The following is a 144,179-nucleotide window of genomic DNA, read 5'->3' as shown; positions in this document are numbered from 1 at the left end:
CTCTGGTGGTATTTTGATTTCTATTTAATGTCTTATCCTTTTTCATTTCCAATAAACTTTTATTTTCTACTTTTCTTTTTTTTTTTCCTCATATGAGATGAGAATAAAGATGAAAAATTCAGGCAAGAAGCCTTTGCCCAATACAGGCATTCCCACCAGAGATATTCAGGGCTCTCCTCCCCCTTCCACAGGCCTACTTTGTCCATATAGATCTTCAATAGGAAACTGTACCTTACAGTTTTTTAGCCTGTATCTGAGCCCCAGAGAACATTACTTGCTTTATGGTTCTCAGCAGTAACATGGGCAGTCTTAATTCCGAGCATCTTTTGTGCTGGCACCATCCTCCCTGAGCGTCACGAGGTGGCAGCACAACAGAAGGGCTTGCAAGGGCTGTTCATACATCAGGCAGCCAAAATCTCACACACCTGCAAGTACACAGTCTGTTTTCATCTTAGAGTTGCAGCTTCCATTTCTTTTCCTGAGACCATCTTAAAAGGTGAGACAGTAGAGTGTCACAGCACAAAATAAAACCACTCACCTGCCTGTTTAGGTGCTTTCAGCATTTATAGGATTACATTTTCACACTCCCACCAGCCTCTGGAATGGACAGGTTTTAGCTGGGCACCCAGCAGAGAAGCCACTTAGAAAGCAGTTGAGTACTTTGACCTTCTCACTTTATGGACACAGCTTATAAAGGTGTCAGCATGTAGCAGAGCAGATAAAAGATTGTGGATGAGGATTGGAACTCTGGGGGAAGCAAATCACTTTCAAATTGTGTCAGCATTGGCAGAAGAAAGAAAACATAAGGGATATTTTTATTTTAAAAGTGGGTTTTGATGCTCTCAAAACTAAACTAGCCCATGTTTTGCTTTGGAAAGGCAATTTTTCATTTAAACCTTGAACAAAAATATTAGTAAGACTAGATGAAGGATAACAAACAAGAATACACTGAAATAAATTATATTGGTGGGGAGCTCAGGTAGATAATTTTAGAGGGTTATTTGGGTGCTTTTAAACAAAACAAAAATCTCATTCATAAAACTTTAATGTGTAGCTCAGTTCTATCTGAAAATTCAGCAATATAGAACTTTCCATTGCCTTATGCTTTTTTTCACCAGGTTGAAATTCCCTGCAGCAGCACAAGCTTAGGAATCTTGTTAAGGATTTAGAACCATGGGATTTTTAAAATCCTACAGATTTCTGACTTTTTCAATTAAGTATCTCTATGCAGACTCGTTATACTGAAGTTGAGTGGACAACCTCCACAGCAGGGCATATCTGAGAAGACATTTGTGCAAATAAACAGTTGGACAGTCCAAATGAGTCTGCTCCACATATGAATATTGGGGTAGGCAAAGGTAAGAAGCATTTGTTGTCTTCCAGGAAAACGATGTCCTTGTGAGCAAGATGCTGATTACCAAGCTAAGACAACCTTTAATAGGATAATATCTGCTCTAAAATGAATGATGCTTTAAAATACTACAATTCCTAAATTTTCTTTACCTATAGGGAATTTGAAAATATTTTTTAAAATATCACGTTTTTTCCATAACATTTTGATCCAAAAATATTCATGGGAACATATTTTCAGATAACACTTTTACATAGTAAGAAATATTTCTTGTATTAAGCACATTTGATTGGGAGTTTTTCTTCCATACATCTTAAAAAGCTTAGCAGACAGATCAGTTTTACAGACTTCATTTCACAGGCTGGAAACAGTAACATTAAGAATTGAAATGATAGACCCAGTCAGTGGCAGAGCCACAAATGATGCCTGGGCCTCCAAAACCCAAGTCTGGAAGTCATAAACAACTCTATTTTAATTTCATTATTTTCTTCTTCTCTGCTTAAGGTGATTTGAAACATAAGAAAATGGGTCAGTGTTAAAATAACTACACATTTGAAATTTTTAGCTCCCTCCATTTTTCACCTAGCCTCCAGTTTTCACCCTAGTTTCATTTTGAATCAGATCTGCCTAAATTACTATATTTTTCCCTGAGGCAGCAGGAGGAGATACATTCCTGAGGATGCCAGTTTCAGTCCCCGGTGTCTAAAATATGCATGCACTGCTCTTTGATTCCTGCCACTAAAAGAAAAAAAGCAACATTCATTCTGCAGGGATAGCATTCAAGTTTTAAATAATGTATTTCTTTATCTCCTCTCCCAGCCAAGGACCTCATGTCTTCCAGGCCCATAGGTGACAGATAGGATAAACAACTGCCCAGGTTACAGTGTTTTATGCAGCTGATTCAGGAGGTCCTGCAGCAACTTTGCCAAAGGATATATTGCTGTCATCGTTCTCAAAGGTTCAGGGAAGGTCTGGGGGTGTACAGAACCAGATGAACAAGTGAGAAATCAATAACTTCTCCAGGTTTTCACATCCTACCTGTCTCAGGAATATCAAAGAAGCTCAATCTGGCAAATTTTGTTTGATGATTGGAGCAGACTGCATAACTGTGCAGGTAATACAATTAGAATCAGCGATGTGATCACAACAGCACAGTTAACTGGGACTTGGTCATGTTAAGAAACTTCATTTTTGAAGTTTGAGATGATTTGCTCACACAATGCAAAATCCAAACAATGCCAACTACCCCAGTAAATTCTGATCCAGCAGGTCAATTAAACATATATTTCAATGTGAAGCTTATGAACACTCTCTCATGATTTAAACTTAACCTTTGGATGTTCTTCTGTATTGGAACCAGGAAATTAAGTTCAGAAATGCAGAATATATTTCACAGAGAATTTCTCTGAGAAGAATCACCCATTTAAAAGAGGCAATGATGAAGGAAAGATTTTCCACTGAAGATTTGATTTCCCTGACTTGACAGCAGTAGCAGCCCTCTTAGATCTGTGATGATCTGAAGGTGATAGTGAGGCAAGGGCTAGAGAGAAAAGTAGCATCTTGTTAGATCAAAAGATGTAGCAGCAGAAAAAAAGCTTCTAGACAGACTCACAAAAATGTTGACAGAAGGGACCTCTGGAGGTTCCTTCGTCCAGCCTTCTGCTTGGAACGGAAGTAGCACCAAAACCAGACTAATTTAATCATCTTAGAAACCTCTGAAGGCTGACATCTCCCCTGGTCTGCAAGTTTCTATCCCAGTCCTGCATCATCATCCTCCTGGTCAATAAGTTTTTCTGGGTTCCACCCTGAGTTTCTAAGGTCCAAACTTGGGGGCATTGCTTTTTGGATTTTAGCATCTCTACTTCCAGGTGTTTGATTTTATACTCTGAAAATGTCCTTTAACTACTTGTGGGTTCATATTAGGTTCCTCCATTAGCCTTTTTGCCAGATTAAGCAAGTCTGTCTCCTTCAACTTTCTTGTAGGGGAGGTGCCCTAGTCCTCCATAGCCTCAGAAGTCCTTATTTCACCATATTTCAAACCAAATATAATTTGGGAAGAATATATTTCTTTGTACCTTAATTGTGTTAACTCTATTTTATCTGGCTGTGGGACACAATTTGCAGTGTCATTGTCATCCTATTTCAGATTGGAAAATATCCACTAGATCTTGTATGGAGCAGAACCAAATAATTCAAAGTCTCTGCTCTGCCCTGACACATCCCCGGTAGATATTGCAATGGTTAAAAGATTTCTCCCTGCCTCATTGATAAAGCTATCATCTAGACACAAAATTAAGATAGGCACTGGTTGTCCATACAATTAGTATCCATTCTATATTTATCTCCTTATCCTGTGAAAAGCAAATGCGATCCAATACCTGGAGGCATGCTGTCTCAGTATCCTCATGTGCACCTTCATTACCAAAGGAAACTTTGCTTGCAGACATGTTTAGGAATATGGCAACAGAAAGAGTTCTTATCACTAAAGGAGACATATAATTTCTGATACTAATATAATAAGGATAATACCACATAGACAAAACAGAAAAAAAAAATAATTAAAAACTAGAAACATACTTTGTCCCCATTCATGAAATCTAGAATATCTGGATTTATAAGACACTTACTCTTCTTAAGAAAGTTCTTGCATTCATAGTCTTACTTTCCTGTAATATATGAAGATGCTTCACAAAACATGTTTGGAAATTTTTGTCAGATCATTCAGAATTGTCTATCCTTTTTTTACCACCTCTTAAATCGCACTGCCTAATAGCTTCTCAAAAGCTGAAAATTTGTTAAGGGTTTCACTTCTCATTAGAATAGCACCCCTTGACATGGTCAGAGATCACTGTTTATAACAAAACCAGAAAGGGCACATCAATGTCTCTGATGTTTGTCAAGTATAAACAAAAAAAAAAAGGGAAAGAAATCCAAGTCATGCTTTTTTAATCTACTATGAAAATTAACATACAATTCTCAAGGTGTTTTTACAGGCCGCTTATGTAAAATATTTATTTTTCTTACAGGGCACTCTTTCAAATAAATTTGGATTACATTAAGGTATTTCCAATAGTAGTAGGTGAGCTCTTGCAGTCATCACTAGAGGAGAAAAAAAAATTAAAGTGTGCCAGGAATATCTCTGCAGGGTAGTTTCTTGTCCCACTGAAGTCCAAGGCAGCTGTGTTATAGGCTTCTCTCAAGCTACAGCTGCTCTCTAGAGAGTCACTCTTACATCCTGAAATCAAAGATTAATTACTCCTGACCTATTTGTAGAACATGACTAGATGGGAAGGAACATTGACTGTAAAAGAATAAAGACACTCAGAAATTCCCTAGTTTCACTCTGAAAAGCATTAAAAATTATTGTTGTTTAGTCTCCTTCTTAGCCCTTATTCCTGAATATAATTCTGTAAGATCATAGGTCTGTCCTATCCTAGCAGTCATGATGTGTTTGGCACATTCATTGCTTCCTGCAGTAAGCACTACCCCTGGGAAATCCAAGATGTCATTAGGCTTATGCATTTTCTCACTTTTCAGCCAAACCTAAAGAAATAGGCCCATTCTTTTTCCCTTGGTATTAGACAATCCTCAAACTAAAGCTTTTCCTGAATTACCGTTTTCCCCCTCACAGATACCTTTGAACTTCCAGTTGTTTCCAGAACTGTTCTAGAACATCTACACAGCTTTCTCCGTTCTGCATCATCAGTTTACATGGTACCAGAGAGGCCATCTCCAAAGAAGAACAGGAAAATTCTCACTTCATGGTTTGAGTGTTTCTTGGTATAAACCCTAAGACTGCCAGTAAAATCACTGGTTACTGGCAGCTGAGAGGCCTTTTCCACCTGGAAAACCAGCTGGCATCATCAGCGTCATGAGATTTCAAGTGGCGATCACTTAGCCTGTAAGCAAGCACTATATCAAACTGACGTCGCTTCTGGTCATTAGATACTTGAAAAGTTGTTCATTTATGCATACATTTCTTCATCAGAATTCCACAGTTCCAGAATACATAACCATTCAAACTTGCCTTGCAGAAGAAATGTAGCTGCAGTTACTGATCTCAAAATGCACATGATGGTCTTTCCTTGTTTCTCTGGACCCTTTTCCATCAACTCTATTTTACAACATATTAGAACAGATTGCAATTTTGTTTACAGTCTAAATAAACTGGATCTGAAATTCAGTGAGGCCAAAGTCCAGAGTGATTTGATCTTGGGCTTTGATCCAGGTGCATCATTCTGATGAGCAAAGAAAATGTTATCAGTCAGCTAGTTACAACAAGTCCTTGGCCTGCAGATGGAAGCAGAAGATGAGGAGGAGGAAAAAAAGGATATACCGTGCGATAATTGGTAGGTGACAGCATGCTGTGTGTGCAGCCTGGGGAAACAGAGATCCATTCAATCCGCCTCACAACAACTTCAGCAACTTCACTGGCCCACGCACTCTTCCGTCTCAAGAACCCGCCGTGTTTCATAGCCTCCAGTCATCAGCCTTGGCGCCAACACATGAATCATATCTTCTGTGAGTGTCCCCACTGCGGTAACTTATTATCATCCTCTGCAGTTAGATTGCACTTGCCAATCCCAGATCTCAAAACACTGCATTAATATAGACAAAACCTGGGATTTAATATCTTGTTTGTAGCCATGGGAAATCAGCTGTCATTAAGACAAGAGACCTCATCTCCTCATTCTCCTTAAGCTTTCTGATCCCTAGGTCACATCACCTGCCTTCATATTGTGTGCTTAACCATCAATGGGGAACATTTGTGATAGACAGAAGAGTTCTTCCACATTCCATAAAGGCAGCAGATAATTAATGACCACATTTATTTTTAGATTCACACAAGAGTCACATAATAGCACTTCTCCAGTACATGGTTAGTCAACTGATTCCTATTTTCTAGCCTACTAGATGTTTAGTGCTCTACAATAGACTTCCATTCTGGATTTGGCCAAGCACAGGTATATAACCATGGGAACAGTGGTTCGCAACAACTGGTACATGTTGTCATTTTGGTATCCCAAGCCATCAGGGATGCCCCTCTTGACTCAGATCAGTCATAAAAGCCCTATTGCCTAAAGCCCAGCAGCTTCCTTAGTCACTCTGAGAAGCCTGCTAAATAGGACCCTTAGAGCCCAGCTCTGGAATAGAATGACCAGCAAACCCCCTTTTCTCCCTAAGGAAAAGAGAGGGAGAACACACCAGGGCAGGCCATAGTCCTCATAGTACTTGAATGGAGTAAGGAGGAAAGATTTAGAAGTGTCCAGGTTCAACCAGAAATCACGTTCATCAAACACATTTATGATGATGAAGAAACAGGTCTAGGGTCAAACTAGAGAAATACACCACAGCTAAGAGTGAGAATTATGTAGAACAAAGATTACCGGTACCAGACACAATTTTCCAATTACTAAGTAGATTCACAACATTGAGGGAGATGTAAGGTCTAGCTAAAAAACCAGAGATTATCCAGAGATGATAATCCAAATCCATACATCACTACAGTAGCACTGAAGACTAAGAGTTCTACCAGATAGTTTAAACTGGATATGAAGCCCAAACCTGGCTTAAATAGAGATCCTGGGCCTATGGGCAGAGGGTGTGGATAGTGACCATATGAAGTGTGTTAGGGCCATTAAAGCTATTAATGCACTTCAGGATCACAGGTTTCTCCCATCTTTGCAGAGTGTGCTTGCATGGGAAAACATCTCTGCTGCTGGGAGGGAAAGGAGCTGTTAAACTCACACAGGAGAATTAAGGAAAATACAAACCATTGAGAGAATTTGTTCCAATTATCTTCCTTAGTTTAAGCAGTTTAGTATAGAAGCCTTGGGAATTAAACCTTCCCATACTGTCTAGCTCTTTCTAGAAACTTGTGCTACCTTTCTACTAGGTCTACTCTTAGTGTTTATTTGAGGAACTATTTCTCTAAATTTTCACACCAAAGCATTGAAGCTAGTGTGGAACTACTTGCTGGAGGTGATTGTTAGGTTTTGGTCTGGGTTTTTTTCTCTCAGCTGGCTTGTTTGTTTTAGTTTTTTTTTTTCTTTCCTTGGTAAGCTGTTTGCTTCCCCCAATAGTGTCTGAGAATTTCAGACCTGAACTTCAGACCAATACTTAAATGGGGGGGAAAAAACCCAACCCCCACTTTCCTAGTCTTTAAAAAAACATTTAACTTATTTGTATACTTTGAAAATTGTTTTAAGAAGGGCAGAAATTTTTAAATCAAAGTAAAACAGGGACAAATTGAATGTTTCTATTGAATGTTTCTATTTCCATTGAGTATTTTTTACTTAACAAGAAAAACTTAGAAGTTAACATTTAGTGTTGAACTTGGCTTGAATGTTTTAATTTGACTCATAAACATGATAATGATATTATTATATTATTATATATTATATTATTTATATTATATAGGTCACATTATATATATTTTTTTTTTTCCCAGAGGGGAAATCAAGTTTTCATGGGATGTGACTTAGAAGGACAGTGTTCTGTGCTTCCCATGAGGTTAGAAGTTCAGTCAACTTTATCCCTTGTCATGTTTACTGTACACACCTTTTGACTTCCTGCTCAAATTGTAAAATAATATACATAAACATATCAAAACAGACAGGAATTGCTAAAAATATGGAGAGAAAAAGAGTTCTATTAAATTGTATGTTGGAATGACTTTTTGATCCAGGGTCTCAGGTTAGACAGAAAGGCAGGAATGCAACACCCCTCTGCTCATGCTCCTTTTGTTTATCCACAGTAGCAGGATGCTTGCTCAGTTTGCTGGCCAAAGGATCTTTCTTCACTGTGCTGAAACCCAGTTAAAGCAGATGATTAGTGGGGAGATAACTGCAGGAGGCTGTGTGTTCAGAACTGAGACAGTAGTTCAGATCCCACTTCTATCCTTGCTTACAGGTGTGTAAGTTTGGGTTCATGCCTCTGTGACCTCAAAGATTTACACTCATGAGCTGCCGGTTTCACCAGCAACTTAAGGCCCAAAACACCTTAGCCATTGTTGCAGTCTGCACATTGAGAAGTACAATCTCTGTAAAGAGCCAGAGAACCTTTTCCAGTATTTTCCAGGAAATACAACTTGATAGCCAACATTCAATATCCAAGATATGATAGATCTTGGAAGAGGAGAAAACTTCCGTTCTCAGATGCCTTTTGTCAGTACAACCCAGCAATACAAACCTGCAGGGTGAAGCTGCAGTGCATGTACACTGCTAGGGAAGTATTTACTCCTTTTTGGTACTCACGGAAGGAACTGCTAGACAGATGGAGCTACGAGCAGTCCAGTGTCAGGTTGTGTCCATTACTCAGATGCAATTATCATCCAATTATCTATTTATATTTTATAGGTACTACTGAATAATTTCTATCTATTTCAACAAACCTTTGTCCTTTCCTCCCCTTCATGACTGACTGCAGAACGGCAGACTTGCCTCTTTCCCGAGGAAAGTGTGAGGGTGAGCTTAGCAAACAGTACAATTAAAAATGATGGATGCTAAAATGTAATGTGATGTAAAATGTAATGAAGACATTCCTTTGTGCCCATCCTGCCAGTGCAGTCGGGAGATATTTTTCTCTCGCAGAGAGCAGTGGGTCGTTTCTCCCGTGGCTCCCTGGCTCCCACCGGGATGCCTCCCCGGGAGGGATGCAGGGCACAGCAGGTGGCCTAGCACGCCGCTGCCCTCAGGACCAGCGCACTTGGTATTTCTTCCAGCGCAGAAGAAAACCCGCTGAATCAGGCTCAGCTCACGATCAGATCCTTGTCGAGCGCAAGCATCTGTTGAGCGCACGGCAGCGGAGGACGCCGCGGCTCGGGAGCGGGGCTGAGCGCGGCTCCCTGGAAGCGGCACATTGATCACACGGCCGCGTGGCCAATTAGCGGCAGGAGCCAGGGCCAGCCCTCGTGTCTGCGCGCTGCTGATCTATCGGCAGTAATTACCGAGACACTTAATGCCCAGTTTGGATGGGAATTAATTCGAGGCCGGATAAATAATGCATTAGGGTTTATTCAGCCCGGTGTGAAGCGTCGCCCCCGAGCCAGGGCTGGAGCGGCGAGCGGCGGCGATGCGCGGGGCGGCGGCCGGGGCCGGGCGCTGAGGCTGCGGGCAGCGCCCAACCGGGAGCATGCTGAGCCCCAAGATCAGGCAGGCCAGGAGAGGTGAGTGTGCGCCTCGCGGGCTGGGGACGGAGACCATCTGCGGGCACGGGGAAACTTCGCGGCGGTGGCGGACAGCCTGTACCGCAGCCCGCGGAGCGTCCCCCACGCCGGCTGCAAGCGGCTGCTGCCCCGCTGGCCGAAGCCGGCCCTGGGGAGGGCAGCGGAGTGACTGTTCGGGGAGAATGGAGCCTAGGAGGAGGAGACCTGTGCTGGTCTTCGCCGGCGTGGTCTGCAATGACTGGGTTGAGCAGCAGGGATAAATTTTAAAAAATTGTACTATGTCCTGGGACTCAACATAGCCTTTTCACCCCCGTGCTGGTTGCTAATGCTGTGTTTCTAACGCTGAAGTCATTCTAACGGCTGGAGACAGGTGTGTCTGGTTTACCTGCAGCATCTTGGAGAAGCAGTTTGCTGTAGCATGCTATCTTTACAGGGCTGGATGCAGGAGGTGGAGATATTCGTTGTGTGAGCTGTGGGCAAGACAAAAGGAAGGAAGGAAGGAAAACCTACCCTGGGTTTGCAACAGATGTTTTGAGCAGTCATTTGGAGCTGTGAGGTGTAGTGTGCCATGTTTGTAAAGTAGAGGGCTGGGGCTGGGCAGAGCCGTTGTCTCGATGTCACCTGGAAGAGATGCTCCGGCAGGGGACGCGTTCTGTGATCTTCAGGGACAGCACCAGTTACTCATTTGACATGGCATTTGTAAATGATCATTTCCATTCACAAACTAATGACAGTGTCAGAGGGATATCATCCTGCCCATGGGAAACAGATTAGATCATCATTTAGGAGCTAAAGCAAACACAGTCAGAGGAATATGTAAAGATTAGTATTTTCTTCAGCCATACCAGTATTGTCAAATAGGAAAAGTATCACTGCTTCTGTGATTCCAAGACAGGTACTTTCAGCCAAATGTCGCTGCATCATATATTGAAAGCTGTATTACGTGATGAACAGTCCTTAAAATACCAACAGCCCATTAAATAGCTGTTAGCATCTTGGAAAGAAGCAGATTCCTGCCATCTGGAGGTGTCAGGATCAGATATGTACTGCCACACCCACAGTGAAGTCATAAGTACTTATTTTTTAGTTACACAATGTTGTAGAAGTTCAGCAAGTCTTTTGTAGATGCTGCCTCTTTCCCATCCCCCTTCTAAGGGATGTGTTTAATGTATGTGTTATCCAGCTTTTTTGGTAGCTATTACAGGTCTGATGAGACAAACTAGATGATGCTACCAAGGTAGCATCACTGGATCGCTGTATCATGTCTGCCATTCTTCCACTTTCTTCAAATCACCTGGAAGATGCTAATTTGTGTATTAATATACATTGAAATCTAGTTATGGGGCACACATTCTAGATCCCTAGGGGCTACTGATACTTAGGGGACAAACTATAGTGTACCTTTGAGATTCAATTTTGATTTATAGCAGTATGTGTCATTCTCTATGGGTTTGTTCTGTTTAGTTCATTAACTGTGCATAGGTAAGTTTATTTCTGAATGAATTTAGAACTCTTGAAAAGAGCTGTGATGCTGAAAACTTCAGGAATTTTCTTAGTTTTGCAATGCTGTGACAAAGCACTGGTAACCTCTTGCAAAGCTTACCAAGTCTTGCAATGTTCTTCTATAGCTCTTGTTCACAGGAACTGTAAACAGACCATACTGGAGATGCTGAATGCTTCTTGAAGGTAAGTGTCCCACCTTGCAAGACTGAGCTGAATAGGAAATGGCAATTCATGCTCTCAGTTCATGCTCCCTGGAGTCTCAGTTGGGATTGCTAATGAAGATTCAGGTGATAAACAGTGGACAAGAAGAGTATTCAGAAGGCTGCGAGAATGTTCTGTGTACAGCGAGCATCAACAAGGGCAGCTGATCTGCTGCAGGCTGCTGCATGAGTTTGGCTGACTTTTCAGAGTAGTGACTGTCAGCTCTGCCATTGAGGACTTAGTTGTGGAAGGGAGGCAATGTGAATTCTCTGAACAGACAGGTCAGAGATCAGGGACAAAGAGGGATACTCAGGGTACAGCCTGTGGTTTTACTTGAGTGTGACAGAGTGTGACAGAGGGCAGCAATGTGGCTGAATCTAGGGATAGACTTTCAGGTATTTGGAGAGTTCTTGAGGTTCAAACCCCTATGTGTGTGTGGCTAGCTAGCTCATTACTTCAGGCTCCCTGCATTTGTGCAAACAGGAGTGCTTCATCGACTTCTTTTTTATTTCCAGTTCTCTGCTGAAAATGTACCTTTAAACATTGACTTGTGACGTCTGATGCTTTCATTTTTGTTTAGCTTGTGGATTGTCCTTAAGAAAGCTCCTGGGTTTAAAGACATTCAAGCTTTTGAATATGCATGGTCTGGACATGAACCTGACAATGCAGGGTGTAGTTCCTAATGTCTGTGAAAGGGACAGTAGAGAACCAAGATAATTTGCCTTACTAAAAGTAACTATCAAGTATAAGGCAGACCTTGCTCTTCCACCATCAACCTCACATCTGAAACTCTGAAATATGCGTTCAGAGGTCCATGTTCTTTTCATAAGATCTAGGAAGGTGTAGAATCTCAAAGATGGAAAATCTTAATGTGCATAATTGGCTTTCTGGGAAATCATTCATCCTGGCTAGGTCTGAATGGATTTTGTGTTATTTTTTCAGCTATAGGAGTTCATGCACAGCAATTGGTGGAGTCCAAGATCCCAAAATAAGTGACTGCAATGGAAAACATCTATTTTCACATTCTTCTTATGTGATAGGGCATAGAAATATAGCTTGGCAGGGTGGAGGCAAGAGAACTTTCTGTATAGATTGGAGGGAAAGCAGTTTTCAGACTACATCCTTCAGTCTCAAGGAATGCATTTTTGCTTCATTGTTTTTAAGACATTAAAAAATAAAGCATTTGATTCTTGGCTTGAAAAGTCCCCAAAAGGTTGCCAGCCCAATTGCATTTAAATGTGCAAGAAAATGGAAGCTGGACTGACTAAAGGCTTATGCATTTGTATTTTAATGAGTGACATGATTGCCCTCTGTAGAAAGAGAGTTAGCCTGCTGCCATAATATATAATTTACAGTCTTCCTGTCTTCAGCACAGTATGTCTCAGTTGTAGAGGCACTGTGGATAACTCATCTCTCCTTATTAGGACTTTGTACTTTTAGATGGCACTGTGACCTATTATTTTTCTTTGTGACATGTCCATACATATGTTACAGTATGCTGAAAATTTTCCTTATGGTTGTAATAATAAAACTTTTTCTAAATCTGTCTAATTAAGACTTAAAATCTGGAAAAAATGATGTGAGACATTTTTGGTTAGCCTGGTGCAAATGTACTGATATCCTTCACATGCCAGTAGTAGAACAGAGTTATTTCCCTCATTCTGTGTGAAGAGCCATCCTTTCACCAGCCAAGAAAAAATGGAAAAAGGGAGTTCTCAAATACCAAATACCAGCTTAGCACCTGCAGCCCCAGCTCTGCACAGCGCAGCACTGGTGCCTCCTCAGCCCCACCCTCAGTTCTGGTTTGAGAGGCTGGTGCTGTACACAGCTATCCCAGAGCACATGGGAACAGCACCTTGGCACCTCCAGCCTAACAGGTAAATGGTAACACCCACTTTCTTACTCCTGCAACCAAGGTAAACAGCCCTGAAGCTGTGAGCTTCTCCAAATATTTCCTTCAGTCCTCAGAGCCCACCAACTTTGCAGGGAGCACACAAGGAGCCAGGGTGGGAGCAATCAGAGTGACTTGTGCAGCTGGCAGAGCAGAGCCACCATTAATGAGGAGCCCACCTGTGAGGGGGCGATTCACTACCCCACATCCTCTCATGGGTGACTCTTTAAGGCAGGAGAGGCAAGCTTGGAAGCTCTTCTCTGAAAACAAATGTGGGTAAAAGGCAAGGATGAGGTGTTGGTAAGTGTGATTTGGTTTCTAGCTTGGTTTGATGGAGGAAGATGTCTCTGGCATGGTAGGGGGCAAGAGGAGGTGGAAATAGGGCTGCCTGCAGCATGAGCCTGGGTTTTGTCATGTTGCTTTGGAGGTGCTTGAGATGAAAGTGCTGAGTTAAACTTAAAATCCTAAGTCAGGAGTACAGGGGCTGTGGAGGGAGGCTGGACTTGGTGCAGTATTGGATAAACTGCCCTGAAGGCAGTGTGAAGAAACAGGACCAGGCTAAGGGGTAAAGTAGGGGACAAGTAAACTACGAGGGTCCCTTCTCGCTGTGTGCAGCCTGAGGGAGGTGAATGAAGCATGGAGTTACTTTTGTTCCTTGGTGTTGGGTCAGGGTCCCTAGCACTGTGCTCCTCTGGTGCAGGGGTGTATGGCAATGCACTGTGCTATAAGCTCTGGTCTCTAATTTTTTTTTGTCTCTTTTGTTCTGATTCAGTGGCCATGTGCATATAGAGACAGAGTCAAGAAAGTGATGTTTGTGGGATTCCTCCAGTGACAGGTTCACATTCTCACTCTTACTGGGTGGCATGTCCCATGAAGAAGGACTTGAGTTGTTCAAAGGTGTAATCCTCTCATCTCTGTAGAGATACCCCTCTCCAATTGGATTCATGGTGTATGCTGGAGTAATTGGTGCTCTTGGCAATAGCAGCTTTCTGTCCTTGCCTGAAGGCTCAGGCAGGCAGTCATTCTCCTTAGAAAAAGCCCTGAAAAGTTTGTAGGCAGGCACCAGCTTATTAAGCATGGGCAATCTGAATTTGAAATAATGAACTATAGCCTCACCTCCTGGGGAGGGAAAGCGGCATTGAGAAAGAGCAGTATAATTCAACTCTAAGGGCAGCTGGGCTGCTGGGGAGAGCACTTGTGGGGAGGGAATTAAATATTAAAAAATCACAAAGCCATACGCTCTCTAATTACTAATAGAACATCACTGAGGGAGTACAGGGTGAAACTGACAGTCTGTGTGTAAAGAGCATTGTGGAAGGGCTACAAACACTAGCACCTCTCCTGAGAGGACAGCCACCTGCACTTTTACTACCTGTAAAAATTAATTACTCTTCATTGTAAGATTACTACCAGAATGACTTTCTTTCCTTGCTGGCTTTCCCCTTATATTTATGGTAAATGATAGGCAAGCACAGCAGTATAAACAATTAGTTTTCTTCAGCTCCTTGCAGTATGGGCAGGGGTAGTTTGATGCAAGGATAAGGGTTCACTGGTGGGAAAGGGAAACTCCTTCATGAGGCTGCAGTGCAAGCTATCTGCTGAACTAGAAGAGGAAAGGATCTATGCCTAGACTCTGCCCAGACCTGCACATATTTAAGTATTTAAGACTAATGTGGGGGAGGGAAGCTCCTGCTGAGAGTCTTTCTAACATGTATTCCTTCCACAGAGCTTTTCTGTGTATCCTTTGTGCCCAGTGAGCTGCAAATTGGTCTTTATGAAGATCTCCTCTAAAGAGAGGAGATACTAGGCTTTTGCTGTGGTTAAGAAAAGTTGCTTGTAATAGCCTTCCTCTTAAAAGCAGGTATTAAGAAGTGTTATGCTTCACTAAGGTTTTCATCCTGTGAACTGGTATTGAAGTTAAAAAGAAACAGAATGTGGTATAAGAAATAAATGACAAAGAAGCTGAATATGATTTTTCTGAAGTGAGAACTGATTCTGTTGCATGGGAAGGGATTGGGTTGCTCATGATCTCTTTCAAAGAACCGTAAGCACAGGGTTAATACTTCTTTGCAGACCTCCAGTTTAGGGGGAGCCACCTTTGCTTATTAACCAGTGATATCATAAATACTTACAGTTCAATAATCTGAGTACTTAGATTCAGAGTATGAATTAATGTAGGAGTAAGAATTCTTATATTTCTTCTGCCTTTGTCCCCCAGATCAATCCCGGCAGCACAGCAAGTACTTAGCTGTTGCACACAGTAGGAAGCCGAATTTGTTTGCACATTAAAAACAGGTACAACAGTGTTGAAATAGGCAAACTGATTTCTTGGTTCAATATTATTCCCCGAAAAGTAGGGTAGGAATTAATACGCTCTTGATCTTTGGATGACTGAAAGAAGAAAAATACAATGTGGCTGAATTCAGGGAAGTTTATTGGTGATAGTGGCTGGGTTCTGGTATCATTTCCTCTTATAGCCAGTTGTTGGCAAAAGGCCTTGAGAGAGTTTTTTCTACTCTAGATTCTAATTTTTTTAGTCCAGAATAATTTTGGAAAGTGATATCCCAAGGAGCAGGGTAGACAAATGTCTTTGGTGCTCATAACATGAATTTTAGGAACCACTGATGTTGGCAGCCACTGTCTGAAGGATATGGTCCATGTGCTTGGCATGGCACAGACAATATTTAACAAAAGCACATGGGTGACTGATGTGCCTCTGGGGAGCCTGAGTTTTTACACTGCAGTGGAACTATGACTATGCTACATCTGTAGTGCTGTAGAGCTACAATTTTGATCAGGACTCCCCATTTGGTGCTCTGTATTTAGTGGTCTATAAGCTCAGGCCACAGTCCCAGCTCCAAAATGAATGTTACTGGGGTCAGCATTTTTTTGTTTGTTCTTTAATCTACTATGACTGGAAAGATTATTAAACATTAATAGCCATAGCCATTGGGAGGACTACAAGGGGCTGTTGCTGATTGCAGAGGGAGTTCAAGGTATTCGTTTGACCTTCCTTCTCTGACCTGATTTGACTTACTAAAACACCAGGAGGAAAAACATTCTTAGAGCTTTCTAACATTCCAGTGAGTAACTTTTCTTATTAAAAAGGTCTCACTTTGTCAGTGTAGGAATGTGAGGCTCAGTGTGTTAGCAGATGGAAAGAGGAGAGTTAGAAGCAGGAAGACTTTCTTCTGGCAGTGGTGAGCTGTGGCTCAGTGTGGTTGTCCATGGGATTACAAGGGCTTCGCCAGCAACAGAGGAAGCCTTCAGCAGTGTGGGGTTTGCAGTTCTCTTGCAGGTATGTAGTTCTAACCAATAGATAGAGAAGATGTAGAGCTTTCTAGAGATCGTGCCAGGATTCAGTGGGAGCGGAGCGCGGGTGCTTGGGTTTGCTAGGTAACATTGTAGCTAGCCCATAGTGTCTAACAGGACACGTGCTTTAAAGCAGCACATCAAATAGCTATGACCTAAGTGCTGATCTGTCCTCTGAATAGTCTGCAGTGGATCCAGATGGGACATCTCAGAGGATAGTGCAGCTAAAGGGACTTTGAAATACACTCTTTTACTGGGAGCAGTTTTTGTACTTGTTCTTATATTATCAATATGGTCTGTAACTCTGGTTTTGCAATAACAAAGGGCATGGGCTATTTCACTTTACTAGATTGTAAATTTGTAGGTCAATCTGTTGTAACAGAAAGAATGAAGTAATTATCCTTCCATCTTGGCACCTATCCACTATCTAATGCTAGTGGTTTGAAAAGACTGGCATGGCTTTGTGGATTTGCAGGGCAGTTTTGAGAACAGCTGGTGACAGGTTACCTGCAGTATTTAAGGTTTGCTCATTGTCAGGTGTCAAAATCACCACACATTCCTACAACCTGAAGCAGTAATTCAAATTCTTGTGCAAATGAAATGTTAAATTAATTTAAATAATTATTCTGTGGAGTTGACACCTGCTGGCCTTCTTGCTCATAGTGAAAACAGATTAAGTTCAGGACTACTTTGTATGATAGCTGAGAAGTCTCCAGTGTGAAATGTCAACCAATAAAGTAATGCCCCTTTACCTATATGAAAGCAATGGATTGGCAAAATCCTTCACTTTTCCTGAAGTCTAACATGCTACCAATTTGTATTAGTTTGAAGATGGATATCAATTGTTCTTCAGGAGAAAAGGTTTAAATTATCCCACTGACCGTATGTTTTGGATTGAGTTTTTTGTATTGTGTAGAGTGGATTGCATCGATTATCAAATATACTTGGTTTTCCTTGACTTGTGGAAAGGTCCTGCATTAATGTATATCAGTTTATGCTACTGTATATGTGTTCTCTGATGTGATAAAGACCTCACCAGACCATTGGTTATATCTCACATAAGCCTTGAACTTTGTGTCATTGGAAAAGAGAACTATTATTCAAGCAGATTCTTTTGTTTCTTCAGTTTTATCCCTCTGCTGCCATGTTTAGATAAACTACTTGCATACTTTTGAAAGTAACTCTAGTCAGTAAAGTGGCTTTTATGGTCACATCACCCAGGTCACTGGAGTACAAAATTATTTTTCTGATTTAGAATGTGCCTTATACAGAGCTGACTATGCCATTTGTAAGGTGGTGAAAGGTCATGGCTGTTGAACACCACAAAGAAGTCCAAGATTAATTTCTTCACGCCAGCCAGGAAGCAACTTCCCTCCAACTAATGAGTTTCTTCCTTCTTTCTGACTGTGTCCCATAAATGCTGTACTGGTGGAAGAGTCATAGTTTTTCTGCATATTCTACAAAGGAAATACTGTGAGCTTGTTGAATATTGATGGAAAACCTGAACCAGCTCTGCTGGCCCTAAAAAAGGCTATAGGCAGCTTTCAGTATGTGTTGCTGTGCCTGAGCTTATGGCACAGTTGGGCAACACAGCTTTCAGTACCAGATGCAGTTGTGTATTCCAGCAATGTTGTTTGGATGTGCATAACCTGTGTACTGGCAGGAAATCCTGCCTCCCTTTCTGGCAGGTACTGTCAGCACATTAACCCTTAAAGCATGCTGATATGAAGAATTTATGCAGTCTAGTGCTATTCTTCAGAACTCCTTGGTGCACATGCGGTTTGCCAGTGAAAAAGCACTGACTGGTCTGGCAGTGCAAAAGGGATATGAGAGAACATTTATAAAATAGCAAACAGCTTAAAAACAGAACCCTCAGCTTTTGTACTTGGAGAGGAGATGAAACTGTGTTGTAGTGACAGGGTGCTCCTTCATGAAGAAGTCCAGCTTCCCAAGCCATTTGGGCTCCTTTTTGGGCATTCATCTTTCCCTGATAAAGTCTTTTAGGCTGGCTCAGATCCTTTGGCCATGGCTGAAATATGCTTTTTTGGTCATTTCCTTAATATTCAGATCTTCCTTCATCCCTCCCTTTGGTATTTTTCTGCTCAATAGTCTGTCTATGTGTTTATGTCAGATTTTTTTGAATTTTATTTGGGTGTGATTTTCATTTTTAAACAGAATATGCTTACCTACAGCTAAATTATCTATAACCAAAGTTTCTGCTCTTCACTTAAGGGCGGAAAGGTATTTCAGACTATAAGTATAGCCAGTTTCTAACAGTGGTCATCCCTAGTCTGAGAGTGAAAGTACACTGGCTTATAGCCTAGTAAATTCTACCAATTAATGTTGGATTCTAGATTTACGAACTGGTGTTTGGGAATGCAGTTTTTCTTGCAGGAACTTATTAACAAGTAAATAGTTATACAAATAGATCCTTCCATCGGACTTCGAGCTTTGTTTTGGTCTTTTTTTAATCCTGGTTTGATACTTTGGTTTCCCAACCACTGCAGAAAGTACAAGTTACTAGACAAACATATGTAAAGCTGTCTCCTTGCTTTTCCTTTGATTGGACAGTAGGTTACAGAACTGCTTCCAGTATAATGCATTTATGGGGTTTCTTGGGGGGGGAAAAAAGTGTTTCCAGACCCATTTATTTTTCCTTTCTTATTTTTATTTTGTCTGAAAGAAAAATAAATCAAGGGAAGGGAAGGAAGTAAACATAGCATGTCACTTTGCTCTATAAAATGTTCTGAGTAGACAGGTGTGGCTTTATCAGTAGAAGTGTTGGAGCACAAGCTGGCTCTTATGGTGTGTTTCTGAATGTGGCAATTGTCATCCTGATCACAAAATGTGAGCAGCTGTGTAGCACCTTTTTGTTTCTGTAGAGATTGCTTCTCTGTATTGAGGGAGCTAAAAGCCCTTGCCAATTCCTTGTAACTGATATTTTTCTAGTTGTTTAAAAATATCTTGTGACCAACCACTTCAAATATTCAGCCTTTAATTTTTTGATTATTGTGTTTCAAGATGCCTAATTCTCAGCTTGTACTGAGGAAGTACCTTGGTTTTGTTTATACATACTGACTTGGTATCTTAGCAATCAAATTTCAAAGACAAATATGGTTCTGTGATAGACACAGAAAAAGCCAAACCAAGTATTTTATTGCCTACAGTTCAGTGAAAGGAAATTCAGTATCTCTTTATAGGCATATTACCTGCATTTCCAGTGAATCCTTTTATAAGGCCAAATTTCAGTTAAATAAATCAACTGAGAATATTGCTTGTAGTATGGGAAGCCACTTCCCTTTGTGGCTAGTATGTTAAACAAAGACAGTATTAGAAATAATATGTAGTGTCACTGTGTCATCAGACTGAAGAAACACAACAGCAAAGTGCCTTTATTGTAGGACAGTTTGTTGGCCAAAATCAGTTATAATGACTATATTGATTTTAGCTAATTATCTATGAAATTTCAAAAGATTGAGTCTTTAATTGATATTGAATTTCATTGACTTGATTGATTTCCATGTCTGGTTTAAGTAAGTACTTACTGAGTGCTCAAATCTCTAGTGGTGTTCAGAGCTGGGAGTGGGAGAAGGAGAACAGAAGAGATTGTATAATACTGCCAGGCAGGATTGAACTCAGGAAGGGGGGATGGTATGGATAGGGAAGGGAAGACGATGTTCCTATTATGTGCATGTGCAGGATAGAAAATAGATGTGATGAGAAAACAGGAATGTGGATATTGCTTGGGGGCAGGTCTGAGTTGCAGAGGAACTCTTGTAGTGGTGTATGGCCCTCTGGATAGGGATTGCTGCTTCTGTAAGGAGTGGCAGTGTGGCTCCATCCAATTTGACCCATCCACTCCTTAGAATAATCTTTGATTTTACTATAAGAGGCATGACAACCAAGTATGGGATTTTGGAGGGGAGTTTGTTTAGTGTAGCCTCAGGTATTTGCACAGTGAATGTTGAGCAGCATTTCACCACCTTGGCTCATATTCCTCCTCCCATCTTCATCTGGATATGAGAACTTTCATGTGCCAGTGTCACTTCCAGGCTTAAGAGCAATTTCGAGGTCTGTAATTCTGATTCTTGCCTTATGTAATGATTTACCATCCCAAAATGGTTTGACTCGTTAGTGCCACCTGCGGGTTTGCCCGGTGTGTTGTTACCTTGCTGTGCTGCAGTTCCCTTGTTTCCCTGCTGCTGAGTGGGTATGGTGTGGGCGGCTGGTTGGCATTTCAGTACTGCCGTGCTGTGCAAATGAATCCTAAACCTTTTCCCAAGGAGAGTTTGAATCCTTTCTACACTGATTTCTGTTAAGAGCTCAGGTGTATGACTAAATCAATAATAGACTAATGACAATGTGAAGAGTGAAACCAAGCTGTGTGGTGTTATTGAAAACACATTACTGGATCAGAACTCCAGAGCATGTAAAGTATTTGCTGAGTTGTGAGTCTGCTTTATTGATTTGTTTTCTTCCTTATGTTCTGCTGATTCCATAATTCTGTTAGATAAGTACAAATAATATATTTCTACCATTAAGAATCAGGTGCTTGATGTACTGCATCAGGTTATCAAAGCAAATATTTTGATCCCAGTAAGCTGAGATAGCTGCTTCTTTAAAGGAAGGCCCTGCTCATGCATAAAAGTTTTCTTCTGACCTCTGTGCAATTATTGTATTCTGTGAAGCATGCAATATAAGCATCAATGCTATTAATGGCCATAAATAATTCCTCTTTCTAAAAATTTCTATCTGATCCATGTTGATTTGCAGATGAAGTTGCTAAGTATCTCCCTAATGAAATTAACTATTACAGTCACGACCAGAAACTAAGGAAATGGAAAGCTGAGACAGCATGAAGAATTAACAATCATAGCAATTGACTGAGACATGGTGCTGCATAAAATAAAATGAGAAAAAGATCTGCATTCTCCAGAGACTGATCATGAAAGCTTTAACACTTGACTAAAATAAATAATTACTTGGTGAGCTATACAAATAATATCAAAGGAGGACTGAGGGAACATACAAGGTAACATACTTGGTAACATTTGAAAGCAAGATGTTTGATGTCTTTTTTGAGGTCTGTGTCAATACAGATGGTACATTTCCAGTTAAATAAAACTAATTTCTTTTTATAGGGAGAGGTAAAGTAGCAGAGGGTGTACATAATTACATGCAAGTCAGGAAAACTCGGGGCTGGTAGGATTTTCATGTTTAAATTGGAGAGTGCGGAGGTACTTCAATGTGGAAATGACTTAGGTGCTTCCTGAAAGATGGATTTTGGTATCATTAGACTAACTGGTTACTTTAATAGCCAAGATTTTGCCTAAGGACCATTTAAGTGCCCTTGATGAAAACAAAGTTTTGGGATATTTTTGTAATTACATAATTTGTAACACAAATGTGAGTTGGAATTTGGACAGTCTAAACCAGACTACATTTTGGTCATAGTGGTAAAATGTGGCCTGGGACGAGGCAGAGAAGTTTTATTCAACTCAATTCCTATGGGCCTCTGCAATAGACATTTAAAAGTGAACAGTGAGTTTTCTTACAGCCTGTGTGGGAAACAGGGTCCTCCATGTCCTGGTGGTGATGGGGAGGGGGCAAGGTGTTCTGGTACCTCTGTAACCATCTGCCAGAGGATGTTGTGCTACCAGAAGAGCTGATACTAAAGCCTGAGGATGTTGGCTGTGTGGGGGAAAGTGGTTCTTGATATTTACAGGAATGAAAATACCTGAGAGAGTTCAGACAACAGTGAGTGAGCTTAGAGAATAGGCCTGGATATACCAAAGCCTGATTTTAAGTGAACTCTGTTGTAAGATTTTTTTTTTTTTTTTAAACTATTGTTTTGACATATAAAAATAATCAGAACAAAGGAGTATTGGGTTACCTAGCAGAATCCAAAAGTTGCTGGTAAATTTTACTTATGCAGAACTAATGCTATATATTAGCTCACATAAATTCAGTAATGTATTTTAGGCAAAAAATTAAGGGAATAGTGATTCTGAAAAAGCTATGATGCCGCAGCAGCACTTCTTACAATATTTCAACTTTTAAATTAATTTTGAAGTGAAACTAAAAACAAAATAAAAAATTTAGTCCTTATATCATGAAATAGTTATAATTTGAAAACTAATTTCTCTTGATTGAACCACAAGACAAAATCTGTTATTCGCATTTTTGTTGAGAGCAGCAGGATTTACCTTAGCAGTTTAGAGAAATGGGAAAAAAAAATCCATACTGGCTGTCAGGACTTTCATCAGGTCTGAAATTTCACAAAGTGATTCCATCTTCTGTCTATAAAACTGGAAGGTTGTTGGGGTCAGAATGAATGCCTGCTGGATGGTTACAGGAGAGGCGAGTGGATCCTTAAGACAGAGTGGAAGGAGAAAGTATACGGAACTATAAAAGTGGAGATCGTGTCACTGTGACTTTTTGATAATGGGAGACATGGTACTGTTCAAATCTGCCTTCTGCTGATGGAAGTGTTTAGATGTGCTGGTTTTAGCTCTTTATAAAGCACTACATGGTGACCTGACTGCCAGGTCATGTGGAAGGTCAAAGCAGATTTTATCACAGACACCAATGTGATTTCCCTCACTGGATTACACAGAGAAGGCTCTTTAAAAATCTGCCCTAAGTCCCTTATCTGTCTCTCCATATTTTGCTGTTTGCTTCATGGAAGTGAAGAAATAAGAACAATTTTAATGTTGCAAATGTGATTATTTTTAAAATTTTTCTTTTTTTCTTTTTTTGTTTTTTTAATTCCCCAAACACCACTACATCCACATTATTTTTCTTTCTTTGGCAAACGCTGGCAGTTTCATCACTGTGTGGTGAGGCACCAGGAGCAGAAACCAATCACGTGGTATCATCAAGGCCATGTTTAGTTCTCGGAACCCAAAAGAGGCAAAATTAGACAGTATTCTGAGAGGCAGAGGGTTGCCTTGCCCTTTCTTGTGATGGTTTGAATTAGCTGTAGTGTATCAGGGATTCCTGGATAAGAAGCTTGCCTGGATTTTAGCTGCAACAGTTCACAGTGTTAATGTGAGACATCAGTGATGCAGATTTACTGGTACTGGCCTGTAAACTCATGCCTGGTTCTGAGTGGGCAGTTCTAAATTGTGCTTTAAGTTAGCTGAATGCAGAAAATGGGAAGGAGCAGGACCATATTAGCACTAATGAAGGAAAAATGGCATGAAGTATTAAATAACTATTATTATAAGATACTTCATAAATCCAAAGGAAATAGAGGTGGAAAAGACCTATGAGGTCACCTAACCTATCCATTCTGGAGGACTGGCTTGCTGCCTGCAGTATGTAATCATTGTCTGCTACTGCTGACTAGTTCTAAGTGCCCCAAGCTTTAGTACTCTTAATGCAAAAGAGGAGGAAAGAAAGAGCCATAGACTTTTTTCAAATTTTTTAAAATTTTTTCCTCAGTTCTTTCCTGTTTCTCAAACCCTTCCTCATATTTAAATGTTGGCTTTTTCCTCTATTTTGTCTTTCAATTTTTTCTTTTTGTTGTTTAATTTTTTTATTTTTATTTTGCTTCAGTGTCAGAATGCCCTGAAGAGTGAGATAACCTTAATAACTCTGGATAGCTGTGTTGTCTCTGTCTTCTGTGTGGATCACGGTCACTACTTTGACTGACAATTCTCTTTTTTAATCTTCCCCAGTTATTATTTTTTTTTTCTCTCTCCTTTGGCAGCTGGATTCCCTGGCTAATCTCCCCAAACTGGTAGTGTGAGGAGTGAGAATATTTTTTATACTTTCTTCTTCCCCTTTTTGTGCCTCCTCACCACACATTTGCACATTCTCATTGGACAAATATCCTGTTAGGAGAGAGCACTAGCATTATCCTTGTAGTGCTGGAAGGCAGCGATGATTTGCCACAAAGAATGGTTGTAGGAGCAGTGAAGCCTCAGTGGAAATATTGGGGGTTTTTGCACCTTTATTTTGCACCTTTAGACACTCTGGAGTGATCAGTACCAAAAAGTAATGTTTGTTCTGTGTTTGACTGTCATGAACTTGAATGCACGCCCTGAAAAACATGTACCTGTTCAAAAAGGAAACGTCTGTCCATATCTGAGAAGAAAGCGTGGAACAGTTTTTTTATCCTCTCTGAGTGCTCTTACTATGATTTTTTGTTTCACTTATTCTGTAATTGCTTTTTCAGCCCGGTCAAGGAGTTTGGTGATGGGTGAACAGATTGGGCCTCCCTCCAGACCATCTTCTCCAAATCCTCAAGAACGTGTGCTGAAGTGTGGCTGGCTAAAGAAACAAAGGAGCATAATGAAGAATTGGCAGCAGCGGTGGTTTGTGTTGCGTGGGGATCAGCTCTTCTATTATAAGGATGAAGAGGAAACTAAACCTCAGGTATGACTGGAGAACTGTAGGTGTTGTGACTTCTGTGTGATCACAGCCATGCTATGACTGACAGCTCATTTCAGTTGTTTTCTGTCCTCACCAAAACTATATACACTTAAGGAGGTTCAAAGGCACAAGATGTTGCAGGGAGGTTTTTCTACAACCAGACAAGTGGGAAAGCTTGGGAAAAGGTTAGAAGGTGTTTATGTTGGAGGGCACCAAATCTTAGTATGGCCAGCTATGAGACTGGAGTTTGACAAGAAGAGCTATGGAGTTGCAGATTACTGAGGCAGGAGTGATTAACCTTGCTCAGCTGGGACTTGTTATCTCCCAGCTAATCCATTGTTAGCCATGAGGTGAACCAGCTGCTTAGAGCTGGCTTGTGTGTGTGAGGTATAAAACCTGCAGTGTGCAGGTTTTGTTAGATGCTGAGAATGGGCTGGAATATGTGTTTTAGTGTGGGGGGAGGGAGTGGGTGTTGTGCCATGGGCTAAAGCTTACAGAGGAGATGAAGTATTTCTTATTCATGTTTTCCTAATGCCTGTAAAATTCTCTCAGAGCATTTGAGCTAAGGTCTTTCCTAGCTGCTGTAGTAGATTATGCATCATAATTCAAATAGTCATTGTTTTGACTCAGGCCTTTAACCAGAGTCATTGAACAGTGGGAACATAATTGAATGAGCCAGATAATGTCCCTGTACTGCTGGCTCCTGATGAGTCAGTACATGCATTACGGAGTGACAGTCAGCCTGTGTAATATCATCACCATCCACATGCTCATTATAGACAATTATTAAACTGCTTGGTGCAGCTGCCTGCTTGACTGTCACACATAAATTTCATTGTAGAGTGAGAATGGAAATTAATATTCCCCTGTGGGCCTGACATAAATATGGTAGATGAATGAGGATGTTGACTGCATCTTATATCTTGCACTCTCCTGATGAGGGATTTGGTCCGTAATTATGGAAAGTCTGCTGTGTAAAGGCTAGAGAGATTTGAACTTGATGATGTAACTTGATTACTCAGGATGCTGCCAACAACAGTGGGATTTTGCACCTTCAAACCAGGCACCTTATCTTCATATGCAATGCATGTAAGCACGTGGAAGAGCTGGGCATTTCTGACTCACATCAGTGAACATGATGAGGAAGAAATGGCCTCAGGTTGTAAAGGTTTTCTTTAACCCTGACCATTTTTGGGCACAGGGTTGCCATACATTTATCAATGTGGGGAGCCATTTTGTGTATGATGATACAGGACTATGTCCTAACTATTCTTGTAGGAGTTACAAATTAGGATTTGTATCTGATTTCAACTAGGGCTGCTTGCATCCCTCAGGTGAGATGTACTTTTGAGGCTTATAGACAGCTATTGCTTGGGATTCTCCAGAATGAAGGGGCAATGGCACAGGTGTGCCCATGCATCTTAGGAAGACAACTGAGACCCTTTGTTGTAGGGAGATCTTTTTTATAGGCCATGGAGATATTTTCACCTGTTGTTATTGATATTAATCCCTAATTTCCTTCAGAGCTAAAGGTACTCATGCTTAATTTAAATCTTGTTGTTTTATTTATTAAGTATGGCCTTTAAGCTTGTGTGTAAAAATGAAATCAATAGTTTCACTGAAATTCCCATTGATCTTCCACCTACTTGATTATTTATATATACTCTGGAAGAGAGTTGTATTCTTGTTGTTTACCTGATAAAGTGAGATTTTTGACATAATGTTTCAAAAGAGAAATACAAAGCAACATCTTTTTCTTTATGCATATTGCATTGCCTATTTTTATGAAAACCTGTTCTTTCAGATTCTTAGAGGAAGCTGTTGATACTCTTCCTTTAATAGTATTGCTGAAAAGGTGGAGCTGTAATCTAATGGCAGGAGAATCACACAGGCTTTCTGGTGTGAAGAGGAATAATTCTGTTGTCTTAATGGATTGAGTACTATTGAGGATGTGTATGTTTGTGTGCCACATGACAGTTGCTGTTGCACAGCCCACTCCATCAAAGACCAAAGGTTAGAGGGTGGACTTGCAGCCGTTGTTTTTCTGCAGGGTTTTCTTTTTTTTTTTTTTACCCTAGGGGACAGGGGGAAGGGAGGACTGACCTGCAAAGAGTTTTTGATGCTCCTACCGAGTCTGTCAATATGTGTGGGTTTTTAAAGTAGCTTTGGGCTTGTTTCTATTCCCAGGAAAGGAGAGAGCATGGACCCCTCCCCAATTTCCAGGGAAGCAGAAGCCACTGTGCAACTAATTCATTTACCCTTCCTTCAGTATTGACTTGACATGATAAAAGGCTTTAATGCATCTGCAGCGGGTTTGAATTTTGTACTTTAGAAAACAGAAGAATTTTTTAGAATGTGTTCTGGCCACTAAAGATGAAGTTTTATACAATACTTTTCAATACCATTTTGAATAATTTGAGATGCATCTGCATTTTTGTCAAGTTACCTTTCCTTTGTTTTTCTGTTATCTCTGGAATGTCTTCAGTTTACCTTCTAATTTCAGTGAACCTTAGAGTCAAATTGCAGGGCAACAGGATTGGGAGGTAAGGGTGCTGAAGGCTTATCCTGTTGTGTTGACTTATTGTACCTCAATTTTAAATCTTACAACCATTCTTGAGAAATCACTCAGCATGGACATTGTGAAGTGTTCTCCAACACGATGTCCTTCCACAACCTTACCCTTACACTAGGTAAGGGATAGGAGCTGAGCCTTGACACTGTTGAGCAAAGCATTTGTAGGAGGATATATTCCTGAGGAGCAAAGCTATGGAAGTTATACTGAATAGTGGCAATGAAAAGTAGCACATCTGGCTTCATTGTTTTATAGAGAAGATTGCAAAGGTCTTATGATGAGTAGTCTTCTGTTAGTTGAAATCCTGGGTTGTCTGTCTCATGAGACACTAATTGTATTACTCCATTATATGTGGCTCTGGAAGCTGACAAATAGCATAACTAGAATTTGTTCTGATTACCAATGTTTTGATGGCACATATTGTATTTGATTGTTGCCAGATTAGTAAACATGCATAGCTATGTTCTTGTCAACCAGAGATGTGTGAAAAACCTGACTGAAACAACCTTCTTCATTTTCTGTTCATCAAGAGAAGATGCTTTGGACCCCATTTGCATTCCAGGACAGTTCCGTGCAAGAGTGGGAACTGCTGATTACCCTCTTCATGACTTAACTCTTGAGAGTGCCAGTTCTTACTGTATTTTTTCTGTCTGAATGTGCATATGTCCTGAAGAATGTTAAACTGGAAACCCTTTAAAATATCGGTGAATTTTTGTAGCTTGTTTCGCTCATGTTACTGGACAAGAGCTTCCTGTAATGACTTATTAGCTTTTCCATAGATGAAGAGGATTTTATTCACTTTGAAGATACTATGTCACCAGCTATGCAGAAATCCCAAACTGGAATATGTTGTGTTAATTATGCTTGAGCTCAAAGCGGAAATGAAGCTGAATACTGGCAGCATTTGAACTTGGGAAGTAAAGAGCTTCAGGTTGTTTTCTAGGGAAGTTATAGCCTTTTGGATTAAAAGGTAGTCCATTGTCTTGCAAATCTGAATTATCTGCTGTCTTCCAGTATTTCCCTGGGAACTTCTGTGTACTGAGAATCTCTGGAAAATCGGCCATTTTATTCAAATGCACACTGCAACCAGAAATTCAAGGGTGTGGGAAGAGTAGATGTAATGTGAGATGAAACTTTTGCAAAGGATAATTATGGAATAGTTAGAAATAGCTATAAATTATGGATAGTTACGGAAACCAAGGAGAATCACTTTCTGCATGCTCAGAGTAGTGTTATTCCAGAGGAAACAGCAGTGTCCAGTGTGAAAGAAAAGACAGTGAAGCAGGTGGATGATCAGCCCAAATCTTTTCTTGATCAGAGCTGTGGAAAGGTGTTGGGATCAGCAGCAGGACTTGAATTTACTATACATTTTATCACCTTTTCCTTACCCTTTTAGTGGTCTTTCCTTTTTCACTAATGTTTGTATCCATTACAGGGTTTGATACTTCTGCAAGGCAGTCAGGTGAACGAGCTGCCACCTAATCCGGATGAACCAGGGAAACATCTCTTTGAAATTACCCCAGGTATGCCAACACTTTTTTGTGCTTTCACTATAACATCACAACATTTCCCGTCAGTTGTCACTAATGAAAATTGAGTTGTACTGAATACTCCTGAATGTTCTGATATACTGGCGAGACTATCTAGTGAGATTGAGAAAGGGAAATTTACTACATGATGTTCTTTGTTCTGCATAGAAGTGCTGCTGTGGCACCTCGTTTTCATTTTAAGGTAGTTGAGATGCATCGTGCTCCATGACTTTCCTGTTTGAAGAAGGCTCTTTGCTTGGAGTGTTGTGTGGTCTCTCAAACAGATGCATTTGTCCAGTTGTTATGGGAGAAACAGACAAAGAACACAGCACAGAAGTTCTGGAAAAGGGACATGCGGTCTCTGGATGCAATATCTTTCATGTATGCTACCTATTTTGGGAAGTGGGTGGGAGGGCAGACAGAAAGCTTCAAAACACTTCCCTTTTGGATGAAAGGTTTAAGAAAATAGATGACCTGGCATGGAAGAGAGGTTGACATTTTTTTAATGTAGAAAATATAATGATCTGTCACTGTGATATTAATATAAAACTTTTGCAGTCATTTTAGCTCCCATATAAACACTTGCTGTGGACAGAGCTGGTGTCTCCAGGATAGATTTAAAATTAAGTTCCCTATTGCAGTATAGGAGCAACTGAATTCATTTGATTTAGTTCTGATTGTATTTGGGAGAGGACCATCCCTGTGCATGGGTTTCAGTGCACTGTATTCAGGCGGTAGTTTCAGGTGGCAGAATCTACAGAGGAAAAAAACCTGTTTCACTGCTACAGTGTTACAACAGAGGAATGAGAGCAGTGAAAGGATTGAGCCACTTCATCTATTTCTCTGTACCCGAACACTGAGTTCCTAGAAAGGAACAGGCAAATGTGATTGTGCTAAAAATTGTGTCAGTGTACTCGGTCATCCTTCACTTCACTGCCAGCTTGGCCTGCATGGACTACCTGTCCATGCTGCTTAGCATTGTCTCTCCCCACAGCATTGGTGCTGTCAGTAGGGCAGATAAAAGTAACTGCTTTAGGCTGCCTCTTGTTTCTTAATGGAATTTTTTAAAAACGAACGCTTGCCCCAGTATTTGAATGTTGTTGCTGTGGAGTCAGGTGTGTTTTTACTATTTGGGAGTCTTTTTCTTGCCACCCTGTTAGGCTAGCTTAAAATGCCGTTTTTGCACACCCCTCTTGAGGTAGTATCAGGCAGAGCAAGAACAGGCAGTGCTGTAAGGTTTTCAACTACAGCATCAGGCAGTGTTTTGCAATACCTTAGTTGCAGAATTCTGTTTGACACAGAGGAAGCTACTTGGGGAGAAGGGATTTTTTTTTTCTTTTTTGCTTATCACTGTGCACTATCTTTTAATACCTTTTTTCCCCCTTATAATGCACAGTGCCCTCATTGGCAGGGCCCCACAAACAGCAGGACCTTGGGCCCACAGAGTTGCCTCTATGGAGGATCTCCAAGGAAGTGGCATTCATTGTTGCTCTGAATGAGACACATCTGCCCCATACTATTGCAGAAGGACTGTGGACCTACAATGTGAAAGCACTTGGGTTGTTGTGATCATGAATGATCCCATCTGTTCTGGCAGTGATCTGAAATAATTAACTGAGCTTGACTGAGTTTCCTGCAGGTTTGAGTTTCTTCTGATTCCAGATGGCAAAATAGTAATTCTGTACTTCTTGTCCAACCTATCAGATTATATTACTGTAGCCTACAAGAGAATTATCCTAAACTGCAGGCAGCTGTTGCTTCAGGTGAGTTGGTAAAGCAGGGCATGTGGCTAGTTAAAATGGGCTATTCAGCATAGTGAAAAAAAGTGACAGTTTAGCATGATTGTGGATCCCAGGATATTTGTGTTCACTCTGGGGTTTTGACATCGCACTTTTCTGTGTTCCCTGGAAAAACGATTCAGTGTACCACTGACTTGTCTGCAAAATGAAGATGCTTTCCCTAACTTATGGAGATAAATCCTGTTTGTAGCAAATGTAGTTGCTAGATAGATAGTATCGAAAAGCACTATAAATAGCCAGTCAATACAGAACGTAATTGACTTAGACGTCACTGGAGAATGTGGCCCAAAGAGTTCCCCATTTTGTTCACAGTACATTTATTCTGTGCTGGTTTTGGCGTAAGTGCCTTTTCTTTTTTTGCATGTGTTCTCAAATGACCGTGTTCTGCGTGGTTGCCAGCCTGCAGAACACCCACATAGTGAACAGCTCCGAAACAGATACCAGATAGAAAGGGGAGCACAAATGATCTTGCAGGACCCAGATCTTTATTTCTCATCACTGCCGATCTTTTCCTGCATTGGATGTATGGCCATGATCACATTTCTGCCTAATTGTGTTTCATTTATCCCACTATAAGCTAGGACTCTACAGTTTCTATAGGGATGGTAGGATTTTTATTTTTTTTTTTTAAGTTTTCTTAGCTAAGTTGGGGATTTTGTGAATACAGATACATTCAATAGCTGTAAGTATTAGATTGAGGTTTTACTGGGCTATTCAGCATCAGAGCTTTAACTAACAAAATTTAGAATGGAGTGTAACATTCCTAAAATGTACCCATAGCTGATACCAGCTTATCTGGAAAATAGAAGAGGCTGAGATCTGAGAAATGTCCAAAGAGTTCCAAAGTCTGTGGTACCAGTTATCTCCAAAAGCTTATTTTGTGATTAATAGCTAACACATTCAGCGTACTTGTTGTGGAATTGTTGCTGAGATGTTGCCGCCTTTTCTCTGCTGCAGGCTGTGTTAAGTTTGGCTGTGGGACCTGTTCCCTCAGAGTGCAGGGACTAGTGCTGTAACAGAGCATGTATTGATTTTTCTGCTGAGTAACAAGAACTAATGATGGGCATTGTGTATTATTCATGTTTCATCAAGTTCATTTCCAAGCTGTATAGGGCAGCTGGGAGAAGGGTTAACTAGGGACACGAGAGACTGCAGAACAGTTCTACAGTCAAACTAGTGTTTGATCTGGTGACAGGACTTCCTGAAATATATTCTCTGTATTCCTTTTTGGGGAAACTGTGTAAATTTCTGGACCCTTTTGAATCCATTCATGCTTCCCTTCACCATAGCTAGAATTTCAAAGTGGAATAGTGGGGTAAGCCGTGGGTGCCAGTGGCTCTCATACTCCAGCGCACATTAGCAGGTGGTGGGGGATGTTTTTGTAAAATTATGAGGATAGTATGAGGTCAGGTGTTGTACCATTTGGGGTAACAATTCCACAGCATCTGGTGTTTATGGATGGAAATGATCTTTGTTGCTTGGGAGAGGAGTCCAAATCTGGCAACAAAGACAGCATCTGCTGTTGCTAGGGGCAACAGGACAACTTAGTGTTGACATGGTGTTACAGTGCATTTTGGAGTGGTGTATTGCAGCTTGTAAGAAGCCACTGGGATTAAGCTCTGAGAAAGTCTTAAGGAATGCTGATGACTTTAGTGCTCCTGAGGTCTCACCTTTCAGAAAATGGATGTTTTAATGTCTTGTGGCAAGTGGTCTACCTAGTTTCATTCCCCAGTCTTTGCAGCACCATGAGATGCTCAAGTTCTTCTGCAGACAGAGAATTTCCTGATGTAGTAAGGTTTTTAGAATCAAGGAGGAGAGTAGTAAAAAGGTTCAGAATAAAAGGTTCATGGTACATATCTTGATGTCTCCTTACCACTGATGATAGCTCATTCCTGTTTATTGCCACAGTGCTTTCTGCTAAGATGAACAGTGACAGCTCTTAGCCGAGACTTCCTGTGAGAAATAAGAGTGCAGATTTGTAATGAATTTAATTTTTTCATTGGAAACAACTGCTGAAGGGGTTGATCTTGTTTCCAGATACTTAATCATGTCTTTCATTTCAGCTCTTATGACTGAAAAAAGTTCCCAAACCGGTTGGACTTCAGGTCAGTTGAACAGAGGTAATGAAAACTTCAGGTTGTATTTTGTGCTCCAGTTGAGTTAGCACCAGCCTTCTCTTTAGTGAGGCAGTCCAGTCCTCTTCATAATTGTTACCTTGGTCTTTTTTGCAAACTTAGAGCAAGGATCACTGCCCATATTTGATTTACATGTCAAAGGTTATTTTCAAAACTTTAGAAGTCAGTTCTCTATGGTGTGCTCTTGCAGTTAATTATAAAGACTTAATTCAATATAGGCAACTTGCCCTTACAAAAGGGACTTGCATCCTTCAAAGATGGAGTGGTGGTTGCACTATGCCAGAAGTTAGGTTGGAGCAAAATAAAATGCCTCGTGCAGTGACTTTGTGCAGGGTTTATGTAGAAGCTACTTCACTGCCTTGGTTGTGCTATATAACAAGAAGGAAAGTCAAGAAAGGCAGAATAAGAAGGTAGGCGTTCTGATTCTTACAGGAACAGTAATTGCTAAATGCTTGTTCTGTAGGTGTCCATTTGTGCTGTTGACAATATCTGACAGAGAAATTGGAGTGACAGCTTGTTTGTCTTGTACCAGTAGGTGGAATGATGCCCACAGAGCAGTCTGATCTGTGGTACACTTCAGCATCCCAGGTGATCGACACCAATTAAGCTATTTTTGTGGCTTTTTCATCTCAGTTCCTGTTGAGATGGTGTGTAATTAAAACACCTGGAGGAGAAATTAGAAATTCATACATTGAAAATCATTCAGTGTTCTCTATTATTCAATGCAAATTGCAGTTCTAATTAACAGCAGGATCCTGAGTTTGCCGTTGGTAATTAAGTTTTCTCCTGAAGTCTGCAGCTGAAAACTGACTGTGCATATCAGAATATGTGATGATGTTGATATTTGAGAGATATATTTAGATTTCTGTGATTGGGCATCCACCATATTGACTAGGGAAATGGCAGCAAAATGAAGTAACTTTGGGTCCTACTAGAAAGTTTAAGACAGTGTAGTTGCAGCAGTGCATTCTGTAAACACTTAGCAAGAGAGAGCTATGGGTGTTACCATGTCCATGGCATTGCATTGACCTAGACAAGATTGCTGGTCTTGATTTTGCAGTGGAAAAGATCTGTCAGATCTGTGTTTATTACTTCTAGATGTCTGGAGCATAGCTGAGAGCATGCAGTTGTATGCCACTAAAAACCATAACTGTCTCTTGGAACATGAGATAGACTTTTCCACTTATTGAGGGGTGAGAAGCAATAAATCTCTTTTCTAAATTGTCTTTCCAAAGGAGCACCCAGAATGATAAAATTGTATGTCTTCTTTGCAGTTATAGTCTGGAAACTGTTTTGTATTTTAATCTTGGGTTGAGACCTTTAAGGTAATAACGTTTTCACACTCAGATGCTGATGGGTACACCTGCTCGCCTTTTCCCAGCTGGAGTATCTTTTTATGCTCAAGTGCAGTTTGAGTCTCCTTGAAAGTGTGTATCCTGAACTTCTGTGCCTAGAAAGTGTTAGTGCGTTGTTCTTCCTGTTCTGCTTGCTCCGTCTCTCCTGAGCACTAGATGGTGCTGGTTCTTTCCAGCTTTTGCTTGGACTCTTGCTGTCGGTGATGGCACGTGTCTTGATTCCCAAGAGCAGAGTTCATCCTCTCAGAGGAAACCAGCTACGCTGTTTTCTTCGTTCATGTCTCGTCAAAGCAAATCAGTAAGCAAGAGTTTCCTAACAACGTCACTGCCCACCCTGTGAAGCCAGTACTGTGCTCTGTAAGCAGAATACAGCACTGAATACATTTCTGCACATTTGTTCAGTTGGTTTGAAGATGGTGCTAATGATGCCAAGGTTGTGGGCTTGACGGCCATATGGGTCACTCACTTAAAAGCTGGGCTCGAAGATCCTTGTGGGTCCCTTCAAACTCAGAATATTCTGTGATTCTGCAATATTCTATATTGAACACTCTCCATGTATTCACAATATACAGCTGCTGTCTCAGATGCCGAAATCAAGTCTTTGAAAACATTCAAGTTCAAATTATTTACCTATTTGAATCTTGTTTTGGTCTTAAAACTGTGATATGAGAGCAGAACATTTTCTGCATAGACACATACAGTAATGACTGTGTGGGAAGCAACTTTGATGTAGGTCTCTGCTTTTTCAGGTTAACATACTGACCCAGTGCTTATGAGCTATTTAGTGGCATCTGTCTGTTTTCCTCTTCTCCTATCCTGAGCCTGCTAAACTTATTTTTCAAAATGTGGATCTTCAAAATTTTGCAGTTTTAATGAATTGGCATTTCCCAAATGGTATACTAACTGCCTTCCTCGGGATTACTCCTTTCCTCATTCTGAGATTCTTTTATTGAACTGAAAAAATAGCTTTTGTGGCATGTCCAGACCTTGATAACTCCCTTTAGTGTCAGCAGAAGTGTCAACCAGCTGCCAGTATTTCTAGGCTTGTCTTACAATGGATTCAGTCGACAAACTGTTACTAGAGTAAATTAATGGAGGCTCTCATTTCCCTCGTGTAGATAAATGCTGGCTGCTCAAATCTTCTGTAAGCAAGGCTTCTCTGCTTACTGATTTTCTGATCTGTACCTTCCCTGAATGCTTGACTGCATCATGTCACTGAATTCTTATGAAAAGAGAATGTGGTAAAAAAAGGACTGAACTTTGCTCTCAATTCATGTAACCTACTGATTTCAACAGTGTTGTGTTCAATGCTGTGTCTCTACAGCTTGACCAATCCACTTCTGCCTACTTAAGATGATGATTCACTGCAGGTGAAGGTCTTCGGACTGCATCCAGAGTTTTCTGCAGAAAGGTTATTAGGCTCTTCTTTTCCCCTGAGGGCTGTGAGGCTCTCTGATAGTTAAGAATGTTTTGACTCACCTTACCTTATCAGTTTAAAACATCTTGAAGGGCATCAGGAGGCACCTGCAGCCTGTAAATTGCTTTTTGCTTTGTTTTCTTTTTTCCCCTAGCATATGCAATGAATGAGGCTTATGTTTGCTTTTGGCAGGTAATGATCCTGCTTCATGAAATAAACAAGATCATGCCTTTGTTTTATTAGAAGTGTTTGATCTACTTCAAGTTGTACTCTCTCTATCCCTCAGTGCTCTGGGGCCATGGGCATTTGAAAGTAGGACTGGAAATGGGCTGCAACAGCAGACATGTGTTCTGCTGTCCTGGGATTTGTATTCCAGGAAGAGTTCTGCATTTGGTCCCTGATCAGTAGCACCTAGCTGTCATTAATGCACGTGCTGGCTTTCAACAAGAATGATGGTTTTTAAAACTTCAATTGCAATCGCATAATGCCTGCTGTGAAAGGAGCATGAGACTTAAGAAGTTCCATGAATAGGGCTTTCTGGTAGTGCAGATCATTAAAATGTAACCTCTGACTGGTTTTGAGCAGTCTTCCTTAACTCATTGTATTCCTGAGAGACAAATATAGCATTTTATATAGGTTGCCCTTTGGGTATAGAAATATGGCTTTGTAGTGTGATGGCACATTGTAGCAGAAATGTACAAGGCATCATTTGATCCCCTCAGGTTGATTTTTTCGGTGCAAATTAGGTAAGATTTTGAATACTTCCTGCTGAGACTTTCCAGAGTGAGTTCTGCTATTGAATATCCTGCCTTGAGGATAATATATTAAGTCCTAAGGCATGTGTAGTAAGTAGAGGGATTATTTTAAAAAGAATTCTGGTGCAAGTACAGCTTTGTTACATAGCGATATGCTTATCAAACTGTCAGCACGATCAGTTATGTAGTACCATCTCTATATTGCTAGTGTCAGAAATCAAGCCTTCAGTGACGTTTTACAGCTTGCGTGCTCTGTTGCTGCTGTTATGGGTTTTGTTCAGCCCCAGAAACAGCTGTTTTCCCATTTGCAATAACAATGGATGAATTCTCCACAAGATTTATGCAGTGTCTGGGATCCCTGAGGCTAATAAAATACTCTGTTAGGTTAGCATGATGAAGTCAAATAAGATACAGGATATATGGCGATGTCACAGCACAGACTAAATTGTAGCGGAATTGAAATAAAGACAAGAGGAGAAGGCCTCAAGCTGTGCCAGGGGAGGTTCAGGGCAGACATTAGGAAGAATTTATTCCCTGAAAGTGTTGTCAAGCCTTGGAACAGGCTGCCCAGAGAGGTGGTGAAGTCACTGTCCCTGGAGGTGTTTGAGAAAAGACTGGATCTGGGGCTTAATGTTATGGTTTAGTTGACATTGTGGTGTTTCAGTCAAGGACTGGACTCGATCTTGGAGGTCTTTTCCAACCTTAAAGATTCTGTGATTGTGTTCTATGATACAATCCTGTAAGGCAGCACCACTCACGCTTTTGAGGTACCTGTCAGCACTACACCTTAACTGCTCAGTAAAACACAGACTTTGAAATACCATGTGGAAATGGTTCTGGGAAGCAATGGTAAGAAAAAAACAAACCACGGGTCCTTTTTACAAGGCCCACCATAAGTGCTGGGGGGAAAGGGAGACACACAGCTGATAATGTGATGGTCCAGGATCCAAAAGAGAATATAACTGAGAAACTGCTATCTGGGGTGTTTGTGAATGCACTAGTACCAGTTTGAAGTGGCAGCTGGCCCACTGTCCAACACCTGTGAGAGAGGATTCATAGGCAAAAAGCCCTCTGTGTTCGTCTGAAATGCTTTAGGGATAATTAGTGTGCTATCAGTGAGAAACTCCTTGCTCTGGGCTTTTTGACCTTCACAGGGAGGAGGAAATATGACAATGATGTATTGCCTGTGGTGTAACACTTAAGCCTTACACCCAGCTTAAGAGCACACAGGTTGTTTTTTTATTTCTTTTGGGTTTTTTTGTGGTTTGTTGTTGGGTTTTTTTGGGAGGGTGTTTGTTTTTTACTGGGAATGGGTTTAACTCCCTGTGCTAGTTATCAAGGTATAGTTTCACTATGGGAAATGCATGAGTGCTGAGTACACTTATGGCAGTGTGGCTAATCTATGTTGAATTTATTAGCATTACAACAGTTTTATTCCCTAAAATTCATGGTAAGCTTAATAGTGCCCCTACAGTATTCATTGCGGGGACTCTGCTCAAGGTGCTGCTCTCTAAAGGCAGTGAGGCAGGTGGGGTCAAGACTGTGGTCTGTATAGTGTAGTACATTCTGATGAGCTTAATATTCGTGATTTTTTTCAAGAACTAATTGAAATGAATGTGATTTCTTCTATTAGGAAGACAAAGTTCAGGTCATTGATCATTATAGTGCTTTTTCTTTTGACAGACTTTAAATGTTTATCAAAGTATGTGTCTTCTGTCTCTGTTCTAACAGGTGAACAGGCCAGTTAAGACACATTTTTTCAAGTCTGCCTTTTAATCTTAGCCAGAGTCCATTGCTCATCTAAGTGAAGTCCACTTAAGATGTTGATACCTATGCTTCCATGTGCTATCAAAGATGTTATGTATCATCCTGGACTCCTAAAGTACTATTATTAGTTCTGGGATTTGTTTTTAACCACCAACTGTCAGACAGAAAACCTGGGGGAAGGGGCAGGAGGAATTTGAGATATCAAAGGAAAGAGCTGTGAAACCAAAAATATACAGTATTAAAAGGGAGTGTGTGTAAGACAATAGAGAAAGACTAACGATGCAAGTAATAACTTGCATAGAAGGATAATTGTGGTGCTTCCCTGAATTTTGGGTTGTATATTTTACTATGAAGATTTGTAAGCACCCTGGCAACTGCTGACTTGAGAGGTGAAGAGTCTTGTTTACATTAGTAATTCTGTTCCAGTATAATTGTGTCAAAAGAAAGCCTGTAATGTAATGAGGAGAAAGATTACTTTTATTAACACAAAGAAAAGTGTTTGCAAAGATCACTGTTGTGTGAGATCCTTCTGTGCCACAGAAATTATCAAGTCTCTGCTTTTAAATCCTGTGGTTTGTATATGAATCAGAGACTCAAAATGATGCCTTCTGGAAGGGTTCAGCAGAAGATATTTTCCAGATTAAATTATATCTGGTCCACTTTGAATGACAAACCAGGCTTCAGCTGCCAGTTTTTGTCCCTGTGTCCTTTATAGGTCCTCTACAGATCATAAGTGCCATGTGTTGCTAACACTGTAGAATACAAAAGTGAACATCCTACCTTTAGTTAGCTCTGTCACCCAAACACATCACAACAGAGAACAGAGGAAGTTAAAACAAATGGAAATATTGTGCTTATGATCATGCTTGGTAAGAGAAATATTATCACCTTGGCCCTGGTTCTGAAGCTGGCGGAGTCTCTGGAAGGTGTCATAATTATGGGTGTGGGCCTGTAGGGTGACTGTCTTATTGAAGGGGATGCATGAGGATTGAGGAGGACCAGTGAGAAGAAATTCAGTGTTCTCCCTTAGTAGTGTTTTGAGGCTACAGCTGTTTCCTCTTGGAAAGCACAGTTTTGCCTTCACCAGCACAGAGTTCTGCTTTAGTCTTGGTAACTTCGATGAAAATACTAAGCTACACATAAGGAGTTATTTCTTAATCACCTTCAGCAAAACATCCTCAGGAAGCTCAGACCTTAACGCCATTAGCTTTAAGTTCTGCAGTCAGTGAAGAGTTGTCGATCTGTGAGCCAAAGCAGATCCTCCCCTCTCTTCTAGAAGCAAGGATTTTTTGAAGTTAGTAAGTGCAAAAGCTCGCATACATTAATAGTGGGCTGTCTGTGCTCTGTGTACACTGGGATCTGTTAGGAAAGGGTTCCTTTTATAGTTTGAAGTGCTAAGGGCAGCAAGATGCCTTCAGGTATTTGCAGTAAAACTGCTTCTTATAATCTGTGTGCTTAGCTGATCTTCCCCTTTGGGCTCTTAGCTGGTGTGAACTGTACAAGAGCAGCTATGGCAGTGCCAGGCAGGAATTGCTGATGTCAGCCAGTGTGCCCACCTGCTGCTGAGAGCTGTGCATGCTCCAGGCAACACTGCCCTTCTTCTGACAGAAATGGAACAGGAACAAGGTCAGCTTTGCCACAACCAGTTGCAAAAGGGTACTTTGGCCATATGTAAGGCTTGATTATTCAAATATTTTTTTGTGTTCCTTCAGTACTTCAACACTAGAGGCCCAAGAGCTTGCTAATGCCCTCAAAGTGAAAACCTGGAGATGTACTCACTAGCACGGTGTGGCTAAAGCTGTACTGGCATTTCCAACCAAGATTTCTTCATTTGTTGATGCTTGCACCTAAAATTCTTTAATTTTTTTAGTTCATCAGAATTCAAGGAATTCCTTTTTGCTCTTCACAAGTGCTTTAGCTTGCAGAGTCATTATTTGAAGGAAAAAGCAAAGAAGGTAGACACCTGTGAGTCTCCTAAAATATGGCCATTAATATGAAAAAATGTCCAAAGCTAGTGAAAATTGTCACAGGAGTGTCAGATGGTATGACTGAATTTTTCTTGGAATTACAGTGACTGGAGGGAGAAGAGAAAGCAATGGATGTAGTCAAATCAGAGGAACTTGTTATAAACTCAGTATCTTTTGACTCTTTCTGGACTAGAAATTCTTTAATAGGACAAGGGCAGATGTTTTGAAGTGTTATTCCTGACAGCACAGATGACTTTTGATCCTTTCTTTTTTTCTTTTTTAAGCCTGTGAGCCTTTTCTTAATGGAACTGCAAATCAGTAGAAACGGAATTGCAAATTTAGCCTAACCTGGTTAGCAGGAATGTGTTTTAGATCACTTGGAGCAAGGCAACCTGTGAATACAAAATGTTCACTTTCATGCTGTCTCTCATACAGTCTGGTGATATATCTATACTGAACTCATGTTTTCTGTGCTTACGTCTTCTGTGAAGAATAGATGAACTATACATTGTTCCTTTAAATGATGAAGGTCTAATTCTTCTCTCAACAGGTTATTTTTCAGAGTCTTAGGAGCCCTTGGAGTTTTCAAAAACATTTCCTTTGCAGTTTATATTAAACATACTAGAAGTGTGTATTTGGAGGGCAGGGGATGATGAAGACTGGGATTTGAAAGGGTGAGGATGGTTTACATTGCTCTGCTCTCACAGGAAAAAAGCCTTAAAGAGAGGTAGCATGTCACTTTATTAATAAATACTAAGCTAAAAAATTCACTTTGCAATTTCAGGCTCTTTTAAGAAATATAGTAGGTCTTTAAGGGAGTTGGAGTATTTAGATATATATGAATTAAGACTGGTTGTAATGTACTCTTCTACCTCTGTTATTACATTGCAGGAATAGTCTTTTCTTTCTTCTGAGCCCAATGGTTTTTGGGAAATCTGTGGAGAGTCATAGAATGCTCCCATTCTAGCCTGGCAAACCACTTCTGCTTGTTTCACCATGTATTTTGGAAATCCCGGGAATAATCCATGCTGAATCTGACTTAGAAAATCAACTTTTCATTTTACAAGGGCTTTAACTTTTGGAGAGGAAGTCTATAATTTTCCCTGACTTAGAGATTATTTGATTGATATAGAGAAGATCATAGTATAAATAATTTTACAGATCAGACAAAACAAGCTTTTATTGGCCCAGTCTGAAAATTCTAACACGTTCTTCTGAATTTTGGGCATGAGTATTAGTATAAATTGTGAGCTTTTCATGAATGCACTTTTCATACTGGCTGGCTTAGGTCCATTCTCTATGAAGTTCACCTGTTTAGTAGTTATGGTGCAAGGTTGTGCTAGCATTTGTGTTCTTCAGATAAGTTTGTGCCTTTTGGGGAGGAGAGAAAGGTGAGGAAAATGCCCAAAGCTATGTAATCCTGGCCTTATGTCTAAAAAAGCTTCCAAAATGAGTGCTTGCCCAGTTCTAGAGATGTAACTCTGACATAGCTGGGAACCACAAAAACCATTTGTCTCCTAGTAAAGAAATGATTAATAAATACCTTCAGCCACTAGTACTCAGTCATGTCTGGAATGAATCACTGGGTTAGAATAACATATTCCTCTGCCATCCTCCAATTTTTTAAAAATTTACTTGGTTAGAGTCTTTTTTCCTCCCAGAATATAAGTGGTTGGCTTAACTGAAACTGAAATCTTTACCTCTGGCTCCAAATATTTAGCATTGCAGAGAAATATAAAAGTTCATTATTCACACAATAGTGTTTAGCAGCTGGCTTTCCTTTTCAGTGGCAGGCAATACACTACTGCATTTCTTAAGAAATGAGAGAGAATGTGAACTTTAAATCAAGAATTTCAGATGGTGGAGCCAAGTGCTATGGCTGGAGTAAAAAAAAATGTGCAAAGTAGATGCGTTATTCAAAAAAATCTTAGGACACTCAGTCTGCACCAGTTCATTTTTCAGGGATCTGTTAAGTCCTTGGAATTTTTCAAAGATCAGCTTAATGGTTTAGTGTCTGAAATCCAAATTTAGACATTGTACTCTGGGCTCCTGATTTTGTAAAGCCTAGTCTGAAGCTGGTGTGTGATGTTCAAGAGAAGGCATGCATGGTTAACTCTAGATCTAAAAGGTCAAATTGTTAAGAATTACAGAAATCCCACCTTGAACAGCTCCTGCTCTACAGACTGACTTATGTGTATTAACAGAAATCAGTCTTGAAGGAATCATACTGCAGAGTAAATGGGTTTTGTTGCTGGAAAAGTGCAAGCATATCCACCTTGCGTACTGCATGAATGGCCTAATACCTACTTGAATTTTTTGCTGAGTGTAAATATAAATGCATTTTATATAATATTAAAAATTATATATAAAATCTCAATTTTATTTGACCCAGACAGGTTTGGCTATCTTTGATATATTAATCTTGTGTTGAGCCTTCCCACCCTTCAGGTTGTGTCAGACCTTGTACCTGTAGCAATCAATCTAGGATGAGAGTTTCTAGGGTTGCCTTTATTTAGGCAAAATATTTGAGTGGCAGTTCTGCCCTCTAACCTTCATTAGCTGACTGCTGAGATGATCTGCCTGGGCCTGACTGCATCCAAAGGAGAAACTAAGTGTGGTTTAGACATTAAAGAATCTTGAATTTCCCATGGGATGACAGATATAGACATCTGACTTCTGCATCTCCCAAACATTGCTCAGTTATCTCAAAATGTTTTTGTTTTGTTTTAATCTTGACTGTATCATTCCTCTGCCCTCACAAAAAATGGTATCTGGTTTGTATGCATGCACTCTGGTGGTCTGATCCCCTGCTAGCTCATTCTGTCCGGCAGGATTTGGACTGGCAGCATGTTTGACCACGGACACATGTTGGTTTAAATTTTAGGAAATTTAATGAGTGCCCTCTGAAGTTAAAATGACAAATGATCTGCAAAGTGCACTGAAGGTATGTAGAGAATGAATGTCCTGTTTTTTATTAGTTATATGGATTTTTCAGATTATAAGAAAGGTGGTAGTGGTTATAGTATTTTAGTTTACTAGACATTAGGGCTCTTTATTTAATCACATTTTCACTCACATTTTTTTGGTTTAATTATCAATGAACAACTCTTTAGCTATAATTTTTTTCCCCGAGGGTTTTGTCTTTTCTGAGTGCATTTTTTTTCAAATTTTTTCACAGTCAAGACTGACCCAAATATATATCAAAGTCACCAATTCATTAAAGAATTTTCTAAAATGTATCTTTTTTAATGAGCAGTTGAAGAGCTTCTTTGTTTTGGATGAAATTTGTATTTTGCTGTGAAACTCAAAGCATGGATGGTTCATTCATATGCAAGCTTTGGATGGCTTTCTGAAAGCTGTCAATATTGGCTTATTTTATTGCTGACCTTCACTGTAATTTTTGTCATCTGGAGCAAATATGAGAGAAGGACTAAATGTTCTTTAGCTCCATTTTGCACAGCAATGTTTTTGGGTAATGTCACACTATGTCCACAGGGTAAGAATATCAGAGGCTCTGCCTTCCTTTTGCAATGAATGCGAACTTGAAGATTGTTATGTTAAATACATGGTTATTACAGCAAATGACTCTCAGCTATTTTCATCTGGAACCATTTAATTCCTTTAGGTAATGTCACATAACCAAAAGGTAAGACTAACTTTTGTCAGTTTTCCAAATATTTTGTGAAAATAAGGAGAGTTTAAAACTGTAATGTTTCAATAATAGAAACAAAAAAAACAAGAAAACAAATCTTGAAATGCTTTGTTGAAGCTCTCAAATTGATTGTCTAGACCAAGCATGTGTGCCTAACCCCTCATCAGCCTTTATCTGTCCATGTGAGGTGATGTATGTAATAGTCCTAAAACTTCTTAAATATTCAAATTTCAGTAACTTCTAGGCTGCCTGGGGGGTGGGGAGGTTCTCTGACATGGAGCACCTAGTACCTTTCCCCATGAAGCTGACTTGGCTGCCAGGCTGGAACAGCTGGAGAGGAGGGTGCTTTCTCCATCTGCTTTACCTGCCACTGCTCTGACAGTGCCATTAGTAAACACTTAGGCTTTTCCAGAACGTGGAAAACTTACCCCTGCTGGGGGCTGCCTGGAGTTTGCTTTAAAATGAAATGAAGGAGAAATGAAATGAAGGAGTATTGCCAGGACATTGTCCAGCCCCTCAAGCAGGTGGTTTACACGCCTCTTCCCTCAGATCACCCTCTAGCAAAGAAGAAAAGGAAATATCTGCTGCTTTACAAGGACAAGGGAGCGCTTTGCACAAGAGATGGATTTCCAAGCAGCTGTCAGCTATTGGCACTGTCTGATGAGTTTAGAGGCACAGCAAAACAACTAAGATGAATTCTCACACATCTATCCAAGGGGAACAAGTTCGTACCAGCAAAGCCAGAATACTGGATTTTCTTCAGTTCTCTTGCAGAAATATCTTGAATTTCCTCTAGTGTGTTTGGTGGTGGTGGTGGGAAAGTTTTCCTGCCTTGTCCATCTTCCATCCTGTGTGGGATTTGGTTTTGTTTTGGTTTTTTTGTGCTAACTAATGAATGCTCATACTCTGCGATTGCTCAAGTGTGCAGTTAACAGCTGAATACTCTGCAGAAGAACCTCTCTGTAGAACATTATTGTAGTCATTTTTTTTTCTTTTTCTTTCTTTCTTTTTTTTTTTTTTTTAATGATTGGAGACCTGGTAGACATCTACCCTTGGTTATTCATTTTCTCTCCTGGAAATCCTTTCTGAAGAATTTCAGGCTCATGTACTGGGAGCTGGAGTTGCAGATTGTCATCAGGACTTGGGTTCAGGCTTCTGGTATTTTAACAGTATTGAAAGATGTAGCTCCTTGTTACCTCCCCCACCCCCAAACCTCTATTTTTCTAGCTTTCTCCGCTCCCACCCAAACTGTAATTTCTGTGCACTGCACACTGCTGTCAAAGAGTGTAGTCTTCTTCAGTGTCCAGCCTGGAAAAGACTTTATCATTCAGTCGCTTTCTTGCGACATCCAACTCTTAAGTTTGATCCAAGCTTTGCAAAGGCAGCCAGTTTTCCTGTAAGCTGGTGTATAAAACAAACTATGACTCTGCTGTGGTGCTTAGGGCAGTGGGGCTAGAATAAGCAGGGTCCCAGCTGTGTGAAGTGCTGCAGGGTTTAGAGAACAAGCACAGAATGATCAGGGATCCAGCAAACATCTGTTCTAGGGATGTTGTTCTTTCCTTATCCCAAAACAAAACGCTTATCTTGTGGCTGGTGACTCGGGTTAATGTAATTAAAAGTGAGTGTGTAAACAAGCCTTCTGAATATTGGTAGAGCAGTGCTGACCTTTGCAGAAATGCAAGGTCCCTGTAACACTCAGTATCTCTGTGGAGACTCAGATATATAGTGTTTACTCTTGTGGGGCTTCAAAAAGCTAAAAAGCTTGTGGGGGTGTGTGATGTTGGGGGGGGGGAATACCACATGACCCTGTCCTGTCCTGAGAGAATTTTGCAAGAGGTGAAATAGTCTTTCCGGTATCTTTTTATGCACACTGAAGGTTTACGTTGGGTGTCTGTTGCCCTCTGGCCGTCTGAGAGCCTCTCACATAAAGCAGGCTCCGGTGGCTCTCACCCCTTCAAAGGGGCGACTATAATTAATAAGCCAGTGCGGTTTAAGGGGCAGGGAGCCGTGAAGCGCCGAGTCTGCCTCGAGGCCGGCTGGAAATAGGGGCGACAAAGGAGGAGGGCTCCAGGACACCAACCTGCCGCTGTCCCTGCGTAGCCTCTCGGGAGCCCTTGCCCGGTTGCCCGCCCCGCTGCCAGGGATGCTGGAGGCGGCCCCGCCTGGCAGGGAGCGGGCTGGCTGGGGCCGCCAGGGACGCTGCCACCTGCCATGGGGCTATGTTCCTGCAAAGGCTGCCGTGAGCAGCCCAGAGGTAACTAACTTCCCCCTCAGCTGGGACGGGGAAGCTCTCCTTCCCCGGTGAGTGCCGGCGGGGCGGCGGCGGGTGCGCGCAGCCCCGGCTGGGAGAGCGCGGCTCGGGAGCCACCGGCCGGGTCCCTCCTGCGGCAGCGGCACGGGGGGAGCGGGGAGCGAGGCCGCTGTCCCTCTGTGTGCGGTGCCCAGCGCCGAGCCCTTCGGGAGGTGCCACCACCGCTGCTCTTGGGTCAAAAAAAAACTCGGCAAACTAAGCTAAACCCTTAAAAACTGGATATGATCTTAAGCTTTAAACGCAATCCTTGGTTCTTCTTTTTCTCCACTAACAAGTAAAATTTGATGGGAGGGAAAGCGCTTGTTTCTTTTCAGAAAGGCTGTTAACGTGGCAATAGCATTAGCTGACAATCTTTCCTCCTCTGTTTCTGTGTAGTAAAGGACTTGGATATTTTCTGAAGGGTCGAGCTCCCAGAAGTCTAGAAGAAACTGCTTTAGGAGGCAATGTCTCCAACCCACTTAAAGCTATTGTAATTCTCCTAAGGATTTTCAGTTACTTCCAGAGTGGCTCCTGCATGGGTTTATGTGTTGGGACCAGCTTCTGACATCCTGTCTGTTTTGGGAAAAGTTTGTAGTTGATATTCAGGCACTCTAAGAATAGCTGTTGTTTGAGCCCAAAGAGAAGTGTAGCTTTCCTCAGCAGAAAGCAGTCTCATAAGAATGATGTTCAAATATGTTACTGTTCTTGGAGCTTGTAAAATAAATGCTTGACTGTTTTGACTTTTTGACAGCTGAAAATAATTCTCTTTTAGTAATCAAAATCCTCTGAAGTTGGATTAGTGAGAAAATAGGGCGAAAAATTGCTTCCTGTGCAAAACTTTGGAAGAAACACTGTTAGTAGTTGCTACACGGGGAGTATGATTCAGAAGATGGTAGAAATTTAGCACATATGCTCAAGTTTTGAGGGAAATGGGAAAAATAAGCACATTGGTGGAAATTTGGTGAGTATGAGGCTGCTGTCTTCATCACAGCTGCATCAGGGTAAATTTTATAAATGAAGGTTAAAAGAAAGTTAAAGGTGGCAGTATAAAAGCTAAAGGAAATGTTTGCTGATACGAAGTAACTTCTGTAACTGTCACTTACATTAGAAGCATAAACACTGAAATAAATTTTCCCTGTCAGGAGTAGAGAAGACCAGGTAAAGGTATATCTAGTCTTTCAATTATTATTGAGTTGACTATGCCCAGATTGTCGGTGTGGCACCTGGTGAATGGATCTGAATTTCCCTCTCAAAACAGGGGGGAAAAAAAAAAAAAAAAAAAGCGCAAAATATCCCTGAATTTTGGATTGGGAATACTGTGGGATTTTTAATATGCTTCTGGTTTTAATCTGTTAAGGAAGGGGAGGCTTAGATTGGGTGTTATCAAAAAACATTTGTCCTAGTTCTGGCTTGAATCCAGTCACCTCATTCACTTGAGTGAAATTGTATTTATCTTTTTCGGGAAGAGCTTCTACAAACAATGGGTGTTTCAGCTAGCATATTGCATTCAAGCTTGAAAGAACAAAGTGTGTTTGTGTCAGAATTGCACATTTGTGTAAACCTGCAGACACCAGTGAAGCCACACCACCCTCTGAGAAGTGGTACAGTTGAGATATATGTTTGTGTTAAATTATACTTTGCCTGTGGGACTCTATTGAGTATGTAATACTAACAAGTGTTTTGAGGACTTCTTTCAAGGTTAGACCAAATCTGGCTCTGTATGATGCTGCTGAAATTTGCTTGTTCCTTGGTGCTTGGCATGGGCCCCTTTAAAGCTGTAAGCTTATTTTCCAGTGCTTTTCAGATGGCTCTAAGTTTATAAGCTATGTAGTAAAACCACTGATTTAGATTGCCCCTGCTGCTTTGCTTTTTTGGCTTTAAGGATGGTTTAGACTATGCGTGCATTGGCCTTTTGATCATGAGCTTCAACAAGTCCTGCTTTGCTGTAAAAATACTTTCAGCAGATGTGGGAGGGGTGTGGCTGGGGACCTGGGTATTGATAGCAATGATTTTCGTTATTGTGTTTTCCCTATCAGCTTTTTCTGATAGCCTTTTAGCACATCAGGCACAGATAAGGCTAACTGATGAGTAGATTCCTACTTCTTGGAAGTTGCAGGCTGAAGTGTCTCCCTGAATGCAGTGGGTTATCTGCAGATAAAGACAAGCTTAATAAGGGGGCTGAGGGTTTAAGGGTATTTGCATTTGTTTAAGGCCAAAAAGGAAAGCTTGAGTTGTCATCCTTCCCCACTCATCTTCCCTTCTGTCCCTGTGGCAGAATTACTCTACTGGCTGGAAAGTAACAGATTCCTGGGCAGGAATGCAGAACTGTCCCTTTACTCTGTCCTTTAGTTCAGTTGATTGCTGTGTGCTGAAATCAGAATGTGGGAGAAGGACATGATTGCTGGTAGGAATTGGAAGGGAACTAGAAATAAAATCCTCCTTCCACCTCATCCTTGTAGTACTGTTGGCTCCCACTAGCCTAAGTTGTTGAAGAACCTAAGAACCTGAAGCTGTTGGGAGTGTTTGCCATGTGATGTGGTTGATGGTTTACACTGTTGGCTGCACCAACTTGTTTCAGTGTGATTGTATTTATTTTCTTGGCATTTTTTATACTGAGAGTTGTTCTCCATCAGATCATCCAAAAAAATCTTGCACTCTAATATTACAAAGATTTCTGGTGGCTTTCCAAGACTGTGACTTCTGCCTTTACTTACTTTAACCTGGTTATCAATTTGTCCTGCTCAGTGTAGGTCTCCTGGGGAGACCCACCTTGTGTTCTGTATGAAAAAAGTTTCAAACTGGTGCAAGCATAAAGGATGAAGGAGAACTCTAGTCCTCAGCCAAATGGTATTTGCCCTTTCAGTCTTGTGTGGTGTCAGCTGCCAAGGTGTGCTTTCTGTTACAATTTTGGGTTTAAAAGGTGCAGAGTTTATACAGGGTTTGTAAGACTGGGAAACTAGGAAAATGGGGCTTACCTAGGATACCAAAACTTGCTAGGTTATTTGATAATGGTTGTGCTTTGTGTGAAAGGAATAGAAGAGGAAATCTGGAAAAATCAGTTGCATCTGTTAGGTGCCTTGATGCTTTCCTGTGTAGAAGCAAAAGGTATGAGGATTTAGAAGACTGTACTTTGTAAGACTGCAATTCTTAATGCAAATAAAATCTGTTCAGTATCTTCCAGTCTGAAATGCTTTAGAAATGTGGCCTTGGGATTCATAATACTACCTCAGAGCTAAGAAAATAATTCTCCTGTTTTAAAAAAAACAAAAGCTAAATTGTTTCCTTTTCTTCCTTTTTTAGATTTGAGTCTCCACAGTAACTAAATATACCTCCTAACAGAAGTCCAGAATGAGTTCTCACTAGAAGTACTGAGTAGATTTTGAGCATAATCTTATACATTTGGCTCTCCTAGGGACAGTGTGATTGGCTATGCATTCATGTCAAGCACACAGTAGCACAGTTGCAGTATTTTAGAGTTAAGAAGTCCCCAACATGTGTATGAATAGACTTGGGTGCTTATACATTGCACACTTTCCTTCCTGTAAGAAACAGTTCTCTGTGATGTGACCTAAGCACTGTAAAAACAGCCTGTTGGGTGGGAATGTATATTAAGTTGGGATGTGAATTCATTCCTCATTTCAACAGGGTGGTCAGTTTACATTTTAACTATAGTAGCAAAAAGGTCTTCAGAGTCTCCTGCATTTTTTGAAAACTGAAGACATAACAACAGAGATAAAGGAGGAATTCACAGTCTCTTCCAAAATGTAAGATAAAAGTGAATGGATTTTCTTAGTGAGTGCCCCAGAGTATGCCACCTGCATGGTTCTCCAGCTGGCCTTCCCTATGTGCACCCAAATGTGCTTCCTCTCCTTTTTCCGTGTGCCTATAGCTGCTAAGGGTGGCATTTGGAATGTACATTTGGGACATTATTTTTGCTGAAATTCAAAAATTAACTAGAAATTTGAAAATTTGGGAGATGGGTTTTAGGAAGAAGTATTATCCTGAAGTTATCTGGTTAATTATTACTTATCTAGAAAACTTCTCTGTGACTGGTTTTGTCAATGAAAGCAAGGAGTAACCTTTGACCTAACACAGCAGAGCTGTTGCTGTGTTAGTTGGTGGAAAAATACTATTTACCTTTATGGTCTCCGCTACTTATCCTCTGAAGAGGAAAGGAATTAACTGATAGCATTTCAAAGGCTTGATCATATGTTTGGTCTCTTGTTCAATTCACCATCTGTTTTTTCATGTTGGCTAGTTGCTAAGCAGAGCTAATTGCAACTCTTTTGTTGAGACACTTCATTAAGAAGACTTTTTATTTAAAAGCTGTATTTCTACAGTTCTCGATTGCTGTAGCTTGAAAATATCAGTTTCAGTTAAAAAGGTTTATTTCTTCCCACATTAATAATAATTTAGCAGAAACGCAAAATATTTTCTGTTGTCATCTTTATCCATGGAAATGTTACATTGTGCAGTGTTTGACTATGTCCCTCAAAAATGATCACATATGGTATATTAAGTGGAGTGGGATACAACTTTGCAGGACAGGAAATATGGGTCCAAAACCAGAAAAACAAAGCAATGGATCACTACCTGTATGTGGGTAAAACAGGGGAACTATGGAATACTGCTACATTGAGGGCAGGTGCACAGAGGTTTTTAATGTGTAACAACCACAAAAGATGAGAAGCTGAAGCAATTCTTTCCTTAGTCTGTGCCCCTTCAATGAACTACCATTTACAGGTTAAACTGCCTGCTCTGTTTTATCTGTACACAACTGGACTAACACCTGAAGATTTGGTAACATCTACTGTATGCATAACCTCTGGCTTGTGTTTACTATCAACAATCTTGCTACTTGTTGATTTTAATTCAGGCTTTCATAGTGAGAGAGCTCATAAATGTAGCATGAAGCCCTGCAGTAACACTTCTTCTGCTCTGTTACCCTATCACTTGTAATAGGAAAGCTTTTTAAACTGCGCAAAATGGGGTAAACTCTCGCTTCTTTAGCTTGTTTTATAGCCGCTCTTCTCTTTTTTCCTAAATAAAGTGTTCATCTCTGCATAAGGGTAGTGTGGCATCCTACCACAGGCAGAACTTGTGTTCATTATTCTTGGGGACATCTTCCAGGGATGGTGACTTTGCCATTTCCCTGGGCAGTATCTTCCAAAGCTTAACTGCTGTTTGAATAATACCCATTCTGAACCTCTCCTGACATAACTTTTCCTCTTGTCCTGTCACCGATTGCCTTGAGAGAAGAGGCTGACCCTTGCCACAGCCTCCTTGAAGGTAGAGAGCAATAAGGTCTCCCCTGAGCTTCCTTTTCCCCAGGATGAACAACCCCAGCTTTGAAAGCAAATAAAGGCAAATAATTAGCTATTGTTGACTGGCATGATACAGAACTTGTTCTGTTCAGGTAAATGAATCAAATGAGGTCTCCAGGTGTTTTAACCAAAGGGTGATGTGGCAAGGAACTGTCTCCTGTGGTATGTGAGAACTGAGAAAAGAGGTGTTGTTCAGACAAACTTGGTGGTTAGAAACTGATGTGGCAGGGTTTATTTCTCCTTTTTTTTTTCCTAAATTACAATTGAATACCAATGCCACAAAACATAATCTTTATGCCAGGCACAATACTTAGACTGAAATGGCCGTAATGGAGCCTGTGTCTGGGTACCTCAACCTGCTTGTGGAGCAGCTGGCTGAGCAAGGTTCAGCACTGCTGGATCCCCCACTGCCTTCTGGAGGAGCCTGGAAAATTCAATCTCTCCATCCCCAAACAAGAGAACCCTGAGTGTTTCTGGAAACAGTGGGGAGCAAACCTGTGCAACTCAAAACATTGCTGAAGGTGTGTCAGTGGAGTCTCATCTGCTGCTTCTCTCGAGGCATCCCGGGATGTACCCTCCAGCCTTGCTGCAGGTATCAGTCATCAGAGGGGATTGTGTGATGCAGCTGTGAATGACAGGCTTGTCGAAACATCTGGGACATGCTTGCTGACTTGCAGTTAATGCTTCTGTTTCACACGATGAAAGTAGCTGTGCAAGTTGTTACCAAGTGGTTTTACTGTAATTAATATTTGGTGCTTTGTTCAGGTATCAACACTGTGTGCCTTGTATCTGTTTTAAGTGGTCACAATGCTGTGGGCTGCTGCTATAAATGAAGGGGTTTTTCAGGTGAGTTACTGATGGTGCTAGGGATGTGACTAATTTAACAAAAAGATAAGCCCAAACCCTCTGTTTGTTGAATGTTTACTGGAAAAATAAACAACACTATTTTTTTATTTATTCTCAGGAAGTATAATGTTAGCATTATTAGTAAGTATAAATCTAGCAACAAAAGCAGGCAATAATGGAAGGAATTATGCTATTGAAAGCTTTGAGCATCTTGTTTTGACTTTCAGAATGTTGCCTCATGGTATAATCTGACAATTTATTCCATTAAAGAGGGTATGGTACCTGGCAGTGGGGACACTTCCCTCACTTCTCCCCAAACCATTTCCATGAACTAGGCTTTTCTAGCATTTAACTGGACTTCAGTCAATTCTTCTTTTGTTATTAATATTTAGGTTATTGAAGAAGCTGTGACTAAATGCAAATACAAATCCTCTGTGAATTAATAGCTTTTTGACCCTGTGATATTGGAATTGGTACTTTGAAGCAAGATGGTAGTCTATGTTCCAACAAATCTATATTTTAAAGCATAACTAATCTATTAAATGTGGATGACAAGAGAATGGAAGAACAATGGGTGGTATTATAATACCATAAGTAGAATAACTATTTTGCTTTTTTTTAAGTGACGTGGGAAAGAAGTTAAGGAATTTTTATGGTGTTTGTTTGGGATACTTTTGCTGTTTTACTAATGACCTAATTTCAGCAGTTGCATCAGTGTAAGTAGTGAAACAGCAGCCTGAAAGGTAAGTTTTGCAGCTCTGGTGTAATCACTGTGTTTCTGAAAGGAGAAAGAAATTAAACTTGTTTTTTAACCAAGAAGCGGGCATGACACATAAGACATTACAGCAAGTATGTACCCTGTAGGTGATCCCATGGCTGTTTTCTATGCCACAGCTGGTAGATACTACATGAAGAAATGGGATGGAATTTGCCATAGCTTGACCTCATAGACAAGATGATGCTTTTGCACTTACAGGAATTCTTGTCTTAAGTTGGTAGTAAGGAGAGAGAATGTGCTCTCTCTGTCAGTCTGTTAATAACTGGAAGGGATTTGGGGACTGGTTCCTGAAAGAGCAAAAACCAATGAATTTCAGTACTGCTTTGGGAGCAGCTAGGGTTGCGGGAGAGGCTCTCTGTCCTCCTACAGCCTTTGCAACAAAAATGTTATCTCTAGACTTTCAAGGTGCAGTAACATCTGTGAGTGGAAATGGATATTCAGTTATGCCATGATGCCAGGTTTAATGAACTGAGCAAGTGAATCTGGTGGGGAGTTGAGAAATGAATGAAATTAACTATTTGAAATTATCTTTTAAAATTAACATGTTTCTAACATCTATAAAAAGGCCATTACCTTTCAGCTTGGAAGTGTAAGTATGTGCCAGCTCATTAATAACCTGTGACACTGTGCTAGTAATTGAGGCCCTGGCTGTACCAGGGAGTATGAAGTGCAACCTTTGCTTCCCAGTAACCTCAGATATGGCTTCTCTTGGCCATGTCTTGGCAGGACCAGCTGTGACTCAGTCAGTTTCTGAGTTGGCTATTGCCAGCCAAATGAACTGGGCTGTGCTACTGGTATAAGTCTGAGATGAGGAAAAAAAAATCCTGTATTAATCTTTTCCCCCAAAATCTTGTTTAGTGTTTTATTATCAGAGGGGAATGCACACTTCTCTAGGTTTAATGGTTACAGCAGTATCGTAGCACTACCTATGGTGGGTAGTCTTGTATCCCCAATACCTTTTGTTTATCAAATCAGAAGGGATAGAGGAAGTTATTATCTTTGTAGACTGTGTAGCCTTTTCTACTGGGCATCCTGTTTTTATGAGGTTTCTGGGATATGCAGTGAACTGCTGCCATCAGAGTGAGAAATGAAAGAGGCTATATGTCACCATGGTGTTTTCACCTGTGTTCTTGCTGTAGGGGTGGTGTGGATAAAGACTCGTATGTGGAGGGTAAGAGACCCTAACAACATCCAGTGATAAGAGCACTGCATTGGGAGACTTAAGTTTAGTGCATGTCTCTTAGTGTCTGTTGTGACCCTCAACCAGTTTCTTATGGTTGTTCTTTTCACTTCTAATTTGTGAAAGACATCCAATGATGGCTGAAATTGAGATTGAACACCAAAGATTTTGATTTACTCAGACACTGTTGTAATGGGAGCTACATTATTGTCACAAATTTGAGAGATTGTATATTGTTGAGTAAACGTGTTATGTAACAATCAGAAAGAAAAGGCAAACCTTATGGGTTGAGATAGAACAATTTAGTAATTGTAACAAAATATTATTATAGTAATATTAAATATATCAATAATATTTATAACAATTTTAATAAAAAGGAATGGGAGAGATAGAACAGAATTCAAGAGAAACCGGTGATGCACAGTGCTATTGTTCTCTACCCAAAGAACAGTGTTTATCCCATCCCTGAGCAGCAATTGGCCCCTTCAGAGTAATTTCCCCTGTTTGTATACTGAGCATGATGTTCTGTTTTATGTGGAATATCCCTTTGGCTAGTTTGGGTCATCTATCCTGGCTATGCTCCCTCCCAGCTTTCTGTGCAGCTTCTCACTTGCAGAGCATGAGACACTGAAAAGCTCTTAAGACAAACACTACTTAGGTGAGCCAAAACATCAGTGTGTTATCAATGTTATTCTCACACTACATCCAGAAAAACACAGGACTCTGTGCCAGCTACTAAGAAGAAAATTAACTCCATCCCAGATGAAACCAGGACACAGCACAACAGTCAAGTAACACATGAAGAAATACATTAACATACCAGTAACTGATCATTCTAGCAGTGGTGGGCAATTCAGGATTTTTTTACTCTCTTTGCAGCAAAATGTTGTGTTGTAAATGTAATCACACTATTTTGCTCCCCATCTTCAACCATTTGTGATTCTCTGTAAGTTCACTGTGGAGATGGAAGCTTTCTAGCAAATTTACCAAGGGAAATTTGGACTGAGTATTGGAAGGTTCGAAAAAACAAATCAGACTAAACACTGGGGGCAGAATAAGAATGAAAGCTTTATTTTCCTTGATACCAATAGTCTTGTGAACTTTTTGAATATCTGACAATGGCAGGAAATTAAAACCCTTAATTTGAAAAGTTTCTAACCCAAAAGCCAAGATTTAGGAAGGTAGTTTTTGATTATGCAAATTGGCTGTGTTGTAAGTAATTGTTTGTGTTCTTTGAAAAAAACAAACAAACACAAACCAAAACAATTTTCTGAAGTAATTTCCTTAAATATAGTGAAAATGGACAATAGAAGGGCTGTTTTCTGCCCTGAAGTGTTCTATACCTCTCATTCTAGGATGTTTCATGCTCAAGAAGCTGTGTCTCTGCTCATGCTTGTAAACCCCATTCCTTTAGCATCCAGCGTATGCAGCCCGCTGCCAATATCCAGTACCACACCTGTATAATTGGTGAAAACACTTTGTCTTTCTGATAGAAACTGCTCTTGCTTTTGGGATAAAGCCTTCCTTGTCCTGCAGCAGCTGCTGTCCCACAGAGCCCAGACTACCTCCAGTGACACTCAGCAAGGTACTCCAGGGCACCATTAGGAACTAAGTAGGGACTGGGATATGTCCAGTTTGTTTCCCATCACAGCCTGCTGCCCAAGATGATTTGGCCTCTAGTTGCTTTGGATACAAAGGCAGGTGCCTAGGGTAAGAGAGAGAGAGCAGTCAGTCCCTTAAAGGAAAACTCTTGGATGCACCTTCTACTTCACTGCCGTCTCCTCATACTCTGTGAGGGCTCGTTTCTTTTCCATATAGAGGGCAGCATCCTCCTGAAGTATAAACTACTTAAGCACCTCTAAAAAGGTGGAATTTGGGACTTTACTCCCATTGCCCAAAGCATGTAGGCCTTTTGTGTCTAGCTCTTGAAGTAATGCTTTGAAAAACCAGGGTTTTGGCTTTCTGTGTGGGAAAATCTGTGTGCGCCAATGTGTGTGCCTTGCTGATTAGCCCACTGGGTCAGACACCCCTCCGGAGCAAAGAGTCGGACTGAAGGGTGGTGGGAGGGAGGGCTTTGACTCCATCAATCCCTTTCTGTCTGTAGCTCTTAGGAATGCTGAGAAACCATATGCAGTATTGTTCCCCCCGGCATATTCTCATGTGCTTTGAGTAGCTTGGCTGTAAGCAGTTCAAATGACAGGCATCCAGCTCTCCCTTGGGAGGCAAAATATAGTTCAGCCATCACTATAGGAAGGAGAATGAAATTCCAAGGAAAATGAGGGGAATCTGCTTGAAAACAGCAGCAATGTAAAGGGGCTCTTAGACTTTGCTGTCAGGGATTTACCCAGTCTCAGCCAGAGACAGACTTGGGCAGTTTTGTACCTGCTGATGGTGGCAATCACATAGGACCTTACTGTATGTTTCTATATTAGGTTGTGATTTTCTTCTGATTCTGAAGATTTAATATTGCCATATATATGGTAGAGAGACTTCACTATGGGAGAAACTCACAAGGGAGTGTGTGACTTGAGTTAATCTTCTGAGGCAAAGGAGACTAAACTAGCTGAGAGACTTCATAGGCTGTTTAGGGGCCTGGAAAGGGTCCCTGAGCACACTGAAGGTAAGTGTTGATTTGTTGTGAATTACGCCTTTAAACATCCTGGTTCATTGCTTACTAATATCATACTTATTGATACAATGTGTATTGCTAGATCACCTGACAGTATAAATGTGATTTTATCCATGTGATCTATTTATCAGTTTTTATATTGGATAAGGCAGAGCACAGGTTTCATGGTGGTACTTTATGCCTGTGGAAGCAGACTATGCCTGATCTGGCATAAAGAAATTTACATCTGAATAAGGCAGACAGAATTTGCACCCTTGTTTTCTATTGCACAGCTGGGATGTTTTCTGGTATGATGGAAAATGCCCTAAAATTTGCTTTACTGCCTCACAGAATGGTAACCTTTCTGGTCTGTTGGCATTGCCCACTCCTGTTTCCCACAACTCTGTATCTTCCTAGCTCTACACTACTGAGCCTCCCACATGAATTCATGGTAGTCTTAATTAATCAGGTCATTCCTCTCACTCACAACATCCCAAGGATTTATCCATACTGAGTAACTGAACCTGTTAAAGACACAAGCTGATGTTACTAACAGATTTGGCTAGTTCAGGGAGGGTTGAATAATCACTCTCTTTTGTTTCTCTGATTCTGTAGGTGAGTGGATGTTAGTGTATAACTGATCCATGAACATTTTGAGCCAAGGAATGCAAACCAGCCTTTGGAAGTTTGTGGTTTCTTCTCCACAGAAGTAGTGTACACTGATTTAATGAGTTTTAAAGCTGTTTTACCTACCTCTCATCTGCTCTCAAGACTCCTTTCTGAATTACCTAAAGGAGGAGACATATCATACTTGAGGAAATCTCTGCAGCAGTAGCCTTTTTCTGTTAATAGCTAAACCAAAACATGCTCAAGGTCTGTTTTCACTTATAGTTCAGTTTCCCTGGATAGAGCTCTTGCTGTGCTGCTAATAACAAATTATCAAGTCTGTTGTTTTCTGTTTCTGAGAAAGACCAGTCTAGCAACTGCTGCTAACTCAGGGACTGGTATTCTGTCTCTGCACCAGATGTCTCTGAAGTGATTTGGCTCTGGTGCAGCAGGTGGGAGTTAATCTACCCCTACACTAGGTTTTATCATGTCTTTAACAGCTAGCGATAACTTGAGCTCTGGAAAAGACACATCAATATTTCAGCTAAATATTGGTTGTTGTAGTGAAGTGATCCTTCTGGATAACCTTGCCTAACACAGGGAGTATACAATATTTTTGACCATACATTTTGTGAAGTTTTCCTTAGTCTTTCTCCTTTTTTTTTTTCCTTTTCATTTTGGGTTGGTGCCTCAGAATATCAGTTGCCTTTATGCAGAGGTACTGCTCCTGTTTACTGAACTGCTAGTTTTTGTACTTTTTCTTCATAGCTTCTCAGTGAAGTTGTTAACTTTTTTTCTTATGGAAGAGGAGCTTTCTTCTTTGTTGAAGCCAGCTCAGCTGCAGTGATGGTGAAAGTGCTTTTTGCTTCCTACTACTCTTGGAGGCTGCTCTGCTGAACAGTGTTAACCTGCTGTTGCCTAGATGCCATCTGGCCACTTGTGGAAGAATAATCAACATTACCTGCCCTGGTCTTTTCTTAGCTAGAGTTCAGTTCAGCAAAAACAGCTCCACTTCTGTAGATGTATTTCCTGTGTGTCATAGGAAGGAAAACTGAGGCAGAGACCAAGAATGCTCTTTTATCATCAGCTGGAATTTGAGCCAGGGAGTTATGGTATCTCAGGTCCACTAATGGGCACTATTTCTTAAAGAAAAACTCTGTGTTTGAGACATTGATCTGTTAGTTCAGCTACATAAGAAGTGTAGGATCTGAGAATGGTTATTACCCTAGAACTGCTTGTGAATATCCTGGCACAGACAGTTAGAACAATAACTTGAATTTTCAGAGCTGTATTGCTTGAAGATACCTCCAGCAGCTATAAATCTGTAGGTGTTGAGTGTTCCGTTGATTCAGAGCAAAATAAAGGCAGAAAATAGGTGATGACACACATTACTACAGTGCTTGGGAGTAATTCAGCTGAAGTACAGATCTAATCTATTCCTATTTTACTGATGAGATTGCTAAGACACTGAGGAGTTGAGGGACTGACCTTCAGAAGTACAGTGCAGAACACCTACTGAAGGCAGTGGGAAATAGGAGGGCATGGCAGCTCTGAAAAGCCAGTCCTGGCAGACTGCAGGAGGAAACTTGGGATTTCTGTCTCCCAGAATAGATTAGCATTCAGTAGTCTGTCCAAAAAAATACATGCTTAAATGCAATGTTGATAGATGTCCTAACCTTATGCTTTGCTGTGTGACAAGGCAGGTTTGTTTCTGTCTGTTCAGTTGTGGAAGGAATGCAGAGCCCCAAAGGAGAGAGGATGAAGACTTATGTAGGCTATTTTAAACAAGTCTCTTTGCTGTCTTCAAGAATCAAAAGGTGCACAGACTGTTCTTTCATGGGGTCAATATGTGGGATATTTTTTGATTAAATGAAACATACTGAGACAATTCTCCTTAAATAGCAGCAATGCTCCAGGGGTCTTGGTGTCCTTTTGTCCTGGAACACTGGGAAGGTTTTGCAGTGAAGGCATCCTGAAATAGTTTGCTTTTGCCTGGTTTTAATTTTCTTTGTGGTGTGCACAAAATTGCTTTCTGGGCTAAGGTGTAACATGGCTCTGAGAAATGATGGTTTAATACCGTCAGGGTGGGTGGCAGTCCCTGAAACTAATGCCACTGAGTGAGCTTCATAAGACATTTAAGTGTCGCCAAAGAATAGATCTAAAGGCTTGTAGCAGAGTGGTTTTTACTCCCAACCCTTTCCTTTTAGCTTCTTTCAATTAAAATTCAATTTAATTCCAGGTTTGAAACTGAGCAGAACTTGTGTGTAGGACACAAAATCATCTGTGCATGTGACTTCTTGGCAAAACCTCTGCTGCTGTTAGCAGTCCAGATAAACCATAGAATGCTGGGATGTCATCCTAGGAGATAGGTCCAAAACTGTGTCATTTAATGACATGGTAGATGAGATCTATCTTTTGTCAGTCTTAACTGAAAGCCATCTTTAAGGCAGCAGAGGCCAGCTGTTACTGCCTGGGTCCCAGTGAGACAGTGGCTTGATGAGGGGTTGGGAAGGCATGCCAGGCTCAGCAACCAGTGTCTGATCTGCAGGGGAGGCATTGATATTTTCGTGGTAATTTCCTAAAAGATACACCCTTTAGTGTCCAATACGGATTCTATAGTGAGTGTTCTTTATGTGAATAAAAGTCATCAAAATCAGGGATAAAGGGTATGATAGTCTGGGTCAAAAACAGTCATAGAAAGGAGAAACTCCATTTGTGATTGTGTGTGGGGATGAGGAGGATGATTTTCTTGGGTAGGTTTCTCCTGGGGGGAAATCAGTCAGTTCCGACATCCTCAGTATGTCCAGTCAAATTGAGTAACAGTCCCAGTAGTTTTCAGCTCTGGCAGATCTAAATGTAAATGCTATAGGGAATCAATATGAATGAGATAATAGCTTTCAACTGAAGCCGTCATCAAGGTCTTCTCCTCTGGGAGTTTTGTAATTACTATCACATGAGTGGACTTGATGCTTTGTGAGTTGGCTGCAGAGGTAGTTCAGGTTGCCATACAGAATTCAGCAGCCCATAAGAATCTTCAGATGGGCCTAAATAATTGAGTAAAACATGTTTTGCACTTTATGCATCCCTGTGATTTCTGCATCTCTGAAAGAGAATGAGCCTCAGAAAATGCAGGGGAGGATATCCTCAGAAAAAGCAGGGAAGGCAGCTTCTGCCTGTGGGCCTAGGAAAGGTTGTGTAGAGTTGGACAGCAATTTGAATACATGCAAATGAACTGGAAGGCCTGAGATACACGATATTGGAGGTCCAGCTTAGAATGTAACAGGGAGGAGTCATAATTTTGTATAAAAATTTTGCCCTTTGCAACCCTTAAATATATTCATACCTATTAAATATCCTTGAGATACTTACAGCTATTTAGTCTACACTGAATGTTAGATGTTAACACCACATCACCATCAGTGTCAGGTTTATATTTAATACTCTGGTTCATTTTGTGCAGCATGTCAAGAATAGCATAAAACCAGTATATAATCTAAATAAGACTTGCACATATCTTTTCCTCCCCTACTACAGGTATTTCTCTGTTTACTGCAATACAGGGGTGGCAGCTTTAAAGTAGTCATTCTGTTTCTACAAGTGGATAATGTCTGCTTAATATTAGAGAACATCCCTCTACCCATTGGTTTGTCCCAAACAAAGGAAAAATCTTCCTTCTGTGATTTCTGAGTGCTCACGGGATGTATAGAAGCATATGTGAGGTGTCTAAAGCTCTCCTTATTTGGAGGAGGATCTTTTCTGCAGGACAGTGTAGTGAGAAATACGGTGTATTTGTTGAGAATGTGGTATTCAAATCTTATGATTCCTTGCTCTTGGACCTGTGGAGACTTGTCTTCCGCTTCTTGGTTACTTCAGTTCTCCCCTGGAACTCATTCTCCAGTGAATCAGATACAACTTTCTACTTCTTTACTCCTTATGCACAGTTCAAGCTCTTCTGTCATTGCTTGAAGCACCTCTGTTTCCTTCTCTTGATGTAATGAGCTCTCTTAAAAATAAGAGGAAAGTGAGGTGATTAACTATAATCCCTCCTGAGTTTTGTTGTTATAATCATCTATTCTCTTTTCAGCTAAGCTTTCTGTTCTGCTCTTAGGATGGAGCTCTGTGATCACTGCTAGCAAGTTAATGCATCCTAAACTTTCATCCTTCTCAGAGGAATGATAACTTATGGGTATACCTTTCTTATGTTGGAAATGTAAAGTAAAATGCATTAGCTGAGCAATTACTATAAAATTACTGTAACACCAAGCAAAGGTCTTTGCCTCAAAGAAACAGACAAGAACAGAGGCAGCTCTTGCACTGCACACACAATGAGTAAGTAAAAATACTAAAATTATGGTCAGACCATCTACTCAGCACAGATGCCAAGGAAATGTGCAATTTATAAAGTAAATACAAAATAACTGTGTGAATTAATAAAACTCTTAAAATGCTCAAGAAAAATTGAGAAATGCTTCTTCAGAATCTAAAGTACTTTATAAACTCTGCTTAGGGGTTAAAGCTTCTAGCCCAAGTTAGACCAGAAAGAAGTGTTGAGTAAAAGACACATGGGAAAGGAGAAGTATGTTCTATATAGGAATGAACTTTTTACCTCTGTATCCAAACTGACTAGAAGCTCTAGATCAAGCTGGTTAAACTAATCAAAGAATAAAAAAAAATGTGCTGCAGGCTACATTTAGTAAATTCAGAGCAGCAAATTAGCAGGTCTTTATGTAACGGAAGAAGAGCTGATTATGGTTCCTGTGGTGTTAAATTCCTGTTTCCTCTGAGGTTCCCTCCTGCACTGGTTTAAAATCTTCCTAGACTTCAGTTATTATTTCTAACAGACTCGTGGCCTCTTAGTTTATATGTATGTTAGACAAGACGCATGCAAATATTTGTGCTGCTTGCTCACTATGTTGGGAAGGCAGCAACTGCAGCAGTACAGCTCTTCCTAGATTCATGGTGGGCTTGTTTTTCACATCCTTAAGGACAGTTCTTACCCTTAAGTCTAGTACCTAGGTCTTTCTCTGTCTGTCATTACTACCTGGGCATTTCTGACCTTAGAGTACCATCAAAGTATTCGGTTTGCATAAGGTTCTTATGCTGTTTGCTTGTACTGAAGCTTTCTTATGTGCTGTTAGATTATAGGATCTGCTACTTTTTAACAATTTTAGTATTTAGTGCCTAAACATTTAATAAAGGAAGGAAAACGTGAAGTAGTTATGCCTGTGGTATTCTAATTTTTGTCTGCTTTATTTAATTATTACAGCAAACCTTTATGGCTAAATCAAAATTTTGTACTCGGCTAATGGTCCTCACTGGGTTACTTAATGTCGGCTTGCTTGCTATCACTTTGATACTCATTTGAAAAACATTTTAAGGAAATTGGCTCTTATAACTTGTCAGGAGAAAAAGTTCACACATAGCATGGAGCCTGTGAACTGTGGACAGTAGAATAAAATGGTTGCAATTTGAAGTAATATGTCATTGGCTTGTTCTTGAGTCTAAAAATGTGATACACTAAGATTACTCTGTATCTGGGATCTGTAGGGTGAATTTTATTTTCAGTCCTTTGGCCTGACTCCATCATCTGTAGACTGTTTAAAGCTGCAGTTGTTTGAAGATATGTCTGTCCCTACAGTGATACCCTTGTTTTCTTATCCCATTTCTCAAGGGCATGTTGGATTAGCTTGAATAATGAATGTGTCTAATTGAGGAGAGTTGACATTGGATGGAGCTAATACAAAATAGGGTTGGAAACAGAATGGGTATAATGTAACCTTTGAGAGGACATACTAACTTTTCTTTGGAAATGTGTCATGAAAGACCATTATTACAGGTGTTGGCATGCTGTGGTTCTTAATATTCCATTTTCTGAGACTTCACGGATACTAAAGCTGGATTTGCTTTGTTTATCCTCAATTTGGATTGCTTGGCAATGGAGTGAGCAGGACTGATGTTTGTACTCTGCATCTGCATGCAGAGAATGGCCTTCGGTCCCTCTGTTCCCCCCCCCGCCTTCCTAACATCTTTACTGGTCTGCTGCTGTTTTTCCATCAAAGCAAATCTCATATCTCAAAAGAGATGAAAGCTTATAATAGAATGAGTTTTACATGATAGAGAGTACAGTTTACAACTCAGGCACAATGGCCCAAATATGAAAATCAAAGGAGATGGTTTAAAAACACAGCTATAAAGAAAGGAGGTGACGTGATAGGATCTCAGATTTCTGGTATCAGCACTTTGTCTGATGCAAGTGCCACTACTAGAAATGAAAAAACAAGGTAGGAGAGACCCTCTGTTTTGTTTCATAACAGCCTTTGGGGTTTTTTTCTGTGTTGACACAGCAATATGTGCTGGCTCATGCATAAAATTCTTTATTGAATGAATTGAAGGTTTTGCTTTTTTGAAAGAAAAAAGCGAGTCTCTTTGCCACAAGAGGGAGAACGTGAGAAATGTGAGAGAGAGGAAACTGTACTGTGACAGTTCTGCTCATGTCTTTGTTTTAGACCCCACAAAGGGATAGGGAGGTTTTTGGAGTTGAATTCCTCCATAATTATGCCCAGCCTCACTAGAAGATGGAGGGGCTAGAGACTATCTAAGTCTAGCAAAGTCTTGCCTAATCAGTGTTGCCCGGTGGTTCTTGCATGAGTTGTGATTATATGGTAGTTTGAGATGTATATCACTAAGGTTTTATGAATTAAACTTGCAGACTAATTTATACAGTACATCAGCCATAGTACTGGAGCTGGAACTTGGAATCTAGAGAAGAAATAGCAGCAGTTGTTAGAATTCATCATTGCTTATGTCTGGTTGGCATTCTATTACTGAACCCACTTAACTAAATGGGTATCGATTTTTAGTTAATTCGCTATCCAACCAAGTCATGCTGATACACTTTTAATGTACTCTGACTTTAGTTATGCTGAAGGGCTACATCTATCTGAACTGTGTTGGGGTTTGTGTCAATTTAGTTAAATCTGTATAAAAGTGAGTATTGACAAGCTCAAAGTGTTTCCTAATGGAATTTTGCATTGTAAGCTCATTTTCCATTGGGGTCAGGTTTAATCCCATCTTGTTTTTCATTTGGTTTTTGGTGATAAAATTTTTTAGGTTTATCTTTTATTTTATTTTATAAAATCCAGCAAAAGAGTGATTGAATACTAACACTCCAAAAATCAGTACTTCCAGGTCAAGAAACAACCTAAATCTGCCTTTTGTTTTGCTTTCTTCTCCTGGCTGTAGATGTGCTGTAATAATCAACATCTCATTCACTTATTTTATCCCATGTAATTCTTTTTTCTTTCTCCTTTGATAATATCTTTGAGATATTTTCCATTAACTTGCAGAGTCCGTGAGAGGTGTCTGTAAAAGTTAATTGCACACACACTGCTCAGCTCAGGTGACTGGAATATCAGAAAGCAGATGTTCTGGGAATGCACACAGTGGTGTGTGACAAGTTCCTGTTGTGGATGGTGGATTAGGCACCGCACAGAACGGGGCAATAAGAGTTCCTTCTCTTGCTCTGTTGATGCCTGCCTGTGAACACACACTGCTCCCTTTGTCTGCAATTCCCTGCCTGTCTGTTCTCTAGTCTGTTATGATGATAAACTCTGCAGGGCATGGACCAACTCTTGTTGTGGTCTGAAAAAGCCAGGCACATCCTCATTAGCTACCGCTCCCTCCTTAGACTATTTTTAGTCATTGTTTGTCTCATCCAGTTGTTACTTCTATCTTGCAGACAGCAGAGACTGCCAGCTGCATGCCTAGACAGCACCCAGAACTTGGCAGTCCAGACTTGGTGAGCCTCTTTAGTCACTACTGTCACTCTCTAAATTACAGATCACTCACCACTGATCTATAATTTAGTGGTATGACACAAATGATTTCTGTTATCACCTGAATTTTAGCTGTGGCACTTGTCACAGCTGCTTCAGTGCTGGTGTTATCAGCCATACTTCAGTGCATCTTAGGCATCAAGTTCATAAACTAAGCTGAGAGAGGCAAAGTTTGAGGTATAAACTGAGGAGCCAAATTGCATAGTGGCAGTAGTATGTAAATGAGCACATGGACTTCAGTTTCCTGAAAACTGAGAGGAGGAAAAAAAATCAACTCTCTTCAGCCAAAGTAAAATCTTTACAGTTTAGGCAGGCATATTAATTTAGGACTTTTCATCCTGCATTTACAGCTTTTCAAAACTCTCAGGGCAGCCTGAGGTTTCAAAAACATTAATCCAAGGATGTCAAGCATGCACCAACACAGGCCAGAACATTCCCATTCCTGTCCTATTTGTCGGTGGTTCTTCAGCTGTGGGCAGGAAGTGGTTTGAGGACTGGAGGGTTTATTCTTCTGGTCCTGTCCCTGCTACACTCCTGCAATGAGGCTCCATAGATTTTTCCTAGCACATGAAAAAAGTAGGTTTTTCAGGAGAATGAAATTCTCACAGCTCCTACATATGCAGTAAGAACACATCTGGTGATGTGTTAGAAAATGCCAGGAACATCTGCATTTGGCTCTGTATGTGCACATCCCATTATAGGATGCCCCATGTCTCTGTTATATGACACCTGTCATGCAATTTCTCCAATGACATGATGGGGTGCCTCTTAATGCTTAAGAGCCTCTAGAAGAGTTGATTTGACCCATGATCTGGAGTTATTGAACCCTGTGGGACACCACAAATGGCATACTTCCAACCAGATCCTGATTACAAGTCTCTGGGATCTGCGGTTCACTTTGTTCCCAATCCACGTCACTGACCTCTCATCCAGTCCACATTTCCTGATTTTTGTCAATGAGGATGTTGTGAGAGGCAGGATTGAAAGCCACACTCAAGTCTAGGTAAATCCCTCATCCAGCCAGACAGTAGTTTTATAATAGAAGGCAGTCAGGTTGGTCAAGCATGATTTACCTTTAGTGCATCTGTGCTGACTACTCCTGATCACCTTCTTGTCATCCATGTGGAAAGAGATGGCCTCCCAGAGGAGGTACTCTATCACCTTCCCAGGGAATGAGCTGAGGCTGATTGGCTGGTAGTTCCTCAAGTCCTCCTTGCCTTTTCTGAAGACCAGGATAATATTTGCTTTCTTCCAGTCCTCAGGCATCTTTCCTGATTGCCACAGCCTTTAAAAGATGGTCATGAACAATTTTGCCTTGGCATCTCCCAGCTCTCTGAGCACTCATGGCTGCATCACATCAGGGCCCATGGACTTGTAGATGTCAACTCTGTTTAGGTGTTCTCTAACCCAGCCCTCCCTGACCAAGAGAAAGTCTTCCTTACAACATTCCTTTACCCTCTCTTGGGTCAGAGGTGCCTGAGGGCTGGTCTTGTCAATGAAGACTGATACAAGAAGCTGTTCAATAACTCTGCTTTCTCTGCACCCCCTGCTCTAGGGTACCCTTCCATTTAGTAATTTTATCCTTTATTTTCCTTTTGTTGTTAATGCGCTTAAAAAAGCCCTTCTTGTTGTCTGTAACAACCCTGTTTCATTTCTACTTATCCTGACAGCCTTTCCACATCCATCCCAAGTGGCCTGACTCTGCTTCCATTTCCTGTGTTTTTTTCGTTTATGCTTAAATAGTGACAGACAGTAATGGCAGGAAACTGTGAGACTGAGGTAGCTCCCATGCTGAGGAACTGGGCAGACAGGAGGCTGACTCCTGGCTCCTGTGACTCCTGCCTGCTGTCCTCTCTCCAGGAGCTCACTCATGCTTAGCAACTCTAGTGCTGCAAACTGAACTTCACGGTGGAGTTAGTTTTGCAAGGTAAGGGGCACATGAATAAGGGAAATGGTGTCATGTCTTTGAGATGCTTAAGATGCAGCCTTTGCTTCGTGTCTGGAGTCTGTAATATGAATCTGAGTTATTAACCTCTACTCCAGATAGGCTTGCTACTTTCTTCCTTTTATTTTCATATGGGAACAACTTCCTATTTTTATGTGAGCTTATGGGAAAAATCTAGTATTTCTCCAATTAAAAATAATTTTGAAACTGTTCAGATAGGTGCACCCATACAAAGGGCAGCCTAGCGGCCAAGGCAGTAGCAAGGGTTTGTGCCAAAGACCACGAAGAATTCCAGCTGTGAGCAAATGTGAGAGAGCAGTCTCTGGGTACCCAAGCACTGTTCCCTCCCAGCTATCATTTCTTTCACAGCTGTGGGAATGCTTAAAAATTGTGGATGGCTAGGGAGGAGGGGAAAAAAGATCACAGTGACTTTCAAATATTTGGCTGAAAGCCAGAAACATTGTGAGCAGAGATTCAGCATTAAAACTGTGGCCATGAGAAAGACACAGAAATTATTGGGATTTATTTTTAAAGTGTATTTAATTCCAAACTTCTTTCTCAGACTGTGTTGGCATGTTGAGGTCCAGCCTGGCCTTTCTCACTGTCCTGGGAGTAGCACTCTCCCAGTCTGTCTCACTGATTCCCCTCAGCTGTTATTAATAGAGATCACTTAGTTAATTTTTCATTTTCCTTTCAGCCATTTCCACTCCATTTTCAATTCTTTAGGAAGTTCAAACAGCTGAGATGAAAGTGAGGAAGCCGGGTTGAATAGAGAAGTTGGGTTGCAGTCTCTGAAAGATGTTTATCTTCTAGGTTATAATACTAATCCTCCTGCCACATCTTCAGGGAGCTTTTAGGGACTGCTTGCAACAATTGTGGTTTGTGATGGCTCATGCTGCTCTTCCTCGGGTACCAGTTTGAAATTCTCAGCCTATGTAACTGGTGTTCTTTTCAGTGCACCTACTCATTTGGGTGTGGAAATTGGGATAAGGAGGTATCCAAGATATGTGAAATCTCATTGCTAGGATTTCCCTCATGCATCCAAATACTTTCTAGGTTTAGCTTGTCATCAACGAGAACTATAATCAGAATTAGATTAAGAAACAGTATTATAGATAGCTGCATATTCAGAGATTTTTTTTTTGTGAGTTAGAAAAAAATTCGGGAGACAAAATTTTCTTTTAAAATGCTATTTTTCATGTCTCTTTGAGTATTAATTGTATGGCAGTTTTTCACAGAATCACAGAGTGGGCAAAATGGTTTGTCAGCTCATCTGAAAAGTACTGAGCACTAAAGAGACAGTAGGATAAAAGAATGTATTTACTTATCAACAAATACTATCATTCATCCACTTATATTTTAAGTAGTTTCTAAAAGGATCCAGAGACTCCCTGCTATTTGTAACCTCACAACAAATTCAGTTTCAGTGCAATTTGGGCATAAGTGTTAACTGCCCCATTAGCTTCTGTGAAAGTGTTGGCTTGTGGGCCATCATCCACCAGAGAGTAGGTAGCATGTAGTTACCACTTACCCATAAACATATTAGTTATCCTTAGAAGGACCACTCCTTCATGGCTCAGTATAGTGCAGCATTCAAGGCAGCTCTTAAAACCAAAATGTATTTCTATATAGAATTAAAAATACACATCTTTATTTTTGTATAAACACATAAGTGAGAGGGATGAAAAGAATTTACTCATAAAGGTATTTGACTGAAATTAGACATAATAGCAGCCTCATAAGGTGGGGAGTAAACCCTATTAAAGAAAGTTTTGATGGGTGGAGAAGTTAAAAAATCCTCATTCAATGAAGCTATAGACATTAGTATTCAATTTTATTTACTTCATATTTACCATGCAAGAATATTGAGAGAGCAGAATCCACTCCCAAGCAGTGTGGCATATAGATGGAGTAAGACTGCTAAAATATGAGATTAGAGTAGATGTAACCTTAAACCAGCAATGAGATGGTGAGTCAGTCTCTTTAACTGTGACTCAGAAGAAAATCTTGCTATTACTAGAAAAACCAGTTTTGTTTGTTGCACTATGTTGGTTTGTTAATATTGTAGCGATTGAGCCTTTGAGATTAATTTTTGTCCTAAACAGGCATGTATATGTTGTGATGAACAGTTTTAAATAAGTTGATTAGGAAGTGGGTGTATTTCACTGCTGTTGGCACAAATCCAGCTGGAGGGGAGAGACAAGATACTGTTGCTGTGGCTGCTAGCAAGGGCTCCGGGCAGGCAGGGGGAAAGCAGGGAGTTGGGGGGAAAGATGGATTCCATGTTGTATCATTATTGTTCTTTCCTGTTATTTTTCATTTTAGGCCCCAAAAGGCACCCCAGCTGCTTTTGGTGGGAAAGCTCTTGCAGGAACTGAAGGGGCTAGCAGGCTCATGAAGAGGCCAGCTAGACCTCTTTCCCTACCACTTGGGCATTTGGTGCTGCAGGTTGTTGGCTTCAGACTGCTTTAGAATTTTTTTTCTGGCTTAGTAGCATAGCCCTGTGATGTTTTCACATCCCTTTTCATAAGTTCTGCATCAACTTTTTTTCTACTCACTTTTTTGCTTGAAGCCATGGGGTGCTGTAGGGGAGATGATTCCATCAGTAATGATTGCCTGTTCAAGATGAGTGTCAGCTTGAATTTTTCTTTGTGTATATTCTCCATGGTTTGAGGTTTCCATCATGTTATCTGGCTTACTTCTGGATAGTATTGTAGATACTAATGCTGAAGTTCAGTTTTCTGATCCCATTTTAGAAGATGTGGTCTTAAAGTATAAACTGATAGCTTTACAGAATATCCCAGGGAACCATGAGACAGCATTAAGGAATGTGTCTCAGTGCAGGACAGTAACTGGTGACAACTAGAGAACTGCCTCCCTGGTTGAATAGCAACTCGGGACAGTCAGTTCATAAGAAAACTCTGCATGGTGTATGTGCAGGGAGAAGGGGTGGAACCAGTTCTGAATCACGTAAGTAGTTGTGATAGCCTTGAAAAACTGTTTACGCTAGCTTATATATAGGCTGTATAGTAACAGAACAACCAGTAGCATTTTATTTAACCTTGGTTTTTCATGGCTAGGTCACCTAGTAATTTTGTTGAAAACTAAAACTGATTTTCACAGATATTAGGCTTGTCCCAGTTTTAGTAAAATCACTTAATTCAGACAAGAGTAATAGGGCAAGAGTCCTGCCTGTGTGGCTGATGATGTGTTCAGCTGGGCATACAGCAGGTAGCCATGCAATAACATCTGAAATCCACAGAGCCATGTAATATGTTAGAAGAGGATTGATGATGTGAGATCTCTTTATTTTGCAGACCAAACAATCCTTTCTTTACGGCTTTTATCACATGTAAATTCCTTTCTAATTAACCATTCCCTGTAGCTGTGGTGGTTGCCAGGATTCATTTTTCCATAACATGCATTGTTTTCATAGAATACATTATTTTTCATCTCATGTGGTTATTTTTGTCTTTGTAGCCTATCTAGGATTCTTTGTTCTTCTTCTGTCACTGCAGTTTGCAACACTTGTACTACCTTCACACGCTCTCACAAATTTCTATTTACAGATCTTTATGAAGGTATTATCTGAACACTACATAAAACATTAAAAGTTGTGCTCCCTAAGGGAAAGAGAAAGGTTGAGAGCCCCTAAATGGAGGTGCAAACAAAAATCTAGATACAAGACTTGAAGAAGCTGGAACTAGAGCCTCATACTGTGTGCATTTGATGAGAGATTTAACATGTACTGAAGAGTTGACAGTCTGAGGCCATTCAAATACTGAACACGGCTTTGGAGCGGTTAGTACCAAAGATGTAGTCATGTGATCCAACGTACTGTTCTGACATAAATTCTTTGATGTTTCAATTTTTTTTTTAAAAAAAGAGAATACATCCCCCCCCAGGCTGTAAATTAGCAAGTTTTATTTTTACTCATATATGGTCTGCTTATATAGATATGGTCTGCTTCTATCATTCCAGTTTTGTTGGATTAGGTATCTTTTCTCCTGCAGCTGGCATAAAGCTGATGTAAACTATTGTGTGCTTTCCCTAACTTGACAGAAATGTGATTGTGTCTGTGCCTGATCTAGCTCAGTCATGCCTTATTAAGTGATTTCATAGCTTAGAGCCAGTATTAATTGTCGTGGAGCCTCTGCCATGTTACACGAGACAGAAGTAAGTTGTCTTCTTCCCCATTTTGCATACAGGGAGCTGTTGCAAAGGAATCAAAGCCATGTTCCTGTTCAGAGTAGAAGTGGTCTGTCAGCTTCCTGCTCTGCTGCTGCCTACTGCGTATTCTTTTTCAAACTGAATACACTGAATTCTGTGATCATGCCTTTTGGAGAGGGCTGAGTTTTGAGTCTCTGATAGTGTTCATATTCTAGACAACTTGAGTTTCAGTACTAAGGATATTGGAGCCATGAATACTGAAATAAAATCCAAGCACATTGTCCCTGCTGTACTTTGCTTGTTTTAGAGCCTCCTTGCAGCAAGCTAGCTCATTTTGTTTGGAATACTTTGCCCTTTATAAACCAAGACTTTTTCTGAAATCCATTATTTACTATCTTCCTGTTGATTAATGATTTGTTACCTTTGTAGTACTTATGTTCTTGCTTGGACAAGTGGTCTGGCTCAGGACAGTAATTACATAGATTATTTCTTTTTATGTCTGCATGTAAAATATAAGCCATGATAACACTAACCTTTATAGGTAGCTTGAAATTTTGTACTTCATAATAATGCAAGCTTGATCTTTCTGGTCAAAGGGACTGTCAACCCTTGGTTCCTTTAAGGTAGAGTTAGTGGCAGGTATAGAACACAGTTTGCTGTCCACCCAGCAAGCACTGTCATGTGTGCAAGGTCATTAGAGCTAAATGAGGAAACTTAATTGTCAGAAGTATTGTGTGAGGCCCTGAAGGTCCATCCACCAGTCAGCTCCTGAATGGAGTGGCCTAAATGCCAGATCATTCTCCAGGGTTTCCAGACTGGGAATTACCCACTGGCCTTGGGAAATCAGTCTGGGAAAAGATTTGGAAAATGCTGAGGAAAAAGGTAATGCTTTAGAGCACAGCAGGAAAGACGTGAAAGTTGATTCAGAAGGAGTGGCAGGTGAGAAGGCTCTGTCTCAGAAGAATGAGTTGCAGAGATGCTCTCCCTTTCCCAGGTCCCCTTTCTAGGTGACCCAGTCAGACTCTTGACAGAATTTACTTGACTCCACCAGGACAGAAACACTTGGACAGCTGTCAGTACCAGGCTGGAGGGGTAGATCCATCCTGGACCGTGCAATCCTTTCTGCCCAGGATGAACTACCCAGCCTGCACGACACAGATAATCCTGTGCAAAACAGCTGTGTTCTTACTATGCCTAGTGCTGGGTAATCACAAAAAATGCTTCATTTAATCAAGAGTTGAACAAGAGTTAGGCAATTTCAGTTTTTAACCCCATTTATCTTGCTCGGTGGATTATTGTGATGAGATGGCTTAGTTGAGATGCTCTGATCCAGCCTGTTCCTTTGGTGGCAGAGTTGTGGATGCAGTTGTAGGAATGGTGGTTTCAGAAAGGCTCCCTGTCCCTGGATAACAGATTGAAGGTGCTCAGCACTGTGTCTGATAGCACTCTCAGTTGCTGCAGAGTGAGGCATCCTCTGCAGTGTGCTTCAAAACAGGAAAAGTCTGATGCCTTCTCAGCTCAGGTACTGCTCACTCTAATTAGTGCATCAGAAAAGATCTAAGGAGACAAGATGGCTCCAGAAAGGGTTCTCACACTGGTTGCAGCAGTCTGCTCAGAGGCCCTAAATATAGCCACCCATGGGTCAGAGGCATGAGAGCTAGGACTGAAAATGCAGATATCCTACTGCCATACTCTGGAACCACACTGTACAAGTGCATTGCAGGAATGGGGAAGAAACAGCTAAACAAAATATTAGATGAGGAAATATGTTGTTTCCCTTCTCCACCACAACACCAACAAGATGCTGCTATCCTAGGGAAGATCATCAGTTTCTTTGTTTCGATTAAAGTCTCAGGTTTGTGTGACATTCTGAAATTTGTTTCAGCTAGTAGCATTGAGTAAATGGTATATCCTGAACTAAACAATTTATTTACTGTTGATACTGGGGGCTAGAACCTGTGAATAGAAGATGTTCCAGGCTGCTTCATTTTCCAGATTGTTAGATAAACCTGTGGGATCCAACCCTTTTGAGCCTAAAATAGATGAGGCTTTTGAATACCCCAGCTCTGATCCTTTTTCCACCCTGAGACCTCATCCCCCTCCCTCCCCACCCTGGGGATCCATTATGTACTTGACATAAGTCATTGATCCCTTGTTATCAAATCTAACCAATAATGATTTCTCTGTCTAAATATTTAATTCTCAGTCTTTTGAAGTAGTACCATGATGGAAAAACATAATTTTTGTCAGCTGTAGGGAGCAGTTGTCCCCAGCTCTAAAACTGAGATTGTCATTGTGCAGGTGGTGATGGGGGGGCTAAGTGTGTTACCTGGGTGTTTGTGTGCAAGTGATTAGCAGTAAATCATCTTAACCTGTTATATGAGCATATTTGCAACACCACTAGTAGGTTTTAGAGTTAACATCTCAATTCCTGGCTCTTCAGATGTTTGGGTGTATATGACTTCATTGGCTTCAAATGTGTTGAGATATTTTTCTGCTGTGCAGTGGGGGAAAGAAACAGGGAAGGGAGGAGCCAGAGTGCAATTTAAAGGAGAATGGTGATGCATTTGCACAGTACACCAAGCCTCACATCTATATATTCAGTAATATGAAAGATGGAGAGACTGCTTCACTCCATAAGGACAAATAAGCAAAGTAATGCAGACTCTGAGCAGTGGCACCTGTGGGCTGTGGACCTGTGTGCAGTAAAGAGTGATGAAGATGCTGACATTCCTTATCAGTGAGGCTGTTGATGTGAAGTGTTTAGCTGGTGGTGTTGATGGATCAAAGCAGTTTGAGCACAGTGTGCAAATGTCTTCTGCTGTCTGTGCTACTCCATTGGGAAAGGAGCTGTCTGAGCCCCTGTAATACTCTCACCTGTAGGGCCTTTTGTGAAAAAACAGAAGCTTTTAGGGCTCAATCTAGATACCACTGGAGAAAAGTAGAAATGTTGTTTTCTTTGTTTGGGGGAGAGGGTTGTGGTTTTGGTTGTTTGGTTGTTGTTTTTTGGGGGGTTTGGGCTTTGTTGTGGGGTTCTATTTTTCCTTAATTTTTTAATTTACTTGCCTACATTTTCTCCTGTGAAAGCAATGATGTCAGGGTAAAAAATCTGGGAAAAGATCCGTTAAGGCATCTTGGGGAAAATCACATGACAGATGTTTAAATTACTTTTCAGGAAAGCAAAATATTCATTTTGTGTTATCTCAAGACAGCAAACTGTCTTTCAAATGTTTTTAGTTTATTTTTGCATTGATTGCTTTTGCCTGAGCTTTTCTTCAGTTGTAGATCAGCTAATAGATAAGAAACATATATATCAGTAAAGACATTTAAATACTTTCTGAAAAATGTAATATCTTCAGAGGTTTTCGTTTAGGCCAAACCCATTTGCACTGAATTGAAAAACTGTTCTGATCTCCTTGAAATACCCTTTCATTTCTTCTGTCTCTGTTCTGTTGTGAAGATGCTTCTGTGAAGAAAGGTACCTAAATTACTCTAGGTGTACTAGTCTGAAGCTGAATGTACATTATATTCTCTTTACTGGTCAAGGGTGAGAAGAGATGCCCTCTCTAATGCCTTAGCAGACATTGTCAGTGCAGTTAAATATCCATTACCTGTCTTTACATGAGGGTGTTGTCAGCATTCACTACAGGATGCGTTATGGTAGCAGATTTGCAACTCCATTAGTCTAAGCTGACGGTGTACTGGGATGATGCTTCAGCCTTCTACCGCTTTAGCAGCACTGGAAGAGCTCTAGGTATAAATCTAGCCCTGGAGCTTAGGGAACAGGCTCTCAGCTGTGGTTTTCCTGGAAAGAAGTGGGATAGGATCCCTCAGCTGAGGATAAATCAGGATATGCTGACATCATTATTGCTGATTATTTGGCTCAGGGTCATGGCTGTATTTATTTCTCCTGCTGTACCTTGAAACACAGGCAGCTTTTGCTGCATTGAATAAGCCTGTTTTCTAGCTGGGATAATTACTATTGTAATTGTCAGTTCTGAAGAGAAGGTGTTGGCCTGCTCTCATCTCTGTTAGAGGCAAAGGGAAAATAGAAAGCTCACTGTCAAGTTGCTGCCCTGAGGAGGCATCATCCAAAAAGAAGGAATCCTGGCATCAGCAGGACTAAAGGGGGCAGGTCCCAGGAAAGCAGTAGTGTAACCCTTAAAGATGCATTCTTGTTCAGGAGTCTTACAGGAACCTGCACTGTCTGTTTCCTCACATTTGTGCATGAAAGAGAAGTTCTGTCTCAGTCTCTGCCCAATGGAGGGATGTGAAAATAGAAATACTGAAGTATAGTACCTTGATTCTTCTGCCTGACTGTAGCATAGAATTCAGATTCTGTTCAAAGCCAGTGACTTGCCAAGGCAGATGTTACATGCTTGAATGAGTTTAATAAGATGATCAGGACTCTGTTTATCAGTTTGGCTTGCTTAGAGCAGTGCTCCAAACATCCAGGGAAACAGGAAGAAATTGTAATTAAAGGGAGCTTTGAAATTCAGTATGTGGCTGATTTGCATTTTACTATTTTATTCCTCTTTCTCCTTCCCCTGTAAAAGCCTGGGGAGGTTTGCATGGTGAGACTGGCTTTGCTGTGGTACATTATCTATGCTTGAGGGACTGTGGAGTGGCAATTGTGTAATGAGGATGAAAATCGGAGCTTACCCTGAAGAGAAAAAACCCTTTTTTCCCTTAACTGGTGCCCGGGGCCTTCCCTCATCTCACTTGTGCGTGTGGGACAAAGTTGGGGTGCTCTGAGTGGCTGTGCTGGAGAATCCAGCATGAGACTGTGGTGCTTGGGGGGCTTGTCTGGGGCTTCTGACCAGTGGCTCAGCTTTGTCTCAGTTTCCATTATTCTGTTCAGGGTGGAGAGTACATGTGTCTGTGTTAAACTTCTTTCTAGTAGGACTAGCAACAAAATTGCATCTATTTCCGGTGCTGAGGCTGTGAGAAAAGACTCCTTCCCCACTCTCACAACACTTACAGGTTTAGTGATTTATTCTGTTGTGGTTTACTTACTTGTCTCTAAAAGCCATGCTTTGTGCCCAGTTGAAGCAGTAAAATTGTGTTACCAATCAGTTTATTGTACATTTATTAGCATTTTGTCTTGTTCTGCTTTGTAAGTGCTGTGGATGTGTTTGTCTTCATCTTGTTCTAAGTACCTGAATAATTGAATTTATTTCATTTCCAAAATTAATTAAGAAAAATGTGGCAAGGCTCTGGGATTTCCTGTTTAGAGAACATAGGCATGAAGTTATATGTTGTCTCATCGTGTATGTGTTTTCCCTTGAAAACCCTAATGCTAAATACTATGATTATGTAAAACTTCCAGCTTTCATTAATAAAGAACAAGTCTCTTAATGTTATGGATTTAAAATAAAGATACCAAATAGGACCTGCAAAGGCTCAGAAACCTGAAGAAAGATAATAATGAAAAAAATCCCATTGGTTGGAAGCCCATCTCCTGATTTTGGTGGGCTGACCTGATATTTATGAATGCCTGGAGTGGCAATGATTCAGAAGCCAGATAGTGTTCAGGCTGTTCAGTGTTGTTGACCAACAAAAGTCACTGATACTTTAAAAACATGTCATTCAAAAATCAGTTAAGATAAAAATGCCTTTTGGAAGCTAACTGTGGATGTCCCACCACACTGTAATGTTCTGAACCAGGTGGGTTTTCATCACATTACATCTACCCAGCACATCTATCTACCCTCCATGTAGCTGGGAAACAGCATCTCTTTCCCTACCATTGCCTGTCCTGTTAAACTAGGAAAAAAAAAAAAAAAGGGAAAAGTAGGGCAAACTCTGTAGCCTTTATGCAGGGAAAGTCCCATCAACTTCAGTGGGAGACTTGGCTCAGGGAGAAGTACAGGAACCAGGCCAAAGTTTTCATTCTGTTTTTTCAGAAGCTGGTATTCCATGTTTGTAGATTAATGCCACACAGCTTTGCAAAAGTGGCCTATAAAATGCCTTCAACTTAGTGGCCATTTAATTCCTGCAATTTCCAGTCATTGTGTTTTAAGAAAAATTTGTTCCTTATCGGAACGTGTTTGCCTGAATGTGACACTAGGAATACAGCCAGCAGTGCTCCAATATACTTATACATTGGCATAAATTGAACCCCATCCTTGCTAAGGGACAGATAAGCATGAAGGGTCTCAGTGTTCTCAGATGAATCATACTTAGCTTATCAGTGCGTGCCTTGATTTAATGAAGCCACAGTATGTTAATGTTAACACTGCAGAAAAAGCTGAAAAGTTACAGGCAGCCATGCTAACTAGCTACAAGCATTTAAAAGCCTGGGCATGAGCTCCTGCTTGGCTATTCTGGCCATAATTAATGATGACAAGTATGTTGGAAAAATAATTATTTTGCTTGCTTTTAAAGACAATTACTTTGCTTGAGGCGAATGAGGGGGTGGGATTTATGTGGCTGTAATAAGCATATGTAGATGGCATCTTCCCAGAAGAATATTATAGCCACAGGATCTTTTTAATTGACCTGAGATTCCTTTGTTCTGCAGATACAATTTATGTATGTGGTCACAGACTAAAATGACCCTACTTGTCCTAGGGCAGGCTTAGTTCTAAACTGCTGAAAGGAAAAAAAAAAACAAACCTGCTTTTATCAGCCCAATCAGCAAGAGATAGAAATCTCTCCTGGTCACTTTGTAGGGGGGAGAAATCTTTTTAAATTGGTACCCTGAGTGCATGCTTTTTTCATCTGATAAAATAGGAGTTGGGGGTATGGAAGCAGGCTGAGGTGAGTATTATTGCAGTCATCTGGTATCACTCCTATGTCTGGGCTTGCATAGCACAGCAGCTTTTGCCTGGCACACTGCAATGCCACCCTCTGACAGCCACCTGCCTGCTCATTTACCACACTGGGCTGCAGAGCCTTGGTCCCTTTCCAGCCCGGACATGGTGCTGGAGTCATGGAGAGGGAGCACCTGCTTCTCTATCAGCTGCCATTCTAGAGCATCGTGTTACTGCGAGATGGAGGGCACCTCTACCCCTCCTGCCCACCACTCACTGGCATTCAAGGGCTGTGAGAGCCACACAGTCTTATCACATACTCTCTGATCAGATCCTGGAACAATAAGGTAGTGTTTTACTGCCTTTCTGAGTTTCATGCTAACTGGGCCCAGATGAGAAATAAAAGCAGAAAGTCCCCCAAGGCTGTAATCTGGTGGAAAATTTAAACATGTGCAAACAACTAATGACCTTTAATAGTAATCAGGAGTTTTCATGTTTGTTGTCAGTCATTGTGTTGTTCGTTGAAGATGCTAAAATTTTCTTGGGCCGCAGGAGAGAGAAGAGGAACTAAAAAGCTATGTGCTGCTCACTTACATATCAGAAAAATCTCCCTGTTGTTCCTTTTTTTAATTGTGTGGTGGTAATACAGAAGTCACAATCCCCTTCTCCAGTTCCCATCTGTAAGATGGAGAAGATGATGCTGTCTTTCAGTAAAGCATTTTGAAACCTGATACTGAAATTTGTTTCAGAAAATGCAGTAATGAAGAGTCATGGGTGCTCTTCTCCATGTATTTAGCCTGCTGCTAATAGTTAAGGTTATGCTCTGTGCACTTTCAAGTCAGTTCAACTGAACTGGGATCTGGAGGATGAATAAAAGAGGAGAAACCCACTAATCGTATATTAATGTGTTCTTTGCTGTGATGATACATAACAAACATTTAGATTTCTTGCAGTCACAAAAAGGACTTGTATCTAGTAGTCCTTTCTAAAAGCATTACTAAAGGAAGCAGTCATAACAGTGGGTATGATGTCGTCAAATGATAACATTTGATGGTTTGGATCTAATTCATTCTATTCTTGGTGTCTGCAGATTTTTGTCAGGATGGAAGTTTTTACCTGATTTCAGTCTGTTTGGAGAGCTGATTAAGGAAAGCTATGCCTGAGCAACAGAAGAGTACTAGAGGATAAAGAATAAACAGTTACCTCATCATGAAGATACACAGTCTTAGGGTTTCTCAAAGTAGGCTGTGGTGGTTGGAAGCAGGGAGAGGTAGAGAGAGAACTTGTGTTTCATTGCCCTGGATGAGTGATACAAATGTTTGTTTACCTAAGTTCAAAGTTCTCCCTGGAAATTGCAAGTCTAACAGGAGGGCAACCTCTGGTTTTAGCTCCAAGGGCAGTGAGCTGGAAATGAGGTAGAATATAGGGGATTGGAGTTAGAAGCACTAGGGTTTTGTGCGAGGTCATTAAAGGGCCAGAATCCTAGGCAGCTGGGAGGATTAGTACATTAGTCTGTATTTGACCCTGTGTTAAACTGGCAGAGAAGGGAGTTCCCTTGTGGTTGTGCTGTGGTTTTTACTGGGTATTTCTTCTTCTCCTTTTTTTTTTTCCCCTTTTTTTTTTTTCCCTTTAAAATCACTGAGTGTGAAAAGGCAGACTTAGTTCATAAGGAACTCCAGCCTGGTGTGCCACTGAGTGTGGGACATGTCTGCTGGCAAAAAGGAAGCTGATGTTTTGAGGGCTGTTTGGACATGACTTCTTTTCTCATGTACCACACAATAATAGCATGAGGAAATGTCATGAGGTTCAGGGATCAACTCAGAGTTTATTCTGACTGCTGAACTTCTCCTTCAAAATAACCAGATTCTAGAACAAATTTTTGTTTAAAGTCTGCTGGAAGGAATTAAGAATGAGAAGCAGCCCACACCCCCAAATATTTCCAGATATCCATGGAAAGATTTGTGAGGCCATAAATTATGTTAAATCTTGGAGAATGTGTGAGGTTTTTTTTTTCTGATGACACAAGATCAGGCAGTGTTTCCAGATTAAATATGATGTAGATTGGGCTGTCTCCAAAGCAGAACAGTAGCAAGCTTGGACTCCCATTCCAAGGTGATGTGCTTCTATAGCAGCTGAGTAATGCAGAAGTTCTACTTGAAAAGATGTTTTTTCCTCATATGATACTGTACATTCCCCAAGACCAGCCCACAGCCTGCAGTGGTTCACAGATGGCAGCTGCCTGTGTCAGTGACTCGGGGACTCTTCTCATCTCCTTCCTTTCTACTGTTCCTTTCTGCTCCATGCATGCTTAAGGACTAAATAGGATTTTACAATATAAGGTTAACTTGACCTTAGCTTGAGGTGTGCTATGGAAGAATTATTTGTTCCTGAAAGCTTGTCAGCTGATTTCAAAACTATCTAATGAAAGAGCACACAGTTGGGTTGTTTGGTTCAGGTTTTTTATTGTATGATGGTACAGGTACAAGAAAAATGACATCCTACTGAATATTGTGGGATTTGTGAATTCTAAACTGTGAAGTTTTTCAGATGACATGCTGAATGGATTTTTCTTGAGCATAAAACTTGTCTTGCCCAAAAAAACCTAATATTTATTTCCATGCTGACAACAAACGGTCCAAAAAAAGGCACCGCTATAAGCTTCCTATCTTGGAAAGTGCAGCCCTGGTTTTCACAGTCTTCTTCATAGTGTTGTATATTCTTCTACCTTATAAGAGTGGTGCTGGTTTCCTTTGGATCAGTTCTTTTGCCAGAAAGCTGACTTCAAATCCGTTCAGTGGGTTAATGGTTATAGGTTATAAATGTTTGCCCTTGCTGACAAGTAGCTGCTTTCTTGTCTCAGTGCACTGATGACTTGGCAGTACCCCAAAGGCTGGAATCGGTAAAAGCCAAGCGCTAAAGCACCATTGGAAGTATGGATTATTTGCTTTTATGCATTTTCCATAAATCCATGAACCTTTAAAAGGGTGAATTCCACCTTTGAGTCATTACGCATAAAGGGACTTGAAGCACAGAAACATTAGTATGCCCAAGACTGGGTAGTCAAATTTCTGTCGTTGTCCTTTATATTCCAAGGAATGAAGTGTTGCCTGCCCAACCAATATGCTGTGATTGAGTGAGATAGAGGTAGGTGACTAGAAGGAGACAAACACTGATAAGTATCATTGCTGTTAAATGTACTGTCCAAACTATATGGAATTCGAAAAGATATGAAATCAGTACCAAACTGCCTTAAGCTCCCCAGAGAGGCAGCAGAAGCAACAGGAATAAGGCTGAATTTCAAAATCAGGTCATCTTGGTTGAATAAAAGCAAAATATTTTTAGTAGACTTAAAAGCAGCATTGTGGACTAAGGAGAAATAAACAGCTGTAATCCTTTAGGACAAAGCAATGGGGTTAAGCCCTGGTTCTTATTACATACTGCCCAAGAGTCTCGAAGTTTTGATTTTGTTGTTTTGTTGGGTTTTTTAAAAATAAAAGCACTGTCACACTGTTGCCCCATTTGAAAAACAGGGAAACTGAGGCACGGGGTAGTGGAATGATTGGAATCAAAATATTCTGAAGCAAGTTTCCTTGTGCCTAAGTAGAAATGAGGAGATAGCCAGAAGTGCCTAAGGAGGAAATTAAGAGATAACCCAGTGACATGACAGGAGATTTATAGCGCTACATTTTCTACTTGAGACAAGAACTGGTTAAAAGAATCAGGTTTTTCTACATTATCCAAACCTGTTGTGTTTTTTTTTTCTTCTTCTCAACATATGTTGCTGTAGCAGCTGAGTAATGCAGAAGTTCTGCCTGAAAAAAATGCTTCCTCCTTATATGATACTGTACATATTGTCATGGAAATTGTCCTCATTTCCCCCGAGCACACTTTAAATAACTCGAACAGCAGTGCTAATGAGCAGAAAGATATCTGCAATCCCCACCGTGCAACTTGACATACTTTATCCCACTCTGAATTCCCTTTGCTCATCTCTGAGCATTTTAAAGATCTGGTATAATAATTTGCTTTCTCTCTTTGGTCTGTTCATTTTGCTTTTAGCACTTGATAACAAAAGGTCAGCTTTGGCTGGAACCTTAGTGTTGCAGCTATGCCGTTTTTTACTGCCAAATATCTTAAGAAAAGCAAGTGTCTCCGAAAGGGTAAGTCATGATATTTTTTGGTGTGTTTAGTGTTGTCTGTTTTGCTTTACATCACAGTAAAGGATTTACTTTGAATTAGCAAGCAGTGGAAATGGATCTATTCATACTGCCTGTCGTTTAGCACCGGGGTTTTTGTTATGCTGTGTTCAGTTTTGGTTCAAGATACGGTGTGTGTTATTATCTTGTATTTTACATTCAGAAATGCCAGCTAAGCGAGAGGATGTTTAACTCTTTAAATGTGGAGCATGTGTTTTGCACAGGGATGGAATCCCTGATGCAGAACAAAACAGCAACAAGGAATGTGTGTGTTTGTTTTTACAGACAAGTTTAGGTAAGCAGCTGAGTAATGGTCCACTATTTTTTGTCCCTTTTGTACAAAAGGAGCATTTTATTTTCAATCTACACTGAAATAATAAAGTGAATGATACCTAATGAAGGAACAGCATATTTCCTCTTAAGCATCTTTCCTATGTAGCAGTACCTGAGCGCATGGCTCCACAGAGATTTTCAGCTTGCTGTTGTGAGGTTCACTTTGTGAATTGCTGTGTGGGCTTTTTCAGGAAATATTGATTTTTCTCCAGGTATATACAAAACTCTTCATGAGAGCAATCTGCCTCTAGCATTGTAGAAATTGACAGTGTAGTAAACTCCCAATATGCACACTGACTGTAAATTATTTTCTTCCTTTGCATGTGTCTTCATTGTGACATTGGCTGTTCAGCCAGCAGTCCAGATGTGGGGTTTGCGTAAAGGTGAATGGCAGTGATTTTGTCTGTCTGGGACATGCATTAGTTCCAGAGCATCCGAGGAATCTGACTTGTTCACCTGGCTAATGTTAAATATATTACTTGGCATTTGTGTATGTATGTGTTTACTTAGTATGTGCATTTCTCCAATTCCTTTTTTGAATATGAATTTTTTCTAAGGGATACATGCAAATGAGAATTGTATAGGTTTTCATCACTGCTGTAAAGCTGAGGAAAATGTTTTGGAAAAACGTTAAAGAAAACAAATTTGCATTACCTTTGTGTTTTCTTCTGGGTTCCTATTTTAAAATGGGATTGCACAAGAACTAGCAATTGAGATGTGATAGTTTAGTTAAGCTGACCTGTAGATGCTGGTTCCAGCTATTTGTATTTTGTTTGATTAAATGTTTACATGTCTACACAAATTTACACAATAATTCAGAAATTCTTAAGGATAGAATTGTCTCAGTAAAGCTTTTATTAGATAAAAGGAAAAATATTGTAACTGGATTATTAATTTGATTGCATTGATTTAATTTATAGCATTTTGTGGTATATGTGTGCGTATAAATGCTACTTTACAAGGGGGCATAGGATGATTTTTTCTCATCTCCTGGGGGCACCCAGCTGTCCAGTGCTTCGTTCCCTTATAGTATGTGCCAGAGTAGCAATGTATTTCCAGGCAGGGGCTGAGGAAAGGTGCCTGCCTTAGCTGTGTCCAAGCTGCAGGGAGGGGCTGATGGTACGGCCAGGAGATGTTAAGGCTGGGCCTTTTAGAGACAACTGAGGGATATTCAGGGAACAGAAGCCCGTTGTACGCTTAATGAGTCACTACCAGCAAGAAAATTGTCAGCCTACCAAGCTGAGGGTGTTTTCTCTTGGAGTTTGTTTCTGCCAAAATCTATCTGATGTGTGAAATCCATCAAACTGTCCAGAGTACCTCCTGAATCAGGTCTGCTGGCAGGGTAGGGATCCTGGTTCCTTCTTGTGCCCTCTCTGCTGTGTGCTATCCTTTCTCTTCTTGCTTCCAGGACATTCTAGGAAGGGCAGTGCTAAAGCAGTGTGTGTCTGAGTGGAAGGGAAATGCTGAGGTAGCTGAGCTGTTCAGTATCAGGCTGTCGCTAATCTTGCTTTGAAGAAGCTGGACAGAGAACAGCTTTTGAACCACTTCCCATCCAGGTACTTAAGGCAATTCCCTTTAACTCCCTTTAAGAAAGCACTTAATTTGCAGAGGGCTTTACTGTCATCTGAATAAGGACATATTCCCAGTAAGTAAATGTGGTTGTTCAAAGTCGTTAAATGATTAGAGTGCCCTAGGCATAGCATCAAAAATGTGGTTGCACAAAAACTGTAGTAGCCACAGGCTCCAGTTACAGATCTGACCTTGATGTTCTCTGTGTCTCTGAACAGGGAAGGAGCAAGCCATTACTTTGTGATCTGTGGTCTCTTTCCCACAGGTTCAGATGGTCTAGGGACAGAAGCTGGGCTATGGACAAGTTCATTGCCAGAAATATTGGTTGAATGGGAAACAAAACTCCCAGGTAAATGCTCCTGGTTTGGCCTTGAGAGGGAACTTGCCCAGATTAATGCAGGAAGTGGTCAGCAGAGATAGGAACTGGAAACTGATTCTACAAAGTCTTATACCCTGAAATATCAGTAAGTGCAGGATTTCACGTCTTATGTCTTTTGTACCAGGTTGTAGCTGAAGCCTGTTTCTTTCCAAGTGAGATTATTCTCACAATGCACCATTTTATCTCCTCACTAGTATGCCAGGCCACACTGTGTTTCTAATTAATTCTCTATTTGTTTTTGTGGAGGCTGCAAGGGTTTCCAGACATGCCTGAAATGAAACAGCCAGTTTCAAAGTACAGTGTTCTCTCTTGCTGTGTATCCTTTGCTATGCAGACTGTTGAGCCCATGGAGACTTCCTGTAGGTCTCATTCAGGTCATCACACCTTACCCTACTCATACCCTCTGTAAAACATGCAGCAATGACAGATTCTGGATTCTAAAATTCCTTTGTTTTTCCTGTTATCAGTTTTAACCTCCCTCAAACTCCTATCGGTTACATCCACACACACACCTTAAGGCGTTAAAACAATGAAACTCTGCAGCCTGTTGTTAAAACCTTTAGTTTTCTCATATATTTTTTTGTTTTGTTTTCTTTGGCCATTCCCTGAACACTGTCTCAGTGCTACTTGAAACTGGGCTATAAAATGTTGTATAGTCATAATTGTCTTGTGATCTGGCAAGTTGTTGTCAATTTTTCACTTATGTTTTCATTTCTAGTGGGCAAAAAACAAAGTTTCTGCTTCAGGAAAGCCTTTCCACTTTAATTCAAAAGAATTTAATAATTAATATTTTATTGCCAAGTGGTCCTTACTTTTCTGCAGCTGTAGGTTTACAGGACTTCAAAGCTGGATGATTAAGGTGCAGTTTTAGTTTGTAGCCAGGCAAGCCAAACAATCTGAACTTCAAAGGAGGGGAGTGTTCTTTAATGTTGTGGGCTCACCCTTTGTGTTCAGTAAATGGAACTGCTGGGGAAAATGCCATGTGCAGCAGACGAGTGATGTGGCTGCCACTCCTGGGAGGGGGTCTGCTGGCTGTTGCCTGAGAAGAGCAGCCCATGCCCAGCAACCTCAGGATATTTGATGGCTGACAATTAGGTCATTTTTGCATGGTGTTGACCTACAAGACTTTCAGCTTTGCTTTTTTTAGTGTTTTTAAAGCTTCTGTCTCTGAGGACCTCCAAGGCTGGTCATGCTAAAGGCAGGATTTGAACCTGAGCTCTGTTATCTTGCTGCTTCGTTTTGTCTCATTGTTTTCCTCCTCTGATTTGCTCACAGGGTGGATGGTTTTATACACATTATGAAAGCTGAGAAAGGCTATCCTGGCAGAAGGAAGCATTCAATCCATACAACACTATGAATTGAGGGGAATAAATTACAGGACTGGAAATGAAGATGCTCTGTATCTATGGCAGTCAAGTTGAAAAGGGGCCACTGTGATTTTGCTCTTCTGTTACTACTTTGTGCAGTTAACCAAACTCTGCATCTCCAGTTCAATATAGCAGTAGCAGAGGGAAAAAAGGAGCTAGATAGAGTCATCATTAGATGAACCTGAAAACTGTGGTAGTGTGTGACTTTCAACACTGAATCTCAAGCAATGTGACCTAACCCATTGTGTTTTATTAAACTCCTTATTGCACTTACCTGGTGGATGCTCCAGTTCAGAAAGTAGAACAAAAGCCTCATGATGAGGCAGGAAAGGGCCTGGATAATTCTTACTTCTTCAACTGGGGTGTTATTTACTAAGCCTGTTTCCTTGACTAGAAATCAGTCTTTAAAATCCCTACAAATAAATGAGTTTCATAGGTTGGGAAGGCAGCAAGGTGTAAGTGTGCAGTGGTGATACCCCATGGTGTCTGAGATCAAAGCAAGGTGCTTGGGTGTAGAGATGAGTCCACAGTCAGTCTGGATCCTGACTGTACACTTGACTGTTTGGAGTTGTTGGAGCCCCCAGGAAACGGTGTGCTGGACTCCATGGGCTAGGAGATATGAAAGGAGCTGGCAGGACACCCCAGAGACATGTCTGTTGTTCAGTAAATGACTTGAAAAACCATGTGGCTCTAGTGCAAATCTCCCTCATCAGTTGAAAATCTGAGTGAAATTGGGGCTTTATCCAATCAGTATCTTGGCTTTTGTGGGATCTGGGCCACTGTCTCCACAGGGCTCTGGGATTCAGCAGCCAGAGAGGCCAGTGCTGCCAAGAATCGTAGTGCTCTAGAGGCACACAACTACTAGCTGTCCAACACTGTGCTGCCTCTCAGTGACCCATGTGCACACCACTGAGAGTGGTGACTTAGCTCACCACTTAAAGCTCTCCAAAGAGAGGAGGTGCCAGGCAACCTCTGGAGCTGCTGAGCAAAGGAGCAGCTTTGTGAGACACAGTACACTCCAAATTCCTGATATGGCTTTCCTGTTTTGAGAGCACTGTTTTGATGAGAAAATGGCCTCCTTTCCTCTCCCATCCTGTGCTGGGAGAATAATCTTCATGCTGTTCAGATTTTTTTTGTTTCATTCTTTGCTTTCTGCTTTCTAGGGCTGACACTGCTTTTGCAGTTCCACACAACCAACCCTGTAAACAGTATTCCTTGCTTTATGAGAATAAACCTGGGTTGCCCAGATGTGGTAGTTGTGTTTTTCATACTGTCTCTGCTAGCTGATAGCCAGTATCATACTAGAAATCATTTAATGTCTCTGTATCTCAGTTCTCCACTGGTATGTAGGAATTTCTTATTGTGGCATTCAAAGGATTTTTTGTTAAATACAAAGAAGGCATTTCTCCACTCATGCACAATATAACCTCAGAAAGTAATTTCACTCTCTGTGCCTGTTCTCCCAAAACACTAATGTTTAATCCTATGTGAAAAGTGTATTCTGACAGTGGAGAATAATTTCTTTATAGTATCTTTTAATTTATTTGTGAATAGCTGAAGTATACACTGAAATAATTTCTCTTTTCATATACTTGTCATAAGATTGGTTTGCAGTTACTGTTGTGTGACTATTCCATATTTGAAAAAGGCCATCCAAGCTGTGTTGGATGTTTTTAATTGGACAGAGCAGTAACAGTGGACTAGATAGACTAGATGAAACTGATCTTAGGATAAGGAGTATGGTATAAAGAATTCTTTTTACTGTTGGCTTTCTGAGAATTGGCCTTCCTTATATATTTATATATTTATTTATGTATTTATGTATACTCAAAGACAGGACTAGAACATCTGAAAACAGGAGCATTTGAGGCTTAGAAGGGCTTGGATTTGCACTTAGAAATCTGCTCCTTCATTATGATCATTATAAGCATGTAACGCTTTCCCAGTTAGGTATCTGGATCACCTAACTGGTGAACTTAAATTAAACAAGGTAAGAGAATTGAAACCTCTCTGGAAGGCTGGAGAAGCTGTGTCTGTTTGACAAATGCTTGCAGATTTGCTTCAGAGACCATGGATTGAGTTTTCACTGAGAGGTAACTGGCAGCGACCAGACTTTAAAGACAATAGTTTACTGCTGTCTTGGGTTTCTGCTTTCACAGTATGAACCATTTAAATAAAGAGCATGATGCAATGGAACCTTCTATGTCTTTAATGCTAGAGCACTGAAACTGGCTGCAGTCACAAGCCGTACAAGCTTATAGCCCTGTTATTTTTCCCTATGTTTTAGATGTGTAACCCCTTTTAGGGACTTTCAAACTCATCTGATTCCTCTTCATTTAAAACAACGTAGACGAGAAGAGTAGGGGACACTTGCTATGCTCTCCTCATTCCCTCTGTTACCTGACTGGGTCTCTGAAAAATCATGAAGCCATCAGTAATTTTTTTTTTTTTTTCTAGCCTTGCAGACCATTAACCCAAATGGTTCTTCGATTTCCAAACCACGTCCACCCATCCCCCTGTGTACCACAGCTTCACTATAGATACATAATTAATTATTTGGAAAGCTGCTGTTTTAATGTAATATTAAACAGGCAGCAGCTCATCAGGTGTCCCCAAAGTAAGGAAGGCAGCATGCTGCTGGCAGCAGCTGCTGTCTTTAGGCTTATCAAGCTTTCTTTGTTTTGAAACAGCAGCTGGAAGGCTTTTTAATACGTGACCTGTCATTGGATGAGCAGAAACTGGTGTCTGTCTCTTATTCTGCCTTTGACTACCAGGCAAATTCTTATAACACATTCTGCCTGCAATGGCTGCATACAGTTCTGTGCTCTCGAGAAAGGAGCAGGGTGAGGAGAAAGAGGAGGCTCATGAGGCAGATATTGTGCCCTGTTTCCTCCCTGCATTTTTCTCAGTGGACCAGCCAGGCTCAGTGAATCTGTGCAGCAGCTCAACTTATGTCAGCATTTTCAGAATGGGCTTTCTGCTTCTATAAGCATAAAAATACGTAAATATATTGCCTATAGAGGGCATTCCAAATAGTGAGGGTGATATTCTGCTGGTCTTATGCAAGTTCTAGGTCTCTGTGACCTAAATCTGTGTAATTAGATTTAATTTATGTTGTTCATACCACTGGCAGAATCAGCTCAAATGGCAATGCTGGCATTTCTATTTGAGTAGTATATCACAAGGAGCATTGAACAAGGCTTTTTAGTTCTTAGGAATAAGAACTTCATCTTCTGTGTTTGAACATCATAAAATGCATTGATGGCCAGTTTCCCCCAGAATATGTGGGTCTTAAAATGGCCATGTGTAAGCTGCATGTGCAGTATTTCTTGCTCTAGAGATAACTGGGCGGTAGTTACAGAGTTTGGCGGTCCAGTGTGGTCATCCATGCATCAAGTATGCTCACACACCAGGATAAAGTTGCTTTATTACACTGGATCGCTGTACATACCTGTGTTAGCCTTCAGGACTTTGGGGCAGGTTCCTGTGAGTTGTAATATCTGCTGAGCATTTGTCTCCTTTCTGTGCTCCTTTGTGGAAATTCTTTTATTTTCCCTTGGTAATAAAGAGACTCTGTCTTTCTAGGACTGTGACCTAGCTCTGATCAGTAGCCTTTGCTTGAAACACTGCAGACCTGTAAACTCTCAAATAATGTAAGATTGTTTAAAGGACATTTTGGAAACATAGTATAGCCCTCAGTAGGTGTCAGTGTGCTTTACTGAGAGACTGTGGGTGCTGGTATAGTGGAGAGGAGGCTGCTGACACAGGTTTTCACGTACAAGGATTTCCCTTTTGCTGGCCAGCTGTTCTGGATGAGAACTATCAGGACAGAACATGTAGACTACAGTGCCTTTCAGATCTAGGAAGACCAGGGAAAGTTCAAGGACTCCTGTCACTTCACTGGGGTTTGCCCTAGCCCAAAATTACTGAGCTGTCCCAGAAGGAATGTTGTACCAGCTTGGAAGCTGTTGTTTGGAAGAGTGACAGCTCAGTGGCTGATTGGCTTGGTGCTGGTGAACTTTCTGCACTGTGGGAGTGGAAGCTTGCACAGTAATGCTTCAGGCAGTGAGGAATGGATGAAAACTGAATAGTCCCAAACCCTAAATTGTGCTTCTGTGAGCAGTCTGCCTGAACTGTGAGCTCTAAGGTTATATACCTGAGATCTGCCTCTACAACTCAAAGGTGACTGTGTCAGCTTGTCAGATGAGACAGTACCTATGTGCAGGCCTTTGGCCTATGATGGAGACACACAGCTGTCAGGATGGGCTGCAGTGGGAGGGTACATCTGTGTGTAATATTGGCAGAAAATGTTTCAAGACAGAACTCTCACTGGAAAATCCACTCAGAAACATTCTGTGCAACATTCCCTTGAACTTCAGTGGGAACAAGGCCACCAGCTGAAGGCATTTCTCAGGATGAGTTGTTGTTTACCTAACAGGTTTTTTAATTTCTTGTTTAAATTTGATCTAAACCAGCATGTTTCTGAAAAGTGAAGTTAAATCAGCTAATAATTAACTACTTCAAAGGAACTTCTGTGGGTGTTCTGATAATGCTGTTAACTGGGAGGAGTTAGTTCATTGCCAGTGAGTGGACAGAATTAGAATTGATGTTTCTAAGCATTGTTCTGGTAGCAGTTCACTGACAGCTGTCCTAAAGCACAAAGAATTGAGGCTCAGCTTTTTGCATTGCCCAGCCTGGAGTCCTTTAGCCACCCACAGTTGTGTTCTGAGCGGCTGCAGTGCTGGGCCTGAGTGACAAACATGTACTTCCCATTTTTCCCAAGGACCATTGTTGTGACAGCGAAGAATGCTGCATACTACGCAGTCATGTTTAGAAGATTCACCGATCACTCAATGCATAGCCAAATACAGGAGGAGACTGCTGTAAAACTGTTAGTCTGTGCAAACTGTAGCAGCGCTACAGACTTGGATCAGAATATCCCTGAGCTCTTAAGTTTGGACGTGGATCAGCAGTACTTCCATCTGCATCGTCTCATCATTAGTATTGGCAAGGGTTTCCTCAAACTTGTCAACATTTTGCCAAAGGCCTACAGTATATATGCTTTCGCATTTCAGTCCTTTTTCTGAGTTAATGTGACAAATAGCTTTGCTTTTTGTAAAAACAAAGTCTGCAACTGTTGAGTCCTTAATGATAGTCCATTAATTTGCTGCTGCCAAAACTGTGCTTGTAAAGCTTCAGTTACTTTACTAAAGAAGATAATAATGTTCGTAATTGGTTGGCTTGAATTTCTGCAGTACTCTGTATTCAGTCTAGAGAGAATCAGTCTTTACAGGCTCAGCTAAAAGCTCTGGCATCTGCAGCCTAAGCTTTACCAGTGGATGGCTTCTTTTCCATTCTCCTTAGTTCAAAGGTCAGAGCACTGGCAAAGATGGGAGACATATAGTCTTTTAAAAATAGTGAGGATGTATTTGGTTTCATAGTGGATTAAGTGCAGGAGAAAGAAAAAATAGGCTTATGAGTGGCAAGGTTGAGGGAAAAGGTGGTTGTAGAGAGATGTATTTATAAGACATGAACCACTTCATTCCTGTCATGGAGCAGACCTGGCAAACATGAGCACAACAGTTCAGAAGTGCAGAAGTTGGATATTATCTCTCCAACATGAAATCATTAAAAAAGATAGATAAGAATTCACTATTCTTATGTTATGGTAAGCAATTTCTTGTCAAAATATAAAAATTTCCTTGACTTTTGTTTTGGTGTGAAAGATTTGAAGAAATTTATGAGAATTAGAAAATTACTTGTGGTTGTATGGTAATGCATAAAAATTATCCAGTCATTTTCATTCAGATTTTTCAAAGCATGAAGTATCATCATCTTTGGTCAGGAAGGAATTTCCTCCCTTATAATAGCATGTAAACATAACCACAGTTGGAATATATAATTTGATACATTCTTCAGAAGTGTTGAGCACTTGCTGCTTTGGAGAACCACATGGAACCATATGGCCTGTTTTGCACAGCTGTGCTACTATTTTTTGAGTCTTTCATACATATATTTGTAACTTCTTTTTTGTACCCTCAAATTAAATTGCCTTAATTTAGATGTCTCCTGCAATGTGCCTTGTACAGACAGACACAGCTCCTTCCAGCTGGCCTGAACTGCCTCCTTGTGAGTGTATGGCTTCTGCTGGCCTGAGAAAAAATTAATTTCCTCTCCTTTAAAATCAGAGGTTAAAATCAGTGAAATGACTGTAGACACATAGTCCAGGCAGTTCCAAACCATCGTCATAAAGGACTGGGCTCATTATAACTCTCTAGATCTGAAATACACTGAGGAAATACAGTAAGGGTTAGTTTTCTGGAGTGGAAGAAAGGAGGGTAAGGGAAAACAGCCTACTGTTGGTATGGGGCTGTCTGCAGAATGTGCTGGGGAAAACAAACATTCTTGCTCTCCCTTGTCATCCCCACTTGCCATCACCAGGTGTTCTTCCATGTGGGGATGAAATGACTTCTTTCCCTCCTTACCCCCTCCAGGACACCTGTAGAGAGGGGTAGAAGTTGTCCTGTTGTTATTGTAAGACAGACATCATGAGGTGAACAGCTCCTTGAGAGCTGGTGACATGTCAGACAGATTCTAAAGAAAAGGTTTGTAAGTTCTAGAGCACAAGTGTCTGTAAATGGAAGGAGCTGAACTGCAACTATGCCCAGGCTCCCGGTGCTTTCAGATTCTTTTCCATTAGGAACTCTGGCAAGGAAAACAGTGTTAGCATTGGCAGAGGCAACACTATACCCTAAATTTGTGTTCTTTGTCAGTAGATACTGCTGTAAGAGGCAGTGAAGTGCCATTGCACTGTGGGAGCTCCAGCTAAGAAGCCTGTCTGTTATGATGCAGGCTTTCAATTGAACATGTTCAAAATCCACAGTAACCTATCAGGAAACATTACTTGAGTCGAGAGCCAGAAGGGTTTAAAGTAGTCTAACTCCTGAGGCATCTTTGGACGTGATTAGAATATCTGGAATTCACACTTGGGATGAAACATGCAAGTTGCAACAAAGGTGAAGTGGTGTCAAGCAGCTCCTAGAAATTGCTGGTGGAGTAGTTGTTCCTCATGTTGATCATTGTTGATTGACTCCTCTTTGCAGTCCTCCTTGCTGGCCTCCTAAACTTGCTTGTGACCATGTTGGAAAGTTTTCATCCCTTGCTGCTAGCTAGTAGAAGCCGATAACAAAGCAGTTAAAATACAGCTTGCTTATAGGGATACCGTACAGCATTGGGGGCACATTTCACAAACTCCTGAAACCTCTGTATTTGGGAAGGCAGTACTATCATTGTTAGTGTCTGTTCCTTTTATGGAGCACCTTTTATGGGTGGAAGGTGGAGGGATTGGTGCCTGAGCTGTGCTAGTATAAGGGAGATGCTGTGTCCTTGAAAAAAAATGTACTCAGTTGCATGTTACGCCTGAGCTCATCTGAACTCTAAATATTGGGCTGCTGCAGTAGAAGTGCCCTTTCCTCCATTGTGAAGTCACTTCAGCCAACCTAAGCTGTACTTCATGGCCACAGTGAGCAGCATATCCCAGGCAGCATAGTAGTAGTCTCTTTGCTGAAACTGCAAATAACTGAAGCCAGGGAGACATGAGTGTATGGATGTACTAGTACCATAAATATGCTTTTAATGCTAGAAGTATAACTTAAAAATTGCTGAGCCTTTTTTACTGAAATTTGGAGAAGTTCAGATAAGGGCAGATAAAGCACATTAAGGAAAAATCAGTTTATTTAGACTCAAACATTACACAGCACTGAGCTCATGTAAGCAGGTGTTACAAGCTGAAGTTCAAGGTGAGTTATGTGCAATTCTACTTACTTTTCCTTGAAGAGTACTTGAAGTTATTTTTCTCCCTTCCTCTTATCCTGCATCTTTTATTTTCCTGCTTGCTATGGTTCCTGGAGTGTGACATCACCAACTAGCATTTGGCCTACCTGGAATGTGGGTTTTGTTTATTTCCAAGGCATTGCTTTATTTGAAGTGGTTGGTAGTCTTAAACAGTTCTTCATCTTAATTAACAGATAAAAGTCTAGAGTAATAAAGTCACATGAATTATCAAGAAAGACATCTCCAGTCAGAATTGTCAACCTAGCCAGACACAGGTTTTATGTACAACAGGCCAAAGATTTAGTTTCATCTTCATTTCTTTCATATAGTTTTAGTAATCCCACACTTGATCCTGACAACTGACACAGATCACTAGCCTTAGGTTTATAAGGGTTTTCTGTAGTCCATGTACCAGTACAGAGAATCTTTATTAGTGACTCTGTTCATGTTAAATCTTGTCAGATGTTTTTGCATAAGAAACCACAGTTCTGAGGTCTCATCTCTGTTGGTGCATTTTTAAAGCAGTTTAATGGCTTCTAAAGCCACAGAAGGCATGGGAGGGGAGAAGAGATCACAGGGCCTTTGGATTGCTTAATAGATGGCAGTGGCTTTAGAGTGTGTTTGCCTGCTTTTGCTTTATTCTCTGGGATGAGGTCTAAGATACAGTATCGACAAACCATTTACAGACTCATCAAAATCCACTGTAGTGATTTTGACTTGAAAACTTGATCAACTTCTGCTTGTAATTGCCATGGAATTTCTTGAAATAAAAAGTGCTTTAGGAAATTAGACATTTAATATTTGACTGAGAAGTCAATGAGATTTTAGTGCACACTTGTAAATCCTGCCCTAAGAAAATGTGAATGTGTCAGTTTGAGCTGAACTTCCTTATTACAATAAAATTTTCTCGTTGACCCAACCAAATGAATATTGAATGTTAAAATCCCCCTAAGCTCCTTCCAAACTGTAGAAATTAAACACCTTTCACCTACAAAGGTGCCTGTTTCTTTAGGAAAAAATGCCATTATGTTGTCCATTAGAACTGTGACACAGTGAATGTATTTTGATTCAAAGCTTGTTTCTTTCATTTGCACTCCACATGATAGTAAATTCTTGTGCCTTGTTTTTTGTTAATTTTGTCTGCCTTTTAAAATACGATTGTGTATTTACTCAGCTCCAAATCAGCTTCCAACTCATATATTCCATATATTGATAGATGGACAGATACAAATAAAAAAATCCTGGCAAGCACGCATCACTATTTACTGTTTAATTCCTCACAAATCATACCCACACTGGGAAATCCCCAGCTTTCCTTATTTTTATCTCACTCCTTGACTGCTTCAGATTTTGCTTGCTGTTTTTTCTGTTCTCAGGCAGCTTAAATGGACCATTTCAAGATGAGTTTCATACTCACAACAAATTTCCCCTTTTATGAAAGAGTAATTCAGAAAAAACAAAACAAAACAACCCAAAAAACCCATAAAAACAAACCCCCACCCCCCCAAAAAAACAAAAAAAAACCAGAAAAAAAAGCGGAGAAGTTAAACTGATGCTGATGGCAGGTTAACCCAGGATTCAGCTGTAACAGACAGGGTCTATCTGCAGCATTCAGACTCTTGAAAACCTTTGGTTGAGGTGGAAAGTGCTCAGGGTAGAGGTTCAGCATTAGCTGGAATCAAAGGTAAGAAAACTGAAGGAATGGAATTAGGTTTCAAGTGTCTATTCAAAGCATTCTTCATGAACTTCCACTTACTCATTGATATTTCTTTCGTCTTTTGATCCAAAGATCAAGACTGATTTTCTTTGTTTTGTTTCTTTTTTTTCCTGCTGTGCAAAGAAAGACTCCCTCTAACAGAGCTGCCCTTATTCTTGACAAAATTAATTTCCTGATTTTTCACCTTCTTTCATTATCAGGGAGATCTTTGAGCCCCAAATTCTGATACTCACCTTAAAGTCAATCATAAAGACCAGGTCAGGGAAGATGAATCATTGCAATTGTTCTTCTCAGCAGCGAGTGCTGATTTTTGACCATTTGTCAAGATCTTTGTTGCTGTTTGTCTGCAATCAAAGGCTTCCTGTCACTACTTGCTGTAGCACTGAGGGCAGACAGGTGAGCTGGGCCCTGTGATTCTCACCAGCCACCGTTCCCCAGTCCAGCCCTGAGCTGCAGGTCACCTCCCGCGCCGCAGCGGCACCTGCGCACGGCCAGCTGGATTGCACTCTCGCTGAGAACGCTGCAGCTGCTGTCCACACCAAAGCAGTGCAAAAATGTCAACAAACATGTCAGTGTGTACACATACACAAGTTGCTGTAGTGGTGTAGCCTCTCAGGAGGCTCATATAAGGGCAGGACACAAGCACATCAGTAAGAGGAATGATGTAAGAAGTGGGTGAAAGGCAAGCCAGAAGAGGGAGGTGGAAGTAAAAGAAGTTACCTAAACAAAGAGAAACTGCCAACTTCAGAACCCAACAGCAGCGTTGCTTGAGTATATAGAAGTTCCTCCTTTCACATGCAGTGAGGTAGTCTCATCTCCCATGCAGAAGTCCAGTCCTGTTCCCCCTGAATTTCTTTTCCATACAGGCAAAGGGGATCTAAAGCTTGGCTTCACAATGATCTTAAGAAGGTTAAGATTGAATGAGGTTCAAGGCAAACAAAAAACTCAAGCTTTTCCTCAGGAAAGAGCTGTGTAAAGGCAGAGATGCAGCCTGTCTGCTGCAGGTTCTTTGAACAGGAACACACAGCAGGACAAGTAAATGTAACAAAATGATACCTTACGTTTCACACATTCCAGTGGATCTTTACCATAGTAAAAAAAATAAAAATTCAGTAAACAGGGCCTTGAAAAGTAGGTTGTGACTCCTGCTGCACCCCATCTCACCTTTAGCAAGATTTAGTCCCAGTGTTTTTGCATTTAACATTCTCTTGTGTGGGGCATGGGGGAAAAGCTGAAAGGAGGATCAATTCTAAGGACTGGGAGGTGGACATTACTCTGTGACTGCTGCCGTTAGCAGGTCATGGCTCCCAGGCTATATGAAATGAAGAAACTCTGAGTGCAGGCAGAGGAGAGCAGTTCTGCTGCTTGAGTTAGTCTGGTCCTGGAGAAGAGAGCATTTGAGCATTTGTACACTGGAGCTAAACTGTTCCCCCCAGGCAAAGATACCTACCAGGGTATGTAAAGCATTTTGACAAAAGCACCTTGGGGCAGGGGCAGCAAAGATTTCCAGTCAGCTGGGACCTGCAGCTGTTTTGAGGGAGAGCAACAGCCAAGCAAATTTCTTACTCCTCCTAGGCTCTTACATTTACTGTATATGCTGACATGGTTGCTATCACCTTTCCCACTCTTCAAGTTGTTTGGTTTCTGTATACCTGGATGAGAGGCAAATAGAGCTGCCAGCTTGCTTCATGGATAAGGATGAAATCAAGTGCATCTTGCCCAGCATACAGCAACAAGAAGTCTGCAGCAGGCGACAGAATACAGGATCCCCTGGTCACAGGCTAATGCTAAAGCAGATGGACTATTCATCCCCAGAGTTAAGCCCCCTGTTCCTGACACATCTTTTGAGATACTTGAACTCTGTTTGTGTTTGCAGACCGTTATTTCATCTCTGGTCTGGAGATGAAAGTAGCTTTGAGCAGAAGGACTGGAGTGCCTGCCCATGGCAATCCTGAGCTATGCAGGGTTTGTCTCTGAGGCCCAGTCTTGCTTATATGGAAGCTTGAGTAAAGATGAGTGAGACATTCTGTTCAAGGGTATGAAACAGCCTTGTCTGTGTTTAAAATCATTAACAGAGTGCTCTTCTGCATCATGGTGCTGAGTAGCCAGACACCCTGTTTGATTCGCACCGTAGAAGTAGAGCTTGTGTGCTTCAGGGTTAGAGCTTAGCATCAACCACAATAAGGGCTGGAGCTCCTCTAATGGCAGAGAAGAGGTGTGAATTCAGCAGCTGAATATGAACTTGATCATGTTGTGAGAGACAAAGCTAAAATTCTGTCCGTAAGTGTTTCTGGGCAGTAAGCTTTGAAATCCTTTTCCTAAAACAGTTCCTAAAGTCTAGTGCATTTGAGTTGATACAGTGTTGTGTTTCCAATTCAAGCCTGAAATCCATTATAGGATCCTGCTTTGTGTCTGAGCCCATAGAAGAAATCATCTGTGAGTTTCAGGTAAAATTCTAGACTTCTAAGAAGTTTCTTGTGACATTGTTTCTTTGGGCTGTTTCTTTGTTTGTTTGTGGAGGTTGTTGGGTTTTTCTGTTTGTTTGTTCTTTTTAAGAAGATTTAGGTGTTTGAATTTGGCTCTTTCTCATTCTTGTGACTACCAAAACTGAAAAGGTATTGAATGTAGAGAGATGTATCTGAACTCTGCCTTTTAGTAAGCCCTAATTTTTCTGCTTGATGCCTCAAGGATGTAGTGGAAGGAACCAGCCAAGTGTATAAAGAAATATGAGTAAAATGTTATTAAAAATAAAAATGTTTACAGATGGGCGTCCGTGTTCTGCCGCTGCATAGTCACATTGTGCTAACATAAGAAGCAATTCTGAAGTTCATTCTTATTTCTAAGCTGGTGTTTGTGTGTGGAGCTGCCTTCATTTGCTTGTACTTACATGTCCAGTCACTACTGACTCTCCCACAGGCAGATTGTAGGGTCGTGACCTTGCTCCTATTTCAAGTTTCAGTGAGGAAAGCCAAGAATGGAGGAACTATGTGTAGTCTTGGGTAGAATATCAGGTCTGGTGTGTACAGAAATCTTTTTTTCCTATCCAGCTTTTGCTTTTTGCAGATTCAAGTAGAAGTATAAAAGTTTTGGTTTTTTTCACCTTAAATGCTTGCATGAAAGCTGTCTATGGAGGTTTAGAAAGCAGCTGGCTGGTCCAAAGTAACATCCTGGGGGAAGGGGACTTGTAGTCAGGTGCCTCTGGTATAGTGATTCCTTGAGAAGATGCTGATGCCAGTTTTGCAGAAGTCCAGTAAGTCACCTTCATCCTCTGCTCACTGTGCTTCTTATGGCAATCTTGCTATGGGTTAGTGCAGCTAAAGCATTAAATTTACAGTTTGTGATTAATTCTAAGATAAGCTTCTGGTCTCTTCTTGCCCTTGATGGCTTGGGTGGGCAAGAGTTCAGCTGACCCCTTTAAACTTAAGAACAAGATGTAGTTTTACCTTGACCAAACTCAGTGGTTTGCTGGTGGTGGGACCCATACAGTAAATGTCTTTTAGAGGCAGTTTCATTCCTTTGAAGAATGATGGCCTAGCTTGAGCTCAGGCTATCTGCCAAATGCCACATCCTGAAACCCGTTTCTGATGTGTATTGAGGGCCGTGGAAAGCCTTTTTCAATCGTATATCCTATGAAATGTTTGGTTGTGAAAAAGGGTGTGTCAGTAGGTCTGCTGGGTAAGGTGTAAGAACTATACTTCATGACCTCTGCTTTTCCACCATGAGTATGTTGGTAACAGAGATTTAGGCAATGACAGTAATTTCAGACTGCAGTTTCCTGGGCAGACAGTTTTGTATACAAAGGATGAAGTATGTCATCCTTGCAGTGGAATATGGTAGGACATTGATCTGTTCAGATGCCTGCATCCTAGCCTTGAGCTAGAGAGCTGTTCTCTTTATATACCTTAAGGAATATGAATAATTCAGTAAATTAAAAAGTGGGAGACTGTCCAAGAGGATTTGGGCACATGTAGGGGCAAAGCATCATGGCTTTTGTTTCTTAAGCTGCATGACTAGTCCCTGGTGGCTGTTGTTTCTCCTCTTTACTGAAAGATTGCCTCAGTTTCCCAGTTTAGTGAATTGCTTCTCGGAGAACCATAAAATATTTCCCAATGCATCTCATTTTTCCACTTCTGCTTTGCAAATCAATAAATGTGCCATGAGTGTGTCAAGGCAAGAAAACAATTAATAGCAAGAAAAAGTACTTCCTTGGCTTGCAGGCAGCTCCCAGCTTGCTTCTCTCCCCAGATTAGCAAGGATTTAAGAAGCACACGTTCTGTGTATGCTAAATCAGCTCTGCAGAAACCACAGCATACCATCATCCTGCTCTTATCTCTGAATTCCATGGGCAGATAATCTCAGCTGCTCAGCACAGGCTGGCAGCTTTAGCTTGCCAGTAGGTGCTGAAAGCCATGTAAGCGTGGAAATGACAGTGACACACAGCTCAGATGCTATCTCCATAGCAAAGCCACAGGCAGTTTCCATGGTGATGGAGAAGCTCCAGGCCTTTGGGGATGCAGCTGCTGAATTGGACAGGATCAGTAGCCTTTTCATACAGAGGCTGTTCTAATAAAGCTTTTATGTGTTTATGTGGTACTCACTCAGTTGTATCCAGCTCTGGAACATAAAATGAAGGGTGAGGGGAAGATTTAAATTGTTAGAGTGCTGACCTAAAAATGAAACAAGAAAAGCAGGGTCAAAATGTTTCAAGTATTGGAGTATCTACAATTTTTTTTTGTGACAGCTTGATATTCTTGTCAGTGCCTTTCTTAGATGTTACACACCAACGTTAATAGCTCCTAAAGTTTTTACATCAAGTGGAGGAGTCAGAATCATGCCCCCCATCTCTTAACTTTCTGCTGAATTGGATCCAAAATCAGAATGGGTCTCTTTGTATTGAGACTATAAATATCCCAGAGGCTTGGGGAAAGTGGATGATCTTGTGACTTCTACATCTGAAGCATTTTCAAATGTCTTACATGTCACTTGGTCCCTCTTTTGGGTAAAAATCTCTCAATGCCTCAGCACAGGTAGGTGGAATTAATTTCTTTTCCTATAGAGTCTTGCTGCGGGAACCTTTGCTTTTCTTATTGCTGAGACAGCAGATACAACATCTCCAAGTTTCCTTACACTGGAAATGCATATTTTGCATTTCTACTTTGATCTTCTATCAACCTGTGCTCTGTGGGTGCTGTAGCACATCAGCAGGAATTGTCTGAAAAACTGCTCAATTCAAATAATAATTGTGTTACTTTGACCAGGGTTTTTGATGGTGTTAAACTTTGGTTGCTCTCTTCTGAAGAGGATACTAAACAAGATTTGTATTCTGTCTTTCAGGTGGTGCAGGGGACCGGGAAAAGATGCCTGTCAATCATGAGGCTTTCCTGCTCATGGCTAATTCCCAGAATGAAATGGAAGATTGGGTGAAAGCCATCCGACGGGTTATATGGGCTCCATTTGGTGGAGGTATTGCAAATAGCTCAAATGCACATAAATTAAAACATTTGCCTCAAGGTAAAACATATTCTTGTGATACTAGGATATGTGTAACACTGTAAAATCACTGAGATGTCTAGATAAGCTCTTGATTGTCTGAAGTGTTTTGAAGCAAAGGATGGGGTTAATTTTTTTTTTTTTTTTTGTTTGGAGATGGACAGGAATGAAAGGGGAGTGCACATCCACAGTTTATAACTGTCTCAGTCAGAAATGGGTGGTAACAAACATACCACTATTGTCAGTATTCTTTACAGCAAAAATATTCTGTGGACCTTATGGGAATGAAGGATTCTGTCCAGTTATCTCAATTTTCTTTCATAAGGGCAGATGCCCATCTTGAACATCCATATAACCAGAGACAGCAGAACTTTAAGTTACTGTATGGCCCAGATGAGAAGGCAAAGCTTCCACAGGCTTCAGTGGGGGTGTAGCCTGAGGAAGAACAGGGTCAGGCTGAGTGAACACCTGCAGGGTAATACAGCTGTTGACAATCCCTATAGTTAAAATGAACAAAACATCCAGACTTTCATTGTTGATATTATACCACAATCTTTGAATTCTTGAGTCAGCAGATAAGATAGCAGTTGTTTTTCTGGCTTAGCATAGAGCACAGACTCACAGATGTTTTCTTCTGGTTTTGGTGTTGGTGACAGCAGCTACTGGCCTGGTATTGGACACTGTGTTTGAGGTGACTTGGGTACTACTGATGGAGTTCATGCAAATAGTGCTATCATATGCAGACAGTGCTGTTGACCTCTTTTGAGAAGAACAGATAAAAAAGTGCCAGATAAGGGTTAGGTAATACAATTACTCTTGCTGAAATGAAGTTTTCCAGGATCTAGGGAGGAAAAACTGCCCTTGATATACTAAGGAGACCCAGTGTTTGTTAGTCACTTTTGTCCTGGGTTTGGTTTTTTTGTTTGGTTTTTGGTTGGTTGGTTTGCTTCAAGTGACTCTTGAAATTTGGAGTCTCTGGGTAGCAGCATTTGGCTTGTCTGGAGGAGATAAAATCTCTACTGATGTGATTTTTTTTCCAAGGTCCTTCACTTAGCAGATGGGGTGTAGGTACAAAAGTTAGCTTGTGTCTGAGCTGAGGTTACATGTGGTGCTGTTGTGCTGTGGGCAGAAAAAGTCCTCTTTGCTATTAGAAAGCTGTTCTACCAGAATTTCTCCTCAAACATGAGTATGTGCTTCTTCTGCTTCCCCTCTGAAGTCCAGTCCACAGTGAAGGGTCTTTTAGACTGAGGTCAGTGCTGGTCCTCCATCAGAAGTCTCAAAATTTCAGAGCTGGTATTTCTGTAGCTGTTTGTACACACCTTATAGAGTGTATTTTATAATTTTGCAATGTACATTCAAGAAATACTGTGAGGAAAAAAGGGACATTCAGTCATGATAAATGGTGTACTCTCTAGCAGTATTCATCTTTAGGGCATGATATTGTCAGCAGTGCTGGTATCAGTGCAAATTTGGCTTCATGTTTTGTTTGTGTTTGGTCAGTCTCTTGAAGTAGTTTCAAAACAAACATCTTTAAGTGTTAAAATAATAAATAATTTTAAATCCTAATGTTTTAAAAACAGAAACATGAGAATGGCATGAAGGTAGTGATGGATTTCCCTTTTTTATTTGTTTGTTTCTTTATGGGGCTAGTATTGTCTTAATTAGTTAGCTAAGTTTCTTTACCTTTGAATTTCTCTGCAAAGTGGTCAGATAATATTTTGGTCTTTTCTTTAAATGAGGCAGATACTCTTATATTGATTCCAGGAACTGGAGCTTTATGAGGCATTAAAATCATGAAGTAATGAGAATGTAGAAGTAAGGCAGCACAGGGGAGATTAGAGCAGTGCAGGGGGGGAATACAGCAGCTTCTGTTTGTTGCTATTTCTACATCCTGCAGACTTGATCTGGTTCAGTGATCAAAGTTCAGTGATCAGTAAAGGCTGCTTTGGCTGTTGGTGAGAGCCAGCTTAAGTGCTGTAGAGAGAAGCACTGGTGTTTGTAGAGTTGGAAAGAGTTTCAGCTGTGGATCAATGTTTTTTCTCTACCTGTGGACAAAACTGGCCAAGGACAAGGGTACATGCTGGGCAGTCAGTCAAGCCTGAGCTCTCTGCCCTAATACTCAAATGCATTAGCCTGAAGCTAGCTTGATTATGCCAGCTTTGTAGTCCAAGCTGCAAGAGCACATTCTTACGTTGTGGCCACTTCTCTGAGACGGTGACTTGCCAGCCACTGTCAGGAGTGGTCTTCTACCCCCAGCGTGCTCCACCAGGCTTCATTCTGCTGATACTGGTGGGCAGGAGTTGTGCGGTAGGAAACGACCTGGCAGGAAATGAAAGGGGGGAGGATTAATTGGTAGGTAGATTGGTTCCCTAGCCCTGCTAACCATGCAGCTGCAACCCCAGTAATTCCAGCACAATGCAGGCAATGGGGAGACATGATGGCATGGAGAGGGGCAGGCTGCTTCATTCTGACTGCAGCCCACACAAAAATTGGCTTAAAGAAACCATGGTCCTCAATTCCTTTGCACTTCAGAAAGAATGTATGGGAATGCAAATAACTGGGAAACAGTAAAGATATTCAAACCGTTGTTCCCAAATGTTTTTTAGCCAATTTGGAGAAATGATCAAACCTGCACCTTCTCTATCATAATCAGAGCAGGACAGTTTCTCTGAGTGAAATTCCAGCTTACCTCAAATGTGGGAGGACAATAAACATAGCTGTCTCTGTTTTAATGGAATAATTTGAACTCTGCTTTGCCACCACCACTAATTTGAGAGCCAAGTCTTATCTATCAACACTTTTTAATATATTAAGCTAAAGGGAGGAGTTAAAAAGCAGGCTTTATTATTATTAGTATGCAAATATACGGCCTTGGAGAAGGTTGATATGGTGCAAAAATGAATTATGCCAAGATAAAAGAGGAGACTTAACCACACTTTAATCTTTGCTGATGTATTGAAGAAACATAAATATAAAAAGGTTGAAGGTACATTCTTATGTGTTGGTGCGGGCATATGAACTGTGCTTAAAGGTGAACAGCAAAGGCTTCTTAAAATAAAACAGAAAACTCCCCAAAGCTGCTAAGGATTACAAATTACTGATAGAAGACACAGTCAGGTTTAAAAGCCGTATGGAATGTATTCTTTGAAATACGCTTCAAATGTGCCCTTAAAATAATACTGTGGAGTTCCTAAGTCTTTTGAAGAAGAGCTGTCTTGTTTATAGGAAAATTAATCTCTAACAAGTTTCCTTGACTCCCAGACTCATGAATTCTTGAGTCTAGTATATCTCATTTAGAGCAGAAGAATTTGTAAACTGAGATTTGAGAGTACTCCATACATTTTGATTGTCTTTAAGAAAGAAGTTTGTCACACTGACTTGATAAAAGTGAGTTTTGGAGTACATTCTGACAGATGGTGGTTGAAACTGTTTTCTGTGATCCTTCTTACCTCTGTGGCAAATTCTGCTCCAAGTTTACATCACTAAAAGCTTATCTTGAGAGTCCCTCTTTGTCCTACAGTTGTGCTGTTCAGTGGCTGCTCATTAATGTGAAGTGCTTGTAGCAGTGCCACAGTGCTAAATCAAAGGGTTTGTGGCCATAGGCTTAGGTGAGAATGACTTTGCTCTCACCCTTCCCAGGCTGGATGCATTGAAAGTCCAGTAGCTGGGGGAGAGAGGAGGTCTTGCTCTGTACAAGTGTGGTGGGAGTGTACTTCTAGTCTGAGGAGGTACATCCGCTGCAAGGAAATTTCATTTTGGGTGCCTTCCTCATTTCTGTCTTAAGTCAGCTGTAAAACAGCTTGTCTAGGACTGAATCTCTGCCCATGAGATACAAATCCTAAACCTTTTGGTGCCTGAGTTGAATGTCAGGTGGCATAATTCTCTCACAGCTCAGCACACAACCAGCACAGCATGGGGACAGAAGCATTCTGCATTAACCTTGATTTATGTTTGTGTTTGTTTTCTTCTGTTTACATATTCTGTCTTGCCATGAGCAGTTCCTCGCTTCTCTGCCAGAAATACATGTCTTAGCCCCTCTCTTTCTCCATTACTTTATCCTAATTTCTCCTCCTCCTCATCCCAAACTTTCATCAGTTACTTGTGATGGAGGGGAGATGAAACAGTTGGAAGGGATGTGTTTCCCTTAGGCAAACATGAAGAGTTTTACCCTGTAACAAAATACTTGTGTTGCCAGAGCTTCATGAGTAGTTTTTCTAGTTAGGAAGAATAGTCACTGTTAAACCGGTGGGGTCTGAAGAAATGTCCACTGAGGAAGCTGTCCTACTGTCATTAATTTCAGACATCTTTCCCATAGAGATAAACCATGATGTGTGGATTCTTTATTTTTCTGCCAGAAAGCATGTCACAGAATGTGTTTTTTTGGGAACCAGGGCCTTGTGAAATGATGTCTTGTATTAGGGAGAGCTGAAAGATGTGGGACAAGGTATCTGAGGTGTAATTTAATTCCTGGCTCAATTTCCTTATGGGTAATGGAAGACTAGCCCTGCATAGGGCTAATTAAGGATCCTGCTTTAGATGAGTAAATGTCTCTGAGATAATATTTGCAGGAGAGCAAACATGGATGTTTTGGAGGGTCAGATAATGATATTAGATGCATGTCCACCAGGATGCCAAACTATTTAGGAGCTAGGATATGACATTATGTTTTGGGAGTCTTGAGTTTTGATTTTTAACACCTGCAAGATGGGAATTTTCCAGTAAGAGCAGCCATGTCAGTGAATTTAAGATGCTAAAATACCACTGAAGAGGTATTGAAGAGGAGCAGGGAGGTGGCTTCTGTTATTTGCCCAGTCTGAAGACAGAGAGGTGGTTTCTACTCCCTTTCTTGTTTGTGGGCTCCTGCAGAGTGACAGCCTCAAGTAGGATTCCTGACTGGGTCAGGAGGAGCCCTTCAGGATGTCTCAGGGTGGGCTTCCCTTGTGCAGGCTCCCCAGGTGTGTGGGGAGTGGTGCTGGGTGTTTGTTGTGCCTGATACCTGGTGTTATCTCTGCACAGAGATAGCTGGCGCCTGATGCAGCTTATCAGTGTTTGCTCTTGCTGTTGTCTAATGCTGGGAGATGGGCCCAGCCAGGGGAAGAGGAAGAGAAAGATGATGGGGGCTGTCAGCTATCTGCCCAGGACTAAGGGATGCCTGAGTCATCTCAGATGCAAGGAGGTGCTGGATTAGCCTTGTCTCCAGGCAAAAGTGTCACAAATGGTACACCTGCAGATATGGAAACTAAGATACAGTAACTAAAGTAAGCTGGGAGTGGATCTTACTGCCAGAACTGTTTACAACAGAGAATGTTTTAAGATCTGTTCCTGAGACCTGATTAAGTTCTTTCCTTCCTAATGTATCTCAGATATATCTGAGGCTTCTATTACTGCTGTATGACCAATGTATTTTACCATCACCTTACAGCCTTGTGGTAGGGAAAGGCACCTGTCCTCATTTTTTGTTAAGGAGGGATCTGACATATTGAACAATTGGATGACTTGCCTGAGGTGACAATGACTATCTGTAAAAGAACCACTCTGACACCTTCATTCTGCAAGAGACATAGAAAGATTACACCCATGGATCTTGACTGTAGGCACTTGTTTGGAAGAATGCTGTGGGATATGATCCTGGAGAGAAGAGGCGACCAGGAGATCTCATGGATTTTCAAGGATTACTTCCTTCAATCTCAAGAAACTGAGTAAAGGTAGCAGAGATTTGCATGGATGAACAAGATGCTTTTGACAAAGCTCATGAGCTAAAAAGGAAGCATAGAAGTAGAAGCAGGGACAGGTGACCTAAGAGGAGGAATACAGAGAAATTTCTGAGCATGCAGGAATGGACTAAAGAAGGCTAAAGCAATCTGGAATTGAATCCAGCAAGGGATGTGAAGGCCAGTGCTGGAGCCAATACTGTTTAACAGCTTTGTTAATGACCTGGGTAATGGGACAGAATGCAACCTCAGCAAGCTTGTAGATGATGTTGGGAGGACTGATTGGTGCATCAGATGATTGTGTCATCATTTAGGGGCTCTCAACAGCGTGAAGCAAGGAGTGAACAGGAACCCGATGAAGTTCAACAGAGAGCAATGCAAAGTCCTGCACCTGCAGATGATGAACATAGGCAACAGCGTATGTGGGGAGTTAACTGACTGGAAAGCATCTTTGCAGAGAAGAGCTGGAATGCTCTTGTGCAAGTTGAACATGAGCCAGCAATGCACCCTTGTGGCCAGCAAATTCCTGGGCTGCTCTAGGAAGAGCACTGCCAGCAGGTTCAGGGAAATGAGCCTTCACCTCGGCACTAGTAATTAAAACATCTTTTGTGCTTTGTCCAATTCTGGTCCACCTGGGACAGGAAGGCCATGGAATTACTGGAGTGACTCAAGTGAAAGGCCTCTCAAATGATTAAAGGATTGTGCAGGAAAATGCTGAGATAAGCTAAGGAGGCTTGGATTGTTTAGCCTGAAGAAGAGAAGTTCTTATGTGGTTCTTATCAAGGCTGGTGTATAATGTGTAGAAATATTTGATGGAAGGGTCTAAAACTAGAATCAAAACAGAATCCTTACTGACTTTGAAAGATCTTAACTTTAGAAGTCAGGTCCTGTTCCCCAGCTCCTTGCACGTATTTCACATCTAAAGCTGATGGCTCAACGCTTTTCAGTGACTTTCAGTATTAGTGCCCAGGCTGGTCTGAGCTCTGAGTGGAGACTGTGCAGAGCTTGGGCATCCCAGGGCAGAAATGGGTGTTCTCAGATTGCTGTGTCAGGGCTCCTCAGGGAGAAAGTCTTTCCTCCAAAATAATTACTTTGAAAAGGTCCTGGGAAAAGAGAATGTTGCAGAAAGGTTGCAGAAGATTGCAGGAATGACACATCTAAGGAGAATTTGAACACTTGCACTGTCATGAGGTTTACACTAATAAAAAACGTCATTTCATGCAGTGCACAATTGAATTGGGAAACTCATTGTTCCCAAAACTCATTGGGAAACAAGATGCAGAAATAAAAGGAATGAATGGATTAAAAATAAAATTAGATGTGTTCATAGAAGATAAGTCTACTTGGGCAGTCAAAGAAAGGAAAAAAGTCACTAGCTTAATATGCCCATTTTACAAAGAGCAGTTCAGCTTTAGATAAAATGTGATGGGGCTTTGTTTGTTTTCCTTGTCTCTTCAGCTGTGATGTGCCATGGAGAGTTGACAGTGGCTGTACATTTGTTGTATTGTTGGTGGCTACTGCCTGTAGCACAGTCTGACCAGTACCACCCCTGCACTGGTGGTTTCTCAGTGAAGCTGAGTGTAATCATTAGATTCATGTTTGACATTTGAGAGCTGACAGCCTTAAAAACACTGGTGGTTCTCACTGCATGTCCTGGCAGTGTATTAATGGGACAAACGTGTTCCTGTGGTGTTTCTCAGCTTGCAGGCAAGTATTTTAATTTCTGTGTATTAGTCCTTTGATGAATGTTATGAGAATATGTGATTACTGAATGAAAGGGAATGGTAGCCGGCTCCTTGCAGGTTGCAATTTTAACCTTTTAGGAGCTGAGAAGAAATAAATTCACCTTGTCTCTCCTTTCCTGTTTTCTTTCTAATGTTACTGTTCTCCCATCCACAGTTGTTCCTTTTTCCTTCTACTTCATCATCATGTAATTGGACTTGCTATTTCCCTTCATGTCTTCTGAGTTACAGGTTAGAGAAGGGAAAATTGAGCCCTTTACCTCTTGTAGAAGTGTCTAGAAGTGTTTAAAGGCTTGAAAATTTACTGAAGTATTTTACCTACTTGACAAATAGGAGCTAAATGCTGCCCCTTTCCCAAGCACTGCTGGTCAGGTTCAGCTATTGCTGGAACTTAGACCTTATTTATTAAGTGACCTTATTGCTTGGGTGGTGAAGCTGTAAGTTGGTGAGGATTTTAGCTGGACAGTGGAGGATAAAGATAAATATATGTGAATTAGATAACAGATTTTCATCACTGATTTTGAAGAAAGTGAAACCATTACAATAATGGTGAAATAAATACAATTCATCTGGTAGTGACTTTTACAATTGAAAGTTAGAGGCTGACAAGTATTTATGATGAAGTTTGATTTGGATAAACATCCATGTGTTCGGTGTTGATCCTGTCTGCATCTCAATGAATGATTATGCTTAGCTTATCAACCTTGGGACATGGGAAGGCTTGGGATATGGAAAAGCTTCAGGACCATAAGCTTGTTTGGCTTTCTGAATGGATAAAAGTGCCTAATGTACTACATGTTGGCTGTGAGTCTGGATTACAGTCCCTGCCAGGTTCCTGGATGGCCAGAAACCCAGGTAAATATTTTTGTTCCATACTAGAGGTTTCAGACTCCATGGTCCTTTCATTTGAGCCCACAGCTGGAATTCTCATTCATCTCTATTGACAAGACACTGGTGGCAACAATTACACCATATCATAACTGTTTTTTACTGACCCACACCCAGAATTTTTGTAAAACTTTTCTGTGCAGTGGGGACATAAATAAACAACACTACTTGAAAGAGGTGACCTGCTGATCACGTGGTTTTTGCAGACATAGCTTGAGACAGTTTTGTGGAAGCTGTCTTTTAAACTTAGATGTATTCAAGAGTCAATAAGTAAAAATTGTGTAAAGTATCATACTTTACATACTTAGGTTGTGGGGGGAAAGAAGTTGTCCAGGGTACACTGGTCCAGATCACTGCTTGCTAAAAGGCATTTTTTTGCTGTTCTTGATGTTTTGTTCCCTAAATGCTCTTGCCTTTGTTTAGAGAGAAATAAAGCAATAAACACAGGGGATTGACTGTGAATTCAGAATGCTGTGGTTAAGTGATGTTTAAGTCTGTTTATCATCTTTTCTCTATGAGCATTTGCAATCTCAGTTTGGAGCATAAATTGGTCAGTCCATCACTGGGTGATTTATAGTGCTGTTTAGTCAGTTCCTTTCCTGGCATATTTTAGAGATATGGGAAGACACATAACACAGGTTAAGAAGAATTTACTGTGGTAGGAAGGTAAGCATAGCTACTTGCAAATTTTTAACCCAGAGTGAACTGTTTCATCAGTTGGTAAACAGAAGCCTGTTTATCTTCAAAAGATTTAATTTCACCAGTGAAGGTTGAGACCCCCAAGCCCAGAGCAGGTGAGGGGTGTGGGGATGTAATTTTGTTCAGAGAAAGATCCAACCAAAGTGTTTGGAGAGGGAGGTAGTGGGAAAATTTCTGTACAGAAGACATTAGTGTTGAAGATTTTCCTACTGGGTTCAGCTCTGTGGCTGATCACCTCTTGCCAGTTCACTGCCAGCTTTCAGCAGATAAAATATGTTCAAATGTCCAGGTTTACCTGGGTTAAAAAAATGAGTCTGTACAAGGTTCAACCTTCTTGAAAAATAAGGAACTTCAGTTCTAGTTCTAACTTTGATCCTAGGCCCTTTCTGTACAAATAGAGCAATTTTCTAGATCTGAGCTCTCTCAGATCTGCTTGAGTGTACCTGTATATTAGCTAATCCTCTAAGCCAGCATCTAAAAATACACACACCCCATGGGCACTTGCTAAAGCTGTGCAAGCCAACAAGTTTGCTCACAGTCAGAGATGAGGAGAAATACTCTTGAGTTCATGCAGGTTCACCATTCCTGTCTGTTGCAACCAGACTGAAGACTGAATTTCACCTGAGTTAGATGCCAAGCTTGAAACATACCTGAATTTCCAGAGGTTGTGTGAGCTGTAGTGAACTTTCCAGCCAATCTCGAGGCTTGTAGTGATGTGTAAAGACAGGATGCTTTCTAGCTGTTCTGGTACCTGCATCAGAATAAATGCAGTGGCGCTAGCTCACAAGAGCAATACTGGGGCTCTCTCCCTGCCATGACACTGGGAAAGAAAATGTCTCCAGCTCCCCAGCAGCAAGTTCATGGGAGGTGTAATGTTTGAACAATTTTATAATCCTAAATTGTTATTTAGAAAATAAGATCTGCTAAGCTTTTCTACAGTTAAACAACTTCATACCAGTGGGAAAAGAGGGAGTTCAGTCTCCATTACTCATTCTCCTCTTGGTACATGTGTATAGAGAGATCTCCAGGTGACAGCTTTGGTTGCTTAATAAAATGATATTTTATATATAATGTGGCAAATTATTTGGATTATACTGCTATTTTTGCAGTATCAAGTGTACTTCTGGAGTTTGCAGCCCCTGCAATCCAGTGATTATGTGTGAACCTTGGATTTCATTTTTGACAAATGTGGTTAACAGAGACAAGCAGGATCCAAGTGTGACGTGTGACGTGCAAATTCAAAACACAGAAGAAAAATTATATAGTGATTTTTATTCCAGTCTCATCATATTCCATAGTCTAAGTCATGAATTTCAATACCATGTTTGTAAAGGATTGAGAGTTTCATATAAGACAGTTGCTACTTGTGGAGTGTGTAGCACAGTGTCACTGTCACAGGACACCTCTAGCTGCAGAGTTCCCTTGTGCAGGGAACAACACTGAAGCAGCTGCCACTTTCTGCTTTAGCTCTGATGCTGATGTGATCAAGCATGTGCTCCAGCATTTTTCTCTCACCAGAGAGCTGCGTTTTCTCTTTGGAGAAGAGCATGCGTCAGCTTCATTTTCTCGTAGCATTGTAAGTTCTGCTGAAGTCTGATCATGCTTTGAGTCATGCTGTGTCCTTGGGCACAGAGAGGCTGCAAATTTCACAGGTTAATTATACTTTGGGTATAACAATATCCATGTCAAACAGCATGACTTTCTATTTCATTGGATACCTCCTTATTCCTGTGTTTTGAGGGATGGAAAACAGAAATGGAGAAGTGAATGGAAAAATAAAAGTCTGCATTTGCTATCTCCTGTGCTCCCATCCCATGCACTTAGTCCTCTGCTCCATAATGTTATTAGCAGATGTGACACAATTTGAGTTATTATTCCAGTAGTGCCAGAAATACTGGTGTCTCAGCCATTTAAAAGGATTTGTCCTGCTCACCAGTTAGCATTGTGGGCAGGCTCTTACTAACCTGCAGCCTGCTCTGTTCACCACAAGGGAAGAGAGGATAGTAAAATGGTGAAGAATACTCAGGACCTCATTTGTACCTCCGGCTTAAGGATTTCCATCACTTTCTACATAATCTTTAGTGTGCTTTAAGTACTGTCTAGTGTGTTGACTGAGCTTGTGGTGTCTAGCTGTGCAGTATCATGCTACTTAGGGCATACCTTAAATAGCTAAGGCATACCTTACTATATTGCCAGTCTCAGAATATTTTGATTTGGAAGGCATCATCAATGTCCCAGCTTCTGGCCCTGCACATGACAGCTGTAAGAATCACACCATGTTCAAGAACTGAAGCAGCTTTTGATCCCAGTTCTGCTTTCACTTTTGGTGAGAGGCATTCTTTCCTCAGGAGCTTTTGGTCAAAACAAAGAATATAGAGAAGTTTGTTGTGGGACAACACTGTCTCACTGACTAGAATCTCACAGCTTGTCTGCTGCATCAGTATCTTCTTGGACATGTGTGTTCAAACTGGGTCACAGTGTAGGTAAGCAAGGGGTGGGATACTAAGTTCAGGTGAATGTGCTCTATAGAGTGATCAGACATTTTAACAGCTAAAGCAGATGAGCAGCTGTGGATGGGGGGGCAGGGGGGCGGAGGGTTTCTATTGTTTTGTTTTGGCTTGGTTTTTTTTGGTTTTTTTTTCCCTGCAGAGGGAGAAAACTTAGCTAATAGTGATAAAATTACTCAGAAGTCTGGTGCAAGGGTTTTGCACGGTGACTGCTGCAGATCTGCAGTCACATGAGTGCATTTTGTGAATGGGATGGAGGCCTGACCTCTGTGCAACTGCACAGGGCATTGCATGGTAAGCGTTTTTGTTAATGACATGCTTCTTACCCTGAGAGCAGGAGTTTGGGGGGGGGCGAGGGGGAGCGGTGTGTGAATGTCTTCCTGCAAATAAAGTGCCTGGGTATTGGTTCACACGTAAGGAGTTGTAGTGCCTTCCTCTCTCTACTACTTATTCAGCTGAGCTATTAATTCAGGCAACTTCTCTCTAAAGAGCTAAAGTAGAGGCAGTAAGCACCAAAAAAACTGCACAGGTCAAAGAGTGTAGCTTTCCCTAAGCTTTACTGGACTTTCCAGCTTATCCCAGAGTTGTGGAGGTACTCTGAGCATGCTAAGACTACTGTGGGGAAATGTTGCCCTCCAAAACTAGGTTTCTGTTTCTGGTGCTTTGAAAGCAGATGGGAGGCCAGACCAGGGCACCAGATTGCCTGCAGCGCAGGAATATTGCCTGTATCAGGAAGGATCCAAAGTGTGGCATGCAGACAGCAACTGTTGCTCAGCTTTTCCAGCTATCTAGAATAGATCTGACAAGCAATTAGAGCATGAATATATTACAGAGCCGATGGGGGATGCCTTTGTTAAAACTTGTGACCCATACTTAGCTGCTGTTTACATTGGCGGCTGCTTCGAGGGTGGGCAAGACCCTACCTGCCTGTCTTTCTCCTCTCTCCTTCCCTGTGCCGAGCGAGCCGGGGAGCTCTGCATCTCATTGGATATTTCAAATGCTTTCTGCACAAGTCATAATTAATGCCGAGTTGTGGAGCTAAGACCAGATGTGCTGCCGAGATTATCTCCCAGGGCAGAGCGGCTGCTCTGTGCTCTGTAGCGCTGGGTGAATGGAAAGCTGCCAGTGCTGGGACTCAGAATGTGTCTGATGCCTGAAGTCAGGACTTTCTTTCTCTGCCGCTCCTGCTGTCTGACACTGCCTGGTTTCTGCTTGAAGCTCAGCGCCTGTCATGTAGCAGAGTGCTGCACAAGAACCAGAGGTATGAGATGATTTTCCAGAGTTTAGATGTGTTATGGTTTTGCTAGAGGAAAAGCAGGTATTTAAGTGTAGCCTTAGACAGAGGCTAAGAATCTAAAATAGGAGCTGACTTTACAAAGGGGGAAAGAGTGGGAAGGACACAGTCTGTGGCCAGAAATACTACTGGATACTAAGCTAGCATGTGGAGATAGTTCTGGGGAGAGGTGTTTCTCTTTGCATATACACAGAGTATTTAAATGGATGTATGTGGATGAGAACAATCAGCTTCTGGTATATGGATACTGCGCTTTCTGGCAATGGGGTCAGAAGACACCAAGTTGTACCACAGACCCATTTGTGTGACTGAGCAAGTAATTTTAGTTTTTCTTGATTCCTAATTGTCTTTTGCTTCCTTTTTCCCCCCTATTCTTGCATTCTTTTTTTGGCTGGATTGTTTAGTTGTTCGGGACTATCTTTTTTTAGGTACATATGGCTTCTACCATGAAACTCCTTTTCCTGTTGCCGCTGCAGTAATTCACATAAGTGTGTGCTTGGGTGGGCCAGGGGAGGGGAAGCAAAATTTGTTGTATTTTGTGCTGTGGAAGCATATGCATTTCTGAATGTCTGCCCGTGATTTTTTCTCAGTGCTTTCATGTGTGAGAGGGACAGATAAATGGGAACTTCAGCATGAAAGTGGGAAGGTAAAAGCAGGCACTTACCTGTGCAGGTGAGCACGTACACAGTCCTTATATCCATAAGCTGCCTGTCTGTGAGGCACCACATGCGTGCGCGGGTGTATGTGCTGTTGTATAGCAGCATCCAGGTGTAAGCCTGATTATCTTCCCACACATCTTTTAACTTGTGTGGAATAAGCTGTACATACAACTGACGTAGGTGTGCCTGGACTTTTCACACTTTAAGCACATGCGGAGTCCTTAGTCCTCCGTGTGAAGAAAATCTACTCAAAAAGTGACTTTATCTCTGTCTTTAGTTTATTTTGGTTGAAATCAGAGCCCCTGATGAAAAATGTAGCAGAGAGCATATATTTTCCTGCCCACTGCATGTCTGGACAGCATAGCTGAATGTATAGGCTTTGTATGCCTGGAGCTGGTGGGTGAGCTGTTCAGGCCAGGACAGAGAGCCTGTCTGTGTCTTAGTCAGTACATCATTCCTGGCTTGCTTTTTCTACAAAGAGTCACCTAAATCTTTAAAGAACAGAGGCAGCTTGTTGGAGTAGAGGAAAGAAATTCTGTAGCTCTGCTAGCTCATTTTTTTAGTATCTCTTGAATCTTTCTGAGATTAAGGATGTGGTTCCAGGCATGCTAGAGTTTTTTTCTACTTTGAAACCAAACAAAAGGGCCTAGCTATAGATAAGGGTATGACAAGGAAAGTTAACCCTTAGGTTTCTAGTAAACTTTTGGCTTTATTTCCAGCTTAACTCTGTCTGGAGTGTGACTGGATGGCACTGTCTCCCCTTCTTTAGAATGAAGAAAAAGACTTTAATGTCTTCCAGCGGGATCATCAAATGGAGTGAAGCGCTGCCAAGTTCAGTCTGAGCTGCAGGGCCCAGTGATTAAAAGCAGGCCTGTGCCTTGAGGAGCTGGCGCAGGAGGCTGTGTGTGACTGGCTCCACATTGCTTCTCCTTGCAAGGCAGGGCAGTCTCTGTCCAAACCGGAGATGTTGTCATACACTGGGAGTTTCAGGGACATTTTACTACATCACTTTTACAAGCTCTGAGACCTGACGGAAATGAGACAAATGATACAGAGCCACAAGACACCAGTTGCTCAGTTTGCCCTATGTGGTGCTGGGAGACTGAAGTAGGCACATCTGCTAAGTCTGTTGTTAGTGTGACTGAGAGGGTCCAAGTGATAATTCTCCTGAACTTCATCAAGCAGGTGCCCAAATGAAAGATTTCTGCAAGCCTGGAACTGTCGGCATCTCAGATTTCTCTTTGACAGTCCCTTTGCAGCCGCACTCCATAAATAGCTCTTAGCTTGTTCTTTCTATGAACCTTAACACTATTTTTCTTTTCTAAGCCATGGACAAGTTCTGCAGCCACTGTACAGATGAACAATTTCTCCAAGGCCAACTTTCCAGTTTTACTAACTGCAACTCTGTGCTTTTTCTCTCTAAACACCAACCATAATGCTCCTACTGCCAAAAGACTTGGCCTGGGTGCAGTCTTTCTCCTGAGCAGCATCTGTGGTGGCCCTTGTGTATGGCTCAGCAAAAAAAAAAAAAAAAAAAGTAGGATAGAGAGAAAGAAAAAGTATGGAGCTTCAGTGTAACTGAAAAACATGACAAAGGGAAAGTTGCAGTTAGCAACAGACTTCACTTGGGTGAAATATTTTGTCTGAGCAAAGTTTGGTTATCCCTTCTGATGCTTCCCTGGAAAATTAGGGTTCAAGTTCAAGGGAGAGAGAAAGGCATAGATCTGGAGTTGGTTCGAAGTCGGTTTGAGCAGCAAAACCAGGGTGGGAGGCAGCCGAGAGAGCTGGGCTGCGAGAAATCTTTCACCCTGGCAATAGCTTGAGTCCTCTTCCCACCAAAAAATGAGCTATGCAGACTGTGTGATCTCACTAGCACAGCCCTTCAGCAGACACTGTCACACAAGAAGCAGCGCATGCTTGTGCCAGCTCCTTTCACTCATCCTGTGATAAGCAGATCATCTTCCTTGGTCATGTTTGGTTTCATGCCTGGCTTTCCTTGTTACTTGTTTGAAATGGTCTGGAGGGAGGTGAAGAATATTGCAGTATAAGAATATTTCAGTGCCTTTATTTCCTCCCAAGACTGCTGTTTTCATCAAGGAGAAAAATATTACTGACATCAACGTGTGAGGAGGAAAGATGGGATCCCCAGCATCTGGCTGTGCAGGAGACACCCACAGTAATGGTGATACTGTGTTTGTGAAGGGTCCATCTGCTGCTCCATCTGAGTCTCAAATGACATCACCCTTCTATCTCTGTTACCTTAGCATCACATTCCTTATTCTCTGTGTTGGTGGTCTCCATTTGACTGTAGTCCTCTTGTCTCCAGAAGTCACTCACAGGTAGATTGCACCTACAGAAAGCTACTGCTGTTGTGATCCAAATTGTCTGTGAAGGACAAGGACTGATGTTGCCTGAAATGTGTTGGAGATGTTGCTGAGCACAGACCAATCAAGGCTGGGGAAAAGTAGATTCTCTTCAGTGGAGATTATGCATGCAGTTGTTGTGTGTGTGCTTGCTTATGTGTGTGACACTGCCTTTGGCCTTGATCTAAGTGTAGAACATCAGAACACGAGCTCATAGAAGAACATTGTGTATGTGCTTTATGCCTGGGGAGTGCAGAGCCTTTACCTCTTTCCCAGAGTTTTCTCTAGACAGACCCATTAGGAAACAGATTCACCAAGCAGAGATTTGAGAAAAGAGGGCAGCTATTGCCTTGACATGTGTCACATCCTGACCTCCCTGAATTTATATGTCTTGCATCTAGAAGAGTGGACAATATGTATCATTTTAAGGAAAGAGATATGCCCCATCATGACAGTAGGGATTACATGATGGGATTATAAAGCAGTCTGTGCAAAAGCAGAAAGAGATTCCCTATCCTAGAAACTGACTTCAGAGACACTCAACTCAGTGAAAATTCAAAGAGATTAGAAATAAGCTCTAGTAAAACCTTTACTCTACAATAGACCAAATATATACAATGATAAAGATAAGTCACTCCCATGCTCTAGGGCATGCCCTTCTGCCAGGATGAGGGAATTTCCTTTGAGACTTCTCACGGCCCTGCGGCTTTGATACTGTAATGCAGTTGTGTAGGCTGTGGTGTAAGGAAAGTTTCTGTCTTCTGATGTATAACAAACAGCCAGGGAAAGGAAATTGGACTTCAGGATTCTTCTTGCAGCTTTCGTTTGATGAGTTGAAACTGATAATGAGAGACTTGTTTCACTGAGGATTCAGCAGGGTTGGACTGAATATAGAAAGCAGATATGGTGTCTCCTATGAAGAACAGTGGTCAGGGAACTCGTGATACCAGGAGTTATCAACCTCTCATGAATGTAGCCCTGGGAAAAAAAAAAAGGAAGACATGGTCACTAGTGGGGGAAGGTAAATAGAGCCTTCAGAAATTACTAGATTCCCTGGCCTGGTATAAGTACATATGTGCAAGTTTCAATACTGCTTCTGGCCACTGGGTGTGAAACAGTGTGACTCCAATATTGCATGCTGTTTTATTTTTCAGACCTGCAGGTTTAACTGAGTGCTGAATAAATTATCTAAAGATCCTTGATATCTGTAGAAAACTTAACTTTGAGAAATCCCTGAACAGAATTTCCTGCCTGTTCTAGTCTGATGTCAGCTGAAATTCTGAGAGTTGATTCTGAAATTCTGGGAGTAGATTCTGGGATTACTGAATTTTTATTGCCAAAATATCATTCACTTGGATACTATGCTCCTTTACTCCACCAAACATAGCAGGGTGCTAGAATTAGAATTCAACTCAGTGGCAGTCCTTTTAGATGGAGCAGTCTTCTAGTAGTAGGGATTGAACTAAGATCTCTGGCTCTTACAGCCTGAGCTCCCTTCTGTGTTGCTGAAAGACCTGATGCCAGTAGTGGCATTCTGCAGCTGGTATTGGCAAGGAACTCCATACTCCCCAAAGAAACAGATAGTGCTTTGTACCTAATGATATATGTCTACAGTAGTTCTGACTAAAGAATTAACGTAGGCCAGTCTGGTTTTACAGAATATGGTGCTTCTCATATTTTCAAGATGCAAGAAGTACGGCACACACTTTTTAGTAGGAAGAGCAATGGATTTTGCATGCATTTTACTGCGTTTTTTTGATTTTTATTAATATTCATTCAACAAGTTTAATTAAAGGAAAAGAAATAGAGTCTCCCAGGATGGTGGAATATTCTCACAATATCCACTTTTAATGTTGATAGCTGTACTCCGCTGTGTGAGCAGTCCCCTCCCAGTGGGATTGCTGCCAGTTGGGCTGGCCAGCTGCACACTGGTGGAGGGCAGCTGTGTGACAGCCAAAGCAGCGGGTGCATTCAGGAAGGACATGTGTCCCATAAAGTCAACGTAGCCTTTGTTTTAGTCTTCTTGGGATGGAAGGTGCAGTGAAAGTATAATTACTTAATCTAAATCCAGCACAGCTGTCAATAACCATAAACATAACCTTAAGCCCACCTTCCTTGTGTATCAGATATAAACCAGCTTAGGGTAGAGGATAGTTTGAAGCACTGGTAAGCAGGAAAAAAAAAAATTCATCATGTAATTCTTGTTTTTTAAAATAGCTTTATTCTTCAGAGTCTGTTAGAAACTGGACCTTCACAAAGGCTGCCCCCTCCATGTGAAAGCTTCCCTCCTTGTGTGCCCCAAGCAACAGCTCAGGAAGAGTTTAAGCTGACACCCAGATGTCTCTCTTGCTCTCTGCTGTCAGGGATCTTTGGACAGCGCTTGGAGGACACCGTACAGTACGAGCGGAAATATGGCCAGCGCTTGGCCCCACTGCTGGTGGAACAGTGTGTGGATTTTATTCGGGAGCGAGGTCTTACAGAGGAGGGGCTCTTTCGGATGCCGGGACAAGCCAACCTTGTCAAAGATCTGCAGGATTCTTTTGATTGTGGAGAGAAACCCCTTTTTGACAGGTGAGTTGACATCACCAAATTCAGGCTGGTGTATGTGTGACATGTAAAATCTGCCAGGAATGTCCATGCAGCGGCAATCCTAGCTTACATGTTCTTTCCACACCATCATTCTCTCTGTTGAAAGCGCTGATGGAACCTTCTCCCAGATGGTGGTGGGTGTGGAGGCCTTTATTCAGCTCAGTGGTAGAACAGAGCTCATTGGTCTGTGTGGGGGTCATCCAGTGTTTCAGCTTAAGCACATACTGAATGAAAACTGAGCAGTTGGTGGGATCCCATCACAGAAATGGGTACTACAGAGGTGAACTAGGTGATGCACTGCTTTCAGATGTTGCATTCTCCCATCAGATCTGCCTGGAGCAATATCTTGACTCTTTCTTTGTCACCAGGTTTCAGAATAGTCACCCCTATCTGACATGTTTTACCTGGCCATTGTGCCAGCAGCTGTTTTCTAGATGCTCAGCTTAATACCTGTTCCCATGGGAAGAGTGTCATCCCTGTCTCTGAGCGCTCCATCCAAGGGCAGCAAGGCAAGGGGCAGATATCAGCTGTGCTGACATTGGCCCTCAGGCATTTGGATGCTCAGAAAGGTGGACACTGTCAAGGCCCTTCCAGCCAAATGCTGTCCTTACCCTGTAACTGACATTTCATCTACTCTGTCATATGTACATCCTGCCTGGAGTGAGTCAGCATTGTGTGAAGCTTAACAGACCTTTGTGAAATAAGGCTTGACTCTAACAGAGACCTTGAACTTGAGGGATATTTGGATCCAAGGGCATTGTTTAGATCTGGTCTGATCTCTATCACAGGTCCATAAATGAGATCAGAGCTGGGATCTTGTCTTGGAGGCCTGGCACCATTTCTTGCAGGAACTCACTAGCCCCGGTTTTCCAGGTGATGCTGGTGGCATCCGGTGTACTACCAACACATTAACCTTGAGGGATCTCTGCCCCTGGACCTGCAGCCAGTCTCAACATTGCCAACATCTTCCCTGCCTACCACTGCAGGAAGAGCTAGCACTGTCTCCTGCGTGGGCAGAAAGTGTGTTTGGTCTCATCTTGGGAAGTATATCTTCAGAGTTTATTTGGAACATTCTTCTAATTCTTCCCTTCCCTCAGCTTCCCAGACCACCCATCCTCCTTTCTTTGATTCCTAACCACAAACACTATTTGCTCCCTAAATGGAAGTGTCAAACATTTAGAAATATCTTCATGAAAAAATAAGTTTGAAATAATCATATTGTCTCAGTTAATCTTTTCTTAAACAAAACCTTTGTATTTTTAACTGAATGTCTGGGTGTTCTATTACAGAATTAGAATTATCTTAATTCAGTGCTTACACTCTGGAACAGGAGTATCTATGAAGAAATTAATTAGGAATGAAAGTTTCAGTTTAATGTTTTACTTTAGCCTTACCTAACTTCATTGTTATGTAGATAAACCAAGCCTCCACCCAGCATTTTTAAAACAAAATTCAATTGTACAATGGTTTGGATTGGAAGGGATCATAAAATTCATCTCCTTTCAGGCCCCTGCTACGGGCAGGGATACCTTCCACTAGATCAGCTTTCTCAGAACCCATTCAGCCTGGCTTTGAACACTTCCAGGAACTTCCAGCGGCATCCATAGCTTCTGTAGGCAGCCTCTTCCAGTCCCTTACCACCTTGGGTGCAGAAAGCACCTTTATTTCCATATTTGCATTGGCTAAATTGATCAGTGCTAAGTCTCCCTTTTAAGAGAGGCACTAGGGACCTCCAGGAAGGAATGCCTACCTTTTGGGTAGTCACTGTGTAATGCAGTAAGTAAATGTTCAGTGCAGAATCAAAGGAAGCAAGCCTAGAGTACCTGAGTAGTGGAAAGTTGAGGGTGTCCCAGTTATTGCCTTTTGCTTTTTCCACCATGTCCCCACATGTACATACAGTAGGTCTTTCATATTTGTAGTCACACACAGTGGTAAGGGAGAGGCAATTCCACTTTGGCTAAATGAAATGCTTTTCCTCCTAGCAACCATAATTTTCTCTATGTGTAACTATAAATTATCTCTGTATAGCCTGGGATATCTTGACAGCAGAAGTGTGAAATCCTTATGTTTCTTTCCAAATCAGGTGCAGTGAAAGGAATATCCTTTCTTATTTCCCAGCTGCAGTCAGTGCTTTTAGATGTCTTTTGTAACTACAGTGATATCCCAGGTGCTTATAGCTTGCCTGCCGCATGGTGGATCAAACCTTTGTGACGACTGACAATTAAAGTATTTATTTTTAAAAGGCTTTCTTTTCCAGTGCTCCTATGAAAGGCCAGGTGGTGCTGTTTTGGAAACACCTATAGCAGTCTGTTCCTGCTGCACTTTCATTCCACTGAAAGTCTGGCTGTATTTCATATGGCATCATGGATGAGACAGTTACTGCAGCCAGTGAGCCTGAAGCTCTGTTCTGGGCTCTGCTTTTCAGTGATAGTCAGATCCACCATCCATGCCTGAAACTCCACACTAAAGGAAAAAAAAAGAATAAGAATACTGATCTCATTTGTAAAACACTATAATCAATTGAAGAAAACAACTGTGTGAAACTGTGATAATCTCAAATATGATGGAGCTGTTTAATAGGAATAGCATCAGCAGGATTAGGAGTAAGTGGTATCTGCTGAGAGTTTCCTGTTGTAGTTTTTCCAGTTTTGTTTTAACCACGTGTTCCAAAAAAAAAAGCCATACTAAGTAGAAGAGATTCAGCTTTTGGACAGAAGAGAGGATTTGAAGCTCTCTTGCCCACTGTTCAGTGATACATTTTTCTCAGAATTCTTTAAAGACTGTCAGGGCAATGGTGGGTAGGGAGGAGATGGTGACAGAATCTGTTCAGACTTCCAACAGTCAAAACCTTGACCAGAGGAGGTCATCTGCAATGATTAACAGTGCTGTACTACAGGAAAAATGGAATGAGAGAGAGGCATCACCATACACCAGAAGCTGGGTAGCTGGAAAGGGTTCATCTTCATCATGGGATCTGACACCTCAACCCCAACTTTAAAAGTAAGGGAGAAGGAAGAGGAAAAAGTTGCTCCTGCATTGGGAGAGAAAATAAAAGCTGACATCCTTTCATAACAGATGAACTAGGAAATTTCAAATACCACTAGCCAGGCAGCCATACCAAAGGGCAATAGAGGACCTGGAGGAAATACAGCTTCCTCCATTTTTCCTGAATGATTGACCAGGGCATGTGGGAGCCCAGCCTGTCAGCTTATGTGTGTGCTGGCTGGGGAGAGTATCAGCAGGGATCAGTGAGAGGCTCAGAGGTTATGTTTCATGGAACAGGAGGGAAGAGCTCTGTTGACAATGCTGTGTGATCACTGTGACCTTGCCTGGACTATTCTTCACATTCCTAGTCCACAATGGCAGAGGAACCACAGTGTTGCCCTACCTTAAGCAGTATCATGGGCATATCCCTTCCATTGCCTGTGTCATCTGAGGACATTTCTATCTTGACAGAATGGAGATTTCCCTTGTTCCCAGACAGACCTCCCTCCCTACCAATGACTGGTAGAAGAGCTTCCTTCCATGTGCCCACTTTGTCCCTGTCCCTAAGAGGGACCTTGATGCACCCCCAATGAAGGGTATCAAGCTTTGAGGTAGTGTGGGTTTCTAAATTTCCTTCCCTCTTCTCTATTGCAGCAACACAGATGTTCACACTGTGGCGTCCCTCCTGAAGCTTTACCTTCGAGAGCTGCCAGAGCCTGTCATCCCCTTTGCCAAATATGAAGACTTTCTTTCTTGTGGACAGCTACTCTCAAAAGATGAGGGAGAGGTCAGTGATCCTTCTAATCTGCCTCCTCAGAGCATGTTCCTAAGAATCAATGTAGTACAGGTTTTTTCCTCATCTCTTCGAACTTAATTTAAATCAGTGAAGTCCCTGGGAACCTTTCCGTGAATTTTCCTGAAGCTGTAAATTGAGTACTGTTATCACAGGCTGCTGCTTAAAAAAAAGCCAGTCTTGTAGCATGGTGCTTCTTTCTTCTGAGCGAAGCTCTTGTGTAGCATAATTGGCAAGAGATGCAAGGTCGGAAGAAATCTGGGTTCCTTTCCCAGCTTTGCTGTTCACTCACTAATAAGCTGTATGGAGTAACTCCCTTTGTCTGTGTTTTCCATTTTATGTATCAGAACAGTATATTCTCCTTCCCAAAAATTTTGGTGGATGAGACATTGATCAGTGCAGTGGTCTTTGTCTTTCTTTGAGGAAAGGCACTGTGAGAAGGCAGGCTATGGTATTATCCTAGAATGGGGGTAGAAATAATGCTGTAAAAACTTTGTCAGAACCTTATGATGTTCTTCTCTTTGGTTTCCAGGCAAGGGAAAGGGCTGACAAAAACTACCAAGTCTGTGGCAGTCATGGAACAGGATAATTGACAATATATTTGATTGATCTGTTTCATCCATACTGTGGTGCTCCCTTAGCCCTTTGCATATTGCAAAGGCATGTTAGATCTGGTCTGATCTGTGGGTGCCACCTTTGAGAACAGAAATTTAAAGAAGCTGGAATGGCTGTTACTTGTGTCTTTTCTTTGCTAAAGAAGCAAAAGCCTGAGGGATTGTAAGTTGTGGTCCACGGTTCTGTCACTTTTCTGTGTGTGGTCTTGTCTTTGTCTCTGGCAGGATTTGTAGAAGCTGTTCCTCACTGTGAGTCTGGGGTTCACTTTCAGTTCAAGTGGCAGAAGGCTCTGTGGAAATTACCCTTTATGATGCCCGCAGGAAGATGCTTGTTTGCATGCATCAAATGCATCATATGTGGCAATATAAGTTTTTTTATGGTTAAAAGGCAAATAACACTCAAATAATATAACCTCTCGTCAACTGTGAGAAAGCAAATTTCTGTGCATGACACAGCATGTTACCACACGTGGATATGTACTTGCATTCTGGACATCAGGGTGCCAGTGCACTAGAGTTGTATTTTAGTATGTAGAGGTGTGTGTCTACTCCCTCCAGAACTTGTTCATTTTCTGCCTTATCCTTAGTGAACTCAGGAATCTCTGCAGGGTGCCGTGTTACAGACTCCACAGCGGTTATGTCACAAGAAACAGCAGCATTTCTAAGGCGGTGGAGCTGGTTTGATTTTGGTCATAAGATGTGCAGACTGGGAAGTTTTGGATCCATTAAGCACTATTGCACAAGAGTAGAGACACTGCCAAATTGGGCAAACATAATTGTACATCACTGCTCAGCTTATTAACTACATTGTTTGTCTGATTTTGTCTGCACAGGCTGCAGCAGTTTGGGAAGCAACATCTTGTGTGAACAAGGTCAGACTCAAATGACTTGTAGAGCAGAATTCTCTTCAGATTAGAAAGGCAATGGGGATCACTAGGTAGCCAAAATGAACACTTAAAAAATACAGCACTGCTCATAGCACAAAGTTGTTTTGTTAAGGTGCTGTTGTAAACATAAGCAATTTTGGTTTTGTCAGGGAAACCTGGAGCCTCAGCGTGGGCTGTTTACCTTTTCAGAAAGGAAGGTGGAATGCACACACCGGGGTGGAGAGGCTGTACGTGCACAGTAGCACGAGGAGCAGAATGCAGCATAAAGTCATACCTAGCCTGTGGGGCCTGACTCGCCTCCCACATGGAAAATCCCCCTGCTCAGAAACGTGGTTTCATTGAAACCATGATTTTTAACATGTAATGGTAAGCAGGGAATTTAAAAATCAAACATTTTATTTTGTAAAAGTATTTTGAAACAAAATGTAATTGTACTGGTTTAATTTGAAGTACTGTTTTCTTTTAATTTTTTCACTTGAAAGTTTTGAACGAGACTTTTTGACTCCTAATATAGTTTTCATTTTGTACAGCCACCCTCACCTCACACCCAAAAATCCAGAATTGCTTACAGCAAAATAGCTTTTTTGGATAAAATTGTTGGCACCTCATGCTGTTACACTGTGACTATGGATAGGAATTATTGTGGTGATTATTAATCTGGCCTAGCTCCAGTACTGCCCTAAGTTTTTATTCAATTCAAGCAATTTTTATTCAGATTGCTTTTTATTCTGCACCCAGCTGATCTCTGGTGTTCGAATGCAAACAGGATCGTAACAGAGACCTTGGATGGTGCAGAGGTCTCCGGGTATTTCAGCAGGACTGCAGCATTAAAAAAATTTAGATTCTGATCCCGACTGACTGGGAGGAGGGTTTGAAAATTTAGAGCAAAAAATCTTCAAAAGCCTAAAAACTCATTTGATCTGCCTTGACATGGTGGTATTTTAGCCTTCACTGCTACCTGTACTCTAGAGATGCACACAGCAGTTCAGTGGATTGCCCACAAGGCTTCAAGTGTTTTTCAAAGAGGCATCTGAATTTTTTATGAACATCTAAAGTGCTGCTAGTTTTCCAGCCAAACTAGAAGCTCTGAATTGGTGCTGATCTGTTACACACATTGCAAAATCCTTGGGTTTGGGATTGTTCATTGGAAAGCAGCATTTTCAAGGAGGTAAGAGTTATTTCTGCAAAATCCCATGATAAATAACAGTACAGTGCTTCTATTACTTGCAGGCAGCCATTGGCAATGATCAGTGCTGTTGGTTACTACAGAGGTTTCAGGCTTGAGTTTTCCTCCGTGCTGTCACTGTGGTGCTCCTAGGCTAAGCCTCTGGCCTTGGTGAGGACAAATCTGGGAGAGCTGATAAAATGCTGCAATAGGAGAGAGTTTTTTTTTTACCTGTCAGGTGTTTGTACTTTGAATATAAAAATACTCTCTGTGTAATACTGTACCTGAGATTCCTTGAAACAAAGCATGGATGATAAATTTTTAGAACACTTTTTTTCTTTCAGGTAGCATCTTTTACCTCCAGGTCGTTTCCTGCTGTTCACAGCTGCCAAAGTTTCTGTTCCAAAGTTTTCTCTTACATCCAGTGGAGCCAATGGCATTTTAATTCAGAACAATTGAAATACAATGCCAAATACCATCCTGATTTCCCTATTTGAAATAAATTGGGTTACAGAGCAAAATTCAAGAGGGAATTAGGTCTGTTAGGTCACATAGTTCTGGTTTAAACTTGTCACTTGGAAGTTGGTTGACCTGAACAATTGACCTTAAACTTCACATGAGTAACAGTTATCCTTGATGGAAAAATTTTTAGAAGTTTAAAAAAGAGGATTGAGATTTTCAGAAGAGACTGGACTTTAAGTGGTGTCTCCATTGCTGTCACCATTAAACCAGCATAGTGCTTAAGCTAAGGAATTATAAAGAGGTTACTGCTTTTAAGAATTTTAAGTTTCAGGTTTTTATTAGAGAATTCTTTTTGTGCTGGGATCTAGAGAGTAAAAAAGTACCTGTATATTTAAAGTAATAAGGAGGAAGGTAGGAATGGGCACTGCTTTATGGGTCTTTCTGACTTGCCTGGACCAGAGAAATCAGGAACACATTGCAAGAGTTTAGCCAACAGAATTCCCTTCCTTAAAAATTCAAGGAGAGTTTGAAATTAATGTTCAGCTGGACTTTCTTTGGGAACCATTTGCTTCTGGAATTTTTGCAACATCAGTTAGCAGCTACCACTCCTCCTTAAATGTGCTTTGGTATCTGTTTTTCCACAAAAGGTTTAGTTGTCTCCAAAAATAAGCAAATCTCCAGGGCAACAGCAGCATTGACAGGAACAAGAAGATGACACTTAGGATTGTGGCAGGACAATGGCCTCCTGAATCAGAGGTTTTCATTAGATGATTTAAGTAGCTTTGGGGGTTTAAGTAATTTCTTCAGCTGATGTGTCATCTTACATTTTCATGTAATGACAGAAATTTTGTGAAGAAGTATGTCCCAGGTCAGAATGACTGCAAATGGAAGTACATCATTAAAAAGGAGGTACCTGAATTGGACCCATTTCATTTAGCTCTTTTTTAAGAAAAAACTTTCCTCTGCTCAACTGAGCACTACTGTAATGTATTTATACTGTACTTGATGCCTTCAGGGAGGCACCCTGCTATCTAGAGCAGAGGCTAGTCAGTGTTAAAGGAATAAAGTAGGAATTTATTAACCTTCAAAGGATACACCCTGGGCAGTACAAGAGCCTGGCCAAGGCTCCACCCAAGATAGATGATGAATCACACGTTTTCACACCTTTATAAGTTTTGGTCCATTTCCATATTTGGGTTGATTGTCCATTTATAGCTTCAGGTTGTGAAGTCCCATCCTCCCAGATTGCTCTCCTCAATTTGCTGTTGTTTATACTTTTTGGGCCTGAAACTGCAGCAGAGCCCTTGGTTCTCAGGCTGGAAAATGATTGTTTTGGCTAACCTGTGAAGAGAACTTGTTAACACTTTATATGAAGTTCAGAGTTATATACTAATGCAGTACAGAATCTAGAAAATAAGAAAGTTAAAACTTAGGGCATCACGCTCAGTGTCCCCAAGTTCAAACAGGCCAAGGTACATCTGCTGGTACACCGATACTGATGCCAGTGGGCAGGCTTTTAATGCTGGCAGGTCTCACTAAATGAAGGTTCTATAGCAACCCTTAAAGTTTACAGGAGGATTTCCACTGAGAACTTAGTTCTGGACACTGCTTTTTTGGTAAGACACAACACACTGGATGACACCTCTTCTAAAGCAAAACCTCTTTGTGTTATCATCTGTTGTTCAGCATTTGGCTGTGGAAAGAGGACTTTGTAGTCCTAAAGGAAAGTCACGTCTGCTTTACAGCATTTACATTAATAACTCTGCTTCTTGTTTTTCCTGTCCCTCAGGGTACCCAGGAACTGGTTAAGCAGGTGAAGAATTTGCCCCAAGCTAACTACAACCTCCTCAAATACATATGCAAGTAAGTGAAATTAATTAACACTTGGAAAAGTCTCTAAGTTTTGTGAAGTTGTCTTATATGCAAATAATATAGTCTGAAAGTATGAATATTCAAAAACCACTTAAGTTTAAGTTACAACTTCTTTAAAAAAATATGGAGGTGAATGCAGCCTGCCTGAAGGAAGCTCTTGGTTTATCCAAGAGGAGCAGCCAAGCAAATTGCTGCCACCTGCAGCCTTGGCAGTAGGCATGAGTGATACTAATCCATTATATTGTTTTATTTCAGAAGCACCTACAGATCATTAAAGATAGACACTTATTCCAGATACTGCACACCTGTAAGATTTATGACACAAGTTGAGTAGCAGATGCAGTCAGAATAGCCAGTCTGGCATTTGCTCTGGTTTGGAAGTGGGGTCAGTAGTGGCTTCCTCTTTGATTACCAGGGACCCCACAGCCTTGTCTCCTTTCATCTCTGCTGATTTTCTCAGTTCTTGGACTGCCTCTTTATCTGGGGATTGGAAGGAGATGATTTTTAAAGCTACTTCCACCTCCAACCATTCTATGATTTTGTGACCTGTATTTTGTTAAAGCCAAGCCACAAAGCTCTTTCCACAGGCTGCTAGTTCTCAGACAAGGAGATGACTTATTGCTTCTGTTATATCTGTAAGTGAAAATTCACCAAAGTCAATCCATGTAATTTGAGAATTCCTATAAAAATGTAAAACTCTGTCCTTTAAGACCCAGTAGATGGCTGGGTCCCTGCTAGGTGGGTACTTCTGGCAGAAAACATCCTGTCTTCTCTGGTTCATATACTAGGAGGGATCTGGGGTTATACTGAATACCTAAGCTACTGCAGTTCCTCAAATCATTTCAGGTGTAAGGGTTGTATGAAAACAGAACAAAACTGAATGCTCATAGTCAGAGAAGTGACTTACTTATGAATTCCCTCCTCCTTTGATTCTTCTGGGGGGGCTTTTCAAGGTTTCTTGATGAAGTTCAGGCTCACTCCAGCATTAACAAGATGAGTGTCCAGAACCTGGCTACAGTATTTGGACCAAACATACTGCGGCCCAAAATGGAGGATCCGGTGACCATGATGGAAGGTAGGTGCTGTTCTGGTGCGATGGCAGAGCAGCTGTGGTTTGGAGCTGTAAGTGAAAGCCATACATTCCTTGGTAGCTGTATCAGTTGTCTGCACAGTCAGAACAAGTCAAGCCATCCCCTTAATCAGGGCCTGTGAGGGGTATTCCAGCTGGCATCTTATCCCTCTCACCACTGGACTGGGAGTGTCTCTCCTCTCCACCATATGGAGATGCCTCCATACCCCTGAAACTCTTTTTGAACCTACTGCTAAAATGAAAATTCCACTGTTTCTTCAGAAGGACTGTGCTTAAGTACCAAACTGTAATCATTTAGTACTGGTGCATTTCAGTGGTTATACAGCTCCCTGTAGACAACATCTGGACCATGAGGACTGGAGTTCTGGCTGTGCCACAGTGGCTATAACTAGAAGTGTCTTAGAAGTGTTGTCTTCTAAGAAGACTGCATGGATCAAAACTTCACAGAATTTAAAAAAAAAAAAAAAAAAAAGTTGATAATCAGTTAATTTTGGATGTAAAAAAATCTGAAGCTTTGAAATTATTTGCTTCCATATGAGTCAAGCAGGCTGACATTAGGGCTGGGATACAGCTCCTCTCCCAGGTTGCATTGGAACACTACTGTGGTGCTAGTTTTAGCAAGATTTTTGCATAAGTTTTGTAGGATTTTGGCAAGCCTGCAAAAAGGGTTGATGAATTAATTAGGCGCAGATGGAGATGTTGTGCCCAGGATGCCTGAACTTGGTTCTGATTCTGCTCCCTAGCTGTAGGGGACAGCTGACATGGTATTTTCTGTGATGCAAATCCTTCACAGAAGGCCAGTATTGTCATGCCTTAGCAGCAGAAATGCCTTTAGCTCTTCACAGGTGATGTGCAGATGTGTCCCCCACGATGGCAACTCACTGTAAGGCAACAGGACAACTTCAGAGCATGACATGACGTATTATAGTAGTTTAGGGACTTAAAGCCTACCACAGAGATGTGGGTCATAGTTCTAAGGGTAAATTTGATACCTTCCCCTGGAGGTGCGGAAGGTACAAAAACCGGGAGAAGGGAGTGCGGCAGCAGTGCTTGTTATTCAGTGTTGGAAGAGGGGACAGCTGAAGTCAGCCTGTGTGCGATGCTGGGACTTCCCCTAGTGGCCACCGGGCCAGCGCTGACACGGCTCTCAGCCTTGGCCAGCAGCGTGCTCTCTGCTCAGCTGGCACAAGGGACAAATTTGGGCTCAGATCACCTCAGGCATTTAATTGTGTAGCTCACCCGAGGGCAGAGGTGCCTGTACTGTGTGTAGGTGCACACATGCAGGTGCTGGGGTCTCTATGGAAACACTACAGTGATCTGACCGGAAATTCTGTATTGCCACAAATTTGAACTGAAAAACTGGAATTTTTCAGTTTCAGTTTTCAATTGGAAAATTGGTAGAAAAATTGGGATATGTGGGCTGGATTTTTAGACTTAATCATTATACTCATAACAGGATTGGCAATGTTTTATTTTAGTAGAGAATTTAGTTGAGGTTGGTTAGATAAAAGTAACAGAGAAGTGGAAAGACTCAATTTTTTTTTTTTTTTTTTTTTTTAAGCTTCAGGGTAATTTGGATCTCCTAAAAAAACTGATAATGAGACCTTAACAAAAAGCACTCTAATTGTGTCTCTCTTAAAATTTAAACCATGTGTTTCAAATAGAAGTATCCAAAGTTTGACAGCTAAATTGTTAGGAATGGCCTTATTTTCAAGACATTTAATTTTCTTCCTGCATTCACAGATATAAAATAGAAGTGGTAGGTGAGCTCAGTACATTTTGCTATTAGGTCAAAAACTCATCAATAAAATCAGGCTCTTGCTTTGAACCCTGAGTATGTTTGCCTTATTCTCTATTTCAGGCAACACTTAAAAATAGAATTGCTTATTCACTCTTCTAAAGGTTTTCCTCTGTAGGAAGTGCTTTGCATGAGGTTAGTTCATAATGGTTTGCTCCACTCCTGGAGAACAGTACCAGCACATTTCTGAGGATTTAAATAATTGCGAGCACTTTCTGCACTTCCTGTACACCCTCTGTTAGTGCAGATATAATAATATATATATATAATAATATATAATATAATGCAGATGTCATACTTCCTGCAAGTTTCTCTGTACACTGAGTGTAGCAGAAGGCCTGAGCTGAAATTTGTGATTTTTCAATAAGCAGTAGCTCTGGGCCTGTTCAGACCAAGGAACTGGGTGCAACCCAGTCATGGAAACAGGCTGGGGTGAGTCGCAGAGGTCTTCCATGTCTCCTCACCTGCTTGCCTTTGTTTTCCATCCACAGGCACCTCGCTGGTTCAGCACCTGATGACAGTGCTGATAAGCGAACAGGGGCGGATCTTTGCTGTTCCTCAGGGGGATGTGCCTGGGAGCCAGCTGGAAATCAGACCCGTGCGGCAGCGCAGCACTGTCGAGTGGATCTCCGAGGAGGACGGGGAGGACAGCAGGTCACAGAACAGCGCTGCCAGCCCCGCTGATTTGCCATCTGGCAATGCTGTGGCTCTAGAGGCCACTCCAGGACCTGCAGTGAAAATCACTCCTCCAGAGCACAGTGGCAAATCGACTCAGCCTGCCACAAGCCCCAGTAAAAGAGTGCAGACACTGCCTCCATGGAAATATTCCTTCCGCCAGCAGGGAGCACGCTCTGTGAGTCCAAAGCTGGGCAGCTCATCCTTAGATATCCCCAACCTCTCCTCCAGTGGGAACTGGTTGATGAACGGCCTGTACTCTCTCCGAGGCCACCGCCGGACAGCTTCTGGGGAACGAGTGAAAGACTCGTGTTCCTCCCAGAGACTCTCTACTTATGACAATGTCCCTTCATCCAGCCTGTCCCTCAGCACACACAGCATGGCCAGCACCACCTGGTCTACATCATCCTGTGAGATCTCCGTGATGGACTCGGTGAGCAGCTGCCCAGCCTGCCGGGCCAGTGACTCTTCTGCTTTAAGCTCCCTAAAAACCGAGTGGGTAACTCAGGGCTCGCTGTCTCAGAGCGAGGTAAAGACAGCAGATCTGGAGAACAGCACGGACAGGTTTGAAGCCTGCAGCAGCAGCAGCAGTGAACAGAGTGACCCGGCTGCAGCTTCTCGAGACTCTGTCCAATGCTCCAGGGCCTTACAGAGCTTGGTGGTGGAGCTAAAGACAGAACTGAGCAAACAGAGGACTGAGTATGAGACTAGTATCAAAAGGTAATGTCATCTGCAGGGGGCACAAGGAAGTTGTCTGTCAACATTCTCCCTGTCTGAACACGGGTGTGGGCTACCAAGGGTATCAGGTTCTCAGCCCTGAAATTTGGGGTTGGGTGACAGCAGATTTGGTTCTACTTTTTCCTTGCTACTCTCTGAATCCAACTTTTCTTTCTCTGATTTAAGAAAGCAACAAAGAAAACAAAGGGGGATTTCTATGACACAGGGGAATCAAATACTTCATATTCTGTGTTTTCACTGTAAATGAGAACTGCACAGGTAATGCCAAAATTATTTCTCTTAGTGTTCTCAGAGAAATAGCAAAGCAAACATCTTGTAGGGAGGAATTGGGACCCAAGATGGTCAGGCCTCAACAAGGATGATCTGTGCAGGTGCCGATACTTGTACCAGACCAGTCTGAAACAGAGGGCTTCTTGTTCTTTTCCCAACAGCAGCATTTTTGAGGAAACTGCTGTTGACTGTTTTCCACAGGTTTTTTTTTGGGGTGGTAGTATTGGGACTTCATCTTAGCTATAGTATTTTCAGCAGCCCTTTTGTGCTGAACTGCTTGAAAGCTCACTTTCGGTTTCTGATGTAGACAGTGGTCTTTGGCTGATGGGGTAGCCTAGCTTGGGGGAGCAGTGTGGACTGTGCCATGTGCCAGCTGGTGTTTCTTTGCACGACTGCTGGTGCTGTACTTTCCATCTGAGCTCAGAAAAAATCTTTTCAGTTTTCAGGAGAGTTGTGTGAAGGGCTGGGGCTGTAGGAAGTAGAAAGTATTAATAACAAGGGAGTCATTAATTTGCGTGAGTATATTAGGTTTTATGAGTGTATGGGATAATAGATTTTTAGGAAAGCATTCAGGGAAATAGGCACATGAAATATTGTTACTTAAAGGAATTAGATATATTTTAATATATAGCCATGTGCAAAATTGCACACCATATTATAATACAAGCTACTCTGCAGCACCAGTACTCTGCACTGAAAGGCTGTAGACCCATTTCTTAGAAAGAGTTGAGTTCTTGGGGTTTGGGGGTTTTTTGTGTTAAGGTGTTACTGTTATACTCCTTCAGTTATTAAAACTCAGATTGGAAATTGAGGTATGAAAATGCTGCCAGTCTCCCAAACATGGTACCAAAAGCACATAAGACTGATGGGATTGTATAGGCAGCTTTAGGCTGCGGGTTTTTTTGGCACTTTTTTCTTAAGGTAATTTCTCAGAAGTGTATCTGAACTGTGATTCTTCCCATGGGACAGTTGTTAAGGTAGGAATTCCTTTTGCTATCTTTCTGCTTTATGATTTCCTCTGGTGGTGGCTTGCCAGCCTGTGCTGCATTTCTGCCTCTTGCACTGTACTGCCTTGGTGTGTGGAGCTGGAAGGAGAATCAGGCTGTGCAGCAGTTTCAGCTCCCACCTAACATCCCTGAGTGGGAGAAAAGCCCCACCTTGTTGTGTTCCAGGTGTAAGAGCTTATGAAGCACCAGCAGTTGCTAGCATGGGATGTTGTGAAGGGTCTGTGAATGAGGGTGGAGGTTCATGGCTTACATAGTTTGTTTTTCTAGCTGCCCTACTGATGCAAAATGTGAGGGAGGTGAGGGTATGTGCCTTACATTAAATTGTGCAGAGCTGCCCTGGCAAGCCTTGTTGCAGGGATACAGATTAATAAACAGAAATACCAGGCTGCAAAACCTGGAAATGTGTAGCTGCACATTCTTGCCTGCTGCCTGGGGGAAGACATGGTTTTCCACCTCTTATCAGTAAAACTGTTCCAATGGAGCCTTAAGCTGCTGACATCAGGGGCATCCAGGAAGACCTGTTCTTCATTCCAGTTGTTGACTGCTTCAGCTCCCATACCTGCTTTTCCCCTGCAGCTGGATGGGACAGAGAGCACTGTGGCTTGAGGGGAGGACTCCAAATTGGCCAGGTCTCACAGGGCAAAGTAGCTGAGAGGAGAATGCCTAATGAACTAAAGTTTCATAAAACCAGGCAAGATGCAATCGCTGCCTTTTTGTATTAAACAGGATGACTCCAGCTGTTCAGGATTACAGCCTGAAGGACTGTGCTGTCAAGTCTAAGAATTTCAAGCCAAGTTTTTCAGCTCTCAAAAATTTTGCAATGTTTTTACTACATCTGCAGCAATTTATGGGTGCAAAAGTATGTTACTTTATAGACTGCATGAAAGTCTGCTACTACAGAAAGACAGGAGCTAACTAGCAAAGGGAGGCTGCTTAGCCTAAAAGATTTAAGCTGCTGCACCAGCTTTGATTTATTGAAGATAATTTAGTCCCCCAAAACTGCACATGTGCTTGTGTGGTTTGCAGAACTGTGTGTATCTAGCAGGACATATTTTAATGAAAGAATATGAGTTTTTTTGTTGGCACGTACATAAGTGAAGGGAAAGCAGTGAGTACCTGCCTGGGGCAGAGGTAAGGAACACTTGCTGATGGAAAAGCTGTTATTTCTCATCAACTGCCCATTTTCTCTCTCTTAGTCAGAGGGAGGCAAGTTTTATGGCCTTCCTGTAACCACTCTGTTCCAGAGCATTTCTCCCTCAAGGTAAATATAATTATCCTACATTCTCTGTTGAGTTTCAGTAGTTCATGTTTACCACATGGGACTCTTAAGAAAGTGTAAGTATTTGGAGAGGACTGTTAATGAATGTAGAAATGCTGTAAGTACCGTGACCCTGTGTAATTCAGTCCAGGCTGCTGTAGTTGACCCCTGAACTTAGTGGTAGAAAATGTAATTGGCAGCTCAGAGCTCTTATGTGTGTGTGTGTGTGTAAGCATCCCAGCTTGAGCAGTGTCATATTCCAGCTGACTGCTGGCTGGGGATAAAGGTCTGCCTTCATCCACAGGATGCTTTTTGCTGGACTTGGTGGAGGTCAGTGCACCTGTGATTTTGATTCATTGTGAAAACTGTGACTATAATCAAACTACCATCTTTACCTGTATTTAAAGGAACAGAAAGGAAAAGTTTAAGGTGAAGCATTGCACTGCCTCTTGGTCATAAAGTGGAATTCAGACCCTTCTGGGACTGCCCAAGACCCCCTTTTTTTCCATTTTTGTTTTTTTATGAAGGCAGCAGCGTGACCTTCTTGATAATCAGTTACCCTCACTAAACCCCTTCACAGTTACACTGCGATGCTACGCCCCAGCTTCAAAGTTGAGTATTGGACTGATCAAGGAGAGGTGGTGGTGATTTTGTATTGGAAATTGTTAGGGTTGTATTTATTTTATTTAGAGGAAGAGAATTTTTCATTGTAAAAGCCTAATTTTTAAATTTACATTCTAGTAATCAGTAATTTCTATCTGAAAATATTCCTTTCTTAGTCTTAACACCACTACTTTGGTCTTGTGATTGGGAAACAAAGGGGGAGAACAGCAAGTGCTGTGCCTTCTGTGCTTCTTTGAAACCATGAACCTTGTTCTTGGACCTCCTGAGTGAAAAGCTCTGAATTTTGCTTCAGTGCTTTGTGCACAGATACACTTAAGAACTGTTCTTCTGATTCTTCCTCATGTGAAAATTTGGCTTCATAAAATCCCTTTGAATATGTTAAATTTAAGTTGTTCCTCTAGAGTTTTTATAGTTAGCAGCTATATTTATCCAGCCACTTTAAAAAGCCTTTTTTTTCCTCTCTCTGTTGGTTTTAAGAATTGAAGAAACAAGTGCAGACCTGAGGAACCAAGTGGTTAGGTTAGAAGAAGAACTGGACCAAGAACGAAAGAAATACACAATGCTGGAGATAAAGCTGAGGAATTCTGAACGCGCTCGGGAAGATGCCGAGAAGAGAAATTACCTCCTGCAGAAGGAAATGGAAGAATTTTTTTCAACATTAGGATGTTTAACTGTTGGGAGTCAAAGTGCTAAAGTCCCCAAGTAGAACAAGTATAGAAAATCCTGTTCCTGACAAAATGAGTGAAAATGCGTATTTTGTTCTGGTATACTCATGTATCATGAGTAATGCTATAGTGATTGTGCTCTCAGTGACACTTGCCCTGTTGTCTTTACATGTGCTATAGTATTTGGGCCAGTTGGGAAAGACTGTGGACTATAAAGCTTGAAAATTTAGTGTCAGATTGCCGAGAAAGAGTGGGTCCCCTCTGTATCCACAGAACTTAAGATACTCTTCTCCAGAGTGCCCCGCTGCCATCTTTGGACTCAACTGCACCATCCTTTTGCTGGCTCAAGAACAGTGGAAGGTCCTGCAGGGTGGGTGCATGGCCAGAACCAATAGACAAGCTGAGCCTGGAGCTGAGGGATTCCCACACTTGTGCTTGGGAAGGCGGCAGTTCCAGTCTGTCACCACAGCTGGGAGGTTTGCCAGACAGATTTAATGAGGTGGTTTTTGCCCCACTCCCTCCATAAAGTTTGTTCAAATTTCTCAGTCAGAGTGGTATTATTTTATGAAGATATTATGAAAACAAGGTCTGCAAACACACTGAGGATATCAAGATCTTGAAAATTTCACTAAAATTGTCCCTTACCCACGAAATGGTTTCAGTGTTTCACAAAAATGCAGCTTTAAATTAAACTTGATTTATAATCAGATTGATTACACAAACTCTGTGGAACTTTAAATATGCACATTTTGCCCTAGGTATCTGAGGGTTTTCTGAGCCAAAAATAGAGCAGTATTAGCTGCAAGAAAAAAATAAATCTGAGTCAATAGATGTATTAAGGTAGAAGATGGAAGACTCTTATCATCAAAACACATCCAAACTTTAATAGCAAAACTTACGGTAAGAGGAATTAGTGCAATTGGGGTGGGGGATGTCAGGGTGGTAACGGGGGGAGGGTGGGGATCTATCCTTAACCTTTCCTGGACAATGTACACTTACCTGCCTTGTAACATTTCTCATGATACCAGCTGATATTTTTGTTGTTAGTTCTTACAGGGAGATGAGGGGACAGGAAGAATACTGCAAACAACCCATCATCCCAAGTTCCTTACTTCTGCTAAGGAAAAATCATTAGAATGAAGCTATAAGTTCTGGTTATTTGCTGACAGGGCTGACTTCCATTCAAAGTGATTTCAAGAAGTTCTGCATAGCATTTGTAACACCCTGAGCCATGCAGAGCCTGCACACACAAAATTGTTTCACCATATTCAGTTTGAATTCCACATGTGAGCCCAGCACTGTTCACTCTGTCTTGGCACTCCATCTTTGACATCCTGAGGTAGCTTGGGAGTCTCTAAGGATAAAAGAAGTGCCACAACAACCTGAACTGGCTAAAGGGAAAGAACAGACTGTAACGAAGAAGACTGCTTTATTTTAAGTATTTTGAAAAACGCCCTGCATCTCATTTCTTACTCTAGAGAAGACTATGACTCACTCTCTGGAAATAACCTTAGAATGGGTTTTTTACATACCAGGAAATAGTCAATACTGAAAGATATATGTTCTCCTCATCATCTCACAGATATCCAGCTATTTCAATATTTAAAACATCTGGGTGTTAACTTGTTTCTACTGCACTGTAACACTTCTCCTTCCTATAGAAATGTAAAAAATGTAAACCATTTAAAGCAAACAAAAAGCAAAATTTTGACCTAATCTTTCCTGGATAAGGAAGGAAGCAAGCAAGGTGGTACAGTAAGCCACGTGGAAAGGTTCATTCAGTTATTTCAAAACCTTTTTCCTACTTCCCAGGCTCTCCAGCTGCCCTGGATTCTTTACTGCCTCTGGCATGAGGCAGGTACCTGCATGTTCAACAGCAGCTGCCTGCTACCTGCAGGTATGAGCATCATCCCCATCTTTTTTTTCCACCTCTGCCTTGGATTCATTACCAATGGTCACATGTGACCCTTTAAGGAATAAGATGGCCATTTAAAACAGCAGCATCAGATGCATAATGTGAGAGAGAAGCAGTAACAGTGACTGAGCTGGAAGAGCACAGTCTGGCAGGTAGCTGGAGGTACCAGGTCAGTCATCACAAAATAAACATTAACTTGGAGAGTAGTCTGAACCAGGTTGTAAGTAGAAGACCAGGACTGATAAAAAGAAACATTCAATCCAAGTACTAGTAGCAAGCAGGGTATTTTAATCCCTTCTTTTATTTCTACCCAAAACACAGAAGCCTTTCTGTATCCATCCTGCCAGCCCACACCTCCCTTACACCATTTATATTGCATTATTTCCTGTATGTATCGAGTGCAGACTGCTCCCTTTAGTTCACACTACAAACTCAAGCCCTGCTGACTGGAAGACTAGACACCAAATACACCAGAAACAAGCTTAACTCTCTTAAGTATTTAACCTTAGGTAACTGCTAACAAACCCACCTATCCCAAACTTGCAGATCCAGGATAGGATCATGAGCTCTATAGCACTACATGATCTGGTATCCAAGATAAAATTAATTCTTTTTGATATACAAAGAAACTCCATCCACTCAAAATGAGGCATGAAACAAACCAGTTCCAGACTGGCTCTTGTGCTCCAGCAACATCTATGGGTCTTGTTCATCAGGAATAAATTTTGGCTGCTTTTGAAGATGAGCCACTGCAGTATATAAACCTGGCAAGAAGCTGCAGACAATGCAGTTCACCCTAAAATGCACCACAGTGGATTTAGTTTAACTTCAAGTGCAGCAACAGGACCATAACGCTAAATTCCTGATATGGGCAATTATGCAAGAAATGAGATCCACTTGTACAAAGCTTCAAAGAAGACTATGCCCTTATGAGGAAGATGATACACCCTTTCCTGCCTTTAATTCCTGTTTCCATACTCTTCCCCACCAATACATTTCCCCACAGCAAGCACTGGAGACTACTCCTTATTTTGCAGACGTCCCACTCATTACAGTCCCTCATTTAAATGTCTGCTTTCTTAGCAAGTGTTTACACAATGCAGGTTTGGTTATTATTAATGAAATGTTCCTGGACAGAAGGTTCCTGGAATAGATAAATTTTTACCACAGTTTCACCTGTGCCATCTTCCCAGCCTGGAATATCTCTTCCTGTATTATACGGGCAAAAAAAAAACAGTAAGAACTTTTCAGTGAAGAAAGAAAAACAACACAAGCATATGCTTTAAAAAAAAGCAAAACAGCAACACTTCAGAATAACAAAGAAAACTTTGGTAGGCCGTGGCATTTCTAACACAAAACCAAAAATGAACAGGGATAGCTTAATGACTCATCTATGTTCACAAGCAAGTTCTACTGAAGTCAGCAGCATTATGGAGTGTTTCAGCCCCGAGCCACCAGACAAACCCTGGGCAGAGCTATGACTTTCTCTGGCCTTGCTCTGCAATAACATAGCACTGGAAACTGGCTGCACTTTATGCTGACATATGCAAATTAAGAAGAGCATTTCTGAGTGCCACCACTCCTAGAAGAGCATCCCACAAACTGCTGGCACAGGTAAAAAAACTACAGATAAAAGTGACTACACTGTGGTCACAGTTGCTTTCCCTTGAAACTGGACACAAAGGCACCACCAACACAGCTCAAGGGCAGCTCCAGTCGTTAAAGGAAGCACTGAAATCCTGCTGGAAGTGAAGGCAATCAAATACATTATGCTGGGACTTACCTGTGGGAGAAGTGCCAGTGCCGTGAGTGGTCCAGGCATCCAAGTCAGCTTTCCAGAAGTCAGATCCTTCAGGCTTCTCCAATATGCATAGTGTTGAGACTCATACAGTAGGCAGCCCATGGCTTACCTGTCAGCAGCACAGGCTCTCAGCAACTCTAGTTCCAGGAATTCCTGGAATGTAGTTCCAGCTGGAGCTGGCAGCAAGGAAGCAAGAATAGATTCCCACTTGAAGCAAAGACCCTGAACCTGTGGCTGTTAACAGTCTGTGGCACATCCAAAGTCCATGGGGATGGAGAAATGGAAAAAAAGTCACTTTGCCCACAAGAGAGCTCACACACAAGACAGAACACTACCATTAGAAAACAGAAGGATTCTCAGGAAGGAGTCTCACTAATAAGATTTCAAGTGCAGCCCTATTACGCAATCCATAGGAAATCCATCGCAGCCTGGCAATGAAGAAACACTAAATGCATGGTGGTCAAACTTTTTTTTTTTTCTTTTTTATTTAAAATATCATTATAACCAACTGACATACTAGATAACAATGTATACATTCCAGTGGTGCACATGTAATGACCTATGGCATGAATGAGTTAAAAAAACCCCACAATGTTCTTAGTAATGCCCACCAACAGCTTATTTGGAGGGAATAAAGGAAAAGCAGGAAAAGGTATCAAATGTGGGGAAGAAAAAGAATTCGTTTTCCCCAGTATTTTTAATGGTGCATCTTCCCCTTCATATTTCTTGGGACATAATAAAATTAAGAATATACTTCAAAAAGGGCAGAAGGAATGATCACAATAATTGGGGTGGGATTTTTTTTCTCAACTTTAGTAATAAAAGTTAAAGAACTCTCAAAAATAGACTAGATATTGGGCCTACAAAAGTAATTCATCTGTATGCAAAGCTTACCAAGAATTATTCCTTTTGTAAAATGTAAAGGATGAGCTGACATTACTAGTAAGCTATTTTTACCCTACAAAACCAGACTACAATAATAAAATCACCAATTTACAGCTAACACAATAATCTAGATGTACATTACTGTACACAAGCTCTATATTACACATGAACGTCTTACGTGAAATAGATAAGAAACATACTGATATTGTCTCAACATTGGCCAATACGTTTGTTTTTCTAAAGGAGGTGTATTTTCTATTCACATTCAGTGTAGTTCCAATAGCAAGGGTTAGCTTTGCTTACTTAAGAAACGTAGAAAGTTTGTGTGAGGTAGTTCAAGAAAACCTAGCTTAAATTTTGAACTGCAAAAGAGAAACACAACGTGATCTGAGTAACACATTTCTCTAATGTAGACATACAAAGAGAAGGGAGTGAGAGAGACCACTTAAAATACCACTTTTATCCAGTGCCCTTAACTAGGAATAAATTAAATTAATTGAAAATTTGGATAGGCAGTACAGTCTTATCACACTGCCTCAATAAAAATCTCTTTCTAATCCTACTGAAAAATACAGACAGGCTCTTCTTCAACTGCACCAAACCACTGACAGGAAAATGACAGGAAAATAAAATGTAACAGCATGGACAAGCTGCTGCCAACAGCAAATAGATCTAGAAACTGTAATTCCCTCCCTTTAGCAACTTGAAAGAGTAAGACCAAGTACAAGCTGAACCTTCTCCCTCCCTTTTGCCCATGAACTTTATCAAGAAACATTTGCTGTCCTACACTTCGGATTACTGGCCGAGGAGGACCATCCTCCTGTAGGAGGTTTTTGACATTTTTTCTTCATGCACTGCTGAGCTGAATCAATCTGTCCATCCGTCCGTCCATCCTCCTCCACAGAGCCCCGGCCCAGATGCTCAGTGCTGGCCCAACCACAGGCAGCAGGGCCCTCCTGGCACAGCACAGGACACCCCCACCACACCACAGGTGCTGCTGCATCTCACACAGTACAAGTTCTTCAAAGCTAAAAGCCCAGGCTTGGGCAGGGCAGAGCGCCACGTCTGCTCAGCTGAGCAGTGACCCAGAGCTGAGCATGTTCCACCAGGGAGCTGTGCTTGGGCAGAACAGCTGCTCACACACACAAACACATCAGCTCTGACCCACTGTCTTGCACCAACAAAAGATTTCCCAGCACAGCGTCCCAGTACACCCTAAGGTTACTAATTCCATCCCCCCATCTCTATTTCAAATTCTTGAACAACCTACTTCTACAAAAGGAAACAGCTGCTTTACCCTTGCTGCATGATGCCACTGCTCTGTCCAGAGAAGGCAGAAATCAATCTTGTTATTGCTGCCCAACTTTGAACCTCACCTGAGGTAAGAGATCAGACAGCTCATGGTAATTCAATCCATATCAATTCTCAGTGGATTGGAATGGCCTTAGAAAGTTGCATGCACTTCAGTGAAGCCTGTTGTCTTGAGAAGATTCCAAATCAAAGTCTAAAATAAAACTTAAGAATACTTTAATATTGTACAGCATATAAGGTGGCATATAATCTAATAACAGACAAGGACAGCTGAATTCCAGTTAACCATTTGTTTGCTATCTGTAGCAGTGTACACCCACATGAAAAAAAAATATATTTCAACAAATAAAAAGGGAAGACTAGGATGCTGTTGTGATAATTTGATTACTGAATATGATTTTGTCTTTGAAAATTGCCATCATTTTAATTTGCCTAAAATGCAAGCAACTGAAAAAAAGAAAAAGAAAAAGAAAAAGCAACACTCCTGTGAAGATGGTGCCAAAAGTGAACTCTTGGTTTCCACAGGCAAAGCTCTGACGCTACTGAAGTGATCCCTTTAAGCACAGCTTGCTCACACTGCAACAGGCTGCAGTGGGCAGCTCCACACATTCACTAACCTTGCCTTGAAAGAAGAAAAGCTCAATTTCTCTTAGCGCTTATGAGCTCAGTTCAGTTACTCTATATTTAGGACACCGGAAAGTGATAGCAAAAAATATTTCTAAGTTTCAAAACATTTCAATCATCACTGCAATCCAGTGGAGTCTAAAATAAATTTAAATAGGAACTATATTTACCAATTTGTTTTTAACAGCACTGAGAGGCATCAGAAGTTACTTTTGTCAGTCTTAATTTCATTACACTGTGCTGACCACACTATCACTTGACCCTATAATACAATGGAGTACTGTTGTTTGACCAAAAATTTTGGCTTAATTCACAGCTTAAACTTTGATAAAAAAATTACAAAATAGACTGTTCTGTTGGTCTCTGTTCAACATTTTCTACATTCCAGTGCTAGATGAATCCAAACTTGTCCTGCCTATTCTGAGGTAATATACAATTTGGCAGGATCCTGCAAAAATAATTGCCTTAACAAATGTGGCTTAGGAAGGCAATATTGAAATATTAGATACAAAGTGAGGAAAGCAAAATTACACGCACACAGCACTTACCAGCAGTCTAGCCAGGCCACAAAAACAACTGTGCAGTTTATCAATTTAGTTATCTTTGAGACATTACCATTACTTGCAACCCTGCATGTTTTTTAAAAAGACATATTAGATATTGACATTACTATCACTTCTGTTTTTCTGAAACTTACTGCAAAGACAAATTTTCCTCTTTCAGTTAAAACTTCAAAAAGATGCTTATTTAACCCAACAAGCAGAAGGAACCACACTGAAGACCACCAGTCACTCCTGGATGACCTCTGTAGGCAGTTACATTGGTTGCTTATGCTCAGCGCCTGGCAAGACTTCTGTATCTTTTATGCCCATTTGTGTGAGCTTTACTAATTCAAATTCCTCTTCACATTCTAATTCACTACACAAAATATGCATCTACACAAGGCAATCAATTATACAGCCTAGCTTCACTAAAAATCTGCATTTCCCAAAGAAATAAATTCTGAATGATTGTTTAACTCATACATAAACTTAAGTCAGTTATACATAAATCATTCTGTAAATATAAAATGTAAACAGTTAAAATACTTCTGTAAGGAGCAGCACCATCTTACATGACTATTTAGTAACTGATCTATATATCTCAATATATCTTTTGTTTAAAAAGTGTATTGAAACCTGGAGCTTTGTTGATGAAAACTACTGAATATTTATGACTTTAAATGAACCACTGCTAAGATTTCTGCTACACTGATCTCATGGTGAAATGAAAGAGAGAAATATTAATTTATACAGCACTATTTATCCCTCCTTTG

At 41.2% G+C, this 144,179-nt stretch overlaps 1 protein-coding gene across 1 annotated transcript; it reads left to right on the top strand.

Annotated features, from left to right (window-relative positions):
• The first annotated feature begins 24,615 nt into the window (after positions 1-24,615).
• ARHGAP22 (Rho GTPase activating protein 22) lies at positions 24,616-136,969 on the top strand. The gene is made up of 9 exons (XM_058841382.1): positions 24,616-24,807; positions 28,812-28,899; positions 100,818-100,946; positions 119,200-119,407; positions 123,065-123,197; positions 128,121-128,194; positions 129,157-129,278; positions 131,583-132,486; positions 136,141-136,969. Exons 1-9 carry the CDS (start codon positions 24,628-24,630, stop codon positions 136,367-136,369), a joined length of 2,067 nt encoding a protein of 688 aa, XP_058697365.1. The 5' UTR covers positions 24,616-24,627; the 3' UTR covers positions 136,370-136,969.
• Positions 136,970-144,179: the final 7,210 nt, after the last annotated feature.

The sequence above is a fragment of the Poecile atricapillus genome, chromosome 6 (genome assembly GCF_030490865.1).
Source record: "Poecile atricapillus isolate bPoeAtr1 chromosome 6, bPoeAtr1.hap1, whole genome shotgun sequence".
NCBI classification, from domain to species: domain Eukaryota; kingdom Metazoa; phylum Chordata; class Aves; order Passeriformes; family Paridae; genus Poecile; species Poecile atricapillus.
This window is presented reverse-complemented; position numbering and strand designations above follow the sequence as displayed.

Bases quoted from the DNA above. Each gene is read 5' to 3' on its own strand.
- ARHGAP22 (XM_058841382.1), top strand. From the start codon at position 24,628: ATGGGTGAACAGATTGGGCCTCCCTCCAGACCATCTTCTCCAAATCCT. The intron at 24,808-28,811 runs GTATGACTGGAG...TATCCATTACAG, and splicing joins AAGAGGAAACTAAACCTCAG to GGTTTGATACTTCTGCAAGG. The intron at 132,487-136,140 runs GTAATGTCATCT...GTTGGTTTTAAG, and splicing joins TATGAGACTAGTATCAAAAG to AATTGAAGAAACAAGTGCAG.